The sequence below is a fragment of the Typopeltis vanoorti genome, chromosome 18 (assembly GCF_054136105.1).
Source record: "Typopeltis vanoorti isolate ZY-2024b chromosome 18, IOZ_Tvanoo_1.0, whole genome shotgun sequence".
NCBI classification, from domain to species: Eukaryota; Metazoa; Arthropoda; class Arachnida; order Uropygi; family Thelyphonidae; genus Typopeltis; species Typopeltis vanoorti.
In genome coordinates, this window is record NC_143566.1 from 67,549,761 (window position 1) to 67,693,939 (window position 144,179).

The window sequence follows — 144,179 nt, forward strand, 5'->3', positions numbered from 1 at the left end:
AAAACACTGACTCATTTTGTAATGGCTACGCTCCAAACGCAGTCAAGGGATATTAGTGACACAATGTTAGGAAATATATGTAGGGAGAAAGATGATTAATTACTGGTGTAGAGAGACAGACCGTTGATGTAAACATTTCTAACAAGTTTTTTAAGGATATTAATTTGGGGGTTTTTCAATTTTTAAATAAAAAGTATATCTTATTAAGACTACTCACAATTAAAATGCAATAACTCCTATAATTTCTTACGAAATATATTCAAAATACAAAAACATGTTTAAACTATGTCAGCTAAATCAAATAATAAATGCAATCCAATACATAAAAAGTACGAAATATTTTTTACTTACTTTTTCCTTGCATGTTATTACAAATCCTCTACACGATCCACAATAATTTTAGTAAATCAAAAAAACAATTTGCAGATCCTTATGTTCTCATAAATATTTACAAAAATACACACGTAGATTGCTCATAACTCTTATACAAAAGCTGATTATGAATAGCATTGTACATATAACTGCAAAAAACCCTAGGAACATTTTTTTTTTAATTTACCCTAAGAGCGGTAAAAAAAGCAACAATACAACACTATACATAGCTACCGGTTTGCTCCATCGGTAGCAAAAAAAAGAAACAACAACAGCAATTGAATATATATTTAACTAAAGGGATAAAAAAACATCATCCCCTGCAGCTTCTTTAGTATTTCCAACAAGAAGAAACAGGAACTTTCTAAATCTGTACAAAAAAAAAAAAAAAAAAGCGACCTCACTAAAAGCGATCAAAATTCACTAAAAGTCTTTAAGATGTGTTTCCTAAATTTTACAGTTCACTGTGGTTGTCATCGCCACCAACGAAGCCTTGAACCCCACAGATTCATCTCTCAACACACACACGCACAGGGTGGAAGTAATTTTCTTTATAAAAACAGATATTAGACGTTTAATTATACGAAAATCCCTGAGATAACAGGTCTTCCTTATTTATCTACTGAATCACCGCAGTTTTTGGCCTATTTTGATATATTCTAACGTATTTTCGCATCTGTATGCGAAATACAGTCACTATAAATATTTTGTGCATTAGCGGGAAAGTAAAAAGAACGATTGGTTTTGGAATATTCACCGTTTAGCACTCCTTTGTACTTGGAACTGTTGCGATCTTTCTTTCTATCAAAAAATCATTCCATAAAAAAAATTAAAAACAAAGCAAAAAAAATTCATGTTCTTTGTTACTTTTCTTTCGATGTCAACTGCAGAAATTCACCAGTAGGAGGCGCGCCAGACTTCACCTAACTCCCTCTATATTACATAACAATTGTGAATTTCACCAATCCTTTATATGACTCTTGGATGAGCTTGGAGTTCTCATTCCAGTTAAAATTGTCACAGATCACAAGTAGCCAAAATAAATACGGGGATCAAAATGCTCATCATATGAGGCAAAACTGTTAATGCAGATGAACTGACTTCGTTATCTTCGTTTCTAGGTGGACCTACAAAATAATAAAAATAAAAAAAAACATGGTTGGTAAATAAAAATTAATCTAAAATATAATTTGAATAAATAAAAACTGAGCTAAAATATAAATAAAATCATACGCATTAAAAACAAATCTAAAAATATATTTGTTGTGATCTGGTACATACTGGTGACTGTCTTCTTTGGTTTTGTTGTTTCTTCTTGATACCAATATGGATCTTGTGGCGAAGGTTTATCGTAAAGGTCGACTACAGGCCTATTGGTTGTCTTGGAAAGGTGAGGAATAACCGGTGCTTCTGGACAAGATGCTGAAATAGAATATAAGATAAATTATTTTCGTAATAAAAAATAATACTATTATTTTAGCAAGATTTTTTTTTTCTTTTTCATAGAATTCGTTAACTCCAAACTTTGGAGAGAGTATACGTATATCAAGAAAAAATACCAAGAAAAAAAAAAAAAAAAAAAAAAATATATATATATATATATATATATGTATGTATCTGGACTGTGTTCCTCAACACAGTCCAGATACATATTGCTGTTGAGGAACACAGTCCAGAACTTTTCGAGAACTAGACTACTTCACAAGACCACGACAATAAGAAAATTTAAAGGAAAAAAAAAAAAAAAAAACAGTAAGAGGACGTTACACATACTGGCCACTGAATTAAAAACTGTTACTTAATATCATGTTAGATACCTTTAGCCCGAATCACAGGACATACGTGGTTTGGCGTAAACTCAAAGTGTTGGATTGCATCTACGTCTACAACATACTAGGCGTTCGCTAGCAGTCCTTTAACTGGCTCAGATTTGACGGAAGAGGACTTTTGCTCTTGGATCTGTTTTTCTAACATGTCCCATACATTCTCAATGGGGTTCAGATCCGAGCATAAAGGTGATAAGGGAGGATGGAGGAAGTCGCTGTCATGCTCGCTGAACAATTCTTGCACGATAGAGAGTAATGCTGTCGTCCATGAAACCACTGTCATCTACTGGGTACACAACATTACAGGATCGTTAACAATGTTCAGATATTCCTTGGAGGACACTCGAACTTTCAACAATATCAAGGGATCCGTTCGTACCAACAGAACATGCCCACACCATCTCCAGAACCTTGACTTCTGTTCCCTGCTTCATGTGGCTCCCGCCAAACTCTCTACCCGAACAAGGCGTACCGTGACTCGTCCAACGATATGACTCTTTACCGATCTTCCAGTGTTCAGTCATGGTATTCCCAACACCACTGTGGACGAACATTCCGGTTCATCGCAGAAATCAGTGGTTTCCTTATAAGCATGCGAATGCCAGTAGCGATCTTCAATTCCCTACTCATAGTATGGTGAGAGATGGGTCGGGAACAGCCGTCATTAAATGCTTCGGTCAGTTGCTGCACTTAGGAAGGTTTGGGTTATTTTTCCACTGATTAAACAGCCAGGATATCTCGCCTTTTGAGAAACCAGTCAGCTGTGCTGTTTTCAAAATCGTGGCTCCAGCCAGATCAAAAACTATTGACGATTACTGACCAGCATCATTCTTAAATAGTTGCCTAGAACACGTGGTGACGCCAAATTTTTTTACACATGCGCTGTATAAGTGATATTTACGTATATCTGCATAAATGCTTCTAATTCAGTGACCGATGTGTATATTATGGTTGGTTAACTTGGCATAAATCACATTCGTTCGAATCTATTACAAATCAGCAAATAAAAGCGAAGAACTTGCAGAATACTTACCATGTTTGGTAATCTTCATGCCATAAATAAACGGATCATCCCCCCGGAGACAATTTTCTCCTGCTTCTTTAATATACGCTTCTTTACCACTATGGAGAACCTTCCCAGACTGCAAAAATAAACAGTGGAGTTCAGACACGTAGAACATAAAAAATAGTTTACAAAGATGACAAATATTAAAAAAAAAACATGCTTGGTTAATTGAGACATAATTTTTTCCAGTTTTAAGTGAAATAGCTAATATATTTAGAAAAAAAATTAGTGATCGGAATCAATATGGAGGGTCAGTCCCGGTTGCAAATGGGAAGATCAATTTTGGAATTATTTTGGTGCCTAATTTAAAATAATTAGGTATCAGGAATATCTACTATTAAATAATATTAAAATTGATTAATAAATTTATCGATTATACGTTTACAAAAAAAGAGAAAGTAATTATAAATAAATTATTTCTGCTTTCTTTTTCCCCCATCAAATTCTTTTAAAATGCAAAACATTTTAAATTTCATGCTTCGGGACCTTGATTGGCCTAATTGGTCCAGACAGCTTGGGGTCCTGAGGAGACGTTATTCAAAGTATATTATAATTGTAAAGCCTTCAAAAGTTAGCAAAAACAAATGAGTTATATTTATTTTGTATAAATCGAAAGAAGAAAAAAAAATAGCGAAAGAGAAAACTGCGATCGCAATTGAATCGATGTGAAATATGAGATCGACAGACACGAAACATTGGGTGAATATGTTGTGGGGAAAAAAAAAATCAAATGTACCTCACCCCCCCCCCCCCGCCGCACGATTAATCGCTTGCGGGGGAGGGTGAGGACCTGATGGAAATAGGGCAAGCAAATTTACTACAGCTAACGAAAAACAATTATCGAAAAAAAAAAAGAGTTACATTGTAATTATATTTAAAACCAGTAGATTAGTGTTAAAATATTTGACTATTTTAACCCATTTCGTCAAAAACAGTTTTGAACTGGGAATTTAATTAGCTCTTTTGGCGTTAACATAGCTAGAACTTGTGCATCTTTCATTGGTAGCTGTCGTGAATATCTTTAATCTCTTTTTCAACAAAGAGATGCGGGACAATACGTATTCAGGCAGACATCTCATTAAATTAAAAACTAATATATTAATTTAAAAAAAAGTTAGTTCACGAGTTACATGAAAAGCTATGGAAAACAAAAGCCTCGAAAAACATAAAGAGGAGATCGTAGTACATCCTGACTCCATGTTAAAATCAGTACTCTTCAAACCAGTTTCGCCACTTTCGTAACTGGTTTCAAAGCGCTTTTTACTCACGAAAGAAGGATTTAATGCAACCATTGCAATGTGTACACTTCCGGTCACGTAGTCGTATTTGCTCTCTATAGAAGCGATCGTACGATGACTCCTACTTCATTTATCCCATTACATAATATCAATTTTGAGACAAACAAAAAATAATAATAACAAAAAAAAAAATGAATGTTTCAGCATCGAATGCTAAACATTTGTTTACTATTCATGCAGTTACCGTGGAGAGAATACAAAATTCACAGAACAACAACAGAACATCATCAGCTATAAGTGAAAAGTGTAACCAAACATACTCACAAAGCACTGAAATCCATCCATGTCTCTCCGCTGTGTGTAAGTATACATGATGCCATTATCATCCCAGCTGCCAAGACATCGGTATTCACGTTCTGGAAGGGGAAAACAAAAGTTAACCTCTGGATTAGAATTTAAAAATTAGATATTGACACTAAGATTAAGGCTTGAAAAGTTTCATGTTGGAACTCTAGATAGAGCAAGGTCTTCGGACTATATAAAAGTATAATAAATATAAACTATTAAAAAAAAAATTAAAAAATAGCCCACCTACGGTACTAATGTACTATAGGATGAAGTCACATAAAAAAAAATGGGGGTGGGGGGACAGAAAGGTAAACCACTGTGTCCGTAAAGGTCAGTATTATACGATGGTGATTCAAATGATTTTGGTATTTTTATTTTAACACTAAAAGTAATTTTTTTAAATATATTTTTATTAAAATATAAGTCACTCTATTGTATGGTTGACTCATCTCTCCCAAGTAACTCTGCGATACCGTGCCCAGTGATCCTTTGCAGTAAAAAACCTCTCAATACCCAGTTACGACTCTCTCGAACGTTAGAGAAGTATTCGTACCAGAATTGAACCATCAATTGAATCCAGTGATAATTACATGGCGCTAAATCTCAACTTGGGCTGGATTAGTGAGAACCTCCATCTCTAGTTCGCCAGATTTTTTTCTTGCGCCTTAATTGATTTATGTGTGTGGTCTGGTATTGGCTTGCTAAAGGAGTTACTCGTAAGGCCGAGTAGCTTTCACGAAGCACAGCATACACACGCTCTAGTTGTCAAGCATAGAGACGAGCATCGTCTCGTGCCCGCTTAAAGTGGACTGCACCATCAAAATTCTACCAATACATAGTATGACCTCTTATCGGGACCAGAGGTGCTGCATTACTAGGGCTGATCGATTGATTGGGGGTTCGTATTGTGGACTGTTTATTATACATTACCCCCCCCCCTCTCTCTCTCTCTCTCTCTCACACACACTTTGTGTTAGGGTAAGAAAGAATAGAGTGATATTATCACAAAGCAAACTGTTATAAAATGAAGGTATTTTGGAGACGCCCCCTGCAGTAGGTTGGCTCAGCTTTCTTAGATCATCTATCACTTTTTCCCCATATTTTGCTATTGCTACTAAATACAACTTTTATAACATCTTAATGTATTTTCATTGTGCATATGAAACTCCGTATTACCTATGCACCAATAAAATATGGAATAAGTGGCAGTTTTAGACAACAAAGTAATAGGCATTGAACCACAATAGCACGAATACTTTCGTGATAATGGTGAAGATTCCATTATCTGGTATGGTTGTGTGTGTGTGTGGGGGGGGGGGGTTATAGGACACAACTATCTGATGTTAGAATGGCAGCTTTTCTAAAATAATTTTTTTAAATTAATGAAATAACTCTTAAATAATTTTTGTTCTTTTTTTTTTGTCATTTTGACTGCTTTTAGACTAATAATAATAAGAAGAATAATGAACGAAAGAAAACACGAAATAATAATAATAATAATAAAAGGCAAAAATAAAAATAGAAAATGTAACCTCCCGAATGGACTCGACTGTGACATTTACGAGCCACTGTCTGGCAGCAGATTTCTCTTGCGACGAAACCGAAGATGGCAGCCTAACCCTGACATTCGTTCCACGCCAGTGAAGATAGTGAGCACCTCAATTTTCTCTCTGGCTGCTCACACAACACAGACACGCCGTACCCCAATTACTTTTCTTTCTCTGAGAGATAAAATCCTTTTGGGTACCTTCCATCCAGTTACATTAAGTGTAGTTTAGGCTGATGAGTGAAGTAAGCCACATATCCGTCCAGATTTTGGCAATTTGAACATTAAATTTAATTAAATAAAATGGATGGTATAAGCTCCTACGGTATCACAAAGCACGTTCCAATATAAATTTTAATTCGTAATAATAAGTTGAAGATATTGTGGATATTTATTTTTTATGGCACTTTAGAGAATTGACTTATTTTACACAAGTTATTTAGTTTATCGCATTTACTTATTCATTTTTAAAAGATTTCACTTATTTATTTTTAAAGGATTTACATATATTTTTTTAAATTATTTATTTATTTCGTAGTATTTTTATAAGATTTATTAATTTTATTGCGTTTTATGTACTTGTTTTAATGTTACTCAATTATTGAAGTATTTTCATTGTACATTTTATATTTAAAATAAATCCCTGCTCAATAATTATTTCCAACTTACTGATAAAATAAAGCTAGATTTTATTTCGATAAGAAATTATTGACTACAGTAACCGACAATTTCAAAGTATTTTTGTACGTATGCTAGTTTACTGACTCATCTGTTATTACAGTTGGCGCAACAGATCAATCATACGGGTCTTTTCTAACAGATAGTTTCGTAATTATTATTTCGAAGTGCTGCACAAAAAATAAAGAAATCGGCAACAATTTGGCCATACTGCCTTAAAACGAATCCTATCTCCGTCATTACAGAGATAGATGGTAACAAATTAGGCAGGATAAAAAAAATAGTAAAAAGAAAATAAACTCTACTTATACTCGTTAATGTTGTAATAAACTATTCAGTCAAAGACCAGTAGTCATCCCGTATAGACACGTGCGAAAAAAAAAACAAACAAAAAATCAAGTATCGGTTAGGCCTTTGGCTTAAATTTTATTGTTCAATTCAGTGCGTCTTTCCAATTTCTTTTCAAACGTTTTTATCCCCTCCCTGAATTGCAAATTTTTCTCGGATTATATCATATCAATTCACTTCAGTAGGACAGACACTGGATTTTATATAATTACTAGAAAAGAGAAGATCTGGAATTCTAATATTGTGAAAGTCAACGAAGTAAAGGATGTATATAATAGATGGCGCCACCAGTAGAACCTAACTATATAGAGTTACCAACTGAAACTTTTCATATGACATTAGATTTAGTCTGAATAAAATAATAATAATAATAATTAAATGCCAGAAAAAAATGAAATAGTTAAACAGTAATATAACTTCTAGGAAGCTTATTGCATAAATGTTATTAGAATAAAATGTTCATTTCATTATAAAAATTATTTTATTAAAATAAAAGCGACTCCAGACATTCATCTCCAGATTTTCAAATAGGCGTTTAATGAACAATTTTTTCCTCTTAACACATCGTTTTGATAAATTGACATTGTGACAGCATTGAACGTATCAGCAGTTACATTGGCTGGACTTCATATATATGGCTAAAAACTCCACTAAAGATAAGTGATGGAATTTTTAGCTGTTTCATATGGTGGAACTTACCTGGAGATGGCGAAGAGAAAAATGTCCTAGTTATAACATCCTTCTTTTGCTTACCTGTACAAGCTTCAAAGACTAATTTCCTTTATTTATTGCAGCAAAAGTTTTCACTATATTTATCAAAATTAACCGAGGAATGGGAGAACCACTATTTAGTATACCACTATTGAGATAAAACTTAACGGTAAATTAATTTGGAATACACACGCAGTATTATATCATATGGTATTGTATTATGTTATATCCTAAAGCAACAGAGGTTGGTATTAAAAAATCTGTACTTAAGATGGTGGAATATTCAGAAAGCCATTTCATAACATTGTAATTGCATGTAATTAAAATTTGGAATTTCAATTCCCCAGTTTAGTCTTTTTTTTATAGTCTTCTGGCATAGGAAGAGGTAGGCCATCAATGAGATCGTTGGATGGTGTGTCTGGACACTGATCTTCACAGAGTTGAAGCCTCCAGAAAAGCATACAACAGGACCACATTGAGAGGACTGGTGTGGCACATCACCGAGCATCTGAGTGACCATATCATTGAGCATCTGAGTGACCATATCATTGAGCATCTGTTGATGTCCAATGAACAGATGGATGGCATAGTCACGTTCATTTTTTAGCTTTGTAGTCAATTCTGTTCTTTTAGCAGTTGCTAACTAAACTATAGTTTGCTTACTCAATGACCAATATTCGAAATGAGAAAAAAAGGATGATTAACATAAAGTTCAAAAAATAACTAATAATAGTAATCCTAATAACAACAATTGTTATATAACGATAACGCTGTTTCATAATTAAAACTCAAATGAGAACTAATCTGGCATTTGTTTTTTCATTTCAAAAATATTTTATCCATTCTTTTGATCAATTATAAATTAGTGTGAAGCTCTTAAGTTTTTTATGACTCATCTGTCGTCAAGCTAAATAAATGAAAGCATTAGTAGAGACAGTATTTCTAAATTATTCCATCAATAATTTAAATATCCGTATGCCTCCATAGCGTAGGAGGATGGATAATACAACATGCTCCATTTTAGTTTTAAACGACCTGGATTAGATCATCATCGATGACATGAGGATTTTTTTTTTATTTTTTAATGAAAGGGCTTTTCACCCACAAGTGCGGTTGCCGGTTTTGTAATGGACCCAACCACTGGTAGTTTATATGCAGTGTTGTTGGAGTAATGGATTACTTCAGAAGCAGAATTCCCTTATCCATCCTACAATGGAAATATCAAAGAGGATTTCACGCAGCCGGAGAGCTCTAAAAGAATTCCCCCCCCCCCGAAGTATAAAAACCAGAAACAGTCCATAAGAATTAATACTGATTATATTGCAATCATGATCGGTGTATGGAATGATTTACAATCTTCCAAAAGGTCGCGGGATAGTTCTCACTTCAAAACCCGAACGATGACAGTCTTCTTTTTGGGCTTTGTTTTCTGAAATAGTCTCAACAAAAGAGGAACGAATATATCACATCAGAACATTGTTCTTGTTCACATAATCACAAATTATGTTAAACGTACGTTATTGATTAATATCTTTGTGTGCAATTTTATTAATTGTCACAGATGTGTTCCGAGAGTCACCTACTTCGTTTCCAAACTCTGCAAACTGTTTCCACATAAGCCCTCATTCACATGGGATGAAACATGTCTCGAGTCTGCTTTTCCAAGAATTTGAAGCTGTGTTCCAACAGCTATAGAATTCGAACGTTTAATTTGAAGTCTTTATTGCATTGTGTTCTCATTTCCCTAAGAAAACTCCTAGGATGTTAGTGATCGTACAACGATGCATATTTTTAACTGATGTAATTGTAACTAATAAAACTCACCTAAGAACTTCCTGAATGTAATGCGAATAAAGAATATAAAAGTAGTTTTATATGTGAAACATACTTCAAGATATATTGAATTGAAGGTGATAAGACATGTCAGGATGGCCGAGTGGTCTAATAGTGGCCTCTAGCTTTCATAGAATACAGACATGTTTTCTAGTGCTCCCTATTGTTAGTGACCCGCGCGACCCTTGTCCCGACCCCCAAGCTGCAGGCCGCAGAGGAAGACCGAAGATCAACCGTAGCTTCGCAGGCTAATGCGAAGGTTAACCAAGAAGGAACTGTAAGTACCTCTTGGTTTCAACCATCTCGTGATATGAATATCATAATGAATAGAAATAACGGTTTTGAATCTAAAGTAGATAGTGAACAAGAAAATATACGAAACACAAATAAAGCCAGACAGATTCAGCACACGGTACGTCACACTTATCCCGAAAACTTCAGACACAAATTCAGAAGAAATTAAAAGACATAAAGCAATGGAAAGGGATAACCCTTTTAAATACCGATTACTAGATCATCTCAAAAATCCTGTCCAATAGAATACAGAAGTACCTACAGAAATTAATATCTCCCGCACAGACTTGTGCAATTAAGGGCAGAAACATAGCAGACAATTACTCATTTAAGATCAATATATGAGTACTACAATCTGACCGATACACCTTGTGTCCTACTAGGCTTAGATATAGGAAAATTTAGGAAATGGCTACAAACTTTCTACGAGAATGCAGAAAGTCAAGTAATCGTGAACAGGAAGCTATCCGCATTTTTTAAAATGAAATGCTCGGTGAGACAAGGAGACCCCCTCTCTATGGCCCTCTTCGTCCTTGCACTAGAACCAGTCATCAGAGCGATTAACTCCAACAAAGAAATCAAAGGAACAAACATTCACCGGGAAAGCCAAGTTAAAAATATTGGCATATGCTGACGACATCACATTAACCCCAGAGACGGAAACATCCGTAGAAGAGTCAATGAAATTACCAGACGCTTTTGCGAGAGCTTCTGCCCTGAAAGTAAACCTGGATAAATCTCATTGCATGCTAATAGGAAAATAACCCTGAGATTCCTCAAGAACTCAGGAATACTTACCGGTTCTGAGAGTTTAAATAGGCAGCCCAGAAACGTATGAAGAACAGTGGAAAGAACTCCACACAGCTGTTGCGTGGAAAATAAATACCATGTGCCCAAAACAACTATCTGTAAGAGGAAAAGCGCGAATATGCAACATATATTTATCCTCTCGCATCTGGTACAAAGTGAACAACATCCCGTACCATGGGCAATGGGCAGACAAGATCCACAGGCTGTGCGCCACCTACGTCTGGGGCTCTCGGTACGAACCCATGAGGAGAACAACGCTCTTTCACGAATTAGAAGCCGGAGGTCTAGGTCTACTTAATATCCACTTAAAAACAGTTATCAACAGAGCGAAGACTGCAGAAACAGCAAACACTAAGTCATACCACGGATATGCAATAGCATTCCTACAGAAATGCCTTCCACACAGAATAATCGGCACAATGCCAGAGATTCACGGAAGAGTTGCCAGAATGTTTACAGAGATGGCGAGGGATACGTATTTGTGACAGAGCGCATCGACACTGAAACCTTAATAAGTCAAAAAACAAAAGCAACATACTACAAACTAAGCAGAACAACCATTCCCATACCACAACATAGAGAATTAAGAAGAGGACAAATCACACTCAGTCCGGTATTAAACAATGTCTTCAAGCTCCCAATACATCCCAGGTATAAGACCTTCTTTAAAGTGCACCATGCCTGCCTACCAACCAAGATGTGGATAGTGGCTAAAGGTATACCCTTTGAAGGGCATGCAACATGTCAGTTTTGCCAGGAACTGGAAACACTATACCACCTAATGTTATATTGCAAGGAAGCAGAAGTAACTTGGAAAGCCGTTAAAAGATGGCTTCCCGAAATTAAATTAATCAATGAAGAAATATTATTCTGGCTAAAAGGAAAACATATAAACAGGGTGCAAACAAATGTTCTAATCCTAACGATGTACGAAATTTGGGCTCACAGGTGCGACCAAGCGTATGGAAGAGAAGATAGTCCCGGCACCATATCGAGGAGGAGATCACCAATTCAGTCCAGTCTAGAAGAATGACTACAGAAGAATGGGCACACTTAACCTCCAACCTTACATCAGACGAACCCTCCAACCAACAACAGAACGACACCTTCATCACTCCTAGTGGACATGGGGCAAATCGGAAGGATACTAGCTCTCCACCTCCATCATAAGAAACAACGCCCGAGTCACTTGGAACAGATCTCCTACCGCAGGAAAAAAGAGTGCACTCTTACTTCAATGCAAACAGTGAACTCAGTGTTACAAGTTTAACTTAAAAAAAAAAAAAACTATCAGGAAAATTACAAGACGCCGAATTTTATGTAACATACGTGAAAGCTTTGTGTATGATTATAACAAGGACTTGTAATATAATAGAAGAAATTCTGCAGATGATTGCATATGAATGTTATTTCGCTGTACAGATGTATATATGATTTATCTTGTAGAATATATAGTTCGCTAAATATATAATAAGTGTGATATTTATATATATGGTATGTAAATATAATTTATTGTATATTGTTTAAAGAAAAAAAAGTGTTAAACCCAACTGAGAGAGAGAAGAAAACAAAAAAGCTAACAAAGCTGAAATATACCTTAATTGATGTAATAGAAAGTAATGTGTATGTAACTACCAGTTATGAGATTCCCTGTTTATAAGTAAAGGAAGTCGAAGCATTTTAAGAGAACAGTAATGTAACAACTACATTATAACATGATGATATAATATAACATGAAACTTCGATTGAAATAATGGTATAACAAATGTATATATTGTATATATAATTCATTATGATGTAAATAATTGCAAAAATTGATAATAAAGTTTTTCAAAAAAAAAAAAAAAAAAAAAAAGATGGCCGAGTGGTCTAAGGCGCTGCGTTCAGGTCACAGTCTGGTTCTCCGGGCGTGGGTTCAAATCCCACTTCTGACAATTTTTTTTTTTTTTTTTTTTTTACATTTTTGGGCAGGAGATTAATTTCGTCACTGATGTGAGATCATTTCACAGCTTATTGGAAGCCTGAAGAGGCTTGGGGGAAAAAAAATCAATGTTTGGTCTCTAGAGCAGTGTTTCTGGACTATGTAAAAAACAAATGAAAAATACAAAAAATATTAATTAAAAAAAAAGAAAATAAATCCTTAATTCACCTGCAGTATGTACTACAGGTTTATAGAAGCCTTTGGTGAGTGGAAATCACATAAAAAAATAAGTAAACAAATTAGTTCACTTAAAGTACCAAATAGATCTTTATCATGCAATGGGAGTGTCCAATAGAATCTACATATTTGGTGTTCCGTTTAGAGTATTAAAAATATTATGACGTCACCAATTTTGCAAATACAGGTAATCCTCGACTTATGACGGCTAAAAATTATTATTAAAAATTCTCTAATTTAACTTTGTTGACAGCGTATACATACATTTATATCACAACCAATGTATCCAGAACATTAGAACTTCATGGAAGGAAGTATCGGAACAACGTATGCAAGGAATTTGGAAGAAGTTACTACCGCAGGAGACGCTCGAAGAGTACAATGAGCATAGTATGTTAGAAGAAATTGGTGAAGAAATCGTTGAAATTGCAAGAAAACTGGATCTAGAAATCAATATTACGGTATAGAAGAATTAGCAGAAGAATTTGGAAAATAAGATTTTCCAAAACGAAAGAGTTGTAGAAGAAGAAAGGAATAACGAGGAAGATGAAGAGAAATCGTTAAAAATATTTTACTGTAAAAGGATTAGCTGATATTTTCTAAACTAAATCAAGGACTTCAGCTACTCGAAAATATGAATCAAGACACTGATCGCTTCGCCAAAGTCGAAAAGCAAATTTGAGAAGCAGTCAGGTGTTATCGCGAAATATATGAAGAAAAAAAAAAAAAGAAAAACCCAACAGACAACATTAATCAATTTTCTGATTAAAAGAGCTACTCCGGATCGCGAGAAATAACCATATAGTCGAAATAAGTGAGAGTTACTCACCTGTTTAATTAATGACACCGTTAATAAGTATTTTTGTTTATGTTAACTAATATTTAAAGGAATTTCAAATTAAAGTAAGTGCACCATTTTTTGATATGTGTTTATGTATTTTTTTCTTAAATTTTTCTTTCTTAATTTTCTATTTACGTATTTATATGTATATGTGCTAATAAATAATTTATACATGTTTATGTAAGTGTATACATTTTTAACCATTTTAAGTTAAATAGAAACCTAATTTATGAAATTATTACAACAGAAATCAAACAAATCAAGAATTTAAAAAAGTCCTCGACTTACGTCAGAATCGACTTACGATGGAGACGTTGGAAGTCGAGGATCCCGTCGTAAGTCGAGGACTACCTGTATATAGAAAGAATACTATTACTTAATGATGCCGTAAATCACTAAATATCACTGGCACTGGAAATACACTGTTTCTATATAGCACCTTTTATGTTTGCATAAAGTAGATTTATGTTTCCTCCTTCAGTTAACAGTGGATTCCTTGAGTCTAACTTTTTTTTGTCACAAAAAGGCAATGGTAGATTCACCATTGTTATAAACTCTCACAATCCAATATATCAAATACGTTGAACTTTTTTTTCTTTATGCGATTCTATTTTTGAAAATATACGCATAATACTTACCCTCGTAGATGTGAGAACTGTTCTCACAGCTGCTAACAGTATAAAACATGATGTCTGAATTATTGCAATCGGATGCAACTTTAGCACATAGTCCAGATCCACCAGGAACGACTCCTGTGTAATCTCCTGTAATCGGGCAAGATGACACCTCTGACGTACTTGTTCCTGTTGGCAAAAATAAAAAAGACAACACTATTTTAAAAGAAGAAAATTTTACACTGCTTAATCAAGTTGATGTCGTTAAAACAGTGTATTTTTATTCTTAAAAAATAAGAATAAACTTACTGCCTTGGGTTATCCACGAGTCCAGGGTAAATTGGTAGTCATCACAAAGCAATTCTGAGTATTGATGATTGGATCGACTTCCTAGAAAAAAATAGAAATAAATTTTATTGTCAATCATAATTTTATGCTAAGATTATGGTACAATTTTTCTTTCATTTCTATTGTTTTTTTAGCCTTTTTTTTAAAGCGCTTCCATGATAAATGTGATTTTTATATTCACGAAATATAAAAGGTACATTTATCATGGAAGTTAGAATAATAGATTTATTATGTAATCAATTACGCGATATTATATTTAAAAATAAATAAATAAATAAAGAATACCCTGATAAATCCTTTAATTTATCATGGACATACCTTGAGTGCGAATAGATTAAAAAAAAAAATCTTTTAGCAAGAACAGTAGGGTGTGATTTGTTAAAAAAACCGGTTGTTTGTTCATTCTGTGAATAACAAACTACTGATAAACGAACTAAAGACAACCAAGAATGCAAGAAAGAATAATTCATGTTAATAGCTTAAGTGATTTATGCATAGCTTGGCAGCATCTTTAACATTTTCTGTCAAAGAATCAATCATCGTTTTAAAAGGTGGCAAGTGCTGAAACATTAGAGAGTCGATAGCTGAATATTAACGACTTTAACATCAGTTGGACAATTTATCTCTTTCTGTTCGGCTTCATGTTGTAAATAACTAGGATGTGGCTTACAAATACAACAATAAGTGAAAGGTTCTCATACTTACCCATCTGAAATTCCATGACGTTTGTACTTCGTCGATTTAACCATATACAAGTATAGGATTCATCTCCGCTGCAAAGGTAAACAGATTCCAATATAGTTAATTGTTATACCCACTAATCTATGTTTAAATCAAAGGATAAAGACTTGCAACGTAAATCAACAAACTACAGACAAATAAAAGTTAATTTTTTTACCAGTGGGTGGCCATGAACACCACAAAGCGATCGTTGGGGGTATTGTTTTCCCTGTGGATGCATCGAGAGGTGATTTTCTGAAGACGGGTGGGGTCGTGAAATACGAAGACGTTGTTAGTGACCTGAACGCTTTCCCATTGACCTTGGGCCCAGTCAGGAAATCGGCAGCGGGCATTCTGAACTGGTACAGGCAGACTACGTTCCGGATCTAAAAGGATGAAAAGTTTTTCTATAGCTTGGGAGTGCTGAAAGTTGGGGACGATGGGTGGTTACTTTGTTTGCAAGGTTTAATCAATTTTTTGGTTTTTGATTAATAGGCATGCGGTAATGATGGGCGGATAGTCGGAATTTACAAACATCATTAAATAATTACATGGCAGGTTCTGCCTTTTTAAACCCGTGAAAGGTATTTTATCTATCTATCTTTCTTACTCTGTGTTTACTTTCAACATATTTTATCCTTCCTTTTATCTCATGTCTTTTCTTTCTTTTCGTTTATCTGTCTTTATTTGTTTATCCATCTTCTCTCTCTCGTATACTAGTGTCTTCCGATTTTGTTGAAGTACGCCTCAAAAATTTAAACAAATCATTCTTGAATTATGCAAAGGCAACACCAAAACATATAAAATACGCGGAACTGACTTCGTTGTTATAGGTGTTGCTTATACATTAAATCCAGGAGTAATTTATTTAAATTATATGAGGTGTGAACTCGCAGAATCAAAAGCCACTCACATTAGTCAACAAGAAAAAAACATTTATTATACCATCAAGGGTAGCCTTTCTACATCTATCATTATCTTTTTATGTATAAGAAACTATGGAATTACTTTAATATCTTGACAATCTAATAATGCTTCTTGCATAAACTATCAAGGATAGGTTTATCCACGTAGTTCTAAGCATTCCGGGAAAAAAAAAAAAAAAAAAAAAAAAAAACAGATAAAAACGGAAACTGTAAAACTTTGCCTGGCATAAACAAGAAGCGGTTACAAAACAGTAAATGTAGTTTGCCATTTCACTTGGCAGGCTCGCACGCGTCACACACACTTACTTTTCCCTTGAAAACAAGGAAGATAACATCACATCCTTCTCGCAATCAAACGATTGTGCAGAAATTACAATTAAAAATGCAATCCTAATTTATTTAAGAAAAAGTTACGCTAAAACATGCTTATTTTCTGGAATCCAGTCGTACTATTTTTTAGGTCATCAAACCACCCAAGCAACTAAATAAAACCAGTAAAAATATACAACTCTTCATATTTTACGAACATTACACCTACTGCTCTGGCGATACGCCTATGTAGAACGATCTGTAGCTACAACACCCATTGGTTATAAAGGTTGGGATTTGAATTCCATCTGTGACGCAACTAACACTTATAAGGGCTTTTCAGCTAAAGGTGAATTTAGCTGAAAGATGACAGGGTTAAAGATGATAGGGTTCTTCCTCCGCAAAAGACATCAATTGAAGAAAGCATGCACATACGTAATATACTAACTTCATTGCCTCTGCTGCCTCGACCCTTTATGGCAATCCTTTCTTAATTAAAAATATTAATTTTCTAACAGATTTCGTAATCTGTGAACGTTTACCCCTTATGCTTTTTAATTCTTACCATTGGACCTTAAAGAGATCATAACGGAAATCAAATGAAAACATAAATTTGGACATTTATAAGGCTATAAAATATTTCAGTAATCCAAAATCCCTATGTTCAAATTCTTTGAAAATAAGAATATATAAAACACTGAATCCATTCTAAATAATCAATTCAACGAAGTCAACAAATAGTTCTTTCTTCATAATATAAACAGTAGCCGAATCGGTTCTTCAAAAATATTAAAAAAAAAAAAAAAGTCAAATATTTACTAATACGTATCAAATTGAAAAGATGCTGATTTGCAAAATTTTAATTAAAAAAAAAATTTTTTTTCTCCAGATTCAACTAACTAAAGGAATGTTTTCAACTGTATATATTTTAATCTAATCTTTGATTTCTATAATAATAATTGTTTTTTTTTTATTTGCAGTTTTAATTTTCTATTTTCTTAGAATTTATTGGATAAATATCAATAATTATATTCTTACATATAAAAGAACAATTAATAATAATAATAATAATAATAATAATAATAATAATAATAACAGCGGAATATTTACTTACACGGTGTGAGAACTAAAGATTCATAACCATCTGTAGCAGAGCGAAGGTGATTATAACAAGTGGAATCGACCGAAAGAGATACGTATACTCGCCCCGTTAACATATCGTGACGATACATCTGAAAAACAAAAGTATAAATAAATAAAAGATGTGAGTGTGCTGACTGAAATGCATTTATTAACTAGTAGTGAAGAGAGAGTGAAATGTATTTAGCTAATTAGAGGAGTGTGCCCTCCCATGATGAGTCCTTGGACTCCCTAGAGGTGTCACGTAATAATAATAATAATTTAATAAAATACTTTTCTATTTATATTTACTTATTTTATTTTGTTTATTTATTTTTTTAGAATAATGAGACACTCACTCCACACCGGTATTTCGGTCTAGTGTCAGGTTCATCGCGCATTTCCAGTAAGGCCAGATAGCGATCTCCATTCGAAGGTCCACTCCAGTCACCCAAGCATTGAAATTTGGCATCTAACAGGGAAAAATAAAATAAAATAAAATAATAACAACAACAATAATAAAAAAAAGTTCATGTAACTGCAATGGGAATGAGGTAAACACAAAACATTTTGCGATTAACCAAAGCTAAAATTAATAACAATTTTAGTTTTGCTATAAATCCTGCTGGCTTCGTGGATGTGAAACTTCTCCTTAAAAATAGTGGATTTCGGAATAAGATAAAAAAAATAATAAAAAAAACCTACAGCTTCTAAGGAATAACAACCTGTTTGCAATTTTCTATGAGATTTCTGAGCTTAGTATAGCAACATCAGTTTTATTATTATTACCTGACACCTCCAAGGACTCATCATGGAGGATACCCTACTCCACTCGGCTATTTTATAGTGGAATTAGTTTGTTAGCCGAACTCATACAGAAATGTTAGGATTTTCCCCTCCTGGAAACTCAGGTATTTCATCCCACACACCGGCACATAGGCAACGATATCATTAGCGGACGGTTGATGGCATCGTGTAATTAATAGATTCTGACGCGTGTGTAGACGGTCGGGTGTCGTACGGTGGCAAGCGCCCTCCCGCGATGAGTCCTTGTACTCCTTGGAGATATCAAGTTAATACTGTCATAATAATAATAATAACAACAACACCTAAAATGTGTCATTATATTTAAAAAGCCAAAATTTTTAATTTTAGATTTAACCAGAGTTGAGTTTAAAAAAAGTCCTACAACTGAGATTAATGCTTGAAATGTTGAATTATATTTAAACGAAAAATTTGATTACAAAATAAACATATTGATTGTGAATAAAATTTTTATAGTTATTTTAACGTTTACCTTCTTCACATATGAACGTATTTACTTAAATAAACAGGAAAACAAATAATTTATAATAATTATTAAATTCAAATGTCTTACCTACATTGGGAAATGAACACTGCCTAAAATGAACTACTAGCCCGTTGCCAAGGGGACAATTACTAAGTTCCGACAGCGACTGGTCACAACGAAATTCCCCGTTGTTAGCTGAATATGTAAATCGAAATTTTCCACTCACAGGACAGAAAACATTTGCAATCGACGTTGATGTATCAATTTGTGGCTTCCCTGGGAACAGAAAGTTGACGTCATTGCTATGAGTGGAAATGCTGGAGTTAACTAAACCTATGGACAGTAATATCATTTTCATTTCAGTGAGTTTACTAAAACTATTTAATTCTACTTATTTATTAAATTTTTGATTTATTTAAACATTAATTATTTCTCATAAAATACGAAGCTAAAACTAAGATCGTATAAATAAGTACAGTATATTCATTTTTCAAAGTAATTAATTATTGACTTCGAAAGCGAAATTTTGCATCTGTAGTATTTATTATTATTTATATATTATTGACAATAATATATGAAACAGTTAGAAAAAATAGCAAATAGATTAATATATTTAAATAAGAATTAACTATTTAATTAAATCTGAATTTATCTACAACTAATGCGTCAATAAAATAATTACTGCCATATACGTGCGTCACCAGCAGGTGTCGTGTACGTGCAAGTTAATATTTATATCGTTTGGCGAAGACGAATGATTTTTGAGAAAAACAACGTTCATTTTGTAACTGCGTAGTGTGTGACAGTGTGATTCCCGAATCAAGTGTTTAGAATACACCTTATATAAGTACACAGGTGCGCTCCGTACGTGTACTCGATTTATTGCTATTATAGAAGACACTGAATTATAACATTCGCAAAAACTCCATAAACTAGAAAAGTAATATGATAATAAGATGCGTGTTAAAAGCAAATGGTGGTATGTATTTTTTCTGTGTACATTTAGTTGTTGTTTTACAATTTAAGAGCGTGACTAAATTATTTACGTTTATTATAAAATATAATGCGATTTTGTTATTTATTTTTATATGCTATGGGATTTGATTTTAGTTTTTCAAAATGCTTGCGATCCTTATTTTTATTTATTTATTATGTCCACTTTATAGTGGGAAATGAATACTGTAGGTGACATTACAAGGCCCATTGTGTGCGTGTCGACATAGATGAGTATCATATATGGTATATGGTATGAATGTCACCCGGGATGGTTTGCAACAAACAGGTTCTTGGTCACAGTAAACTTACTGTTTGACCTCATTCCTCTCATGGGCGCCGTCCTTTCCGTCTTAAAGTTTTTCTCACCACCCACTGATTACTCAGTGCCCTCTGGCGACACTTTGCACTGAGCCCACCCACACCCTGGCCGTTGTACCGATAAGACCTTGAAAACAAAGGGTGTGATGGTACAGAGGGCGTACCAAGGCAATGGATAATTACAAGTCGTCTTTCTTGTTGCGACTTATTTCTTGTGCGTCTGCATTCCACTGTTGTGCATTACTGGAGCACTTGGTAGAAGGATGGATAGGGAAAAAAAAAAAAAAAAAAAAAACATTGAAGGGATGGCTATCCCCTGTTCTTTGCCTAAATTAGAAATGTAAAAGACCGTGCAACCTTGCTCTTGGAAGGCGAATCATGTTACATAACTATGAGGATGTATCCATTACGGTTGTAATATATGCGGAACTTGAGAACTAACACCATCTGGTGAGAATAAATTTCATTTTTTTTTTACTTATAATATTTGTAAACAAAATGTTAATAAACATATAACATTTCTAGATTAACATATATTATTTATTTTTTTAATGTAATTTTCTTTAATAACGTTTCAAATTTTATGTTTCGACTTTCATCAGATTAATATATCGTTGAAACAGGATAGCTTTACAGAGAATAAAAGGTCATAGTAAAATGGATACATTGAAATACTTACGATATAACATAATTTCTTTAAATTTTCGTTCGTATACAGCACGATCATCCGGACAAGTTGCTTTTACTGCTTCTTCTTTGGTATAACATTTTCCCAGACCTTAAAAAAAGGGGGGGGGGTAAAGAAAATTAGTTTTTATATTATATTTTTACTTACAATACGACTCTTTCTTGACGAAAAACAACCAATAATGATAATATTTGTCCAGGTGTATTTTTTATGTTTATCTGCTTAACACAAAGAATAACAATGGAACAAAATATTGAAGATCGGGGGAAAAAAGTTTTTTTTTGCCAGTTTAAGTTTTAACAGTGGAACATGGGCAAACATGTGCACGAAATTCAAAAGTTAAAACAACTCGACGCAACTTATTGACGAGATTAAGAAAGAACAGTTAAGGGCCTTAAGGCATTATTTTGAAAGAATGGAAGAAGCTGAAATGATTGGACGACGGAATTGATTATTTAGAAGAGATCAGTGATGAACAAGGGGCCTTTAAACGCATATCAGAATTATCATTCTATTAAAATTCGGATCCAGACCACGTTAAATTAATTAAATTATCAAGTTGAAATCACATGAGAAAAGCTGCCGAATGAAATTGTCGAATGTATCGTCACATCTGGGATATTTTTCGACTGAAAAAAAAAATAATAAAATAAATAAAAGTTCTTTTAAAGACAGGAATTTTGACGCTTTTATTCACATCAGACCTCTTGTGTTTGTTTATTCAGATAAACAAACTGTTGTAAATTAGTTGGATATCATTTTTATTCTTCGTGAATTTTTTTTAAAAAAAACGACTGTATATCATTTGTAATACTGCTTGCGACACAAGTTACATTGCATTTCCGTCCGATATATTTCGTACCACATGTCACTCTGCAAGACTCGAATCTGAAAGGATTTCTTTCATTGTGGAATGGTTTATTTTTCTCGTCTCCCAGATTAGAACATGTGGAGTCGTTAAATTTGGACTCTCCATAAACTTTACTGTTAATGCTGAGTCTTCAAGGTATGGGAGTATTCAACAAAGTGCTCTCTCTCTCTCTTGAAAATATCAAAGGAACTCGAACTAATGGTTTGAATGAGTTCCTTCAGTTCTTGTATGAAAAATAGTACAGTAAATGAAGGCATATTGTTTGCAGCTGCCATACACGAAGACTTTTTTGTTTTTAAATCTCAATTTTTTTAATTTTTAAATCATTATTTGTTAAGTTCTTTTTATCAAAAATAAATAAACATATTACTTCTTCTAGTAACAGATACTACTAACATATATCTCAATTATTACATTAATTCTTTACAATTCGATCAATTAAACATACTGTAAATCAATAAATATAATAAAATATAAATGTGGATTATTGATAATCCAATGAAATATCGCAATTTTGTATTGTAAGTTACTAATATTTGTCAACTAGTAGCAAAAATACAAGATAATACAAACAATAAAATATGCAAAATGATTCTTAATCCATTTATTTTTTATGTTGTACCCCACCCACGAAAGGCTATTTGCTAGCCTATAGTACATTTTGCACTGTGGGTGGGAAAAGGATTTTTTTTCTGTTTATATCAATTTTATATATATTTTGTATTTGCTAATTTATTTTTACATTTGCCTCGAACTCGTATGGCACTAAACTTTCTAGTTGGACAGAAATTGACTTCATTAAGTACTATTAATTTTGATTTAATTTTAATTAAAGTGCGCATATTAAAATTCAAAGCAAATATCCTTTCTTCTTCAGATTTCTTTAGCAGTCCAAGAGATCCCCCTGCTTCATCAATAATCTTCTGAGTAGTAGGGTAAGCACTAGTGACCAGATCAAGATAAGATAAGGAATCGTGACGTGCTTGGTTGTTCATTTGATGACGTCATTGTGTGTGATCTCATGAGTTTGGAATTTCCCTGGGGGTGTATGTGTGGGTTCAGTTCGTGTGTTTTGGTTCGCGTATGGAATTATGGGTGATGGTTGAGATAAGGATTCGTGTTGTGATTGATGGGGCACTAGAGACCAGATCAAGATAAGATAAGGAATCGTGGGTGTGTGGGTGTTGTTTCAGATGTAGATAAGTGACATAATTTGTTGTTGTCAATAAGTGACATAATTTGTTAGTTGTAAATAAGTGACGTTATTGTTTTGAATGGAAAGGAAGATATTAGTGGATAAGGATTCGTGTCATTATTAGTGGGATGCTATGAACAAAATAGGGGTAGGGTAAATAGGGGGATGCGACGTCTGTGTCTTGGATGTGTATTGTTATGATTTGTAGATAAGTAAATGGTTTGCATATGGCATTATGGGTGATGGATAGTGATAAGATAAATTTTGGAATGTTTGGAATTTCGCTGGGGACCCCCCTCCCCTTCTGTCAGGGACATCACATGGTGTGTTGGGTTCGCGTAATGCATTGTGAGTAATATTTAGAGATAAGCAATCGTGTCGTTACGTGTTTGGAAAATTTCTGGGGAACATATGTCTCTCTGTGATATCACATGGTGTTTTGGTTTGCCTATGGAATTGTGGGAGATGTTTTTGAGGTAAGATATCTTGGAATTTTCCCAGGGTGACACACATCCATCATTGTCGTCATGTTTTGTCTTTGGTTGTCTACGGTCGATTTTCTTCAGTTTACAGGACAAAAAACCCGAGTTTCCGGGAGGAAAAACTCGCTTGCCCGTGCCAGAGATCGACTAACTCGGGAACCGGTCGAAAAAAGGCTTAGAAAAATTTCCTGTAGTTGCCGACTAGACTCGAAACCAAGTCTTCCTTCGTGCGGCTAAGCGCCGTGGTGTGCAAATGCCACATCCACTGAGCTACACAGCTCAGTGGATGTGGATGTGGCAGAGATTTTCACCAAAAATGTACGACATTGATAATCATTTACTATTTTTGGTAATCAATGTAATCAGCTATTCGTACGTGATTATCAATGTACGACATTGATAATCATATACGAATAGCTGGAAACTGAATTACCAGCTATTTGTATCACGAGGAAAATTATCACTAATCGTTTAAATTCATCAATCATAAAATTAGACTCTCAAGATTTTATCGAATTCGATAAAGATTCTTTATTTTAGGACATTTACAAACATTTTACGAAAACTGTTTGTGTATATTGAAATACTGTATACTGTATATATGAAATACTGTATAGTGTATCCTGTATGTTTGTGTAAATGAAAATGAAAAGAAAAATAAGAGTATGTTAGTGAGTATCCCATGCCCTAACCCCTTATCCGTCCCTCCAGAAAATGTCTGCTCAGCCTCGTGGAGATGAGCGAGCTGCTCATTTGCATCTTTTAGTGATGTCACTTCCAACTGATACTGATAACTTTGGAGGAAAAAAAACGCGTTTTTTTTTGCTCTGCATTTATCAGTATCAGTTGGAGGGTTTTCTGTTTTTTACCTCCAAAGTTATCAGTATCAGTTGGAGGTGACATCACTAAAAGATATCAGCAAATGATGAACTCGTTCATCTCCAGATAGCCTGAACAGACATCTTCTGGAGGAGAGGGAGAGAATAGGGTTAGGGGATAGGGTGGGACAGCATTGCAGGCACGACCTCTGTCACCCTCTTGGTGACCTTTTCACTTCCACCACCTAATGCTATTTTTTTCCCCATCCCAAAAATTTCAGACATATAAGTGAGAGAACTAGTCACATGGTCTAACATCAAAAATACTTTTGAGGATAAAATACTTAACATAATAAGGACAAATAATATAGAATACTTTTCGAGCCACAGAGATAAGATTTGCCCTATGATATCTCAAAGTAAGATAATCTCACATCAAAATCATATCCAACAGCATGTAGAAACATGTCCGTGAATCATCTGCATGAAAGTTTCATTTTGGAAGGAACGGTCAGGGTTAAGTGTCAGGTAAACAGTGCTATAAGGAAAAACAAACAAGTCAAGTGTCTTTGCAGTTATGGCAGTTCGTTCATCCAGTGCAGCTATTGTATTGTGTTGTGGTGTTTTGTATCCAGGAAAGAAAAGTAAAATAATGGGTGAGCCACAAAATTCATTGAAATTTTCTTCCTCCAGGAAAATAGCATGAGACAAAACTCTTTACATAGCTCTAAAAGGATGGAAACTGATTATTATTTTAGAAGACACAATGCATGTATATATACATGCATTGTGATGTATTTATCCAGGACCACTTGTGAAAGGTTATGCAGGAAGGGGTCTGATATCATCGGCTACTTGCAAAGAAGAGTTGAATACAAAATGCACCTCGGTGAGTGTTATATTCTGAAATGCCAAGATGGGCAACTAATACTTGATAATACAGGAGCTGATGGAATTAAAGTTTTTTCTATTAGTTGTGAAGAAGCTGAGAGATTTTCACCAAAAATGTACAACATTGATAATCATTTACTATTTTTGGAAAGTGAATTACCAGCTATTTGTATCATGGGGAAAATTATCGCTAATCATTTAAATTCATCAATGGTAAAATTAGACTTTCAAGATTTTATCCAATTTGATAAAGATTCTTTAGTTTCGGACATTTACGAACATTTTACGAAAACTGTTAGTGTATATTTGGTGACAAAAGAATATACAGAATGTTTAGGGAGGCATGGTGTCATTTCTAGACTGAAACAATATCAAATGTATGGAACTGTGCTTACCATGGTATCTGCTTTAAAATCTCTTTTGCATGACCAGCTATTTTGATGTAATGAAACCAAGAAAAAGTGAGGAACAAAAATATCATTCATTGAACTCTGGAAAATGTTAAGAGTGTAAACTAAATATTGTGAAATATTTTTAGGTAATTACATGTTTCGAATTTTTCTCAGTGATTATATTTGTAAACTTAAATGAACAAAGATGTGTGCTTTTGTTGTGTTTTTCCACAGTGAATTTTTTGCTCAGTTATTCTGATTAGAAATTGATATTTAAATCCACTACTTTATACCTTAATGCAATTCTGTTATTATAAAAAATCACTACTGTTAAATTAATGCCAGAAAAGGGGAACAAAAAAGTGTGGAAAACTGATATCCATGTAATTGATTATTTTAGAAATTGTCTAATGCTACCTATTGACATTGTTTGAGTTATCTGAAAACAATTCGTTCACATAATCGAAAATCCAAACTGTTAGAATTTGGTTGTTTTACAGAGAGACAGCAGATAATTAACCCAAAAACATGACTTAAATTCTTAAAGTTTGGTATAGAAAAAATGTTTGTACTCTCCAGATAACAGATATACAAATTTTACCTTTCCCCACACAAAGTAGGATAAAAACACACCAACAGTATATCCAACAGCATGTGAAAACATATCGTTGAGTCATCTGCACAAAATGTTCATTTTTGAAGGAATGGTCAGGGTAGGGCATAGTAAGGGTAAACAGTATTATAAGAAAAAACCATAGAGTCGAGTGGCTTTGGATTAAGGTAATCGTTCATCCACTGCAGCTGCTGTTTTGTGTTTGGTAATGTAAAAATAATGGGTGAGCCTCAAAATTCTTTGAAAGTATCTTTGTGAAAAGTTCTAATTGTTTAGAATTTTGTATCAGAAAGTTAACATAAAATATAAGATCAGAGCTAATAATCAGTAAAATAATAATAATAATAATAATAATAATAAATAACTATTTATTTGTGGTGCCATATGAAGTAATCTAAAAAGAAGAGGAATGAAGGAAAACGATTATGAAAAATCGACATTGGGTGAAAAATACGAATTTTCAGTTATCATTGGAATAATTGATTGTCAATTTCTTTTGAATACGACTTCAAATTTATTTCCTAAAGAAATTTTGTATTTCTGATGGAATTTGTAAGATATGCATTGACAAAATCGTCTTGTAGTTGGAAAGAATTACCTGAAAGAGTTAAAAAACAGAATTCTTGGTTAATAAAATATAACCATCAGCTGAAGTGGGAAATTGGTTCACTATCTCTGGACAAACTAGGAAATTGGATGATAGAATCAACATGCAAATATCAAATATTACTTGCCAAAGGAAGAGAAAAACCAAACATTAACGAGGTTAATAGGGAGCTCTGTTCTTGATTTAAATGAAATTGGATAGCCAAAACGTGAAAAGATAACATGTACTTTTAAATGCTTTTGGAAACATAACGAAAGATTCTGTGCTTTTAATAATGCTCAGAAATATATGTATTGGTTTCAAAAAAATAAATATGCAACCCTTAATTTTACTACAGGCATAAATTCCCAGCAATCACCAAATGAAAATTAACTTTCAGATGAGAATGACATTGTCAAAAACCACATGATGGCAATTTCACAAGCTTGAGAAGAACCTTTGGACAACCGTGCAAATTTAACAATAGGAAGATTAAGGAACAAAAAAAATAGATTGTATTTTTCACTTTATTTATTTTCTGTATATTAGATTCAGTAAATACAATTTGTAAATAATATTTCATTCAAATAAAATGTGTAAATTTAAATGAACAAATTGGGTGTCGTTGATGTGTTATACAAATTTGAGTAAGACTGTAACATTTTTCTCCCTTGTGAAATTTCATGCCACAAACTAACTAGAGATTTTTTTTTTGAAAATCCACTCAGTGAAACTGTGTTAACTCTTGGAAGCAAAAGGAAATGGGTATTAAATTAATAGGCAGAATTTTAGTGGATAATATTTCACCTGAAAAGTGACAAAAAAAAGGTATCATAGCATGTAGATAACAAGTGAATCATGTAGATAACAAATAAACACCCACAATGCAATACGCGAACCAAACACACCAAACATGTCACTGACAGAGGGGGGTCCCCAGCACGACACGATTCTTTATCCACTACTATATCTTCCTTTCCATTCAAAACAATAACGTCACTTATTTACAACTAACAAATTACTTCACTTATGTACAACTAACAAATTACGTCAGTTATTGACAATAACACATGACGTCACTTATCTACATCTGAAAACAACACACACCCACGACACGATTCCTTATCTTATCTTGACCTTGATCTGGTCAGAAGTGTCCCACCAATCACGACACGAATCCTTATCTAAACCCAACCATCACCCATAATTCTATACACGAACCAAAACACAAGAACTGAACCCATTGACACCTATGCCCCCCCAGACAAATTTCCAAACATTCCAAACTCATGACGTAATCAAATGAACAACCAATCATCACGATTCCTTATCTTATCAGGATCTGGTCACTAGTGCCTACCCTACTACTTTTCTGTAATGTTTCGCTGTCGCGCACCTATAGAATTCGTCCATTTCAAAAATCCATAAAACACGTGCAGCAGCTAGCCAACACCTATACATAGTCTTGCTGTCCCCTCCTATTCTTTCATCTCCTCTTCTTCCATCCTTCGAAATGGCCTTTCCTCTTCCTCTTTTCTCCAAGAAATTACAAGCTGCAGCTGTTGTTGAAATTAACATAAACAAATTCTCTCCACACACAGGATCTATATAGATTTCCAAACCCTCCGTGGGATTGAAATTAAATAAATCTTTTTTTTTTTTTTTAAAGATTTATTTGAAATAGGTTAAGTGACGTCATTGAGTTCGCGGTTCTAAGACCTTCATTTTGGTATGTTGCGTGCATCCCGCACTAGCAGAGGAGGGGAGTTTTACAGCTGCTTTCAAGTCTTAGGCGAGATGTTGCTTCTCTTTATTGTATCCAGCTGCAAACATCAGATATTCCTTAGATATCGTTATCATGCTGCTATCCAAGCGGGACAATAAGTCAAAGCACTGGAAGCATCTGTTTCCGATAAGTACAACAAATCCATCTTGATATTTTCATCTATTTGTCAGACTGCGTGTTTACTGCCTCTTTCCATTTGAAATATTAGCCTACATATTCTTATTGGTTCGCTTTAGAAACAATGCAGCCATAAACGAACACACATGCAAGGAAAAATGGATATTTATAAAATTAAATCGATTTCACTGAAGTATTTCTGAAAGAAAGGTAGGAAGAGGACTGAAATTCAAATTAAATAAGTCTCAGGCTTGTCAGAACCAATCCTTACCTTCGGTGTGTATCTGAATAACATTTGGGGTTTTCAGAGTTAAGTGAAAACACCTCATGCAGTCTTCTCCCCCAGTGCTGTAAGAAAACAATGCCAATAAATACCAACATTTATGTAATTATATTCTCATGAAATAAATATCGCTAAATAATCCAGGGGATACCTGAATATCGATGTTATGCTATTTTTAAAAAGTCTCCGATATAAAAACCAGATTAAAAAAGTAAATAAATAAATCAAGTTAAAAAACACTGAAAACTCAGCTAACGAAATATGTATAAATTCATCAATCCTCACCTGTCTTTTAGGATAACGTTATTTCCTCTTCGTCGATGGCAGCGCCCCCACGGTGGAATGGCATCAGCGTCTATTGTAACTTCAGAAAAAGTTGTTGCTGCATGGCCGTAACTGGCAGAGGCTTGAGTTTGAATCATGAACGTGCCATGGAAATCAACAGGAAAGTAGCAGACCGCTAACACTGTGAATAACAAATAAATTATCAGAAGTATGTATTTATTAACAAAGCATATTTACTTATTTTTGAATTAATGCTAGCTTCTTGTCTTTGATATCTCTATGACCATGGATTTTTCTATTTTTTATTATTATTATTATTAATTTCTGTATTTTTTTAAAAATTTTATTGAATTCAGGATTTTTTCTCCAGGAAACTGGGGTTTTTCATCCCGCATAAAAACAAATTGGCCATGAGAACACACGCAATCTACAGACAAAAAATACTAGTGGTGGGCAGTAAATGGCGTTGTGTGTAGATGATGGAGTAGAGCGCCCTCTCTCGAATGACTCCTTGAAGGTGTCACATAATAATAATAATAATAATAATAATAATAATAATAATAATAATAATAATAATAGGGTGACGGTCTCACACCAGACGATGAAATTTATCTCCCACATTCATACAATAACAAACCACGGCTTACCATGCTCACTCCTGGATTCGAATCTGCAACCTGTTAGTTGGAGAGAGCGGATACGCTAAACACGCGCTAACCAGGCCTGCTAGGTCCGATTGGACTAAGGACTGACTGGGCCCAACTGCTCAAAAAAAAAAAAAAACTTTAAAAATTTAAGAATATTCTAAAATTTAAAATTCAATCTTCTGAAAATTAAAACAAATTCTTTAGTAAAGTATAATTAAATTAAATATAAGTATAATTAAATATATTGTTTAATTTTTAATATTGCTAATAATATACATTCCCGATATACCACCAAGATCTCATTTGGGGCCTCAGATTTGCTACGGTCGTGACCACATCAAAAAAAAAAAAAAGGCAAATTCAGTTTAACCACACACAATTTAGGTGTTCCGCGCTTTGAAGTAACCGAACTTTGTTCAACCATTCCTTCCACCCCACCCCTAGTTCTCCTACGAATGTAAGAACGCACCTTGCATCTAATGAACTTATTCGCTACGGCTCACCATACAAACAAAACCAAGTATCGTCGTATTTATCTATCATCACACATAACAACGAACGAGAGGTAAAGTGAATTATGTGAACGAAAAAACGTGCAAAATGCAAGCATTCTTGAGAAAGTATGTGAATTTTTAAGAAAAATAAACGTAGAAATGGATTATATTCAAAGCAAACCTTTAAAATGTGTATGTTCACTTTTAAGCATGCCGTTTTTCGTCTAATAGGTGCACAAATACGTGACCATAAAGTGCATATCTCATTCTCTTCGCTTGAAATATTTACGTGTTTATCCTGCCCTCCCTACTCCTTAAAATAATGTCCTTACATATAGTCGTAATGTCTGTCTGTTGAACAGCAACAAAAGAAAGTCTATGACATTTTGTTCATGTAATAGCCATTGTTTTTCATCCACAAAGAATGCTATTTTGAAGTACAACTTATTGAAGGGGGAAAAAAAAGTAAGAAAGAAACTAAATACGGAAGTTAAAAAAGATTTGGAATGTGTGAAATTGGTTTTTATTTGCTGTGATATGTAGTTAATTCAAAAAACACGGAAAGATCTAAATTTATACGGTGATCTTATAAACTCTTTTGTAGTTCTTTATTATAAGCATATCGGCGAATGTTTGAGCGTATTTGATCTTCAAAAGAGTTCACATTTTGGAAATAATAATCCCTTTTCGCACATATAAGCTGCCATTTCCTGTTTGGGCACTTCAACAATGGACTTGACGCTCTCAACTGTCATGTGATTACCTTTATATAATATGCGCGTAAACACTGTTCTTTAAGCCTAACCATTGTGTTCACCTTCCAGCACTAATAAGCCACTTATTAGTTGAATAGCACGAGCAGAGAATTAGCTGCTCATAATTCTTTCTTCCTGCCTTCCTCACCAGGAATGCAATAAGTAGCGGTGGTTGCCAACTATCTACTTTACTCATTATTTAAGGCAACAAACGATACCTTGGTGAAAAGATTTTTTTTTTTGTTTGTTTGTTTAATCAGCTTTTCGCCTTTCCAGTACTTTTTTTTTTTTTTCTTTTGTGAAGGTTAAGGTCGTTGCTGACACCTACATCGGAAATACTTCTATGTTTGATGTATAGCGGAAGGGCGACTATTGTAAATACAATAATAAGGCTTTTCTTTAGGTAGTTGACTTCAAAATAGATAGAGGGCGCTCGTTGGGTTACTGGGTGACTTGCTTGCAAACAGTAAATGAGAGTTTTTTTCTTCTTTTTTTGATTGATAGGATTAGGCATAAACAAACACTCTGGGATTGTTAATGCGAAAAAAAAAAAATCCCGGAATTAATTTCCAATAATCACGAACAACGACAAATCAACAATAACAAACAAATACAGAAGAGTATTTGTTTAGTGTATGCTCGGATGTGTGTGTGTGTGTGTGGCAACCATGATGACAGGTTCTTCCGTTGTGAAACTAAATGTAGGGGCTTTTGTCAAGGATAACCAACTGCCGGATCCCAACGCGAAGTCTAGACGACCAAGGCGAAAACGATTACGGAAACGCTGTGAGATAAAAACAGATAAATTGCCAGACACGCAACCAATCTTTATCGGAACTACAAACCGAGCCTGCTCGCTACTTCACCGTCAACTTTAGTCGAAAGAGGCTGCGGAGTGTCTACTTTGTCACACACAGGAACACCACGAACAACTGATGCTCCTGTTTCTACCCTCCCCCTCCAGTCCAAGTGAACAAAGGACACTTTTCGAAAGGGGGGAAGTTTCCTACCTCACACAGCAAATTTAGAAACACTTGACATACAGCAGACAAACCATAAGCGACACCTGGTGATTAAACTAAGTATTATCGAACGTACAAAGATTTAGTTAGGAAAAAGAAATTTATCGCGCTTATAATATTTAACTCACGACTCGGTGGTGACCCCTAGCGTGAAAAACATGAATTAAATATAAGCCTGTACGTTTTGTTTTCCCTCTGGAATGTAAAGTACGTTTTAGCACTACGTACGCTCATCTGTAGGTGTACATTTGGCGTACAAGAGACAATACACAAGCTGTTTCTAAATGTGTCTTTTACATCTTTTAAATTCTTAGGGCTCGTTTGGATGCCTACTCCGTTAAAACATGAAAGTATTTGTTATAATAATAACAAATATGTTAACCGAAGTTCAGATATCTCCGTCTCGTTGGATTCTATGTAAAAATACAATCCAAATGAAACCATTTATTTTTTTAGTATATAAAATTGCTTTATTAATTACCGATGTCAGTTGTGATTAACAGTGACTATTGAAATATCTGTGGAAAATCAAGCAACAGAAACTGAAAGACAGCGGAGGGAACTAGGAGACAGAAAGAGAGATTATTAACCAACCTAATTACTCTCCTCTGTAATGAGACAAGGATTTTGGGCGGGTTCTTGATTGTATGAAGTTAACAGTTGTTGAGAGATAAAGTTAGGGGGGGGGGAATTCGTGGATGCGGACAAACAATACTTTTTTTGTGATATTTGAAGAAAACTGGAATTAGAGTCATTTCAAAAACAAAAATCTCGGTTTGTAAAAAAGCATGACTAAAGGAGAAGAGTGTTTTTTGCTAGACATAAGACAGGATTGAATTTTTCTAGTACTGAAGTTAACCAAAATACGGGTGAAAAGTATTTTTTTTCGAGAGAAGCATCCCTCTCGAAAAAAACTCTCCGTACGAGACCGGTTAACCCAGCCTTCAGTTGAAACATCGTTCTAAAAGTTTCTCACCTCATAGATAGGATTTGAACCCAGATTTTTTTCTCCAAGAACAGATCAGATGTCTCACTTTGCTGCAGCAGCATCAGAGATTTATCAATGCGAATTGTTACCTAGTGCCACTTGATGACTGCTATCCATAAATGCAAACCATTATGTTATCATCATAATTTCTCGTTATCTTTCTTAGTTTACACATGTACATATGATCCAATCTGAATGAAATTTTATAATAATTGCTGGAAATCTAAATCCATCTAGTTAGTCGTATACACGTCAAAATTCAGCCTTAATCTAACACTCATAAAAGCAAATACTCATGTAATAAACAGTAGCCGAAAGAAATATTTTTGTGAGGTGTTTATCTGGACATTGCTCTCTCAAAAAGAACTAAATATAGTTGCCAATTGTTTTAATCAGGAAGACTCTGACACTTTTTAATCATAAAGTGGACAGCTAGTATTATTGCAGTATCTTCGCTTTGGAGGTACAAACAACGTTGTTAAGAGGCAGTAGGAAATTCTTTCTCTATTGAACTCGTCGAGCAGTTGTGTGTCTGTATTGTGCATTGGCCATTCATATGGCCAGAGTAGCGAAAGCTCACTGGAGTGTGACTCAATGGATATTAAGTATTGTAACAACGTCCACTGACCTGACTTCTAAGGCAACGATTCGTTTATCTACCAGTCTGACAACCCCAAGATATGAGTTCCTGAAATTCATGTGTGTAATAGGTTGGATTGATCTTTCACCTTTATACACAAACAGCACACCGATCAACTGAATGGCCTGTGCGCGTGCATTCTGTATATACAGCCAAGTTAAATCTCAATGTTATTATTAAGAATAACTATCAAATATTTCGTTCACATTCACGGAGATTTGGGTTGGTAAGAGGATTTCTCGATCGCAAACAATTTGTAGTTCGGAAGCGACAAAGAGCAAAGAAATCCCCCCTTCTTTTATATTCGGGGAATTTTTGAAAACATACGCAGAATATCATTGGTTACCCTTTCTATGGTCTCCGAAAATCGGGGAGTGGACCTTTATCTGAAAATGCACTAAGATTTATTGCATGTCTTAGACATGAAAAGGCAACAAACTTAGACGAAGGTACAGTTGAAGGCATTTTCTTCAAGTGTGTGCGTGTGAAACACGGAAAGAACGGTGGGTGAGACAATATCATCAGCACGTTATACACGTTCGTGAAATTGTAAACTGGTTTGGAATTTAGAATCTTATTTGTGACAAGTAAGAGCATTTGACTTGATGTTCAACTCTTATGTATTCTACAGAATGTTCCATTCTCTTTTTAAAAAAAAAACAGGCAACTGCTGGTGTTTCATAATTTACTCAGTTACTCCCAAACTTTTTTTATTCATAACATTCTTCAAGTTAACGAGAAAACAAATGTAATTGTTCCCTCCCCCCCACATCCATCTGATAGTAGGCAATTTTTATAATTATATAAAGAATTACGCTAATTTTATAAAGGATAACATCCAATCGAGACATTAGTCGAATAGATTGGGTCATAATTTACAGAACGGCCTGATTTATTATGATGTTACTTCATAAACTTGATGTTTGACATATTTAAAATGGTCCACGTAACATCCCAAGCTACTCTCATTAGTATTTTCAATAATTAGCCAGATTGTTTGGACTCCGCCTGATCTAGTATCACAAGTATATGGATGCTACAGTATCTTCTTAAATCTTTATACTTCTATAAAGTATTACTTTTATCATCCTGTATCAGCAGAAACATTGCAACGGGGTGACGTCTTTGTCAGATTTGCTTTCAAATGTAATTGCAAGGTATTGCGAAAGAAAAGTTTGCTAATAAACCATCAGGATATCTGAAAATGTGAAAAACTGGTAAAATCGCCCATAGTTGGTGCTATTAATGGAGATTAAGTTACGGTAAAAAGCGTACAAAAAATGAGAATACTCTGTAATAACTATTAAAGAAACTTAGATTTGCTTTGTATATAATGAAACATATTGAGATTCTCCGTTATTGCGAAAGAAGTATAGTCGACAAAAGTTTTTTCCCTTTAAAATTGCAACTTTTGTCTATAATCTTACGGATCCTCTTATATTATTAAAAGTTGGCTTTACTCAAATTAATTTCATACACAGATAACTGAAAAATCTATTGAATATACTATTACACCATGTGTAAGTTAGAAATCAAGAAATGGATGTATATATATATATATATATATATATATATATATATATATATATATATATATATATATATTCATTTCATTGGTTGGTATATATATATATTTAATGTCAATTTATTTGAGTTACAGTCACCCATGGAAATGCTTCTAATGGCACAGTGGTCGAGAGGTGGCGTGAATGAGTGAAAGAGGTAATATCGAATCAAATTGATCTTTTCTGAAACAATCACGGGGATGGGGAAAGGTATAGATGCATAATTCTCTCCACAAAGCTAGCCAAGTTGACTGAGTAGACAGCATCCCCATTCTAAATCTAGAGGCTGTGAATTCGAATACCAGTATGAGATGGATATTTGGGAATATTCTATAAATGATTCGATGTTTTTTATTGCAAGGTGAGACCATCACTCTACTTATTGGAGGCCTCAAGTAGTTGGCAAACGATATTATGTGACCCTACCCATGATACTAAATGCGCTAAAGGTTACCAAGCTTTCGTACATGGCATTGACGTTTAAGACATGTGGCAACAATACTCTAAAACATGATGAATTTTGAATTTGTAACGAGGACAAATAAAATCTGATCTTCCTGGAGGGTGTTAGATATGCGTTACTGTATTTTTTATTTTTTATGCGTTACTGTATTACTACGTGTACAGTAACGCATAAAAATTTTTTGTTCGCATTTGTGCAAATTAAAAAAAAAAAAGATAAAATCTAAAATATAATTTTCGATTTCTTTTTTCAAAATAAAAATGCAATCAGTCTTTTATTTATTTTTATTTAATAAATTTACTTACTACATTGAAATGAAAATGAAATAATTTCATTTAATTTAATAAATTATTTCTTGATTTTTTAAATCTCATTCACTGATGTTATCCAATTTTAGTTGTGCTATAAAAATCGTATTGCACTTTTTTTTTGGTTATCCATTCACCTAATGAAATATAATATGGAGACTAAATAAACAAGTCCAGTTTTATTTATTCAGTTATATTTATTTGTTAGTTTTTTGTCCAGTTTTATTTTGATGCATTGTTTGTTTTCATGTTAGGATTCTCAATTTGCCACATCTTGAAGGACCTTACAACGGGATCGCAAGACTCCTTAAGAATGATTTACAAATTGGTTTTTTCATTATTATTTTTTCACTTGCATAATCTACTTTTTCACAATCTACTTAAAAAAAAAAAGTCGGGAATATAAGATGACACATGGTTTTGCCGTCAAATATATATGTCTAATTCTCTGATATGTGTTTTAAAAATACATCAGCGAGTTTTTAAAACGAATTAACAGTAATTTAATTTGTTATGAATTTCTGGCATGTGTGTTTGCTTTAACAAGCTACTAATGGGATGACGTTGCTATAGCAACGTCATCCCATTATAAATAAGGAAATCATGATTTAACTATCATGATTTCCTCATTTTTACAAGCGTGTTAGTGTAGTGTTTCCAGTAGTGTTTTTATTTTATTTATTTTTTAATTTAACGGAATTATGAAATTAAAGAAGGATACATTGATTCAGATTTGTTACTCTTTGACTGGGAATGCAAGCATCTGTTGTGCGAAGTAGATTTATTAATACAATTACAGAAGCCGCTTGAAAGAGACAGCTGAGAAAGAAGAAGAAAAAAAAGCGCAACGCAAATTATCCTCCTGAGATTTTCTCTCGAGTACAATAAACTGTGTAGGTGTGGGTACTTAAAGTTACCCCGACATCTGGCTAGTGCACAATTGGAGAAGGCAAGAAGGAGAACAGCTGCGTATCGGAATCTTTACAGACCACGAGATGACCCGCGGGCAGTATAAGGGGCAAGCTGTTCAAATGTCAGGGAAGGTTGGCCTTAAAACTCCCGAACTACGATAACGGAAAGGTGAACCACACACATAACAGAGGGATTGCCCCCCCCCCCCGTAAGAGGTATAATTCAACTGATTTGGTTGCTGCACAGATTTATTTACTACGCATCGAATGTTGATCATAAGAATTGAAGCCTTCAGATGGAACACATTGCTGTTGTTTCATGTTTAGAGGAAATTCCGCATGTTTAATAGTGCTGAAAAAGGCTTTTAAGATGATCTGCATAAGCGAAATACGATGAAGCAATCGCTGTCTGTACCGAGTTTAGAGCGGTAATTGAGTGTGTCAGTCTAGACTTATTTAAAGAGCTATTTGGCGTGACAAATGGTTGTGTCCACAAACAGGCTTGTCCACCCTTGTCATTGGAATGCTTTGCAGCCATACATAAACCATCAGGACTCACCTTGTTTCTAAGATATTCTCCCCTCTGTCCACCCTCCCTCTCTCCCTCCCCACAGTCTGCAGAATGAAAACTCTGTTTGAGGCTGACAGAAAATTTCCCATAGAGTTCTGCCGGGTGTGGCTAGCATTGAGACCCGAGTCTTTGCCCTCCAGCATCTTCCAAAAAGTAGGGAGGGGCATATAGCGATATAGTACGCAACAATGCAAGCAAATTTTCCCATCCCGCGTCTGACCACCCACGCAAGGAATGTTGACTGCAGTGGGATGGGCTCTGACACCGCATCCTGAAGATATGAGAGGCTAAATGAGGAGGGACATTGGAGAACATGCTCAATAAAGAGGTCGAATTCGTTCACGTGAGAGCGAAGGAAGGCAACAGAACTTACCCGTCTTGCTCTCTCTCTCTCTCTCTCTCTCTCTGTGTGCGTGTGTCTTTGGCTTGTGTGACGCCAGCCACCTGGGAATGTAGCTATCGTATGTTGTTGCGAGTTCTTTGGTCATGTATTTCCTAGAAATTTTCAAGAACACAAAGAGATCAATCTTTTTTTTTTTTTTTTACTATACATCTTTCAAAAATTATCTAACTTTATCTTTCCCATTTCTTATCTTTCTTTTTCTTTACGGTAATTTTCTTTTTATCTTTTGATTTCTGCTCTATCTGCTTTTTGATTGTGTACAATTGTTTATCAATTCGTTTCTCTTTGTTTGCTTTTATAGTAAGTTTCATATTTTTTTATGTATTTCGATTTTTACAAGGATTATCGTATTTCACCTAACCCGAATTTCAGATTTCTTTTCATGTTAAGCTGCTTCAGTGTATTTATATGTCGATGGATATGTCAATTTATTTTTAAAGTTGGATCTAATTCTGCTTTTGGTTTAAACGAATAGCATTAAATGAGAGAATTTATGAGAAATAATAGTAAATGTCCTTAATATTAAATGTCATCCAAATGTGCACTGATAAGCAGACGAAGAAATTGGTCGAGAACAACACAGTTGTTAAAATATATTGATTGAATGGCGCTAATACGAAAATAAAGTTATACATTTATTATTAAAGTGTTAATGACTTGTACAATACGTCAAAAATGAAATAATACAAAAATCTATAATATTAAGTATACGTACGTAAAGTCATATTACGCTGGGCTTCTTATCGTTATTCTTATTGCTTAGGTAAGACTAAAGAATTTGAAATCGTGGAATGTCAATGAATCATTATCGTAAACAAAATGAGTTCCTGTTTCCGGATTACATCATTTATTCAGTTAATAAGAAGCCGTCTTACAAATGAACAAGAAGCGATCTAATATTACTGACTCTTGAAGCTGGTGTACATGAAATACCTACATAAATTATAGATTAATTAGTATGACAATAGATATTTATGCAGAACAGGTTGAGCAAACAAGTTTTCAAGCATGTAATGAGCAAATATCTTCTTTATTAATAATTTAATGAGGTAAATTTCAAATGTATCAAGTAAAGATCTTCTGTATGTTATTATTATTATTATTATTTTTTTTTTTTTTGCATCCGGGACAAAAATGGATTCGGCACTTTTTAATTACGTTTTTGTAAAGCCAGCTTTTTTTTAAATTAATTTTTGCAAATCAGTTCCTTTTTTTTAAAAAAAATTAATAAGCGCCTTGTTAATTTTGTTGCGCAAATTAAAAAAAATACATCTGTAGTACTGACTCTGGTATCAGTTATGTTGTTTTTTAACTACAATATAAAATGGTTTGGCAGTTAAAAATAAAAATAAAAATATTTGAAGGATATTGATTATAAAAAAAATTGTATAGTTTACTTCTTGAGACATTTAACAACAAAGTAGAGTTATGTTAAGGGGGATAAAAATCCCTTATTGTTTTTCAGCCAGTAAGCGAAACTAAGATCGAAAACTACGATCTGAACGTTTCATGCCGACGAACTGTCGGCGGATCCAATGTCGGTTTTTATTCCTCTTAACTTATCAACCTCGCCAGAAAAATAGCCGTTTGGCTTTTCATCAAAGTAGAGTTATTTTCGACATGCAAAAAAAAAAAAAAAAAATTTTCTCTAAAAATGCAGTTTTTCGGAATTATAAGGATGATCGAATAACTTTCTTCTAAATTCAAATTTACAATGAAACTATCAATTGAACTAAAACTAAAATCATTTCTGAATTGAAAGAGGTATAGTTCTGGGAAATCTCTGGTGGATAACTGCGTAATTCTCAGGCAATATTTTTTATCTTCACGTAAATTGTAAACCGAATTGAAATCTTGCACTCGAGACCAAACATTGAAAATTTTCAAACCACTTTAGGCCTTTATTAAGCAAGTTGATAGTCTCCTATCGAGCGATGCAATTATTTTCTGTCCTAAAGATATTGAATATCCAAACTGTAGGATAGTGTGAATGTTTGTCTTAAAATAAATCCGACACTTACTCCTGTTTTTGTAACAGTTTTTAATCGCACGATGTCGTATTAGTCATTGTGGATATGTTACGCAATTTCTTTCTTTTAAGAGAATATTTTACTTCAAAATTATAAAGAAGTTGTTCATCAGTGAATCAGCAACTGCTAGTTGGGGGGGGGGGGGGTAGGTTTTGTTCAAATATTTACTTTTCCATTCGCAGAAAAGTATGAAGCCTGACTATACCCTAGCCCCCCCCCCCCGTATTCTAACTTTTTTTTTGATTTTACAGCTTATCTTCTGGTGATCCTAAGCCAGCAACAGTACGATGTTTGTATATTTCTCGTTCCAGTTTATTTCTCTTTTACATACTGTCCTGCACTACTGGCAAGTTAGGGATGTTACTCAAGAACTTCCGGTCGTCGAATCCCTGATTCGAATGATGCACTCAATTGTTTTTCGGCTGCTAGACCTTGTAATCTTTATTGGGAAACTGTCGTTCTTTCATCATTTATTTCATCCGAATTTGTATCTCTCGGTAGGTACTAGATTGCTGTTTCGGCATTCCTAATACAGTAATATGAAATGTTGAAAGCTTTGGGGATGCTATTTTTGAATTATGGCCTAAGTAGTTTGAGGTCAAGTGTAAGACGTTTGCCAATTTTGAACTGATATGACTGTTTTGAGGTATCAAAAAACTGGAGTTTTTAGGAGGAAAAGCCTCTATAAAGATTCTTCCCGCCTTTTACGGGATTCTAACATAGGATTCAAAAGCTAGCGTCAATGCTGCTTCAAGAATCGAGCTATGAAGGTTCGATTCTTGAAGCAGTCTACTTTCCAAATCTTGCTTAGGTACAGTAGCATCTTGAGTATTGGCTCACTTTTTGAATGTTGACAACTCGAGTTTGCTTTGTTTCTATTGACTAATTTATGATGATTTTGTAAAATACTCGAAGAGAGATCTGTGAGTCAAAATAATCAACATCATCTCTTATTGTGTGTGTGTGTGTGTGTGTGTGTGTGTGTGTGTGTGTGTGTGTGTGTGTGTGTGTGTGTGTGTGTGTGTGTGTGTGTGAGAGAGAGAGAGAGAGAGAGAGAGAGAGAGAGAGAGAGAGAGAGAGAGAGAATGTACATAGTTTCAGTAAACAGATAGAGAAAGAGAGAGAGAAAGAGAGAGAGAATGTACATAGTTTCAGTAAACAGATAGAGAAAGAGAGAGAGAATGTACATAGTTTCAGTAAACAGATAGAGAAAGAGAGAGAGAATGTACATAGTTTCAGTAAACAGATAGAGAGAGACTTATAACGCGAAACACAGTCCATCTTACAAAAAAAAAAAAAAAAAAAAAGGCTTCATCGCTACGAACTAATAAAGATCCAGGCTCACGCAGACGCAGCATACGAGATGGGGGGGGGGAGGTTAATCTACTCCATCTTTCTTTCCAAACAATCTTTTCTCTACTGGAATTCCAAATAAGTACGTCGTCATCAGTACACACCAGTTGCCCCCGAGCGTTCACTTTAGCACCTCTAATATCAGGTTTCGCTGGCACTTTGCTTCTCGAGGTAGGGTGTGTGGGGCTAGAAATGAAGGGCGGTCCCTCAAGAAATACCAGGTCTACACAGACGAATAAACTTAAATGAATGGCTTCGGTAGGGCTTTTCTGCTGACCGTGAACTGCTTGTCATCTTAGCAACACCACGCGGATCTCTTTCAGGTAGTTGGGTTCAAAGGTCAGGCGAACTAAAGGTACGGGGGATGTTTCTACTCGCTCTAAATGCCGACACGAGCTGCGGAATGTGCCACTGCCCACTCTTAGCCATTGTGTCTCGCTGCTCCATTGTAAACAGTGTGTCAACAGGGGGATGGTTTAGGACCACGGTAAGGGGGGGGGGATGGAAGAGATGAGGTACACTTTCACGGCTACTTTAGTTCACAAGTGCAGTTGGAGCTGGACCGAAACTTGCGGTTGTCTGCACAGAATTAACTGACTGACATGTTTACGGTCCTATTCGGTATCTGTGAACAATTTCAGACTTGGATTCTGTTTCAAACTAAATTTAGATGGCGCCTTTACCGTCACAACACTAAGTCATTGCCTAAAGAAAATTGCATTCATTCGAAACATGTTCTCCCCCCCCCCCTCCTCCTCTTTTTGTAGTCTTGAAGTGAACTGCCTTATTTCGTGTGCTCATGTCATTTAATTTTTAAAAAATATTTTAGATGACCATAAATCGGGGTAAAAAAACAAGCAGCGATGCAGTCTTGCAGATAAAGACTGATGATGATTACATAAAACGTCCCTCATCATTAAATGTCTTTTTTTTCCCCTTAAGTATTTCTAAAATTAAGGAAAGGATCCATTACAAAGAAAAAACGCATACCTGTTAAATCCGATTGCTTTATTAATAAATTATTAACATTTACTGACTAAGTTTATAAAATTTCGCTGTGTTCTAATATTGTCCCAAGCATCGGTCATCTTCACGCCCCAATGAAATCTTTTTTTATCAGTAAAGGGGCATTTTTTTGAGGGGAAAACATTTTTTGCGGCAAATTTTTCTTCATGGCTTAATAAAAATTTTCTCTAATTGAATACTTTTTATTTAGTTATTGAAATCTTTTTCGAATATTTGAATGATATGATATATAAATATCTACCTACTCTTGATACTTTATGTAAATCTATTTGGTTGGAAATCATTTAAATTCACCTCTTTCCTTTCCATCCGTCTACTAGTTTCTTAGGATTTAAATCTGTTTCCAGTTAGCAAGTAAACGAGCTTTATAAAACGATAATATAAACTTGAATGTCCCTTTATCTGTGAAGGGCTTAAAGAATTGACTTCCTGCTATTACGACTTAATATTCGTGTTTTTTTTTTTTTTTTCATTTTCTCATAATGCAACAGTGTAATGGATTTTAACTTATGGCTACCAAGAAAACATTTGTTTGAATTGCAAAATAAATCTCTAGTACAGTGTTCCTTTTATCTTTCCTGCTAATTACAATTCACGCATTCATATTTCAATTCTGACGTGAGAACTAAGAAAAGTTCCATAGACGGAACAAGGTGTGTGAGCTTAATTATTTTAACTTTCCCCTATTTGTCAAAACGTGACATTTATGAATGTTTAAAACGTAGTTAACCTTAATCTTAACATCCCAATGGTTTCTAATGGAGTCCTTAGCCTTAACTGTATTCTCAATGGCAAGGTTATTTAGCAACATAGTGGAAAGGAGTGCTAAATTTATCCAACTCCTCCGCAGGGAGTGCCATTGCCCTGTGACGTCTTTTTCACTATAATAGCTGGTCTAGAACAGGAGGGAAGGGAGAGAATTCTACTTGGAATATCATTCCGTTTAAGGTGCAACGACAAGGCAGTGGTGTCTTGTAAACATCTGATACAGGTTTGAGAGAAATTCCTCAGCATTGTGAATCCTGTGCTGGGAGAGTTTATCGAGGAAGTGTGAATCTTATTCTCTAGTTATGCAATTCTTTTTTCTGGCAAATTAAAGAAAAAAATTGAGCTTTTTTACAATTTATTAAATTATGAAATGCAATATATAATAATAAATTCATTTCGATATCAGGAATAATGAAAATTCGTATTTTGTGCATGCTGTTTTTAATTTTGAATTGCTAAAGCCAAGGGTATTCTTTTCCGACAATTGTGGGTTGCTTTTAGCATTTTCTGAATCACTTCTTAAGATGTCGCCCTGGTCACACAAAACCCATACGGTTAAGGGACCGGATTTATCAGCAGGTCGTTCTGAAAATCTCTCAAGGTCTCAAGTTTCACACTTCTTATCTGTGCGTCTTCAACCCATCAACACATCCGGATAATAATGTGTTCCTGGCAGTCCCTAGTAAATGACAGTGACCTTTGACCTCTATTCTGATCACACCCCATTTTGAAACGGTTGGCTTCGAGGCTTTCGTAAGAGGTGAAGTTGTTGCATCCCCTCGCATTGTGATCGGATTTGAGTTGGGTGGAGGCCTGGGGAAAAGGAGTGTTCAGTATTTCCAATACATTTCGCATATTTTGCAATAGTGTTATTATTATTATTATTATTAAAAATAAAACAAATTTTTTTAGGGTTGGAATTCTGAATTTAAATGAAATTTTCGTGTGTTTATTTTTTCTTTTTCCACAGTTCCCTTTAGCGTGCCTTTTTTCCTTTTCTGTCTAAAAATTTGACTGCCTGACTATTAAAGAAAAGTTGACTAACTCTTTAACAGCTTCGGACTGCTTTTTTCAATTGTTTTTCTTCAAGTTTCCCCTTTACAAACATAAACTTAAATAATTCAGAGACTTCATGCCAATACTGCCCTAGATTAGATTTATATCTCCAGATGGAAAGCTGAAATTGATAATAATGATTTCAATAAAAAATTCTTAAAATATAAAATTATTTTCACATATATAAATAAAAATTTCCGCAAATTTTTATTTATTTTAATTTAAATTTTAGAATTCTAAATGAATTTCAGAATTCATTTAGAATTCTTCGGAGTTTAGAATCACTGCTTGTTGTTGTACTGTTTGGCGCTAACCATGAAACTATTCATATCACGTGCATCATCAACAAAGAAATATTATAGAGATTTAAAAAAAAATCGCATCTAAATCCCAGTACAAAGGATAGTAACACTAACATAACTATTAATATCTTCTATATATTATTATTATATTGTTTCATTATTAATCGAATATTGACACAGTTGTTGCGAGTAATGCGAGTATAACGCTCGTCGCGTCATTCTAGGGAGAATCAGATAAACAGAATCGCCAATAAGATGAAGTAATAATACACTTGAGAATGTCAAAAATTTCTTACTCAAGCATCTACAAATAAAGAAATTCGTTACTAAATCGAAAGTCATGTATTTAGCACGCATTAGTTTGTTTGTTTAAAAAAATAGTTTTTTTTCCTGTTAATCGCACTGGAAAGGCCAAAGAGTTAGTTAATCTGAAAAAACCGTATCCTACAGACCAAACAGAACTTTCAAACCACTTCAGGCTTCTAATAAGAAGGATGGAGATCTTATGCCGGGCAATGAAATTCATCTCTCACCTAACGACACAAAATACCCACGTCCAGAGGATTCAAACCCTCAGCTTGTTGGTTGAAGAGCCGGTACATTATACACTCGGTCAGCCAGCGGATACAGATTCAAAATGATCGGAGAGCGAGTATTTATAAAGGAAAAAACTTACCCGTTAAAAAAAAAAGAAACAAAAAAAAAAAGGACGAAAAGCCTTCTCTTTAACAAGTTAAGCTCAATGGCCTGTCATAGCCATGTTGAAGCCGCAGGAGTTAATCCAGGTGTATTTCTTTATATAAACTTAAATGGATCCTTGACAGAGCATTTAATGTTATACATTGTTTGCTAGGCCTGTTAACAGTATTATAGCCGATTTGTCCGTTTGGTAGAATGTAAAAACCCAACTTTTCATGGGAGGGAAAAACTATGCCACTACCACATGAGACCGGCTAACTCACTTCAGTCTTAACTTCGCAGAAATTCTTTAAATAATATTTCTAAAGAAGTGAGTAGTCCAATTTAAATCAAAATGGAAAACTTTGCAAATTTTACTAAAGATATCGAATGAAATTTCATCAATATTCGTAGAGAGAAATAAATAAAATAAAATAATAATAAAAAAAACAGAAAGAGAGAACAAGGCTGATAGATGTGCATTCTGGGAACGCACACAAAAAAAAAAAAAGTAGCCATTGATGCTAAAGTGATGTGGATGCGTGTTCGTTTATGGTTTCGTAAAAGAACTCCGACAGCATACCGTTATGAAATCAATCTTGAATGCATAGACCACCGAGCAAATGAATAATGTATACAGTATATGGATGAAAAGGAAAAGAGAGAGAGATAGAAACAGATAAGCAGGGAGAAAGACAAAAGAAAATGCTGTGTGTGTGAGAGATTGAGAGATGGAATATGCAAAACGAAAACCATTGTAAAGGATATGTCTGAGCGATGCTTTATCTATTTTATTATTATTTTTTTTAAAACTATTTTCCACTCGGTTCTTAGAGTACAGCTCAAATGCAGGTTTAATCATATTCATTCCCTAGACACGTTATTTTACGTTTTAAAGAAATTTTATACGACAGGAGAATTGGTGACCTTTAGAGTCACAGGCGGAAATAGTGAGACATTAATTACAGCTTGGCACCATCTGTTAGAATACTGTACTTTCGTTATTATCAAAGATTTCGTTAACAGCCAGTAATAAGTGTTTCATTGGCACATCCCCAAGTATCTTGGCTGAGGTACTGATGAGAAGCGCGAGCGCTCACAGAGAAAGAGAGAGAGAGTAAATGAATGTTATGATCAGATACAATCATAGAGAGAAAGACAGAGAAGCAAGGAAAAAGTGAGGAAGGCAAACAATCAAATGATAGAAGAGGAGAAACTGAGTGAGGGAGAGAAAGATATATGGAGGCACAAAGAAAGAAGAAAGAATGAAGATGAAAGAAGAGAAGACGACATCAAATGGACATAAGAAACAAAAAGAAAAAGAGAGAAGGAGGAGCGATTTTTTATTTATTTATTAACTTGTTAAAATATACATTAGACGATAGGTAACAAGGACTATTTACATATTATAAGTATATATATATTACATAGAAAGAAACATTTTCCTTTCGGGTATACAATAGAGAATGCAATAAATGAATTCAAAATTTACAGTTCAGTTTCAGTCTGAGTTATCTTTCAGATGAAGCGTATTGTTCGTCGTCAGTCCAGAAGAAGGTACCAGTTGGATTGCACACCTCTATGAATTTCGCGACAGTTCTTGTTTCTTTGAAGTACTCAAGTTCCAGTGAAAGCCTGCTTTTTAGTTTCCGACGGAGGATGTACATGAGGGTTTGTGCAGTTTCAGTGATGGATGGGTGCTGGTTATTTCTTGTCTGTTTTAGGTAGAAGCTGTAGATGACGGCCTTAGCGCAGATGAAGAGGAAATTGCATGTTGTGTGTTTGTTTTCTTCTGTGTGGACTAAATTCCAGTAGTCTTCTTGGCTGTGTGCGTAGTTACAGGTGCTAGAGGCAGTATTCAGAGCATAGGTGATTATCACTTTGTTTGCGGGACAGGTTAGATATGTGTGTTCCAAGGTACCTGAAACGTCACAGAATAGACACAGATCCGTTTCACTTAGCTGAAATTTGTAGAGCTTTGAAAGAGTTGGCAAGATGTTATGCCATAGTCTCCACTGTATGTCGGAATCTAGTTTAGCACACTTCGACACTATATATATATATATATATATATATATATATATATATATATATATAGAGAGAGAGAGAGAGAGAGAGAGAGAGAGAGAGAGAGAGAGAGAGAGAGAGAGAGAGAGAGAGAGAGAATAAGACGGAAGATATGGGAATAGAATAAGAACGAAATTTATCGTTAGAAAAGGGAAAGACAAACTGACAAAAAGGTCTATCAGATGGACAGAGCGGGGATTAACTTGACATTATGAAAAACAATAAATACCGATTACTTACATAAAAACGGTTATTTCTTAAATTCATATAATTTCCATCCATTGTGTCAAGATTATTACTGAAGACGTTAAGGACATCTTCAAGTGGAATTTAAAGATTCAGCGAAATTCTATGAATAATGAAATAATACTATTATATAAGTAAGTTAAGTTTATTGTCTAAGAAATTAAATACAGAAAGAGAGAGAGAGAGAGAGAGAGGAGTGGAGAAGAGAGACAGGCAGAAGAGTCTAAAGAAATGGTCATAGGGGAAGAGGTATAAACAGTAAAAAAGAGAAGACGGAAGCAGAAAGAAAGAAAGATAATGGAATAGAGAGAACAAGCGAAAAGAATAAAGTATGGAGAGAGCGAAAAAATGGGAAATTGAAAAAAGAAAAATATAAAAGAATAGAGAAACAACGGGTGCAGAAAGGATGATGGAAGAGAAGAGAAACAAACAAAGAAAGAGGATTAGCATGTAAAAGAGAAAACATATGAGGTGGAAAGAGAGAGAGAGAGAGAGAGAGATGAGTTAGATGAACAGAAAGAAGCAGACAAAATAGATCAAAAGAAGGACAGAAAGAAAAGATATATATAATTGCATAGCTATATCAAAATAGTTATAAAGAGAAACAAATGGACAAAATTATGGAAAAGAAGAAATGTAATTAAGATTAATGTGATATGCCTATTTTTAATGGCTTCCTTTTCAGATCGCATTATTCATTTAACAGCCTGTTTACAGCACCGCTTAATGAGAAGTATTTAATGATCCCTGCAAATACTGTAAGTGAAGTAGACGATTTCTTGGTATTTTAGGTGTGGCCGAAGCCGCTTAGCAATATACCCTTGAGTGCAGGTGATGTCTCCGATTGCTCCACGAGGTTATGAACACTTCATCCGAAAGAAATATGAAATCAGGCGTATGCGGGAACACCTTACTGCGAATGCAATACGCTTTGGTTATTTACTTTATCTTGGGGGGGTGAGAGTATCGCTTCGTTTATTCACGGAGGTGGCGATTGAAATAAAATATTGAACTTAGTTCGTGCGTCGTCACCCATGGGAATGCCGTGAAGGATGAATGAAACACGTGAAAGTTGTTCAAAATTCTCCACACACACACACACACACACACACACACACTCTCACTGGAAACATTACCCAGTCGACGTTTGAAGACTATCGGAGGGGAAGGACCAGCTAAAGACAGTCTTTGAGTGCATGCCGTAGGGAACAATAGTTGTTTATGATGGTTGCAGTACCCCGGCAGACTGTGGCAATACCTTTCGCAAACACTTCCTTAGGGGACTTCATAGAACCCACTTAGGTTTCGAAAAGCCTACAGGCGATACTTCAAATCGCTACTCTCTCTCTCTCTCTGTTTGCCCTCCCCCCCCCCCCCCCCAGAAATGGTGTAAGCATTACTTGTTAACTAATCCGTTAATTGAGACAAGACCTAGACTCTAAATAGACTCCTAGACTGACACAGAATACCACATACAATCACACGAATGTAGTTGATCAGAATCTAAACTAAAGCCATTAAAAATGTGTTTTATTTTCCGAAAGAAAGTTCCGAGTTACGGCTCAGGAGTATGAAAACCGAAAGAAGGAAATTTTTCGATTACTTTACCTGGATATAAAGATGGATTCTTACCATCTAAACCTGCGCTTCCCAAACTACAGGCCGTTAGTTTTGTTGAAGGGGGCCGTGAAATAACGAAAACAAATTTAAAATGTTTTAAGACGAAGTGTGTGCCATGTCAAATGTGTATATAAGATGCTGAAAATGTAATATTTCATTTGATTTTTGCGATATTCGCTGCGTATGTTTTGTATTGAATATGAATACAATAAATATTATAATAATATATGTCTGTATTACGTTTTTTTTTCGATGGGGCCGTGAATATTTTAATTTTTCCAAAGAGGCCTTTACATCCATAAGTTTGGGAAGCACTGATCTAAACAATATTTATTTGGCGTCAAAGAAACGTAAGCATTTATTCCCTATAATTGTTGCTAAACTGGATATAAACAAAATGAGAAAGAGTGATGGTATGTGCCATAGTTTTTCTGACATAATTTTCTATCGTTATCGGGTTGTGAGAAGATACACCGGATCTCCTCTAATTGCATAAATTCTGTTGAATATTTAAATATAATTTTTATGAATTTTTTTTTTCTTTGAGTAAAAGTCAAAAATGTGTGTTTTGTTCTAGATCGTTGAAAAAAATGAATTTCAAAAATCCAGGTATGTATGTAAATCTTCTGCAGAGAAATTAATAGATGCAGTAACATGAAATACATATCTAATAAATGCAGCTCATCTGAGGATATATTGCAGGATTATTTGGTAATAGAATATAATATAATATTCTGTCTATATCATTATAGACAGAAAAAGACAGTTTAGTATAGAACTAAGCAAATATATAATAGCACAGAATAAGTTGACATTGCTGCTCCCGACCGACCGCCGATTCGGTTAGATTTAGTCCATTTACTTCCAAGAGAAATAACTGAGCTTGATTTTGACCTGTTTATATACGAGTCCAAATGTATATATTGACCTAGGCTATATTTTGGAAAAAATTATTTAAACTATGTTAATCATCAGTAATTCTCGGCTCTTTAGACATCATATTTTTTCTGTTTACAATAACCTTAATCAGATATCTTAGAGATAGAATTACTATTGATTTATCAGCATCCATAAGGTTGAGTTTCATTCTAGTTGGCATTACTTTGCTTGTGAATAACCAATCACCCATATAAATACTGCTTTGATATTATTGGTGGTGCAGTGCACCTAAAATCTCCCTGAAGATTTTCGACTCTGTTAGAAGAACCAAATACTTCTAACTCTGTTAGAAGTATTTAGGTTAATACACCATAGGTTATTAACCTAAATCAGTGAGGCTTCTCACATCGATTATATGTGTAAATTGATATTTATATCTTCACTTCTTTCTAAAATCATATTATGTGTGAAACCAATCACTGCAATAGTTCTGAAACGACTGTCATCTTCATCCAACTTTTTTGACCTCTAGGATGACCTTTCTTGGTCATATTCCCTAAATATGACACCCATATGCTGGTTGTAATTCTGAATGAAACGAACTCTTTAAAGTACGAAAATAGATTAACCATTTCCATAATGCAATATTGCATTATAGAAATGATTTCTGTAATATTCTACATTATAGAAATCATAATATAATATTCTACATTCTTATAGAAGTGACTCTCATATCTACTTTGTTCCACATTGCAGAAACAGTATACAATGTGTAACAAAGTAGAACTTTATTTCACATACATATTTTCCAATGATGATTATTCAGAGAGAGAGAGAGAGAGAAGAGGTTACGATACGAATTCTTCTTAATTCTGAAACAGTGAAGCAGGCTGGATTTATCATATTAAATATGTAATTTGTTTGACTATCCATCGTAACCTTCCGCCTCCCGTCTCAGGTCACTCAGGTAAAAATAACAACCTCTAATAACTCACTGACCGTCTTTTAGGCCTTTCATGTTTAAAACCTAACATTAAAATATTTATGAATGTTGGAAGAGATTGATAATAGAATAAATAATACACAATACGCTTTTCCGTTTCGTTTGTATGTAATGTATTACATCACATCCAAACAAAACTTGTTATTAACAAATTGCTGTTTTAACTATAATAACATTCTCGATCTTTTATTTCATTATTATTATTTAATGTTTTGGCTTTTTTATATATATCATTTACATGAATCCTTCCTTTTTCTCTAATTAAGTAATATAAGTATTGTTAACGAGCATGCATAAAAACTAAGCTACAAAAATCCTATTTTAAAATGCACTTTTTTTTTTTTTTTTTACATTCCAGTGAGCACTGTGATGATAGAGCAAAATTCATAGATGCCCTGAGGACACCATCTTTCTAAATCCAAATAAAACAAGCAACACAAAAACAAAAAACGTCTGAGCGAAGTTGCTCTGTACTTACCTCTTTCGATACACATAAAAGTTGTGATCCACCTGGTGATGCCGATAGTCTTACGGAGAAAGTCGGCTGCCATTATAAATTAACACTATGCTACGTTCGGTTTAAAAGTCACTGAGGTGGTCAAGTTTAAAAAAAGAAAGAAAAAAAAAAACCTTCCAGATTATCGCAACACCATCGTTACTACGTTGCCGTTATGAAAACAAACAAGCCACCATACTTCTACGGCGAACATTCTACTCGGGAGCACATACCCGGTGTGTCCCCAAAGAACACGTTGTTAAGATAGGGGTGTCCAGACCGCGTGCTCTTCTATGAATGGCCTTAAAGGAACGCAGCTAGGCAAGTGACTGTCACCGTTTGGTCGGCAAGCAGACGACTGAGCGCGCCCCCGACCTGTGGCTCGCTGGGAAAAATTTGTGTTCAGTGAGCCACTCTTCCGGCGTTCAGTTTCCGGTCCCCCCTTTCCCGCCCCCTTTTCGCCAATGTAGTAACTGGAGGCGTGTCAGAGGCCAACCCCCCTCTACGGGTAGGTAAGAAGAAACATCAAATGATGTGTGTGTGTGTGTGTGTGTGTGTGTGTGTGTGTGTGTGTGTGTGTGTGTGTGTGTGCGTGCGCGCATGTTGTATAAGAATTTCAGATCAGAATATTTGCGTGTGTGTGTGTGTGCGTGCGTGTGTACACCTGGTCGACAAAGATGAGAATATAGCATCGTCAAGAGGGAGGGGAAATCACCTGTGCTCACGTGCGGCTTTATCGCTGGTCACGGGAAAGCGACCTGTGAGGGAGAGAACGAAAGAGAGAGAGAGAGAGACGCGGCATTCGCCGACGATGAGTACCAAGCTTGCCTAAAAGAAGGTCAGCGAGTTATTAGAGGTTGTTATTTTTACCTGAGTGATCTGGGACGGGAGGCGGAAGGTTACGAGTGACCGTGGGAATTGCTGGCTTATCGGGAGAAGTAGCCAATTGGGCTATTTAAAGTTCTAGCAAAGGGTTGCCGGTTTAAAGAGTTAAGCCTAATTCCACCTAGTGATAGAAATCTTTGTGTAATGACCTTCACAGTGGCGAGTTTAAAGAATGTGGTCGTGAGTATTCGCTACACCATGCGAGCCTTCAAAGCAATATTGGACCGCAACGGGGGAAAAACAAAAGCAATCAGATGGTTTCCTTAACTCTAGTGTTCGCCATTATCTTTATCTGTTATCTTTTCCACCATTACATTACTGTAGATAAGAATATTCGTTATTAGATCAGCTTTTACCATTGTTGTGTTTCGTCGTTACCCAAAATAAATCTTTAAAAATTGATTTTTTTAAAAATATGTGAGATTATTGTAATGTATCAGCATTTTCAGTAACTTTATATTAAACCTTGATAAGTTTCTTTATTTATTATTTCAGTATCATATTGTATACCGTCTTGACTTCTTACTGTTCACTAAATTAACAGATACTAATTTTGTTGTCCAGTTCTTTATTGGCGAACATGGGTCGACTAAAGGAATGCGCAACCATGCTCTCATCTTTACTATTAAAAATATTGGCTATGCCGAATTTTATAAGAAAGGTAAGAAAAAACATGTATAGAATTCATTTATTATTGCAGACCTGTTTATCTGTACATATATATAGTTCAGATCCAAATTACGCATGCAATTTACGTTAATTATGCACAGTGCATTTCCACAAATTAAGATTAAAAAAAAAAAGTTTTTTGACATAAACAAAAGCATGTGACCTATGACTATAAACAGGGTTCAGACTTTAACACATTTAACAATATTGCAACGCATTCAGTATTTGTTTCAATATTGAATTTGTTAATCTCTTTCAATTTTAAGAAACTACAGTGAAAAACAGCACACTCAGAGGTTCTATTATACAAATAATAAAACGAATACGTCTTCAGAGCTCTGTCTCTAAGGTTATAATCTCTTTCTAAAACAGATTATCCATCGTTACGTTCCTTCCTATTTTTAGCCGGTTGTAATTCTAACAAGGAGGAGCTGCTGTCGAAGACTTTACATCCAATCTGCTTCTAGTTGCAAGCCTCCGAGTTGACTAAATACGGTTCCAGTTGGAAGACAGATGTTTGAAAGTTATTAATGATGAAATCAAGCAGAATTAGATTTAATTATTTTGAACTGAAAAATTAAACCTCACTTACAACAAATGCTAATAAGAAACCCGTTTTCTCAAGAGCAGGCGTGGCCAACTTCATTCTATACGAGGGCCAATATATGATGAGTGGTAGCGTCACGGGCCGCACACTTTTAGACAGAATTTAAATAAAAATAAACCTCTGCATTTTTTCAAGGCGATAGTTATATGTATTGAATTACTATATTTGCTAAATCGTTTTACTACTAGGAGAACAATATAAAATAGTTGATTTTATATAAGTTGTTAAATTAAATTTACTTACATATTTCTGGTTTTTATTACATGTAACACAACTTAATGAGAACACTGTGAGTACACAAGGGCTGAAGTAACTGACAACGAACACAAACTGCAACAATAACATTGTTAACTGTGAAACTGAGTCTCTGAAGCTGATCACTGTAACCAGAGCAAAGCAAGTGACTTTCAATGATGCGTTACTCTGGAACGCATAGAAATATACCACTCCCACCACTACAACTCGCACAGAGAAGTAGTAGATTTTATAAATTGTGATCTTTTTAAAGCAATTTTGATTCCGTGTTGAGAATAGAAATTGTTTCCGTCATCAGAAATAATGAATATAACTAGTATATCAATCAGAAAATCTGCGATCGATACTAATAGCTAAATTGATAACACATGTAATTTAATATAGTTATTATTCTGCCGCGGGCTGCATGCGGCCCACGGGCCTGCTGTTGGCCACCTATGCTCTAGAGAATTTTCATATCAATACTCATAGCGGACTATTTTCATATAATTCGACTCCTCTGTGTATTGAACTGCTCCTTTTCTTCTAAAATACACTTTTACATCCCGATTCTCACCAAACGAGCAATATTTATCTCAACATATTAATGAGGTCATTTCACCTCATTAATATGTTGAGGTAAATCTTCTTCTTTTCAGCTTTTATTTTATTTTATTTTTTTCTTGGTTTTTATAGTTTTAACAAAAAAAAAAGTACCTTCTGAATAGACTCAATTCCGATCTCATTTATTTTCTATATGGAGAATTTTTTAGTATAAAATAATTATTTGAATTACAAATAAGTGCTTATTAATAATTTATAATTACACAGAAAATTTCTTATATCTTATTTTTTTAAAAAAGTCGAATTCTAAGAACTATTTTGATATTTGTTCTAATTAATAATGTGCAACATTAACGACAATTTTTTTCAAATAACTGCATTTAGAGCATAATTTTTACACTGTTCTGACTGGCTTAAGAATATTCTAGAATTATTAACGGTTCCCTTCTGTTAGGTCGCCACACTTCTTGCTTGCTTGCGAGAATGGAAATCGAAAACCAGAAACCCTATGAATAAGGTTTCTTGAAATTTAGAGCTTGCTGATGTGTCATCGTATAAGTTTGTGTTAGTCATCTTAAGTAGGCTTTCACGTTGCGAAGGTGTGTAGTCAAAGAAGCTGTACATGTTCTTCTATGATTTATTTGAATTAAACGGCTCCAGGAACGAATGTGGTGTTTCCGGTTATGGTCCCATAACGGAAATTCCTATTGAAGGGCACAACAGGTAGAAACTTGAACCTGAGTATCCCGAAGGGGGAAAATGTCAGGCAAGTTAGAACTCGCTAATATTCAGGAATTTACCTAGAGTGTTCGTAGTTAACTGATCCACCCACTTAAAATTGAGTACATAAATGCCTAAAGAGGGCGTTCTGTTAGCTGCTTTCCGGTTCACAATTCTTCAGGTCCTGAGCATGCGGAAACTTTTTGAAGATAAAGTGGGAGGAATTCTTTTTTTGACCTTTCATAAACTTGGGCGTAGAAAAAACAGCTAAAGGCACTTCTGGGAGTGTTGCTTAGTGTCCAATGCAAGAATTTCTGTTTGTATTTTCATACGTTTCATTTTGACCAAAGCAAACATCATCTTAAGAAGTGAAAGTGAAGGCAACCGAGCGTAGCCAATCACTTTATTCTTGTGTGTCTCTGCCCTAGGATTTCTCCCCCCCCCACCCCAGAGGAACATGCCTTCAAGGAACTTAAAGCTTTGGTTTGTAATAAGAAGGATGAAATGTTTATTATCACCTGGGAGACGAGAAACCTGATAGAAGCATTCCTTAGGGCTAATGCCACACAGGATATCGGGTTTCTTTAATGAATGGGAGACTACAAGTCACGTCATTCGTTCAATAACTTCGGAGGTGTATACGAAACTTCTGCAATAGTGGTACTTTCCTAAACTGGAAAGCTATCATTAAACACACACACAATGAAAATGTGTCATGCAAGGGTTCATCAAAACACAAATCATCTCATAAACCTTATACAGCAAAGTGAAAAGCAAAATCTTCTGCTTCCATGAACTTTTACTGGAATAAAAGCACATAATTATTTTCTGTTTAGAGTGATGATAAATAGAATCGGCTTGCACCCACAAGGACTCAGTAAATTTTACTATTAAAATAAAACCATAAAATCTTCCATAGATGTATGGAAGATTTTATATGATTTTATGTACGTGATACATAAAAATATAACTCATTTATTTATTGATTGATGGCTGGATGGATATTTCTTTCTTGTATTTATTATGAAGGACTTTAGTTTAATCCTAACGTAAATACTGACTTTGAGTAGTCAAATGAAAATCCTTGATAAATAAATAAGAAACGGGCGATGCTTCTTAACTTTGTCCACGGAGTTATAGACGGCTCGCCTATTTCGTTTGTGGCTACGTAATGGAAGCGTCCACCTGATGTAATAGAGAAAAATATTAAATATTCGTTATAATAATAAATTACAGTGAATATTCTCATGTGGGAAGGTATTTTAAATTGGAATTCCAGAGGTCGGTTCATGCTAAAAAGTATATCAAATATATTCAGTTTGCAGCTAAACTTTATTTCAGCTAGTCAATAAACCAATTACTGATTTAAAAGAAGGTACTAATCAAGTACTATCTTATAAATCAGAGACACATTTGCTATCATCCTACGAAGGTAAAAATAAAGGTGGCTTTCATCCCGCAGACTCTCATCCGTTTTCTACACTCATCCAAGATTCTCCAACTGATCTATAAAAATAAAAAACATGGCGTTTATAAAGTATGGTCTTTGTATGCATCACCATGGACGAGTAATTGGGAGGTCGTTTGAGATGCATCAAAAAAAAACAAAAAAGTGGGATATGTTAAACATAAAAGAAAAACAAATCAGGTTTGGGAGATCATACCGCTACAAACGAATATGTCACAATAATTGTTTTTTTTTTTTTTAATCTCGAGAACTATTCCACTATTACAATCTCTAGTTCATTAGTTCCATTTATTATGAAGCAAAAATATGAGTAATAAAAAAATAAAAATAAAAACAAACTAAAAATAACCCAAACCGGATTGATTTTTCTTTATATTTCGACAAAAATCTTAATAATATATTCATTAACCGCTGTGTTTTTAATTTTGCGAAGAAATGTATATAAACAAAATATGGTATTTTAAAATACAAGGTTATTCACAGTGCTCATTTGCTGTTTCGTAAACTTATTTAACAAACACTAAAATTGAGAGAACAGTGAAAAAAAGTGTAGTTTACCAAAGCATAATGTGTGTGTGTGTGTGTGTGTGTGTGTGTGTGTGTGTGTGTGTGTGTGTGTGTGTGTGTGTGTGTGTGTGTGTGTTGCAAAATGGATATTTAGATAAGGATAACACGAAAGTCTGATTTGATCACAGCAAAATCTTTTTCTGATTTTGCTGTGACAAAATCAGAGAATTTAAAAGATTCTGGGTTATGTGTGCACACACACACACACACACTAATATTTGAATATCCGGTGCTGCCTCTATGAACACATCCTCGGTGGGTGGATTGGACAAGGCCGATAAATAACTGGTCACACACACACACACACCATGGTCCTGACCTCAATTCCGTTGAATTGTTACCTGTAGGAGTTATGTGAATTATACACCTTACTCACATCCCTTATACAACTACTCGAAGAGTTACAGAAGCGAATCCGAGTTGCAGCTTAAGCTGTGATGATGATGATGATGATGATGCCTGACAGAATATCATCTTAAACAGCTGCTAGGATTCGCTTCTGTAACTCTTTGTCATACTGCTGACATTCATTCATTCATTCATTTCGTACGGTGATTCAACGGCCGTGAGCCCCTTTTACGGGGAGGTACGGCACCACCTCAACCCCCCCCCCCTATTTTTATCCGGGGCTCAGGATCGGCATAGCTGACAATTCAGACCTATGGCTGGAGAGATTGTCTTAAGTATTCCTGACTGTATCCGTGTGTGTTCACGGGGACAGTTTGTCTGCTTGCGGGATGATAAACCCCAGATAAACTGGGGAAAAAACCCTGCTGTCTACGTCCAAGACCAGCTAACGATTCCCGTGACGACGACGTGAGAAAGATCTTTAAGCTCCTCACGTCGTCGTCACGGGAATCGAAACTAGGACACTCCTTCCCTAGGCATATGGTTGCGAAGTGCATAGCCACTAGGCTAACCCCGCGGACACTGCTGACATAATGCCCCCCCCCACATTAAAACCACTAAACAAACAAGAACTCGAAGTGCAGCCTTATCACTCTGTCATTTTTTCTCTCATTTCTAGTTTGTATGCAGTAAAATTATGTAAATATTCATACCGAGAATGAATAAAACAAACCCGCTACTTCTTACTTGGTATTTAGCTTCCCAATACAGCAGGCATTTGGAACAGCTTTTAGTAGGAGTCGTGAACCGCTTGGATTCATGCGCAACAAATAAAATCTAGTCTGCGAAATTAGAAGAAACTGTGCACTCTGTCATTTTAATATAAACTAAGATTCCAATTATATAACAAAGCATCACTTCCTGCTATAAAACGCTCACAGAAGCCATAAGCAGTTGAAACACGAGGAGAGAATAAAGTGTGACATGACTCATACGAATCCAACTTCCATATATCACTTAGAATGAATCCTTGTTGAGTGAGCAATGTGAACAATAAAATAAAGTAAAAATAACAGCGCTGATTGTTTAATCCGACGAGAAAGAAAGTTATCTTCGAGATATGTCTTAGATGCTTTATCCCAATTATAATGTCATGATTGTCGATAGCATGATGCATGCTTGAAGAATGGTAAACGAGATCTTATCTTTCCTCTCTGTTATAAGCTACATAACTAAGATGTTAATTGAAGCCTTTGGCTCTTCATATAATTAGTAAGATGTTCCTTCTTTCTTATTGCGGAACTACTGCAAGTTTGACTCATAGAAGGGAAGACCACAGGAACGAGAAATTCTGAAGATCCCCTGAATGTTTGTGGAAGGGGTTACTGTCTTTTTGAGAACGAAAGAGGCTGAGTGTGGTGAGAATAGCATTGAAGGCTAATCTGGTTAGCCTTCAATGTTATGAATGTTGTTATGTTAATGAATTTAGTATGAGTATAATTTTTTCCTACTTTAGTTTTTCAATAAGCAAGGTGGTTTTCGCACCTTATTCAATTATTTGCATTTTTAGAGCAACTAGCATGTCTTTAGAGATACCGGTTCACTTGGAAACTATTCATACCCCCCCCCATATGATTACATCAAAATTACACGAATTTGTACTTGGAATTTCATGAAAATTACATCAAATTCAATATCTGTAATCTCTACTAAACTATGTCGCGTTATCTGACTTTTGACTTGTATCGGGCCAATTTTTAGCAGCAAACTTAGGCAAAACATTTTGAAACAGTAAAACAAACTTATAATTTGAAACCACAATAAATAATCTACACTACCTTAGTCATAAACGGCTTTTAGATTCAATTACTGCTTTTTATGATTGTGTGTGATAATTTTCTATACTTTTTTTTTCATCGTGCATTCAATACAGAATTGTACTTATATCTAGTATGGTGCTCACGTATTGGTACAGATTCATTAATACTTTCTATAAGCTAACGGCAATGCAGTTCAGCTTCACGAAATAGGTATGCAATAGGCCTGTTATCAACTACAATATAATTTCTTTACATATCTTAGGAGCTCTCATGATTTGGAAGACGTACAGGACTGAACATTTTTAAGAAACTCAAATTTCTGTAGGACTATACAATATATTGGTCTCTTTATAGCTGGGGTGGGTCTATAATTCGCCGGTTTGGGAATGAATCCGTTTGTTTCTATCGATTCCCTTCTGCAATAGAAAAAAAAAAAACAGTATTTAATGAGCTGATCCCTCGCCATGGTTAAAAAGGATTTCCAGTTAGTATTCTTTCTATAAGTAATGTTCCAATTCTAAGTTTTACAAGCAATATTTATTTACTTAATCCTCCTTCACTCCAAGTAGTGCAGAGCCTCGACCACACTCTCCATTTGACCCTGTTCTGTGCGTCCTTGATCCCCCATCCAGGTCTTTCCTATGGTCTTTAGTTCCTGCTCTCTGCATCTACGCTAGGTTGTCTTCTGCTTCTCTTTCTAATTCCCCGAGGGGTTCCAATTCAGTACCCATTTGAGGGTATGTTTTTCTGGTTTTCTAAGCGTATGCTCGATCCACTTTCATTTTCTCTGTGCGATGTCACGCATTATTAACTTTCCATTCTCTTTTATAGCTTTTTTGATGGTTCTTATTTTCTGTTGTTTTTTTTAAACATTAGTTTTTTAAATCCTTATAATCTTATTTTATGTTATCAGTGTTTCGTGGCGAGGAATGAGTTGACATTAATCTTGAATAATCTTTCATTTTATTAGAGTTTAGATTTTATTAAACAATTTATATGCAACTTGTTCCTTCATTATTCTGTTGATTGTAATTTCTCGATTTCTTCCTGCTTAGATATTAAGGAGTCAAGATAGTGAAACTATCCCTTTTTTTTTAAATTCCGCTTTTAGCATTTCTCATTTTTGCCTTTTATTGTTTTTATTTACATGTATGTTGTTGTTGTTGTTATGTATGGGCTATCAGGCATTTGTGTTCTGCGAAGGTCCAGGTCACCTAACCGCTCAAACAGGTTATAACTACGGGGCATTCCACTGTTTCCCCATGTGAACCTTTCTTTGAATTTCTCATTGCCCAATCTATGATAACGAGATATATTGTTTGAGAAATATGCAGCCTTGACGTACTCCATTTTACTCCAAAGACGTCTGACAGTTTATCATTCCAGATAATCTATTTTTCATATATTTTTTAAATGTTTATTATTTTGTACGGTATGTTCGAAAGAAACATATATAATGAGTTGAAAATGCATTAGCCAGGACTTTTATTCCCATAGTCTTGGATTTTTTATCCCTCAAAGTAGCCAAAAAACAAGCACTCAGTCTATAGCCTAATACACTTGCTTCGTAACCTTAGCTGTTTTGACGTTCTCTTACCAGTTAACCAACCACTCTTTCTAATATTTCTCATGATTATTTTATTCACAACGTTCAAAAGGATTGCTCCTTTTTATTTTTATTACAATAAACTCACCCCCTCCTTCTCTCTTAACTGATAATCCCATGGTCTGCTTATCAATCCATTTAGTTCGCATCCACATTTGGACGATAAGCGGATAAAATACTTCTTTTGTTTACATCCTCCTTTAATTATCTGCATAATTGTTACAGTGGTGTTGTCCACAGATTTGGCTCTTTATTTTAATAGCACTTGATGTAATCTCAATAACGTCGTTTAATTAACGCTTCAATTTCTTTACGCTCGTGTCTTTTTTCCTTTCTTTATAGCTTTCTTTTTATCCGATTTCAACGAATTCTTTTTCGCTTTTGTTGCACTTCTTATTACTTTTTCTCTTAGTTTTATTTTCTTTCCCTCGCTCGCCATAACTTTTTTTTTTAATATTTCTAATTTTTTTTTTAATTTTTAATTTACTTATTTGTTTTGATTATATTTCAAAATATCCATGCTTGTCATCCTTTTGGCTTCATAACCCAATTTCAGTAGTGTCATGGTCTTTCTTTCCGCAGCAACTAGCAAGAGAAAATCGTCAAATGAAGATATAATTAGCACCCACCTCATAGTTTCAGTAAATCCGAAGTAAAGCTAAAGAACAAGTCATTTTCATTTCATCTTATTTTACTAGCCAAGTCTTTCCAGTTTTGGCTTTCATATTCTATTACGACTCTTTTATGCATTGCCATTTTCCTCAGATATCCTATTTTTGTTTTCAATTTCTTACTTCTTTTTGTGTGTGATTTATAATACGTTGCGTTGTTTTCTCGTTATGTCTCTTCACCAACGGGCATCATTGCAAGACCGCCTACAGTTTTAGTTTTTGAGTTTCAGCATAGTTTTTTTTTTTTTTTTTAATTTTTTAACAAGACTCGAACTTCTAATTCTTTCCTAAGTCCTTTAACTTATTCGGATTCTGGATGAGCTTAATGTAATAGTAGCAGAATGAGGTCCGGTTAGTTATCTGATTTCCAGAGTATTTTTGTGTAGTTACGTCAGCAATTACTTAACAGTAAAAGACTGCTCAATGTTTATTATCTGGATACACAGTCGATTGAATGACCAAGAGATTTTAAGAAACACTTATGCTCGTTTAGAAACATCAGAAGATTAATTTCCCAATGTTTCTAAACATAGAGTGCTAATAAGACATATTTTTATTTTTATGTTTTCAGAAGACTGCTCCGATATAAAACTACTCCAAAATACCGCTTCTGGCTTTATTACCTTTGAGTGATGAAGCGGTTGATCATATGTTTTTTTTTTTTTTTTTTTAAGGTTTTTGTAGAAATCCTACCTAAGTGATTCTATTAAACCCACCGTTTGTTAATCAGTTCAAAAATTCCTCTTGCCCGTGCTGTGAATGTATCTCACACCCTCTTCTCTGCAGGAATAAAATATAGACGTATCCCTGAATTTTTTTTTTTAAAAAAAAAAGATTTGTTAAAGCCACGACCTCCAGGAATTCAGGGACTCATCGAGGGAGGTCACATATTACACGCACCAGCTATCACTTATTCTTGACTTCATTCACACTGTTTGCACTCACAACATCCAAAGGGAATCCATTCCAATCACGCACCACCCTCTGAGAGAAAAATCTAGTCCTCACACCCTTCTTGGCGGCCTTCATTCTCAGCTTCCAAGGATGCCCTCTCGTCCTTTCACCACCCTCCATAAATTGAAAAATTCCATCAGTTGAAATCCTTTCAGAAGTTTGTAAGTCTCAATCATATCACCCCTCTTTCTCCTGTTTGCTAGTGTCTGCAGTCTAAAAATTCTCACTCTGTCTTCATAATCAGTACTCCACAATCCTGATATCATTTTTAACACTCTCGCCAATATATCAGAATCACAAAGGAAACCAGACCTGCGCACAATTGCCCAAGTGAGGTCTTATCAAGGTTTTGTAAAGAGGTAAAATACCATCCTTATCTTTACATGTGAAAGTTCGTTTCAGCATTGCAATTATCTTTTGAGCTATATTTGCAATCTCTGCTACATGACCCCTAAACTTAAACTTTCTACTAACACTCCAAGATCCCTAGCCTCATCAGTTTCTTCTAGCATAATCCCACGAATATAAAACGACATTGGATATTTAATCACACCAAAGGATTGACTTTACATTCACTGACATCCATTTTCCCATACTCACAATTCCAGCCTATTCAAATCATTCTGTAAGTACTGCATATCAACAGCATTTCTGATTACCCTACCTATCTTTGCATCATAAGAAATAGCTGTATATCGCCTGTAAAATCCTTTCCGATGTCATTAATGTACAGATTGAATAACAGTGGACCAAGCATCCTTGTGGTACACTTTGTTACCTTAAACCTTGCAGACTCAGATCCCCCCTTATACCACTTTTTGATATCTGTCAGTCATCCATCTTCTTATCCACGCTAATATTCTGTAACCCAAATCCATATTCTCCAATTTATTCAATAGTCTATCTACCATGCTGTATTCTGTCAAAAGCCTTAGAAAAATCCAAACGTACAGCCTGATTATAATATATTTTAACTCTTGAGTGGATACTTGGAATGGAACACAAAGGTAGACTTCAATGCATAACATATAGCAAAAAATGTCACGAGACCAATGAGGGGGGCTCCGTCCTGCTGAAAGATAACATTTGGTTGCATCTCCTGTAGCTGGGGAAATGGCTAATTATTGAGTATGTCTAAGTACACATTTCCATTAATTTCTTTTTCAAGAAAGAAGAAAGGCCAATCACTCGAGCATGCATTAGTTCACACCACACATTGAGTTTTGGACTAGCTCGAATGTGTTCTCTTATGGCATGTGGGTTTCAGATCCCCAGATCCTTACATTGTGTTTGTTGACTACTCCACTCAAGTGAAATGTTGCCTCATCAGAGAAACAAACACGCTGCAAAAAATAATTATCCTCATCGATACAGGTCAAAATGAGGTTAGCAAATTCTTCACGCCTTGGACGATCATCTGGCTTTATCTCCTGGACAATTTGGACTTTGTACGCAAACAATTTCAATTTGAGAATTTGTTTGCGTACCACTTTTTGAATCGTACCACTTTGTGGACTGTACTCCTTGGCATTTGAAGTTCTAGTGAAGCCCTTCTGATTGACTTCTGCGGTGACCGGGTGAAGGCAGTTTGAACTGCCTCGACTGTCTCCTCGGAAACCGATGCCCTGCCACTGCTGTTTCTAAAAACTTTGTCTTCCATGACTTAATGAGCTTGACATCAGGTGGGTTCTTTCCATACTGTGCATTAATATCCATAAATTTTATTAATTAATAAATAAATTAATTAATAAAATATTAATAAATCTCCAGTTACAGTTCCTAAACATTCGCTGCACTGTAACTGGAGATTTTGTTTCTGCTAGCCACAAAACACATCGAGCTTTTTCCTGTACTGAAGCCGTTTTTAAAGAAAATCAGCAGCAGCGCTCCTTTGGGAAAAAACAGTATACTGAAGATACCAGTATGGAAACTTTATGAGTGCCCAAGTTTACGTGCAACAAAATTTATTCAGTTAGTTTCATTGTTAAAATATTATAACCAGTTGAAATCAGGGTAAACATTTGTGGACACCCTGTATTATGGTGTATCCATTCCCCTTTTCTAGTTCAATGGCAATGTTGTTATAGAATGTGAGCAAGTTGCTAAACATGACCTTCCCTTAATAAAAACTATGCTGTTCATTACAAAGTAGAGATTCACTGTGAACCCATTTCTGAATGCGAGCCCTAACAAAGTCAAACTACCAAATCAAAAGAACATATGAGGGTGCATATGTTCTTTTGATTTTAAGTACTTAAAATTTTAATTTTAAGTACTTAAAATCTCAAGCCACCTGTCCGATAATTGAAGTATAAGAAATATTTTACCCAATATTGCAAATATTTTCTTACTAAAAGACAAATGGGTAAATACATGAAAAAAATGTATAAAAAATATCCCTTTTATTTTATTTTAATAATTCAGACACAAAACGGAACGAGGTTTGCTGGAGAGTCCATAGACTAATAAATGCAAAACAGCCATGCACAATATTCCCTTTTAAATTGAAGTGTTTCTAGAATCTAGGAGGAAGAATTACTGCGCCTACTAGTATGAAAGATCTGGATTAAAATCTCATCAGGAAGATCTCACACTGATGCAGTTTTCCTTCTGGGAAAATCACATCCGTAGATAGTGTTTATATTTATTTAAACGCAGTTTCGTAATCTCAATAACAAACTTAATCAATCAGTATTTTGAATTGGTCAAGTAAAATGGGTACAGATGAAGAGAGGAAGAAATAAAAAAGAAAGAAAAATTACGGAAATAAAGAATATGAAAACAAGATTCCGAAAAAAAAAAGAAAGAAAAATTACGGAAATAAAGAATATGAAAACAAGATTCCGAAAAAAAAAAGAAGATAATATTAATTACTTCCGGACGCATAGACCACGTGCCAAAACATGACACCCTTCCGCTATTCACAATGTGAACTAACAGCATGCATACGCATGCACGATTCCAAGGTTCTAATTAGCCACCTGTTGTCGTAAGGGTGATGGGTACGCAGAGGTGAGCTGTTTAAGCCTACTCCCTACGGGGAAATCGCTTCCGACCGTCCCTTAGTGAAGATGGATCTGGGAGTGAATGGGCCCACCTAACTGTGTACTTTTCGAGTCTTTCTCTCCCACGTTAAACGACACTGTGAGAAGGGAAAATTCACCCCGAAGCTACTCAGGGTCGTTCTCTGAAGCCAGTTACCCTTGTGCGGGTTGTGGGACTGTTTCCTGTATGGCCTCACCCTGCGGGAATAAACTGCTTAAACTGTGAAAATGCTCAGAATAGGAAGGAGTGTTAAAATTCATGAGAAAGTCTTACTGGAACAAACCGATGTTATTAGGTTACCGAGATTCACTATCCAAACACAGGTTATTCTGCAGCAGTATTTTTAAGTAAACTGCCCAAATTAATGTGACTGAAAACAGCTCCATTCTTAATATAAAATATGATTGCATAAGAATAAATAAACGATATCAGTAATGCAGACAAATTTGATTAATATTTGTTGTACAGTACAGTATGAGACTCTAATAAAGAAAAGAAAAAAAAATTCAACGGTGATAGATCAGTAGACAAGATTTAGAACCTATCTTGGATATTTGTGATGATCAGTGCATCACGAAAATAGTGCTGTATCCAGTTCATTTTTAGTTCAATTGCTAATGCCATAAATGTTAATATTCATTGTCACTGTAAATTTAATAACAAATATTTGCGTATTTAATAACATATCACGTCTATGGCTAAATATTCTTCTGCCTGAGGCGAAGAATTAAGGGGGCGCAACAATCAGCTTTTATTTAAAAAAAAGTAAAAACGCAATATTTATTCTTTAGTCAAACTAAAATTACACCAACCATTTAAACGATGGTTCTTCATTTCGTCGTATCTTTATAAAATCGTTTGAGAAACGCAAGATGTGACGTCATGTTTCTATGACAACAAAAGGTTTGGCTATGTGGTAATATAATTATACCAACAATTCTTTTAACGCGGAAAAATGAATGGTGGTGAAATATTTAACATGTGCATGTCAAGAGTCCGTATATGATATATAAAATATAATTAATCTCACATTGAAATATTAAACTTAGTTTTCGCACTTAATTTTGGCAGTGTCTTTCTATCAAAAGTGCTCTCTTCACCTTTTGCCCTAATTCCGATCATGTTGATAGCAGTTTTACTAACGATATTATTATTATTATTATTTAAAAAGATAATAAATAATGCGATCTGCGCACAGATCGTGACAGAATTAACCAGAATTACAGAAGAATTACAAACAAGAATTACAGAAGTAGTATGAAGGATTTTTCATTCCAAAACAGATATCAGACTCTTAGAAAGAATTTGTCTTGTTAGTAGTGCAATCCCAAGTCAAATTCATGCTTAATGTTGCACCTCTATCTTTTCCAAACTTTTCATATTTCAAAGATGAGTTTGTCTTACTTTACTATAAAATAAAAATCGATATCTATTTCCTCCATTATTATTTTTATTTAATAGGTTTTGATTCCATTAAAAGCTGTGGCTTGTTTGACGTAAAAATATCATTTTAAAAACTAATAATCTCAATGTACAAATTATTGATTGCCAAAGAAAGAAATTAACTTTCATAGGTGTTTAGAGTAATGAAAAAAATTACCTCTTTATTTGTATATATCTAAAAAAATACTATCAATGAACCAGAGAAATGAAAGATTTATATTTTATCTTATAAACATTTTATCTTTCAATATGTTCCCATCCTTTGTTGTCTGGTGACAGAAAAAATAAAAATAAAAATAAAAATCTGCATTTTGTAGATGTCTGAAGGGTATCTATTATGATGACTGTTGTCACCGCATCCTACATGACTTTTTTTTTTTGTGTGTGTGTGTGTGTGTGTGTGTGTGTGTGTGTGTGTGTGTGTGTGTGTGTGTGTGTGTGTGTGTGTGTGTGTGTGTGTGTGTGTGTATTCTACCTTTCAGAAGCTCAACCATGGAAACAATTCATTCTAAAAGCAGAATTTTTGAATGTACCAGAGAAACTCTATGACGCAGCATGCCATCTCCAAGTCAGTTCACGGAGTTACATCGTGGAGAGAGAGAGAGAGAGAGAGAGAGAGAGAGAGAGAGAGAGAGAGAGAGAGAGAGAGAGAAATGATTAATGAACTGCAACCAGCCAAGCGTACTCTATACCAACCCTGGCAAAGATGGGAAAGTTTTCCTAATACAACAAAGGTTATGGCACGCACATTTATGAATTCTGATGTTACTTGGCTCATGGGACGTGCATGAAAGTGGGGATTAGGGAAAGATTTACACTTGCTACTGGGGAAGTCTAAGTAGTTGCAAACTTTTAAAACTCTTCACGTTTCAATGATGAAAAAAAAAAAAAAAACTGTGGCTTGTTCAAGAAAGAGCCACATCATTGGTAGGACAACGACTTGATAACTTGCTTTCTGTTTGCTTTAACTATTCTTTACCACTTTGGCTTATATTGTTGAAAAATGCCTCCCTTGGTTTCATAATTAGGGTTTAGTGAAGACGCTTGTGTATTGGACCGCAAAAATTGCAAATTAGTGTTATCAATAAACAGGGAAAAAAAATAAAAAATAAATTTATTCTCCTTTTTTTTATTCTTTCTTCATTTTGCATTAAAAGATCGTAAAATGGAGAGAATGGATGTCATTTTGTTGCTCAAGGCAGTTTCTTGAAAATTCATAAAAAAAAACCCTAATTATAATTCTCTTGAGTGTTGGTTTTCTTTGTGTAACATAAAGAATTGCAATATTGGACACTCCTTACAATGAAAAGCCATCTTTTAGAACATAATGAATTTTAATGAGTGATATAGTGGGAGGTTATTATTCTGAGAAGAGAGCAAATTTTATTTCGACTTCTTATGGCAATCTTCCAATTAACTTGAAGGCGTTCACTTCTCGAAGTTTTTTTCCTTTCTAAATTTAAAACGAAAGTCGACTTTTATTGTAGTATATTCAAACAAGACAACAATAGTTAGTAGAAAGAGTGTTAATGATTCAATCTATCACGTTTTGACCTCGTTTGTCTTCTTACTCTATTCTCTATTTAAATCTTTATTTTTTAGTGTATTCATTACGGTTGAGTGAAATGTCAGCTGAAAAACCCTTCGAAAGAAAAGGATGATTATTTAAAAAAGGAAAAATCCTGTCTTCTGTGAAAGCATGAGAGAGAGAGAGAGAGAGAGAGAGAGAGAGAGAGAGTATGCGCGTGTGCGTCAGTTGACTTATGGCCAAAGCAACTAATGCTGGTCAGACCAGTGTATTATGTCTGCTAATACGTGTTTTTTCTGGTCAGTTTGCCTATTTTGCGGACAGAAAAACTACATTTTCTGCATACTAAGGTTATTCATGTCCTAATCTTTCGAAATTTGACCGTGTAAAACAAAAACAAATAAAAAACTGTTTTTAACAACTTTATTCAGTTACTGTTTTATGGTTCAAATAAACTTGCAGTAGTGGCAAAAGTTACTATGAAGTCTCACACTGTGTGGTAGTTTATGGTGTTTTGGACTGACACTTTAACATAGCCTGACCCTTGATATAGATCAACAGATATTAGGGATGCGGCGGATTCCCCCCCCCCCTTCCCGAACACCGAGATTTTGCTTCACATTCTAGATATCTTTCTTTTCTTTATTAGTGGAAGTATTTGAAGAATTCACATTCCTTGTATTTTCACGACAACACACCCTTATCCAAATGATAATAGAACGATTGGCAGACAATAATGTGGCAAATTAACCTACATAACTGTCTAGGAAGAATATTACTTGCTTATTTTGGAGAGCTAATCAAACAGAGACTAGATATGTCACGTGATTTAGAATTACTAGAAAATAACTCCGAAGCTGCTAAGACTGAGAAATATTACAAATTGTGATTTTGTTTCATTTTGTCTAAGTTCTCTGACTAGTGCTTTTTTGAAGTAGTAAAAATCCCTAATTTCGGAGAAAAAAATTCTACTACAGCCACCTGAGACTGTCTAACTCACCCTTAGATACAAAACTCCTAGAAAAGGTTTCTAGGAGAGATGGACATAAGTCCCCTGGAGGAAGGTCAACAACAATAATAATATAAACCCCCGTGAGTGGAGTAAGATATTTTTTATTTTAATATTTTTTCAAATATTTTATATTTTTACTTTTTAAAATTTTTTTTACCCGATTTTTACATACATGAACCTCAAGTAATACGGAATACCATTTTACGCAGAAAATGGTACTCCACCATGGATTAGAATGAGGAAGTCTTTTTCAAGCCACCTCAGACCTCTGATAAGCAGGAAGGTTGTCGCACACCGGGCGATGAAATCCATCTCCTACCTTAAAGACAGTTACAAGCATTCAAACCCACAGACTGTTGGTTCGAAAGCGGGAGTGCTATCCTTACAGAAGATTACGGAATATATTATTTCTTTTTATAAATATCAACGGAAAGGCATAAATTTATATTTATTTATGGAAATAAATATAAAATTATATCAGGTAATACAAAACGCAAAGCGAGAGAGAGAGAGAGAGAGATTGTTTCTACGCATTCTGTCTACGTCTGACGCGTTTGTTTAAATACTCCCCGAAGCATTTGCCCCTAATGAGATGCATTATGGTACAGATGAGCAGTATTGCACGTGACTTGTATGTAACCCGAAGGTAAACACTGTGAAAAGCCGCTCCCCGACATTTACTGACTACAACGACAGAAGTCTGTGATTAGAGTACTCGGAACCATTAAGTATCTGGTGTGAGGTTGTTAGTTTGAATCAGAGATTCAACCCTGTGGGGCTGGTGGAGCAAAGTTGCAGTAGTTCCCCCGAAGATAGTGACGAGAGAGTACACACCATTTCGTCACCGGTAGAGTCATTTGTTTTAAATGTCTTTGACAACATTCACTTTATTCAATAGCCCAACAGAGCCAGTCAGGCTTTCGTTAATGAGCCAAGGTCGGGACCACTAATCAGCAACCCAAAGAAATATATAAAAATAAATAAATAATATCGCTGCTGTAGTAACGATGCTGACGATTGTTATAAAAAGCTCCTGTTAATGAATGATTAGACAAATATACATTATGCAAATTTATCCAGACCAACAACATTCATTTAAGCTGGAGGCACTTCTCTGCATTATGCTACAATTCATCCTCATCATGTGATCTCCATCATTTCGTTTCGATTTACAATCACACGTGAACATTTACTGAATTTATATGCTTCCAAACATTGGTATTTTTCTATTCGTAAAACTGTCAAAAATGTTTGTTGTCAATGGTTCGATTGCTGCTGCTGCATTCTCACACAACTGCATTCTCACATAACTGCAGGTTCTTGCATGAATTTCGGAGCCTTTTGTGCAGACATCGACCCCCCAATAATGACAACATTGCTCCAACCCTTAATTATGTTTTAATGTTGTTCGTCACGAAATGCTCGCTCTCTCCTGTGAACCTTATGATATTTCTTCATCACTGGCTTGGTAATTATTAAATGATATCTACTAGGATGCTATCGACATTATTAAGTAACACTTTTAGTTATCTGTTTTTGTTTTTATAACCTTTTTTTTTTTTTTTTACTAGAGAAGCAATAGAAGCAGAACAAGCGATGCCATGTTTTTCATTTTTTTGCATCGGAATTCTTTTACTACATTGAGTGAGTTTAATTTTGTTCCATACTGGTATCAGTTTATATAAAAGACCAAACAACTATTATTATCACTAATATCGTCTATTGGTTTTGATTTCTGTTTGTGAGATCGTCGATTAATGGAGTTGGAACGAATATATTTTAGCAAAATATATCAATGAATAAAACCTAAAATGCACAGTTAAACCTCCGATTGTTTTCTTTATGAAATTTTTACGTAAAAAAAAAACAAAAAAAAACGAAACATTTTTATATGGAAAAACATTTTTGTTCTAGGTGTTTATCAGGACTTCCCAGCCCCCCCTCGTATAATCAAAAATGGCACATTACAGATAGAACAATAACTTTTCTTTGTCTATAATACAAACTTAAATTAAATTAAATTCTCTATAATATAATACAAAAATGTAAAGCTCCCAGTCGAAACGCCAAAGCAAATGGCGCCATCTGTAGACCAAGCAGAGAAGAGTAATCTATAGGACTGATGATGTTCTTGTTTGTTTTGAACGGCGTAAGCACCTAGGGCTATGAGGTTAGTGGATTACGCCTGTGAATTATGTGTTTTCTAGTCGTTGGCCTGTTTTTTTAGCTTGATGAAAAACCGGAATTTCTGAATAGTAGAAACCTTATCATCAACGTTTGAGAGTTGCTAACATATCTTCAGTTGAACAATTTTTATAATGGTTCTTCGTATCCTACAAGGAATTGAACTTCAAGCCCTTCTAGTCTTCAAGACCTTCCTGTACTAAAATGTAAATCGTCATTTATAGGTTAATTGCTGAACAAAAAAATCACAAACTATGATTGGAATTTGTCTTATAACTTAAAAAGACTTTCTTTTATTTATTTATTTTGCAAAAGTCTGAAAGCCAGGCTTGTCAAGCACTTAACAAATATTAAAAGTAACCTGCCATCACTAAACTGTTTGAAGTTGTTCAGCCATTTTCTTCCAGTTGTAATTATTCTTGTCAAGCCTTGTATCGATCAATAGAATATTATGCAAATACTTGCAGTTAGTTCTGTCTTCAGCTCGTTGTCTTAATTTTCTTGCGCTGTTTTTTATTATTGTTAAGTCTTTCTTGCGTGTGAAAGTACACTTAAGGTCTTTAAACACATTTCCGGTTGAGTTCATTTACTGTTCATTGTTAAAAAGGTTTCTTACCAAAGGAAATAGCACAGAACATGGAAGAGGCTGACCAAGTTCATCATCAGCGATAATCTTGGATTTAATGAGATACAGCTGATTGGGTACATTATAAATAGCTTTCACTTTATCGCTGTGAAACACACACACACACATGGAAAAATGTAGATACTTTTATAGAGTGAGAAAGAACCTCGAAAATTCTACAGAACCGTTATATGGGTGCAACAGGCGGTTGAGAAAAAATATCACCTGAATATAAAAAGAAACAAATGTATGAAAGAATAATAGTTTAAGTTAAGATATGATAAAAAGACAGTTTTTTTTTATCCGTTTCTTGCACGTCTTTGTTTATTGGGTCTTTGTTGTATTCTCTTCCTTCTATTTTGCCTTTCTATTCGTCTATCTTTACATTCATTGTTAGTGAGAAGGTGGAAGCGAAAATGGATCTCTGTGTTAATTAGTTTAATTGCTGTTACAATCTCTTTGATCGCTACACTTCCACGCCGTCTTCTACTCGGGCTATTTCAGAAGAAATCTTTCTCAACCATCTTACACGAATATTTCTAAAAGGTGAAGATCCGGATAGTGACCCCAATTTTCTTTGCCACTTTCATGTCGATCACATAATGGTATAATTAGTTCTCCTTTATTGGACATAAAACAACATACAGGTGAGACCAGTCAGGTATTTATTTTTATTTATTTTTTTTTCTCCTGTCCGTTGCCTCAACAACTGTAATGAGCAAACACAAACCTCAAGTAATAAGGAACAGAATTTGCAAAAAAAAATTACTTCCGCTCCTTTAGTTTTTATTTATTTATTTTATTTTTTACTTTTTAGCCGTTGTCATTAGCAACCACGTGATCTAGTTAACAATGTGTCAGAGACGTGAGATGGCACTCCATTGCCAGTAGCATGAAATGCGCGCAACTAAAGATAAAATAATAGGACAATTAGCATTATATCCGAGGGGTAAGATAGTTTGTGGATTCAGTACGAGATGATCGACTAATGATTTTCTTTATAGTGACAAGAATAATCAAGCCAGGCTTCAATTGGGTTAGATCATTTTTTTCAGCATCATTTCTTGTATGTTATCATTAAAGAAATATTATCAACAACTTTCGCTTTCTGCAAAAGGAGGCGGGGGGGGGGGGTTCTAATTCTTTTGAGCATAATAAAGAAAGTAATCAGGCAACTTTATTAGAAATTCATTTCTTTTTTTTTTTAATAATTAGAATAGGAATTAATGAATGGTGAATGTACCTGGATAACTTTCTCCCTCATGCTTCGTCTAACACCAGATAACCAGAATTAAACATCGATAGAACAGAAAGAGGATGTCCGGTGATGATTATATCAGTTATTTCCGCATTTTCTGATTTCAGATTACACGAATGGTTTAAAATGACTATCAGGCAAGTATTAATGTGCCCAGTTTTATATATCGGGTTTCAAATAACTGATATAGGCAATGAATAAATATGAAAATTAATAATAATAATAATAACAAATATGCATTTTAAAAACTAAAATAATAAAAAAGTAAAATAATTAAATTTAAAACGAAAACATATTAAATAATTTACATTATCTTATACACCTTAATAATACTTACGACACATTTATATTAAGATGAGAATCTCCTCGGTGCATTTAATTATAATTAGTGGAATGTTATATATATATATATATATATATATAAGCCGGAAAAAAAAAAAACTAATTTATGTAGGTGTGTGATGTTTCTCGATTTTCACAATCGAAATTATATAAAATTACGTATCGCCTTCATCTTAAAGGCATTTTTGGGACGTTAATAATTCTGCTAGTGGAATTTAGAACAATCCCTTCAATTGTTTCTTGTAATGGTTCTTAGGTCCTTGGCTGTCATTGTGTTTCAGTATAATGTTTCTATTTGCTGCTTCGCGCTCATTATATCAAGCTATTATCTCATCTCCATATCCACCTGCATGTAAGAGCGATTAATCATATCTAATAGCGGAGATAGTTCAGGGATTTTTTTCTCTCCCTGTTTTCTTTTTCATATTCCTCTTGAGTTATGTCCCACATCCGGTTTTCGGCATTTTGGTTAAATACGTTTTATTTTTATTTACAACCTGCATTGTTTAATGGTTCGGTAATTCTCTCAGGTGTGAGACAATTATTTATTTTTTTAAATTCTTTTGCTAACTTTCTAGATAAAATATAGATTGCAAAAAATAAAGACAGATTAGTAATTTGCTCTCTCTCTTTCTGTCTTGCTGTTAACCTCATGCTTTTATTTTTCTTAGTAGATTTTGTAGATGCTCACGTAATCATGTTCCATTAAGTTGAAAAAAAAAATGCTTTTAAGTGGCAAGATGTGCAAAACATTATAAAAAATTCTTTCGATAATTATTAAAATTAGAATTGACGAATTAAAATGTCTGGATAAATTCAAATTTTTGAATCGGAAACAGTTTGAAATTTTAATCGGAAAACGTGTTCAAATTTAAAACTGAAAATCATTTTTAAATACGATTATATTTTTCCCATTTCTAAAAATTTATTTTAAAAAATAGAACTTTAACACTATGCGAAAATGGCGCTGCTTGTTATATAGCATTAGGTGTCGAATTATGTAACACTGAGATAAAAATCAACTACAACAGGAAGGCGATAAGCTTCTATTTAAAGGTACACAAATAAATAAATAAATAAAGTCAAAACCAATGTCCCACATCGTTATATACTATGTTAGAGAACAGTAATTACTTTTTCTTTTTTCATATTTATTTAACTCACGTCCACACATATATAACTTTGTATTGAGATATGTCACAGAAGATGATAATAAAGACAGATCTGTCAACTTGAGGAAGTCTCTTGTCCAGGTTCTTAACGAGGACAAGATTTTTTCCATATTTAAAATAGTCTTGTTGCAACTTGTCTGACGGCTTCATTTACCTATAATTACTGTGCTGCCATCTATAGGCGTTAAATTATTTCAAGAAAAATTTTTACGATGCAATAAAATATCGTAAAGACATTTCTGATGTTAAAAATTGTCGTTCTACTTTCTCAATTAGTAATAACACAAACAGTTATTAATGAGATTATATTGTAGATTTAATCAAACGAAAATGTAAGGAAATTTCGAGTGGTCCGGTAGATGGCAGCTGAGTAATACGAAATATAAAAATGAATTTAAATATTGGTCCCATGTAAATAAAATCTTTTTTACACTTAAAAAAAAAATTAAAAAGATGCTTTAAATTAAAAAAAAAAGCAAATAAAACATTTACGTTAAAAAGGTAAATATCTTAAATATTAATTTCTTTTATTATTATTTTTAACCTTATCATCAAGACACCAAAAGAAATATTTAATGTATTCTTTTTATTTGACATACGTTTAACATATTAGATCTGTTTCTTTTAGTTCAATTATAGAATAATTTATGCTTGTACTACTGCAAATACTCGTAAACTTTGAAAGCTCACTCTTTCCCCTTCTTCAAGAAACACACTGGGGGAGGATATACTAGCTTCTTGAATTCATAAAAATTATATAACCTTAAAAAGTCACTCAATTTTTACAGCCTACTTACAATAATAATAACAACCTGAACCTGGGGGAAAACCTGAAGAAAAACAGCAGAGTATTAATTGGAAACAGAAAAAAATCTAAAAATTGCATGAATCATATTTCACATTGTTTAATTAATGATGTGGGTTCTCCGGCCGGTTTGTCTAGTTTGCAAAATATATCTTGATATATTAGCATTTTTATAATTATCAAATGCCATAAATATTAAAAGTTATTGATTATAATTATCAATTATTTATAATTGATTATAATAGTCCATTATTTATAATTAATGACTGTAATTATTAATTATAAAACAATAATGGGAAAAGATTCAAAGAATATTTAGTAATGATGTTACATAGCAATCAGAAAATAGGAATTTATAATTTACTAGATTGACTTTTGTCGCATGGTGGAAAGGATGATTGTAATAATAACAATAATAATAATTACGGAAAATTAGTATGTGAAAATTACGATGACTTCTATTGAGGACGGAGAATGCTTTAAAAAAAAAATGAGAGCTTGTGCAGTAATATGCAATTATCACATCGTAGATGTTTGTTTACAGTGCATGTTATGATACGATTTGAATTTCAAAATACGGTTCTTTTTTCCCCCATCAATATTTGTTTATGCTTAATCACAATAATACCCGTTCATATTTCATCCCACGATCAGTTCCAAAGAATATCACACTTGTTTATATTCTGTTAATTCCATCAAATAATTCCTCAAAATTTTCTATAGATAAATTTGGTAAGTAGTTATGTGCAATCAGAGGAATTTTTGGATTTTAATTTGTCTTTTTTTTCGTTGTCGTTAATAAATATCGCTTTTTTTAGTATTGCAAATAATAATGGAATCTTTAGTATCCAAAGTTTCCTTAAATTCTTATTTATAATCACACATTAATTATCATGAGTATTTAATTTAATTGTTTCGTTAATTATATGAGTGTATTTATTTAAAATAATTATTATTGTTTATGTTGCCAATCGAATTTGGATGATTGTTCGGTACTTATTATTGAAATTAATTATTAGTTCATAATTTAATTAAGCATTTCAATGATTTTAATTATTTCATATAGACTTTTTCTGTTTAATAATTTGAATATATTGTAGGAAGGCTAATCAGAATAGTTCGTAGACAGAAACAAACTAAATAACTATACAGACTGGCTATAGAGTGTACAGTTATAAATACTGGAAACTGGTTTTCAAATATACAGTTTACAACGTTCATTTTAGTCCTTGAATGCGGGTCTTGTGATTGATGCAGTGCAATAATGACACACACACACACACATCATACACACACAGCCCATATCTACATTGTTATATTTCCTGGTCATTCGCATTCTGAGTCTTTTCATGTGCGTGCTCATTTTGATGAAGTGCAACTGTTAATTATAATTACTAATTTACAATTAAAAATGAATATATGTTGATTGCAATTTGGCAAGGTTATGAATTGCATTGTCAGCTGTCAGATACATTCAGAATAACCCTACACTGGTATAACAATAATTATGAACCCCCCCTCCCTCTTCTTCCAGAGTGGAAAAATCTCAATTGACTCCAGTTCTGCTGTAATAATGCTGTCTGCGTTTATATTACCCTACTTTGCCTTCTTTATTGAATGTTCGGCTGCCTTAACTATCGACTGCCGCCATCTATTTATTCCTACTATGTCTTATTTCTCACGCTCTTTAGTCTAACAAATTTATTTGTTTTAACGACCGCACTAGTTTGACTATATATTGAGTATGAGAATATAAGATCTTAAACCAAAGACATGGCTTAAATATAATTCATATAAACTTCTGTCTTATGCAGGTTCGAACTTTTTAGGATAGTGCATTGATAGAATCAGTCCAATGTGTTGTTTACAAACTATTAAGTCAAACAGAAATATGTACAGAACGAGTTACTTTCACATATATGCACAATGTCATTACAAAATTTTTCTTTTTACTATTCTCAATCCTTTCTAATCTAACCCTAGTTCAAAGTTAATTCACAATCTAGCATAACATTAACTGAATATAAGACATACCTTGGTTAAGCCTAATCATCATTAATATACATTATCTCATAAACGTAGACGCTTTACGTACATTCTTTTTTCAGTATTACAACTACTTACAATTCTTGTTCATCAGACACTCTTTAACATCAGTGACGTAGCTACGTGGGATGCGGTCCTCCCCGGGCGGCACTTTTCACATGAGACACAATTTTATTTTTTCGAGGATTCTTCTATTTATGTTAACTTAGTAATTTTATTACTTAATAATTAGTTTTCAACAACTATACTTACAACTAAAATAAACATAAACATAGTGTTTTAATTTCTTTCCCTACGTCGTTTTGACTTTTTGTAATACTTTTGGTGTATATTGAGAGGGACGGCAAACTCAGGGATCTCCCCCCCCCCTCCCCGGGCGGCAAAAGCTCTAGCTACGCCACTGTTTCACATTAACCCAATGTTTCTCAACCTTTTTTGGATCATGCCCCACCTCAACGTCTCAAAGATTTTGATTCCCCCCCCCCCTCTAGCATAACAGTCAGCCAAATTCTGAAAAAAGTATAATATAAATATGTACATGTACATTTTCAAGGTTTTCCTCAAACCAATATCGCAGTAGTAATTGCAGTATGACATGGTGCATTACTGTGTTCAAATGACAGTGGACCATTCTGTAAACCTGCCAAAATATGCGAACCATGCATTATTCAGAAGTGGTGAGTGACCGTCATTCTTCCTGGCAGACTCGTATTGAATTTTATATCTTTATATTTAGAATAGTAAGTAGCCTACATTTTAATTATATATTTAATTATAAAATGAATTTTAAGAATATCTAAAATTTTGAAAATATTTTAATAAGTGTCTTTTTCGTAGCTAATAAGCAGGTCGTATCATATCTTTGTAGAAAATGGCTAGACCAACCTGGGTAGTTTGGATACGGCAACATAAAAGATCTCTTCCTCGGTGGGTTTGGATTCTTATACCTTTATCCATGGCTACTGTTATTATTGGACTTATTGTGAGAAGTATTATTTTACAAGAGAAGTCGCACATGGACACGAATGCCGATTTGATTGAGTGTCCAGGATTTAAGGGTAACGTTTAGGATTCATAAAAAAAAAATGTCTAAATCTAATTATGATAATTCAATAGATTTTTTTTTTTATTCGTTCATGTCTGCTTTCTTTCGTAGATCACACGAGCTGCGAAAAAGTGGGGTGCTCCTGGTCTTCCTTCAAGCCCCAGTGTCATCTTCCAAGAGGATTCTCCGCTTATACTTTGAAATCTAAGAAAACTTTCAAGAACGGTTTCGCAGCCGAATTGGTAAAAGAGAAAAATATTTCATTATATGGGCCCATGTTTGATAATGTGACTATGAAAGTGAAATACGTGTCGGATAAAATATTACGGTTCAAGGTAAGACAATTTGAATGCTGAAGTTGAAAGTAGTATGTTTCCGGAATAAGTGTTTATGCGGAAAAGGTGTTCCAGAAAAATATAATAAATAAAAACAATATTGATTCACTAATCGATCAGGAGAAGCCATTGCTTTCTCTTTGCAAATGCTTGGGATTATTGAATTGTTCTTAATGTCAGTCCCACCCAGAACGATTGCAAACAGGATTAGAAGAGGTGCAGTCTTGTTAAAAATGGAGATATCAAAAAAATAACTCAACATTATTAATGTCTGAGAATGTGTAAGGTGGCTTGGTTACTAAAAAAAAAAAAAGATGAAAGATCAAAATACGTTCTTGGAGAAAATTGCAAAAAAAAAAAAAAATAATAATAATAATAATAATAAAATCTAGAGGTAAAAGATGTAGGTGTGGCGATGCTGTAAGGAGGATTTAGAAGATCGAAATGTAAGCGTTATTGATCACAAACGAATAATGAAATATTAATTAAATGAAACTGTCCTAAAATCCGAACACTTTTTACACTTATTCTAGAAAGCGATGATAGTGATGTCTTTTTGAGACTGTAAGTATTCACAAAGTGCTATTCTTTTGTTTGTCATACTAATGGATAGCATTATAACGTTAAGTGGTGGCCGCCATGGAAAAAACTTATTCCTGAGAAAAAAAAAACGTAATTATAAATATAATGTTTTGCTATTTACACTCACTCATGAGAGATTAGAAATTTCTAACACATTTCAACTTGTAATAAATACAAGCTGATAATAGATGGCGAAACATATAACTCATATCCATCCCACCAGTTTATCGCTTCATTATATCAGCCGATAAAAGTAGATCTAGATTCTTGTAATTGTATATTCTGTCTCATTATGAAGTCGAATTGCATTATTCAGTTTTTGGAAATCGGTAGGCTTCCGGTCTTTACACTCAATAGTCAACGAAAGCTGAGCTAATGGCTACTATCATTTTAAACACAGTGGCGCGAGAGTGCGGAAGATCGCGACAATCTCGCGATCCTAAACACGAGTTCGTATTGTAATCTGAAATAATGTAAGTTCTTAGATTTTTTTATATATTTTTTAATTTATTATTATTTTTATTTTTTTTTATTTTTAAATTAATGTGGTAGGTGAAAAATCCGAATTTTAGGAAAAAAAAAACAGCAACTTGATTGTGCCGGTTTAGATCACGACCAGAATGAAACTTATAACGGCTTTCTTCTAACATAAAAAAATAATAAATGAAGTTCTTCCAGCATAAAAATAAACCCGCTAATGTCTTATATTTCCCAAAGGACTATTGAAGGGTAGCTAATCTCCATTTTAGTAGTCGCCGATAGATGGCCCAAAAATATCAATGATTTTCATAATCATTCCAGGAGAGTGCAATAGACAACTACCGCCATCTCGTGGTCTTTAAAACAAAAATCACATTTAATTTTAATGTCATATTTAATATTAATTTATTCAAAACATTTAAATATATTAAACATAATTTATTTATATCAAAATATAAAGATATCTACAGGTGTCTTAATTTTAGACACCTGTAGATACAAGAACTTTTCAATTGAAGGTAGGTTAGCTCTTCTCATAGGGAAGCAAACATGCCTCAGAACGCACGCAATTAAACTAACCCCAGCGTTGTAGCTTGAGATTCTTCTGCCGCAATTCTAACCAATGCAATCCAATCTCATCTCTCTCTCTCTCTCTCTCTCTCTCTCTCTAGTAATACTGTAACTGGATTCTGAATTTTCCTTATAATTTTTTTTTTTTCGCATCTATTGTTAAAGGGTTCGTATGAAACAGAATGGGTTGAATACCAATGATGTTATCTCCTCCAGGCCCTAATACTATCCTTTCTCTTGCAATAAATTAGTAAACTAGAAACTGAGCACCCGTATCCTATTGCAATAATGCCTTCGTAACATTACTTACTTATTTACTAACAATGTATATAATATCTACCTGTAAATAATGCCCACCTGTTGCAAGCATAACCTATTACTGTTTACGGCAGCATAAAATTCCATCTGTTTTCGTTTGTTGACATGAACAATGTACCACTTTTCAGCCACCTGTTAATTATGCAGAGAAACTGTTGTTACCATGGCGACATAAAAGTATAATCTCAATTCGTTTTTCTTAGCCAAACAGAACGAAAATTGTCAACTCTGCTTATTGTATAAGGACTTAAAAACGTTCGGCTGCAAGATGCATTTAAAAAAAAAATCCATTTCTTGCATTCACAGACTTCTTTGAAAAAAAAACTTGCACTGAAAAAGGAAGAGGTTGATAATGTTTGCAGTATTATTATTACAATAAATGCGTTTTTATTGTTTGCCATAATAAATACTGTATGGTTACCTGCATTAAGATTTGTATTTAATTTATTTAATTTATTATTATTTTTTTTTATTGTAGTTTGAGGATTCCAGCAACAGTAGATATAGGGTTCCGCTGTCAAAGGACTTTATTGAAATTGACCGCGTCGATTCATTGACCAAATTAAAGTACGAGTTTGGCTTCAATGATGCACACAAGGCATTCTATTTTTATATCAAACGAACAAGCAATGGAGAGACTCTGTAAGTAGATTACTTTAATATTGGAAATTTCGAAGTGTAAAATTCATAATAATATTGGAGTCAATGCGTGAAGTACCGTATTAGTCAATACGTAAAAATACGAAGAATTTTTTATGATTTGCATAAAAATAATACCCATGTATGATTTCCGACTCATGTTTAGGTTTGTTTATGATTCTATCGAATCATTTCTGTACCTGGTTTGAACTGTTCAGTGATATTAGTTTTAATAGAATAAGTGAATCGACAAAGATAATACCGTTGAAACAAAATCGGTAAACGTGTGCGCAGTTATACGTAGATACGTGTTGATTAATTTGAGTCAGTTAATTAAGTGATCTATGTAACTTAATTCACTTAAATTTTATGTTTTCTTTATGAATATTGTTAGTAAATGCTTGATTTACACATCAATTAAAAGCATGTCACCAACGGATAAAAAAAGCGAGAATAAATACATATAACGAATTATAGTATCATGCCAAATTTCATTATCATCTGTCGAGTGGTTAGCATCTAATCGTACATCACATACAGACATAACAGTTATAATCTCAAGTAAAGTGCATTTTGTATTCTGTAAATATTATCTAAGAATGTACAAACGCTGTTGTAATTGTAATACATGAATTTTGACTGATAAAGTGCCTTATCATTGTGCCGATATAGAGTAAGTTATCCAACAATACATATGTATTTATTATTGAAGATCAACACAAAGAATGAGATTTAGTGGAGGATATAAAATAGATACAGAGAGATGACAGTGGTAGATCGATATATGGGGGAGGCGAGATCAATATTTAAGGGTTTTTTTTTTTTTTTTTTTTTTTTTGCGCGCGTGTGTGTGTAAACACATTAAGCTTCGAGATATGAAGCGAATGATAGAAAACAGATGCAAAGTGGGGGAAAAAAAAGTCTTAAAACTGTTCTGGAATATGCATTACGGTAAATGCATTTTTTTTTTTTCCCGCACAGAGAAAGAATTCCACCGAAACAAATTACAAAGTTTTTAGAGGAAGGTGTTTCCGTCCGCACAAATAAAATTACAGGGAATAGCAAAGAACAGAGCCCGCTTAGACGCCCGAAAGAAAATTGATGAAGCATGATTAAACAGATACGGTGTTGCCGACTGCGCCTTAACTATGGAAGCATTGACAAACGAAGTTAATTATAAATTAAAACAGACGCATTTAAGAAATAACTAATAAGATACATGTTAAAACGTTATACAAATTAAGTGGATATTGAATCCAACATTATTTCAAAGCCGAATATATAGAAACTACAAAAGTTTCGGAGGAATCCGGTAAGCAACCTTTCAGGACAGGGGCAACTCGGGGCAAAGGTATAACCTTTGTATTAATTTGCCTGTAATTGTCAGCATGTTAGAACCGATTGTAAAGTTAGAAAGCTATTTAATAACGAAGAATGTTTAATAACCCTGATTGGTTGAATTATCTTCTTTTTTTTATTTTTGTCCATAGCTGGAACACTTCAATAGGAGGTCTGATCCTCTCCGATCAGTTCCTGCAAATTGCCACCTATTTACCATCGAGCAATATCTACGGATTCGGGGAAAACTCTCACCAATCATTCCGCCACAATCTTAACTATCAAACGTGGCCCTTATTTGCAAGAGGTCAGCGGCCTAATGATGTAAGTTGAGATGCATCTACAATGAATATTAAGTCCGCCTATCTTTCTATAATTGAATATTCATACAAGATTTTTCACGTTTAGGGAAATCTGAATCTCTATGGGGTTCATCCGTTTTACACGTGCTTGGAGTATGACGGAAAATCACACGGAGTCCTCTTTTTGAATAGTAATGCAATGGGTAAGATATTTGAAATATTTTGTGAGAAAAAAAAAAAAAAATTGCTGTCTAGTAAGTTTCAGCATTTTCTATATAAGATATCGATGAAGTACTTGTACATTTTGGATTTTTTAACAGATTCTTTGTTTATATAGGATACAAACAATCTGCAACTTGCTACAGAAATTTATTTAGAATAAATAAAATATTTCTTTCTTATAATGTCTTTATTTTATTTACTACACTGTACAGAATGGATTCAGTTGTAAAAAAAATTCAATTGTGTTCTTTGGCTAGCTGAGCTATTTCGTCAGAAGGAAATTTGGGACTCGTTACAAAAAAGGAAATGCGCCACAGGCATTGAATTACGAAAGAGCTCAATAAGCCACGAATTGGAAGACCAGAAGTAAATAATGAGATTGTGTTGTCTGTAGAGAAAGTTTTGGCAAAGAGTCCACAAAATTCACTAAGATGGGGTGCATTTGTAACTAGGTATTCTTATAGCAACACTTCGCAAAATTCCGAGAACAAAATTACATCAGCGAGTGCACGACTCAAGTCCACCAAATGTTGAAAGAAGATGACTACCATGCAAGATCACCTTTTTGCCAATAACTTGTCCCCATTAGATTCCCCCCCCCCCCGTGTGGGCATGTTAAAAGCTTTGCTGCCTAAATGTTGAAATTTAATATGCCTACAATTAAATATTTAAAAATCTTGAATGAATTTCCTCAGTTGCAATTTGTAGATTGTTTATATCTCACACAGAAGTTATTAAAAATTCAAACCACATTAGAAGGCTTTGTGTATATTCACTGTTATCTTTTCCAGAGTATACGTTGATGCCCGCACCTGCTTTATCCTACAGAACTAATGGGGGGATTCTGGATTTTTTCATCTTCTTGGGCGATAGTCCCGAAGATGTGATTAAGCTGTATACACAGGTAGCACTATTCACAATAATAATACTGTTACAAAGATTACTAAAAAAGCAATATTAATATAAAAATCTATTTTTTTTAGCATTCATATGGGCGTGCATACTTATTGCTATTTCCATTTATTTCTTTTTGTAGATTATTGGTCGTCCTTTGATGCCTCCTTATTGGGCTCTTGGATTCCATCTCAGTCGCTATGGATATAATTCTCTGGAAAATCTAAAGGCTGTGGTGAAAAGAACCAGAGCGGCTGACATTCCACACGTAAGTTCTATAATTCACGAAATCAGTAAAACCACAGAGAATCGATTCGATAGGCAACACCCCAGTAGCAACTTCAGTGAAGTAACAGGAAATGTTATTTCACTGTAGGAATATATTTTCCCTAGTAAATATATTTTTTTCTGAGAAATATGTGGAGTTATATCAGTTCCCGATAGATGGCACCACAAGACTCATGTATATCCCTTATGAATAAATATATCGAAGCTAAATTATCTAAACAATAGTGTAGATGTTAAATGAAATATACTCATAGAATTAGGTGCACTGAACTCTGACTTGTCATTCAAAAATGCTATTGTTGAGTCAATTAGCATGACCAACTGTTTTGTGTTGCACAACTTAGCAACCAGCTCCCTATATGACGTAATTTTGATTACATACTTTTATGACTGTATCAGAGTAAAGCAAAGAATGGCGCTGATAACTTTCCTAAGAATTGCTTTTAACAATCCATAAGAATTTAATAAATAATTATAAATTATTTAAACCTTATTAATATCATTAAAGTAGTAAAAACTTGTAGGTAATTATTGTCTTTTTTGGACTTTCTATGTATTTACCTACAGTTGTATTAATATCTTCTGTAAACAATATTGTGGTGTATTTACTCATAAATACGTTTTGAAACATTGTAAATATTTTCCAGGATGTTCAACACATTGATATTGACCACATGGATCATAGACGAGTCTTTACATATGACAAAGATGCCTTCAGTGGTCTTCCTGAGTACATGAAACAAACCTTTGCTGAGCACAGCTTGAGATGGATTATTATTCTGGTAAGTGATTAATGCTAATGAGATTAAATACTAAAAACACTAAAAGCTGTATACCAAAAGACTAAAAAAAAACATCTTTTTTTTCTGCAGGACCCTGCCATCGAAGCCAATGTTACTTCCTACGAAGTATATAACAGAGGTCTCAAATATGATGCCTTTATAAAATGGTCCCGCAATCAAGAAGGGAAAGTCTTTCCCAATGGTGTGAATACCAGTACAGATATCATGTTTGGAAAGGTTAGATGTGTGATTTACAGAAGTAATTTTTTCATTTCTGAGTCATTATTAGGGATAACTGATTTATTAAAATTTTAGGTATGGCCAGATGGACCGGTTGCTTTTCCCGACTTCCTCCGAAACAGTACAAAACAGTGGTGGATAGGAGAAATTGTCAATCATCGAAAGACATTGCAGTTCCATGGATTGTGGACGGTGAGGCGAATGAAATCATTATTTCGGATTAACGAACACTTTTGATTCGTTTATTCAAAGTTCTGGTTTATTTAATTTTGTTTAACATTTCTTGCATTTATTTGTTTTTTTATATAACTTAGTTTGTTCTGTTTAAACGCTAAATCTTCAATCTTCAATTTCAATTTAAAAAATAATATAAATAAAACATGATAATTTTGATTGTATTATTTTTTATTTAGGATATGAATGAACCAACAAATTTTGGCACCAATGAAATTAAGCCGAATTATTGTTCTAGTCAAGTCCACCCAGATGGCTGCTGGAGTTTACAGTGCCCTAAGAATATTTATGATGATCCTCAGTACAAACCAGGTCTGGTACATACTTCGTGCAAAGCAAATCAATATTAATAGTTTAATAACCATTATTTAATTAGTTTATTCTTTATAATTTATTCTATTAAATGAAGCTTTTAATTATATTTATTTACATAACAGTTTATTTAGATAGCTAATTTTATAATTATAGCATTATTATACTAATTATATGAAGAGCATTATTATATTTAAAATTCACCTAAAATTTATTTTAGATGCAGTACATGAAATTTTTAAACAGTTATGAATTATCTCAATGAAAAAACATCATAAAAATAGTAATGAAACTGTTTCAGTGACTTCAAGTAGTTTATCCTGTTAATGTTGTAATTGAAATTTATATTACAAATTGTAGTGCATCAAAAGATAAAAAAGAAGAAATGTATAACAGCATATACCTTGCAGCAACTTTGACAGAGTTTTTCATAGCTGATAAATTGTCTATTCTTATACTTAATTCATAATCTTTCATTGTGAGATATTGTGTTTGACCTTATTAGTGGTATGGTGTTATTTAGTGCTCAGGAAAAGCGAATTTCTTAGATTCAATTATTAAAAGCAATAATATATAGTGGTAGAATCAGAGAGGCCATGAGATGGCAGTAGTTTTCAGCTGTATTCTTTTCCCTGAATGCTAAATGAAATCATCAATAGTCTTGGGCCAGCTTATAGTACGCCCACAGATTCGTGACCCTTCGACACTTCTGCGCATGTCACAAAAGAGAATCCATTCCGATAATAGAGTAATCAATCTGTCTTGTGGGATGAGTTGTTTATTATTACACGTCAAAAAATCAACTTTCCTTTTATGAATGTTGTAGTTTTTGAAGTGGTAACTATTTTGCTTGTATAACAGTTGGAAAATTTTATCTATAAAGCACGTGATTTCACGTGTTGCTGACCAATTCATACATCCTTCATTTCTTTCTCCCCTTCAGCATGAATCGACTATTCTTGGTGCCAAGCCAAGCGAAGCTTTACAAAGTATGGGCATACTATATCTATGATTGGCTAAGAGTGAAGTGGGATATCCCTAGTTTCCATTAGGGCTAAATTGTTTCCATAATTCCATTAGGGAATAAAATATTTTAGTGGATTTAGTTACCTTGATGGACCTGTGTTTCACTCAGGATTTCTCCATGAGTGCAGGTCACAAAGATGCCTCCAACGATCTCGATCTTCTCTCTTCCATGTTATACCCATAGATATCATTAGTGGATCTTCCCCATCTTTTCTCTTTATTGATTTAGTGGATTTAGTTATTCATTTATAATTATTAGTTTAGGGTATGTTATCATCATGAATGGATTCTTGTATTTGGTGTTTTTATTTATTATTTTTATTTTGATATAGAATTTTCTCCATCATATGGAGAAGATATACGGCTTTCTCAAAAGACCATATGTTTATGTGCCAGACAAGGAGAGAAGGGAGAATATGCTCATTACGACGTGCACAGTTTATATGGTTGGAGCCAAGCAAAACCAACCCTTCTGTGAGTTTATCTTCCTTCGATTAATTTAGTGTAGTCTTGTAGAATGTCTTACTGGTTTTGCTTCCTACAGTTATCAGAGTAATTCTTTGCAACTTACAGAGGCCTGGAGAAAGGAACAGGAGAAAGAGGCATTGTTATCTCTCGATCCACTTACCCATCTAGTGGTCAACATACAGGTCACTGGCTGGGTGACAATGATAGCAAATGGAAGGATCTGCACCAGTCTATAATTGGTAAATATGATATGCTTTTTTTATTTATTTCCAAGTAATGCACAAACATGCTTATTAATTTGCCAAATTTATTCATTTATTAAACAAAATAAAGTAGAAATACATGGAGTATGAATGGAGTAAAACAGTACTGGCAATAGATTAAAAACACTATTTCATTCTTACAATATTTCATCTCAGTCACAAACTTGTAACACATGCATACACAACACCGAACTAAGTGAAACACATGGATGAAGGACTAGAGTCCTAACTAAGTAGGGTGCCCAATGTGGGTGCTCACTGCAGGCCATGATAAAAACTTGGATCTCAAAGGATTAATGTTTTCAATATTTTGGGAAACTTTACACATGTAAAACATGAATCATCCAAGATCCTGGTTTACATTCGCAGTGCTGTTTTACTATATTGTCTCCAGCATGAGTTCCTCTCATCACTTATGCCTTAACGCAAAATAAAATATAAATTCTTAATTTAACAACAAAAAAAAAAGTAAAACTTTTTAAAGATATATTAGAAAAAATGCTTCGTTTTTATCCTTTCTTCCACTGCCAAAAAGATGGAACTTTTTTTTGTTGCTTTAGTTGCTTGTTGTGCCGTGTTCCTCACAAAAGTGCTTTTTTTATTAATTTTATGAGAGAAACTGAGAAATCTTCATAGAGACTGTTACACGCACGTGCACACACACACACACACACACACACACACACACACACACACACACACACACACACACACACACACACACACACACACACACACACACACACACAGAGTCTTCTTCTCCCTACTATATATTAGGTCCCTACTGGCCTATTACAGAGCTATCTTTAGCCCTTCTAAGTCGTACCCATCCCAAGGATAAGGTGACTATTCCTATGCCTTCCAGTATTTCTTATGGCTGTAGTTGCATGTGTTCACAGAACCGATTTCTCTGCTTGTGGAAGGAAAAACCCCAAATAAACTGGAGAGAAAAACTCTGCTGTCCACGCCCAATACTGGCTAACTTGGCTATGTCTGAGAAAGATTCTTAAGCTCCTCACATTGGTGACGGGAATTGAACCCAGAACACTCCTTTCCCCGGCACATTGATGATGGGAATTGAACCCAGAACAAACCATTGCCACTAGGCTAACCTCACAGACAACTGATGAGAGTGATTATGCAATTTTGACTTGGGAGGTAGCTAAACGTGTAGAATTTTCAGTTAAGTAGGAGTTCATGAGAAATTTCCACACATTTAGCTACCTCTAGGCCAACAGACTCAGGATACTGCCTGAAATGATGCAATGGTATAAGAAAATGGAGATCAAGGATGTTTCAAAGGATATTTGAAGAATGTGTAACATCATTAAGCAATAAAAAAGTCATGAGGGGAATTTAAAAAGAAATATAATCTACCAGCTCATGAGCAGTATAAAGCATAGTCAAAAGTGTGCCCAGTAAGGAAGGCAAAATCAGAGAATAAGATGAAACTGGCTGAGCAAGCCAAATGTAATCTAAAAGCCTTCCTTTGGTATGTGTCAAGTAAAAGGAAGAACTACTGTGGTAGAATAATTTTGATGAATGCCAATGATTAGTAGGTGACTGAAGCAGATGAGATAGTTGAATTATTGTGTGATCATTTTGCAATGATGTCTCATCCAGGTGGAGATATTTCAGTAACAGACGTAACAACGTTTGATACGGAAACAGAGATAGATCAATTAGAAGTGTGTAGGATATTTGCAGAACCTTGACGTGACGTAATTTGATGGAACATCAGCTCTTATATTAGGTGAGTTTTCTAGAAAATTGGTAGTGCCTTTGATTTAAGTTGGCATAGTAGAATCTCAAAGAAGTTGAAAGTGGAGAAAATAGTTTCATTGCATAAAGAAGACTCCAAGAGAGTGGTAGCAAATTATTGACTGATCAGCATCTCAGGAGTGGTGATGAAGATATTGGAGGTTAAGGAAAAATTCAGAAATAGGCAGACAGGAACAGGATCTTGTAAAGGGGAAGCATGGTTTTATGAAAGGATAAATCATACCTCAGTATTTTATTCACTTTTTATTGTAAAGTAACAGCTGAGTTGGATAGGGTAATGGCTATGGGACAATACTGCTGGACCTCGCAAAGCTTTTGATGGGATTCTGCATGGAACTCTGTTACATACACCAATCTGGAGCAAATAGGTTTGAATATGAAGCTGGTGTTGTTGATAAGAGGATGGATAATGGTTGGACATTAAAGAATAGTTTGTGAGCAGTAGAGTCCAGGAGAAGGCATGCAAGTAGCAGTTTGCTGCAGGGCAGGGGGACTCTATTTTCCAGCCACTGATTAACCTACATTAACGATATTGGAAATGATTTTAGTGAAATATTCAGTTGTTTGCTAGTGATGTATTTGCTAGTGATAAAACTGGATAGAGCACAATTAATAAGGATGATGTAGAGATCTTGCAGGATGATTTAAATAGACTCTGACAGCATGGGAAAAGAATTATCGAGAATGGTCGTCAGTTTAATGTAACAAAGTGTAAGGTATTTTGGAATGAAAAGAATGAGCAAAAGTGCTAAAGTTCATAGAATTATCTGGTTATTGAAGAACAAACTGACAAGCAGAGATAACACCACACCTCCTCATAATGCTTTGATATGGCACCATCTGGACTGCTGTGCACAGATCTAGTCACCTGAGTTTCTTGGGGATGTAGATGAGGCGGAATGAGTTCAGAAGCAAATGATTAAGATGTTGGCAGGTCTATGAAATACTCCTTATACTAGAGATTAAAAATTTAAATAGATCACAGAAAATTCTAGATACACATGGAAAAGATGGCATTGTAAAGACATAACACTTACTTAAGGAGTTTTATGGGATTGATATTTTTCAGCACATAGCTCATTGGGAAAAAACTAGGGGGTCATCTGTGGAAATTGCGAAATGTGTGTTACCAAATCATGAGGACTCTTTTTTTTTTTTTTTCCTTTGAGATTAGTGGAATAAGTTGTCTGTTGCCATATAACATTAGAAGAAAGAACTTTATTTTTGAATTTCTTACAATTATTGAAATAATTATGGGATCTCTACTTACAGGACAAAGTAGAATCGAATCTCAGTTTTTCTCACTTCAGTTAATTACGATCATAATTAAAATTAGTTTTATTTTATTTATATTTAATTAATTGATTTATTGTTATTTAATTAATGCTGGTTAATTAATTTACTTATTTTATTTCATTTTATTTTTTTGCAGGTATCCTCGAATTTAACCTCTTTGGAATACCCTTTGTGAGTATAAAAATTCTTTACTCCAATGATAATTATTAAATTGCATTTTGATATGCTGCATCAGATCACTTGGTATACAAACGATTGAGTAAAAGAAAGCATAGCTTAACGTGTGTTATTTACAGGTTGGCGCTGATATATGTGGATTCAGCTCAAACTCAACTCATGAGTTGTGTGCTAGATGGATGCAATTGGGGGCATTTTACCCTTTTAGTAGAAATCACAATCACAAAGGACAAACTGTAAGTCATATCTATAGAAGGCAAAATAAATTAAGGCTTTGAAATGTAATTAATGTCAGCTGAAATTACAAAACGATTTTCATTTAAACATGAACACGATTGTGTAATACACGAAATTTATTAAAAAAATTAATATAAGCGCAAACGCATTAGTAAAATAAATATTAAATTTTTATTTTACTTTAATAAGAATGATAATGATAAACTAGTTTTAATTATCAAAACATCGATAATTTCAACTGTTATTATTTAAAAAAATGATTTAATTTCTTTAAATAACAGGATCAGGATCCTGCAGTGTGGCCAGATGTTGCTGAATATTCCAGGAGGGCACTGAAAATGCGGTACGCATTATTACCATATCTCTACACATTATTCTACAAAGCGCATGTAGAGGGCAGCACAGTTGCAAGGCCTTTATTTCATGAGTAAGTGGAATTTTTCAGTAACTAATTATATTATTGCTGAATTCCAGCTTGTTCCTCGTAATTTTCCTGGGAACAGAAAGGGGGCGATTACCCAACTTCCAACGTGTAATTTTTATATACATTTATATTGTAATTATTCTAATAGAGTATCACTGTTCTAAATAGTTAGTATTTAGGTCCCGTTTTTTTATTAAATATAAACCTAAATATTTTTATAATAATTGATACAAATATTTTTCAATAGATTTACGAAAGATAAAAGGACTTATGGCATTGATACTCAGTTTATGTGGGGACCTTCTGTACTTATATCTCCAGTACTCAAGGAAGTAAGTAAAATAATTTGCACGTCTTTAAAAAAAAATGACAACCTGTTTATAATTCGATTTGTATATCGAGTAATTGTATGATTATAATAAATTCAAAACTTATCACTCAATTTAGGACTGAGAATATCGTATTAAGGAAATTATAATGCGAGTTCTATTACATGCATAGGAATTAAATTTATATAAGAATTTACTCAGAATTTACTCATATTTTTCTGAAGCACATTTCGTTGAAAACTACATTAAGTAAACTTTCATTGAAAATAGCGGTGAATTCAAAAAATAGGGTAATATTTAGGTGCGCATGTGAGATAGGTCATGGTAACCGTTGCTATGGCGTGTACTGCTATCTAGCGGAGATATGCGTAATTGTTGAGCGTAACAATAATAACGTCACACGTCTGTCTTTTAAACCTGGAGGCATCTTCCTTAGTATTAATTTCAAATTAAGTGCATATGTAAGTTTTTCGTCTGCTGTGGGAGATTAAAATATAGATAATAAAAAAAGAGTTCTTGATTGACGTGTATTTTATAAGAAGCTTGTTTTGTTGACATGCAAATAATGGATCAACAACAGATGGCGCTGAAATTTAAATTTATTTATATAATGTAGACATAAGTGCGTGTAGAAACTTAAATCTTGTTTATGGAACGATAGCCATAATATTATTCTCGTTTAGGACACCGTTTACTTGGTTGTAGGCAGAGCCCTATTATCCTCAACTATCTTTTGTGGAAGTTCAGCGGCTTCTTCCGTTAGCTGTCACTGATAGCTGAGCCAAAGGCTATCGATGATTTCATAAGATGCTTCAGGGGAGAGGGTACGCCACACAAAAATAATTAAACGATTTGTAAAATAATCTTCCGCTGTTTATTCATATATTTTCAATGTCTTAATATCTTGCAGTATTGGTCATGTATTTATCGTTCTAATGAGAATACAGTAATTGACTATATTTCGTTATATTATTTTTTTAAAGAGTTTTTCCATTCCACGCATTTCTTTTCAAGGAATGCGATTATTTTTAGATGTTAAATATCATGTCGTTATTTATGAAAGCTCACAGCGAATATGATTTCTTCCAGAAGGCTTCCGAAGTAGAAATTTATCTCCCTGATGATTCTTGGTATCGGTTTTCTTTAAACGAGGTAATCAAATCATAGTTTGTAACATTTTAAAAATTTTTTCAATCAAAGAATTGCTTCCTTGGTTGGGAAGTGTATGCGCATCTTGGAATTTTTTTCGTATTTAGACTAAAAAGGAATCACTTACTGGAGACTATGTTCATATCACCTACTTACAAGATCCGATTGTACATCTTCGAGGCGGATCCATCTTTCCTCTACAACAGCCTGGAATTAACACTAATGAAAGGTAAGAGTTGAGGATTATTTCAATGTATTAATGATATATCAAACTTTCCTATTTAAACTGCTTAAAATATCCGGCTTTTAACTACAGACAAAATCTATATTATTAAGCATAATGATTCTATAATAACTACATCTTGCGTAGCTCGCTAAGAGTTCATGCTTTTCTCTCTGCTATAATTGTTAATTACGGTAGGAAGGTTTCAGTATAAACATTTTTATACTGAGATCTTCCTACAGTAATTAACATTTTAAACAATTTGAAATGTTCAGTTATAGCTTCAGAATGGAATCTAAGTTGCATCATATTCCACTTATTTCATGTTAGTATATGATTAAATATGATTGTTTATCGTAAAATTTTGCGACCTTGTAGAATCCATTTTTAGATTTAATCGAAAATAAATGCTAATTTTAATTGAATTGAAAATTCATTTTTTTTTTTTTTTTTTTTTTTTTTTTTTTTTTTTTTTTTTTAGCCGGAAAAAGCCATTGACACTTTTGATTATTCCAGAATATAATTCATCTTTTGGGGATCTCTTTTGGGATGATGGAATCACAAAAGGTAAGTGCGACGTTTTTAATGATCTTAAAAAAACGTTTAGTCTATGAAAGAGTATATTACATATTACGGAGAATCACTTAAAGCTAAGAAAAGTAAAAAAACAAAAAAAAAACATGTTTTGAACAATTGATTTTCCAATTTTAATTTATTTTTTATTTTCAAAATATTGGTGTGTGAATTAGAACACAAATTAAAAATATAATTTATCGTAAATTTAGTTTATTAACATTAAATATTTTAAAATAATTTACTTCATAAATTATTTTTATTCAATGAAAGTTTTTTTGATATATTAATAAATTAAAATAGTTGTTTTGAGTCAGTTTATTAAAAATGCAATTTTTTTTAGTACACTTATTACGAACGTTATAATCTAAGACTGAAAAAAGAGAAAAAAAAAAACACACTTCGTTCAGAATTTAGCAAAAGCTGTTAAGTCCAAATATTAGTTCGAGTTCGTGTTTTGTAGATATAATTGCAAGGGTTGATAGTCGTTCTGGAGACAGCTGATCTTAGAAATTCCCCACCCTCACTCTCTCTGTCTTCCCCTCTCTTTTGTTTTGCTTTTCTTTAACTTCGAGAATGCGCGTTCTTCGAATACCTCGGCGACTGGAGCTGCCAATATTTTTAGAGTTATCGCAGCAGATGGAAATATGGCAAACAGATTCCTACTCGACAATAAAAAAAAAAAAACAATAATAAAGAAAAAGAAGGGAAAAAACCATTACTTTCAAGGGATCATTTCGTTAGAAATTATCTTTTTAAATATTTTCCTTCTAATTTTCTTATTGATTGTCAGAAAATCCGATATTTTACATATTTGAAGCGCAAACATTCCAAAACTTTCCTTTGATGTTTAAGACAATGGTTGGTTATTTATAGATTGTACTTATCCAATTTTGGAAATTATTTATAAATTTAAATATCGCTTTGGCAAAGTGCCAACAGAAGTGACCGAGTAGTCAAGATCTTTTGCTTTATCGTTCATAATACTGAACGATACTGACCATTGCATAGACTTTTTAAAGATCAACTAATAGCTTTGTTGTCTTTGTTGAAAGTGACGCAATTAATTTTATTTTTGTCTACCTATTTTTTATTTTACTGAGTTATTTTCTTGTTTTAAAAATATGTAAGTATCATTTAAAGATATTCAATTTATGAATATTACAGCATATTAACTAATGTCTTTTTTTTTTTTTTTTCAGATACTGTAATGAAAAACAAGTACTTTGTGTTTCACTTTTCTCAAACACAGGTAACAGAAATGCACTAAAAAAATAAATAAATAAATAAAATAAAATAAAAAATAATAATAAAATAAAATAAAATAAAAAATAATAATAAAATAAAAAAAACCTGGCTCTTTGCCAAATTGCATTTTATCGAATGTTTAATTCCGTAATGAATGAATTTCGGATATAATTCACTTTAATTATTATTAAAGAATTGATAACCGATTATTATATTTGAAAATTCATAATTAATTTTATGGAATTATTAAAATACGAGTTTTACGTCGTTTCATCACTTTAATTAATTTATTCTGCATTTAGTCTTTATTAATACCGTACTAATTAGTGATTTAATATTAATGTTTTTTTTATTTATTTATCTTTGTGCATTGTAATAATTTAAAATTAATCATAGTAATTATTGCTGACTGTTGTTAAACTAGTGCGTTTTAAACATCACCGAAATACGAACGTCGGAGGAATCGAAGATTAGACCTAATCTGGGAACAATCAAAGTATTTGTGGAAAGTTCTTCCCAATTTATTAATGCAACAATTCGAGAAGCTACTGGGAAAACAGAGGTCGTACCTATCGATTCTGAAAGTTATAAAAATGTAAGAGTTCTTTCAGTTATTCTGCTATTTATAACTGCTAGCATTCCAGTCGGTAATTATAATTATTTTAAGTTTAAAATAAATGTTAAATTTAAAATATTCATGTAAGGGTCAAAATGAAATATCTTATAACTATATAATTATAATTAAAACGTAATATTTTTTCATATTGTCAAATAGGAACGGAAACATGTTTCAGATCAATTTTACAATCTAATATCGTTGCAGATTATTGTAATACCAGTCAACAAGACTCTTGGAGCGATGACAATTATCTGGAGCCTGAAGACAGAGCAGTGCCACCTGTGAAACTATCATTGCTTCATGAATTGCATACGGGTGAACTACTGCTACTTTCCTACCATTGCAATGCCAATACTATACACTTTATGTAAATCTTGGCGTAAATTGCACATATGTAAATATATAGGCTGCGTTTCTGATGTATGAAAGAGACAGAGATTAAAAAAAAAAAACGCCTTTTTTTAAATTTGTGTAAATAAAATTTTAAAAAAGTAAAAAAATGAATATCTGCCTTACTTTTTTTGTCATATAGGAATACATTTAATGTAATTCTACTCACTTGAGTATAGACATTTGTGACGCGATTGCATCAGTCCCATCTGATATCACCATTATTAGTAACTTTTTTGTTTCTGGGTCATCTATGTTTTCTTCATATCTAGGGACATATCGTTATACGAACCCTGACTGCATGGTTTTAGAGGGCTAATTCAAATGCTTAATTTTTATTACAAAAATAACCTTAACGTTAAAAGTCAACAAATGCGTACAAACGATTCAGATTAATTAAAAAAAAAATCACAGTGCGAAAAGATAGCAATAAAAATAATAACATAGAACTAATAATGTTATTAAATATTTCGACGATAAATAAAATAATCCTGTATATAAATAGTGATTATTTGCGAGTTTTTGTTTGTGCGTCTTTATTTATTTATTTATTTTTATTTTTTTAATTCTGAATTCTAGAAATATCAGTTGAGTACAATTTGTGATTCATCTATGGATTCATCTCTCCTCCCAATAAAAAGGTAATTCTATAAAATATTCCACGCGCTATCATGGACAACAAACATCTAGTCGAATTTGTTGACATATTCAAACAGAATATGTCGAGCAATGTTTACGAAACATCGTTAAGACATATTGCATGCAAACGCTGAAGTCACCATTTTACATACCAACATAAATATAAATAAACTGTCTCATAACATTGCTCAATAACATTCTGACTAATACTGACGAATTCATTCTAATGAAAGTTGCAAAAAATAATATAGAGGCACAACCATGCATAAACATCAAAACATTTTCCCGTCTCATCCGGTGTAGACGACACAGAAGAGGTGGCGGCCTCAATGACTTTAACTAGGGAAGGATAGAACGTTGTCGAAATCTCGGCAACCTTTATACGCTGAAACTAATATTGGAAATCGCTACTAACAATGAAAAAACTATAAATACTTATATTAATGCAATATTATTGGCCTCCGGAACGGAACACAAGTCTTCACAATTTCCTTCGTGAACTAGAAACCTGCCTAAATGGTGTTATCACGTGGACAGCCTCATTCCAATTACAGATCAAAATATCAATAAACTAGACTCCAACCTCCTATTTAGATACATTATGTTAGTAGAGCATTAACCTGGATAAAAGCTCCCCATATGAGAGGAGATCATTGAAAAGATTGTATACGAAATAATAATAAACAGAGTGGAGCAGTCTATTTAGTTTGGATGATCCACTAACTATATGAAAACTTTCTCCTCCATTTTACAGAAATCTACAGAAAAAAGTCAACAGAACATTGGGGGGGGGGGGGGGGGGAAGAGATGTCCCGTGGATAAATAACATCCGGGGGTTTAACACCCTAAGTTGTATCGTCTTCAAGAACAATAACCTAACGACTTCCAAATACAAATATTATAAGACACAAGTAAATGAGATGATCAGTGCAGTTAATACGCATCGCCAAGGAAACTTACTATTTTCAATAGGAAACAAATATAGCCGACATTCAATAACTTAAAATGTAAAACTTCCCTAAGACTTAATCAAAAAATCTTCAGCCAAAATATTGAGCCATAACTACTAGCAGAATTCTTCAATCATTACTTTGTAATATCATCTATATTCTTCTAATAATGTACAATATACAAGACCAAGCCACCACATCAGTAGCAGCAGACTATACTTTCTATCTCCAAACTCGAACTTAAAGATGCTCTCTCGTAGCTAAATCCAAACGCCAATCCAGGAGTAGGCTAACAGACCTCGGAACACACTTCGACCAGCTACATTCTATACGATATTATCTCCGCAAACCCTACAAAAATTCGGTAAAAAGAAATCACATAAAACTAGACCCATCGCCAATTTAATTGTCAGCTCAAAAATTAGGGGGGGGGGGAGAATACATCATGCATTACAAAACTACTGCTTATAACATAATACAATATCATCTCCCAAAAGCAATACGCTTTTTTCTTTAAATCAATAACTAGAAAAAGTTATAATCAAAGTTATAAAGCTATAAACAAAAGCTCTTGATAAAAACAGATTCGCTATACATATACTGTACTATTATATCTAAATGAAGCATTCGAAAGTCTCGACCATCAAATATTACTGAACAAATTACACGCCATTGGAATTCACGGAAAGCTATATTCCTGGTTCAGGAAAATTTCCTGTCAAGCATAATTCAGGTAACAAAAAAATAGGTGGGAGTCATAGTGCAGGTATTCAAACCGAACATTCTTTGTACACTATATTCCATCATCCATCAATAAGTTTATTGGACATTAGATGTCGTATGGTCACTCCAGTGCTCGCTAGATTGTCCTGTTGTATGCTTTTCTGGACGTCTCAGAGACCAAGCACGCCATCCATCCATTTTAATGAGGGTAATCCACTCTCTTTTTCCAGGGACTTTCCCTTCTATTACTGTTTTGAGATGTCCGTCTTCCATTCTTTCAATGTGTCCAAAAAATTTATTCCAACACTGCAGTCACGTGTAGAAATGGAAGCCATGCGCAAGAGAATAATTTCTACAGTGTTTTGGAGACCCATTACAAATTCTAGCTTCGAAGACAGTCGAATTATAACGCTAACTATGCATAATCCTCCCGGTATTATCTGTATAACGTTGCCTATCTCCTTACCTAATTACAATCCTTAACTATTATATTTTTTCCTAAAGATAATGAATTTAATATCTTGTAATATATACTCCACTCTCTTTATTACAGTATATATCAATTTGTATTGTTGTTATAGTCATATTAAATTTATCATTAGTTTCATTAAAAAAAAATATTGTTCTGTTGTTAGAATACAGCTATTCTAAAATTCTACGACGTAGTAAAATCTAAATTTACGAAATATAATACAGAACACCAAACAGTTTTCAAATAATTCAGTATATATTTTTCAGTGTTTAAGTTATCTAAATTGAAAACAAGCAAATTAATAACCACTAATGGAAGTGTTAAATATTTCTATTTTTGGCGTCTTTTTGTTTATAACATTCGCATATGAAGCGATGAACTTATATTTTGGTAAGCAACACACGTATGCAAAAGAGAATTACGGCTGTAATTTGCAATTCAGCTTATAGGAAATGCTACGTCATTGGAAGCAGCAACAGTCAAAATAGCACAGACGAAATTGCAAATATTACATGCGGCGTCTCTTATGACACGCACGGGTTTTGAGTTAGAGATTACGATAGCTAACAACCGGTATATGGAGTAATTCTACGTACTAGGTAACTCTGCGAATCATGGTTCGTAAAATATGAGTTCATGTGGTGTCAGAAAGGCGTGGTTATTGTTATTATTAGAATATATTTTGAAAGCGCTCAGTATTTTCAGACGACTTAGTGATGATCAGAACATGGTAACGCGAGTTATGCTGTTAATAACTCTCCTGGCGGTTTTCATTGTCGAACCTTCTACGATGGCTAAAGTACAGATAACGGATGCCAGCAACGTCACGTGGGCTCATGCTGTTAATAGCAGAGATCGCCTAGAGAGGGAGCTAGCAGGTAAGACACTAATATTCGTATTATTTGTTTATTATTCCAGGAATGCGTTTGTACATCAAATATTTGTATTTTATCTACAAATTATACTACAAAAATAGTATAAAATATAAATAAATACAAATACAGATGTAAATAAATACAAATAAAGTGTAAATAAATATAAATAAATAAATACAAAATAATAAAGAGCCAAGAGGCTATTTTTTTTTCCGGCGACGTAAATTAAGTTAAGGGGATTAATTTACGTCGCTGGAAAAAAATAGCCTCTTGGCTCTTTATTGTAGTAATAATATATGGGTACACCTTGCTAGCAATTCGTATAGTAAAGGCATGTAAGTTCGGTTCACTTAAACTTTGGTATTATCCAGGTCTACCTACTCACTGATGAGACCTCAATAAAGGTCGAAACTGGTCTGGGTAGTGACCTTCCTCATAATCTAAAACAGTAATACATCTCCTAGGAGCTGTGTTTTACATTATGAGAAAATATTAAGGATAGTGATGGAGCTTGCTGCACCTTTGCTCCGAGTTGTCCTAGTGTTGTACTACCAGGTGTTGACTTACGCTTGGACTCGCTGAAAGTTCTTCGGCATGAAACTCTTAGATTTCGATCTCCGAGTTTTTTATCCGGCTTTAAAATAATGAGTCATTTTTTTTATCCCCTTAACTTAAATACAAAAAAAAAAAAATTGTTTAGTTAAAGATGTAAATAAATATAGATAAATACAAATAAAATGAAAATAAATAAAATTAAAGTGGAAATAAATATAAATAAGTAAATACAAAATATTTTTGTCTAGTACTTTTGTCGTATATATATCAGGTTTTCTGAATTTTTCTCAAAGAATAATATATTGCTTCTTTTGCAACTTCTAAAGTTGCAACTGTTTGTGAAATCTCTTCTGTTTCCGGTTATTACTAACGTATGAAGCACCTTGAACTGTTATTTTTTTCCTGTTGAAACAGCATTATCATGCCTTCTTTACTGCATATTAATATATTCTAATTTCAACATTGAATCTCAAAATTCTGTTTCTCTCCCCCCCCTCTCTCTCTCTGTCTTTCTTGCAGATATTACTATTTTTGTGATATAATCAATGAAACGTCATCATTATTGTTGTTGTTACATGACACATCCATGGTGTCCAAGGATTCATTTCTGGGAAGTGTGCTTCACACAACAACCTACCATCTTCATTTACCATGCACACTACGACGTTCATCTGAACAGAATGGAAGAACAGAATTTCTCCATTCTGTTCAGATGAATTTATGCTTATGTCTATGTACAGACATATTTGCAATGACAAGTCCGTATCCAGAACTGAAATTCAACAGGATATTATCATTATCGTTTCTCCAAGATAATTCACTAAGTTAGTATATAGTCTTCCTAACAAGTAGTTTGTAAATAATTATTATTATGTGTTTAAGACAGGTTTTTTGTGTGTGAGAGAAAAATCGGTAGTTAATAAAACGTAAATATTAAATTCATTTTCAGGCGATGTTATGTTTCTCGAGGCTGATATCTCCCTCGGACACGTCATAGGAAGTGAGAGTGGTCCACCTATTCCCATCATGGCCCATCCTCCAAAGCAAAGTTCAGACATAAGCTTCGACGAGTGGATTGACAAAGTGATCGCTAGTCAGAAGCAAAAAGGTATCAAACTGGACTTCAAATTAATCGACGTTGTTGAACCGTGTTTGAAAGTGTTGGACAAAAATCGAGAAAAGGTAACCCCGTTTGAATTATAAAGACTCCTTAGAGTTTTTATTTTATATTTCTTAAGCTATTAATAAAAGTAATTCTTTGTCAAAAGTAGCTCCATGGAAACCTTCTTTTTAAATTAAAAGACAACGTTGTATTCACTACTTCTGTTTTTATTTTTGTACATAAATCCTGAGTACATTACTGGACTGAGGTGTGAGCATCATTTTCTATCTATATATGATTATTATTATCTATGATTGTTATTATTTTTTATGCCTTCTTTTTTGTAACGACGAAGCAATTCTTATCCTCAGGGTAAGTCCATTACGATAAGTTCCGCGATTTTGACTCTCATTTTTGCTGTAATTTGTGTTCTAGCGCTAAATCGAAGCAATAAACCATAGTTATACGACGGAAGACAAGCAGCTGCTTGAAGTCTCTCTCTCTCTCACACGCACACACACAATCTTCCGTAGGCTTAGTTGAGAATGGAACATCTGATTTTTACGGAAAACTAACATGTGATTCTCACGTAGACCATTCCCATCGGAAGCTTTATGTGTATCAAAAATATAAACATTACTAAATCTCTATGCCTCGGTGTGTTTTATTTTTTCTTTCTTTCTCTTTTATTCTCGTTTTTAATGTTTCAGAAAGATATAACAAATCGCGAGATGTACACACGCATTGAGTGAACAGAATATCCGAGGATACGTGTCAAGGATACGATAAGAGGGATTGAATTGAAAAAAAGGAACGCTACTAAATAAGAAGCTTATGATACACGTGATGCAGACAGATAGGTGGAGGGAATAAATAATATACACTATACAGAGAAGATGAAAGACAGAGATATTGTATAAAAAAGAAGGCTGGTAAAAATAATGGTGGAAATAAACATTCAACAGAGAGAGAGAGAGAGAGAGAGTGTGTATGTGTGTGTGTTCAAAGTTATCCTGAGTATAATGCGATATTCTTTGTTTGTCTGATGTACGAACTGAACGTGCAAAATTGTGCCTCTTTACTGACATATATTTAACGCATTCTCTAGTATCATAAGGCATTCACTCTCAAAGTAGAAAAATCTGGGTGCGAAACTCTCCACTAAGATGCCAAGAACTTTCACAAGTGCTCTTTTTAGCTACAGGTGAGTTAGCTGTTCTCATATTAAGGCAGTAGGTTTTCCTCCCACCCTAGCCTTAATTGCTTAATTACAAGTAAACCTAAACGTTATAATTAACAGTTAACTGTCTTCTTAAGGGAATGTTCTAAGTTATGTGATCCATTTCTTTTATCAATTAATCTGTCACATTGTAGGTGTTCATTTGTCCAATATTACGTTGAAATACATTAATTGAAACAGTGTCAGAGAAACCTAAATTGTACTCATTTCAATAGGGTGTGTGTCTTCCTTTGATTCCAGTCGCACTTTCTGTCCTTCTAGACTATTCTTCCCCTTTATGTTAATATGAATCAAGTATTCTTTGACTGTCTTTCCTTCAAGCACCACCCCCAGTTCATGCATCACTGTTGGACTATTGATTTGGCCAACATGCAATGTTCTAGCTGGTCCCAAAATGTTCTATGTTAACATCAGGAACATGTGTAGACCATTGAATTCTTTCACACCATTATCTTCAAACTATAACGCACTAGAACCCTTACAATGTGTGTGTGTGTGTGTGTGTGTGTGTGTGTGTGTGTATACTGTATATATATATATATATATATATATATATATATATATACACACACACACACACACACACATATATATATATTCATCTTCCTTATACCCTCTTTTACCTTGCCGTGTCGAGGGTCCATTGATCATCGGACCTTACTCCGTTTACAGGATAAGGTGGTCAGCCTTATGCCCCGGTGTATCCAATGGCCTGTAGTGTTGAGTTCTCAAGGCCAGTTTGCCTGCTTTGTGGGATGAAAACCCCCAGAATGAACTGGGGAAAAAACCCTGCTGTCCACGCCCAAGACTGGCTAACTTGGCTATGGCTGAGGAAGATCCTTCAGCTCCTCACGTCACCGACGGGAATCGAACTTAGGACACTCCTTCCCCAGGCATATGGTTGCGAAGCGCATAACCACTAGGCTGACCGCACGGACATATATATATATATATATATATATATATATGTATGTATATATATATATATATATATGTATGTATATATATATATATATATATGTGTGTGTGTTTGAAGATTTACTCGGTTTGATATCATTTTTAGGAATTTTTTAATGACTAGAACCGAGGTTTAAATAAAAACTTTAATTACACCACTAGTTTCGTCTAAACCAAGACTTCATCAGGTGTGAGATAAATATATAAATACCAGTAACCAATCTAAAGGAATTGGTTTTTTTAAAAAACAGAGTAACGTATCAAACACTGAAGAGATAATGGCTAGAGTTTAAATAGAAGAATGAATTCTGACTGTATCATTATGCACATGCGCGCGTATAAGATCTCGAGAGCGTCAATATTGAATGGTGGAGCTGTAGGAATCCGGCATGCTGTAGCTTAGGTTGTTATTTATATGGATGGGATTGACTATCTCTTTAGATTCCAAAATTCGTCTCTCCAACTTGTCACAACATCGGCGTATGTTGACAATTTCATCATACAGTATCTGATGTGGAAAACCTGCATCATTTGAGTTCGCTGAAAATAACACATGACTGGACAAGGCACTGGTTCGAGTTCTGTTGTAGGTAATGTCTCTCTGGTGTTCCTCTAAACGGAGTTCGATAGATTTCTCCGTTTGTCCGAAGTATGGCTTACCACAATCGCAAAGAATCTTATAAACACCAGAATATTTAAGATTATTGTGTTTAATTGTAGGACGACTTAAGATGGAACGAAGTTTAGGAAGGGTTGTGAAGAACGTCTTAATATTATATTTCTTCACAATTTTAGCCAATTTTGGAGATAAAGAACTGATATATGGCAAAGAAATGTTGGCCTTAGAAGTAGGGGTGTCTTCATACTGTCGTGGATGAGGGTTGAAGAGCAATCTGTCTATAGTTTTCTTAGACTATCCATTAAGTTTAAATGTAATAAGTTCATTATGAAGTTCCTCTTTGTCCAACAGAACAGACCGAGCTTGGTGACATAGAGCGGAGATGATACCCAACTTCTGTGGAGGAAAATGGTGTGAGTCAGCATGAAGGTATCTGTCCGTATGTGTGGGTTTTCTGAAAATAGAAAATTTGAGATGTTCAGCCTTCCAGGTTGCTTTGATATCTAAGAATGCGATAGAGCCATCAACTTCCAATTCAGATGCGAACTAGATTCTCTGGAGGGATCTTTATCAAGAAGTGAATAGGAATCAGAATGTAATAATTCAACAATATATAATTCAGGCGTGACCAACTTCATTCTATACGAGGGCCAATATATGCTGAGTGGTAGCGTCACGGGCCGCACACTTTTAAGACAGAACTTAAATAAAAATAAACTCCGCATTTTTTCAAGGCAATAGTTATATGTATTGAATTACTATATTTTTTAAACCATTTTACTACTGGGAGAACAATATAAAATACTTGATTGATTTAAATATAAGTTGTTAAATTTAATTTAATTACGTATTTCTGGTGTTTTTACAAGTAACACCACTTAATGAGAACACTGTGGGCAACAAGTTCATCAAAGGCGATTTTCAAAATTTGTGAAGCAACACCAATGTGTGATTTTTTCCATTAAAATATAAAAAATAACAAAAAAGAAATATTAAATAATAAAAATTAAATACGTTTCTTTCAAGATAAAAAATATATATATACTTAGTCTTAAAACATTTTTAATTTGTTTTCATTATTTCACGGCCCCCCTCAACAAAACGTACGGCTCCTGGGGGGGGGGGGCACGGCCCACAGTTTGGGAAGCGCTGATCTTAACCATGCTCCCAGAGATAAGGAAAACATCATCGATGTAGCGAAGCCATATCTTTTGGTTTTAAGGGAGAAGATGGAATTGCTTTTTCTTCAAAATTCTCTAGATAAATGTTGGCAAGAACAGGAGCCAAAGGATTTCCCAAGGCTAGTCCTGAATTCTGTTTATAAACAGAGTCTTCAAATTTAAAATAACCCAAGTTAACGTAGTGTGATAGTAATGCGAAGACATTCTTCGAAACTTTGTTCTTTAAAAGAGTAAGAACTTCTTCAGTGGGGACAATATGAATAAGGACACTACGTCCAAACTAACCATCAGGGGCGGCTCGTGCATAGACACTGCTGAACTGCCGCAACCTGAATTTTTCTCGATACATAAGTATATTTTTTAATTTATTTATATTTGCTTGTAATATTTAATTTTATCATCAACAATCCTATACAATTCTCTTATTTTCTATAATAAAAATAAAAATCCGTCTTGTAGCACTTAGGAGGATGACGACGCTAGCAGTACTGTGTTTACCACAGTGTCATATTGCTACGCGCGCAAGCATATGTACGTCATAGTGAGATGCGAGCTATTAGCGTAATGAGGCACTGTCCGTCGCGCAGTTCCACTTTTGTTTATATGCAGTTTGCGCCAGTAGTAGAGTGTTCGTAGTGCTTACCGTGTTTACTCCGTCTCCCTCTTTAAATATTTGGACATTACAATTAAAGACATAACATTTGTTATAGTTTTTATTTTAGAATATTATTGGGGTTATGATAATAGATTTTATTTTTAAGTAATTTTGAATTATACTGAACTGTATAATTTTATCGATAATAAACAATATTTTTTTCATGTTTAATTTTTTTTTTTAATTTGTACCATAATTTTGATATTTTATCCAAACACGTATACACTGTATTTACACTGTGTATGTATAGTTCGAAAGTTGCAGCACCCCCACGATTTCAAGCCACGAGCCGCCACTGAGAGCCATAATATCTGAGTTAGTGATTCGAAAGTTTTTAAGTTTGGATATAAAATCTGTTGTGTTTTTAATAAAGGAAGTAGATTTTCCTGTAAAGCATTTCAGAGAAGATGCAAGAAATTTTGACAGGTTATAAGTCGGAGAGTCGATACCTTATACTGTAGGTCGAAGAGGAATGTTGTCTTTATGAATTTTAGGAAGACCATACACTCGTGGGATTAGAGGATGTAGTGATCAGAGGGAAAGGCGTACATTCCTAGGTAATTCTGATGTCGTTCTTAGTAGATTGATTGTACGGTTGTGGAGTTCTCTGGAGGGATGTCTATCAAGAAGTGAATAGGAATCAGAATGTAATAATTCAACAATTCAGAACGTAATAATAATAATTCCTATTCACTTCTTGAATAGGAATTATTACGAGGGATCTCTATATATTTTAACTCAATGCATATTTTCGTACTTAAAGTGTTAGGCTATATAGATTAGTTTCATCGAAAGCCAAGTAACTCACCCTCCCTTTAAAGGTCCTTAAATATTCTTGGCAAAACGTATCCCAGGCATTGTATCTCTTTAAATTGACCTTTTAAGATGGTGATTATTATTCTGTGATGTGATTTTCTTTCTGTCTTCCTTTAGAATGACAGTCTCTCAAGTATGTACTAATATGGTCATTCTATTGGTTCAATTAAATGCATGCATTGCCGAACATGGTCCAATTTCTTCATGATTCGAAACTTCCAAACTGTTCAACATAAATCTAATTATTGAGGCATCGTCAGAATTGGTAAAGGTGATATGGAAGGAAACGGGAAATCTTAAGAGATACTATGAATCTGTATCAGCGATTTTCAACCGGAGTGCCGCAAGAGGTCTTCAGGTGTGCCTCGAGATTTGTGAAAACAAATTAATTGAAAGAAATAATGTCGTAATTTGCGCATTTATTCCCTTGAAACTCCCAAAAGGATAAGTAATTACTATTATTAATATCTTCTGTATGTAAATCAATCAAAATTATGCCTTTTTTTTTGCCGGATCGTCAAAAAAATTAAAAGAATACATTTTTAGTGTGTCGCAGAATTTTAATAATTAGTCTAGGTGTGCTATATTATGAAAAAGGTTGAAAATCACTGATGTATATGATTGGGATCTCTTAATATTTAACGATGAAAGTAATCATATAGATGCTTATAAGTGGAATGCAACGATGCATTTCTAAATCCTCGAGGGTAGAGATGGTTTTTAGCATTCAGCGTAAAACCACTGCCTTATTATTGGCTTGCAAAGTAACACGTGTGGTACAGTACAGGATTCTTACGTTATCTAAATATTATTACAGAACTAACGTACTATAGGTTTCGATGCCTTTTCGCTTAGGTTTTCATTAAAAATATATGAACACAGGGATTGATTCTGTAGTTTGGTTTGAGGTAATTTCGAAATGTTTTCAGACAGGATCATTGAACTCGCGCCGTATTATGTTTGAATCATTGTCCTATTTCCTCTCTTGTTTCTATCTGCCCAAGTGTTTTAGTATTGATTTTGTGTACTTGTGTTTGTTTAGTCCCTCCCATACATATCGGCGTTAGAGGATGAAAGTATGGGCGTTGAATGTGACAAAACACGCTAGGAGACAAAGTCTCACGTCGGACACGACCGTTTTCGTGGATTTCAAGATTCTAGAAGACCGACTGTAGATGCAACAATGGACTCAAATATTGTGGAGTCAGTGGCTTTTTTTACATTCGATTTGCTTTTCTCAAAAAAAAAGCAAGTTGATTGCACAGATTTCGAACACTTTTTCCATGGACAGAAGATGATCTCCCCCGATTTCTTCATCTTTCTAAAGTTGACGATTTCCTTGAAAGGAACAACGATTCGAGTCTACCAATTCGAATAAACGAAATTGTGTTGCCAGAATTGAATGCCATCTAAACGAACTTCGCGATGCAGCAAATTTTCCACCAAGAGATGGAAAATATGATGCATTCATGTTTCAAAGGAACTGCTTCGATTGTGATGTTAAACACAGCATGGAAGCGTTTAGATTTCTTTGGTAAGGACCAACAGTTTAGGATACTGGTTTTCTTCATAATAACTTCAAAACTCACTATACACGTCTGCACCCAGAAATGGGGACATGTCATTCATAATGTTATAGCTCTGCTCTAATGTCCGAGTTACAACTAGATAATGATAGCAGATGGAACTCAGACGCTAGAATTAAATAGATATATTAATCTGTATATGCTATGGCTGTCAGTAAGTAGATTTTTTTTTCTTTTCAGCTTACGTTTCCAGTGTGGCTCAATGCGGATATTTTAAAGGGACCTATCAATGCTACAAATGTTCCAGTAGACGCCCATGGATTCATCCAACTTAGTTCCAGGTATTTTCCGAAGGCTACATTATCCGTCGGTTGGACCACCAATTGGAATTCAAATCTTCCACCGGATACTCGGTTTTACAGCTGGCAAGATATAAAACACATGGCCGACACTTTAAGATGTCATTCGGTGACTCAACCAGTGACATTTCCAATTAGAGCAGCGTTTGTGGGTCGATCTTTACCACAACTTACATGGTTGCTTAATGCCGTCCATGAAAGTACTCTCACGGTGTGGAGTAGCAGGTCAGATCCCTATAGCATTGAAGAGTTGTTGAAGCTTCGTTCATTGGTACCTAGATCCAAAGTTTACTATGATTTAGTTCAATATAATGACGAGTTTGTAAGCAGAAAAGATGCAGTTAAGGAAATAGGGAAGACGGGAAATTTTTCTGAAGGTGGTGTCGTTGTCCTTCATACAGACGGTGGGGATGAATGCAATTGTTACAGTTGTCACACTTACATCACTAGTTCCGAGGTAATGTTCGGCACTAGACGATCTGTTGTTCTTTTATCAACTAAATATGCACTGGACGAAGCATCTCCCTTCAGCATCGAAGGGAAAATTAATTTATTCTCCAAAGGAGGTACTTTGAGTATCGTAGTGTCCAACTGTGATGATCTTCCTGAATATTTTCCAGTCTTAGAAGGAAAGATAAATGCAAATCATCGTGATTTCGAAAAGGTTTGGGATTTTTTGAATGCCAGGGCCATCTATAGATTTCAATACAAAGATTCCCCCTGTTATAGATTTTCATTAAATACCACAGTGGAGAAGCCGTTTCAAGTTTTCAAGTCATGTGGTTTTAGCGAAGTACCCATCGAAGTAGACAACATAGCATTGCCAAAGGGACCAATACTGGTAGCGTTTCTTTCAGAAGGGGATCGATCCTCTGTGTTGTACGACTTAGAAATTGATGGTACAAAGGTCAAAGGGAAAACTAATGCCGCAGTGGTTAATACGGCTTCGTTGATCATGATTCTACAACTGATTATATGCTTGACTGTTGCAACCTGCAGTTTATTGCGCAGATAAATTCAAAAGTTTTATTGATATCCTGATGATTTAAATTATATTTCTTCTTCTCCAGTTCGTCTTTGTAACTTTAACTATCTTAACCTTCAGAAGTAAGAACACTACCCATCCTCTAAGCAAAGAATTTCCGCCCTTTTAGACTTTTATCCCATGCTTATTCAGAATGTTATATGAAGTGGTGATGCAATCTTTACGGGTCTTGTTAAATGAATTAAGATCTCCGGTTTCTCCATACCTACTCACTGACGAGAAATCTAAGTCCAGAAACAGTTAGGATGTTGAGAGAACCGTCAGAGAAAGAAAATATTCCCATTCGTACTACCAGAAATCACTTGTTTTTTATTTGTCCTCTTTTAGCACTGTCCTGTTTACCATGTGACCAAGCAAGAAAGGAACGTGGGTTGCTCTTATTGTACGGCCATCTCCATGGAGTCCACCGATGACTCGTGAAATGAAATATTTGATTTTATTTGTTTTGCTTTGGTTTGATTTAATTTTGATTTCATTGATTTATGAAATATTTAATTTTGATTTATGACTTGATTTAATTTCATCGATTTATAATTTGATTTGATTTTGGTTTCATTGATTTATAATTTGATTTGATTCCCTTGATTTATGAAATATTTGATGGTGTCGAGAAAATACTGCTAGCGATTGCAAAGTAACTTGAGGATAGTTGTATATATTTACATATTTCGCTTCTGCAGATGGAAATTGCTTCCTTGTGGATACATCTGCACTGTGATACGATCCCTCATAATATTTGATGTATAAGAATAATGTAAACATTTCTTTCAACAAATTTCTTTTTTAAAGAAAAGAACGTCTTTTTTATTTGTATATGAAGGATAAATGCACTTTAGAACTCTCATATATTTGAAACCAACTGGAAAATTTACTCAATCTATTTTGATTTATCGAGTTCAATATGAAATTTATTTAATATTTTATGACTTACTAGATGTTAAACGATATCATAAACAACAGTGCACAAGGCCTTCTTTTCTTAATTACTGTTCTATTTTATATAGCAGTAATTTGTCACAATAAACTGTTTTATCTTGAAATTATTATTATTATTTAGTGGCAGTTTTAAAGATGATCTTATGAGCATCACATAAATTAGAAAATATAATTTTCAAACGATGTGCTAGTCATGCTCTGTCTCAATACAGGATTTATTGAGTCTTCTAAAATAAAGTTGCTTATAAAGTAAAGCACACTAGATAACCAATTATTCTCTGTGGACCTTTTATAAGGCCAACTTCATGCTGGTCACTTTCAGTACTTCCTATATGTGTTTGCATCGATCTCTCTGTACCTCCCTTGAGATACCTGATTTTCCATTTTTGTTTTTCTTTGGCTTCCGAATAAGACATTCCCTGTATTTATTTACTCTTGAGAGAAAATAGAGACCAGTTTATCATTCCAATACTTTAAGTGATAGTAGATGTGGGCAACCACGACAGCTCGTCAAAGATCTGCAATTGTTACACACATTTGTAGACATCGGACACTTTATGATGACGTTAACGTTAACTATTCATTGCGTGATCTGCTTAGGCCAAGTTATGGGACTGTTTATAATAAACACGGTACGGAGAATCAATAAAACTAAAGGAAGCAAACGAGATTAAATTCTGAATCTTACAAATTATTGAAGTTTATGATATTACCTAATGAAATTGTATTTTAAGTAATTCTATCTTGTAGATGTACTTAATTTCATATATCATAAACACCTGTGAGTTGCACAGATCAATTATTATCTTTACAAATATGGAATTCTGCAAAGGTCAACGACCCTAGATGATCTTTCGATCCAATTCATACTATTCCGAGGTTAATAATGCTTATCTTTAAGAGCTTCGTGCTGCCATCTAGAGGTGCGATAACGAAATAAGTCATGAATGTAATAATTACAGTATTTTTTTATTTTTATTTTTAAAAGAAAAGGAAAAAATTCTTGTAAAATGGTGTTCTTCTACAGAAGTACTGTGAACAGTTGATCATTTTAAGAAATGAACACCAACGAAATGCTTATGATAGTTATTCAAACTGCCTTTTTACTTGGATATGCATTTTCGAATGTCGTAATAACGCTTGCATTATTAGGTCTAAAATTCTCTGATGGAAGGCATATTAAATGCTTAACCTTTTGTCCACGCTAATACTTTCATGTGACTCTTATGCAGTAGTGCACTGGTGGCAAAAATTTACCAATCCAGTTGCTGACGTGCCAGGCAGTTTTTAATAGGGGAAAATACGAATCTTAACTTAATTAATTAATTTATAATATTTTATAAATAATTATCATTTTATAATTAATATTTTATTTTATTTATAATATTTATTTATATATAAATTTATAATATTCAGTGTAAAATTGATTATTGTATTATTAAATTGATTTTAATTATGTTGGTTTGAAAAAACAACATAATTTAATTTTAATAAGCCGTTTATATTCCAGCTGTCTCCAATTGCACTATTTGTTGAAAAATATACACAGACTCCAAAGCCTCTGTACCTTATTCAAGGATACAATTATTGTATCCGCCGTTTATATTGTATCCTTGAATAAGGTACAGAGGCTTTGCAGTCTGTGTATATTTTTCAACAAATAGTGCAATTGCAGACAGCTGAAATAAAAACGGCGCTAACTAATAAATCACATGTCCGCTCTCACAGAAATTATGCTCTATAGATCAATTTTTCATATGACATGAGTGTTTGTTTGATTGCATTTGAAATTCTCGATGTCATTATGACAGATCACGAGGCTAATTTCAAATAAAATTCTATCCCGAATTGAAACATGCCATATAATGAGTGTGTGAGTCAGGGCCGCGCCGTGAGTAGGAGGCTCCGTGTGCAAAATTTTTTTCAGCGCCTCCATAAAATAAGTTTCCGTGAAAAAGTTTTGCGAAAAATTTTACTTTTTTAAAAGTACAAAACAGTTTATACGCATACATAAAAATGAATTTTATTTAACAGTAGTAGAACATTGTAATCACTGAAATTCATTAATAAGGAATTTTTAATAATAAAAATTTTCAAAAATGTTTATTCCTTAATATATAAATACAAGAGTATATATATATATATATAATGTATGGCGCCCCCTATCTTCAAGCGCCCTTGTGCGGCGCACAATCTGCACAACCACACGGCTCGGCCCTGGTGTGAGTTCGCCTGCGAGTTCAAACGCAAACAAGCAGCCATAAAATTCAACCAAGGGTTGAAACTTTGTGTGAGTTGAGCCCGCCGGTAATGAGAAGTTCCGTTGGATCGATAAACGACACCCCGTCGTGAATGTGTTAAAACTGATAAATATATAGTGAATGTTTTTATGACAGTTTCAGATGTCATGGAATTCGGTTGAAGAGAATTAGCATTTCAACATAACAATTGTCGGTTACCTTTGGGTCGCTCTATCTTTTGCTAATACTGCACCAATCACATGCACGTCTTCATAGCTGCTCTCTCGTGTAAAACAAAATTTAACTTATGCGCATTGTAACAATTAAAAAAAAAAAGGTTGAATAATTTATAAGAGTATAAAAAGGATATCACCTGTAAATCGTTGACGTGCCAGAGGTGGCACGCGTGCCATAGGTTCGCCATCTATGCAGTAGTGTAAAGAAGTTAAGAAGATATTGAACTGGCCTAGAATAAAAACATCTTGGACAATTCAACGATTGGGATAGAGCAGTGTTGAGATACGATGGATTAAATACATATGCCAACGTATTAATACAAGAATATTCTGTAAAAATACCTAGAAGATAATTTTCCAAAAATAAAATAAATAATAAATGAAATAAAATAAAAGATATTAGCTGGCATCTTTTCAATAGTGGCACGTAGATAAACATAGACAACACAACGAAACACCACTTACATGTCCTCAGAACGCCTGCGAGAACTAGATTATCTAACTAGACTACGATATGCACAGAAATAGGCAACGACGCAGTTACTGATGGTCGAATCATAAAATGGCAATAATTTCCCCCCACACACCTGTTTGGAATTGGACCCACGTTAATAAAGTTTTTTTTTTCTTTTCTTCTCCTTATTAAAATCACTCAAGGAATCGAGTTCGGTATATTTTCTGTTATCCCATAAATTTTATTTCTGAATGTGCCTTATTTCATTTTTTTTCTTCAAGTTCGTAAATTGGACTGGCATAACATGGAAAAAGTATACGTCATTGATTTCGTTATTTAGAATTTAGGTGGAAATAATTTTAAAATAATGAGCGAGAGAACGCATTAGACATCTGGCGCATGATATATTACGAACGCAGGCAACATAAACACTTGCATAAATAATTTTTATAACAAAAACAACAGCTTTACACAAACAATTACTATAACTTGTAATGCACCTCAAAGCTACAAAAAACACGGAGTCCAGAGTATTGCTATGGAAACCACTCTCTATAATGGAATTTTTAACAGTCAACTGAAACATCACTGTTTCTGCGAATATGGTTCGCCGAGCCAAAATAATAAGTAACAGAAATGAGTTCTCTGATTTTCTATACTTGTTTATGCAGGGGAAAAAGCAATATTTAATTTTAATGTAGAAGTAGGACATTGTTAGATTAATTTGTTTCTTCCAAATAATGCTCAAGATAATAATTTTGCTTACAAAAGATTCAAAAGCAATATCATTTTTTCCCTGTTGAATCTAAATCCCGTCATCTGATTTTTACGAATACTCTTCGTTTAATATGTAACAGCTTATATATTTCACGATTAATTTTTATTTTTTAAAATATTATTTCTCACGGAAAATATATATAACGTGCCATCTCTCTATATAAGTAACCTCAGCAGCGCTCTCTGTTTTAAAATTGAGCAATAACAAAAATATGTTTTATTCAAAACTACACCAATATTTGAAACAGACAGGCTATTTTATAAGGATCTATTGCTACAATAATACAAAAAAAAAATGTCCTTATAAGGACTGGCTTAAAGTGACGAAGCAAGAATGCTTTTCATCTTCCCCGTTATCTCTAGAGAATAGTGTAGGGATAAGGTGTTATTGAGCTATTAAAGCTCTGATCATGGCAGGAAGGTAACAGCAATAGCCGAGCCTCAGTTAAAACTTCATTGGCTACAGCATTGCCATCCATTACCCTCCCAGGGTAATTTCTTCTTCGAATCACAAAAAAAAAAAAAAAAGAAAGTAGCAATAGATCCTGCCTATAAAAGCGCCTATCTGTTTCGAATATTGGTGTAGTTTTGAATTTTAAAAACAGAGAATTATTTTTTTTTATTTCTGTTTAATTTTTGGAATACTTCATCAATCTTATATATATATAATGATTTTATTTATTTTTCACAGTTGCAGCGCAATTGCTGCCAATCATTATTGCAATCGTTAGCTCATATGAGTTCAAATTAATTTACTCTCAATGATAAAAAAAAAAAAAAGAAAGAAAGAAAAGCATGACGTCATGCAATTGTGCTGGCTGATATTCAAAACAAGTTGATAGGCAGACGATCAGTCGAGCAATATTGGTATTTATCATACATAAGTGTTTAAAAGTTGCCATAATAACTATTTAACGATAAAAATATCTTATAAATATTAGATTTTTGAGTTAGTACGATGTACAATAACAACAATGGCGCATTATTAAGTGTTAATGATTTATTCAAATCCTGTTGATGATGCGACTTTTTCGAACCTCTTAATTATTTAAAGCTACAGTTGAATTATCTTATGATATACTCGATTTTATATATATACGGAAATTATAATAAAGATAAAAAAATATAACAATTGCGCAATCTATTCTAGTCAGCCAATCCATTTGTTAGTATAGGAGATTACATGATCATATTAAACGTGATTAAACTCAATCTGAGATAGCGAGGAGTATTGGATGGAGTTAATTATAAATACAATCATCACACGCGCTCTATATGTTTTATTATTATTTATTTTATTTTATTTTATTTTTCCTCTCTTTTTCTCCAGCATAAGGTTTCATTGCAACTAAACTGCTCGCAGGAAGAAGATTAGTCAAAAATTTTGAATATAATCTCGAAACCAAAATAAAATGCTGAGTATAATCTCACAACCAAATATTTGGCTCGAAAAAAAAAAAAAAAGCATTTCTGTCAAACAGTGCGTTGTAGTGTTAACAGACTTATAATAATCAATAGTGAATGAAAATTGCATTTACAGACTGAGAACGAAGAAAAAGGCCAAATGTATTTGTTGAAAAAGCTACATTCTCCACTAATTAATCTGAATCTGATAATTAAAAAAAAAATACGACGAAATGAATGAATCAATATAATTTACTGAGTTAACGGAGGGGGAGGAAATGATCCAAAATAGGATTCTTAAATCAACAAAAACTGATTAACTCGTGCACTAATTATTTTGAGTTGCCATTTCTGTCAAGAAATGAAAATAACATTTGTTCCCCATAAATTAATTTAATTAGTTTTGTTTACTGTGCGTGCCTCTTTGTTTCGTTAACGTGTGACATTTGTTGTTTTCCTTAAATCCACGATAGTTTTACTAGTTTGCTTTGTTGTATCGGTAAATGATGGCTTTCGTGAATGTCGAAATAGATGAGGCTGAACACTACAGTATCATCATCATCATTATTATTATTATTCTGATGCTGTTCTTCTGTTCGTATATATGTGTGCGCGCGTGTGTATATATATATATATATACACAGTCATCCCTCGACTTACGTCCTTTCGAAGATACGTCCGTGATCCCATAAGGGAATAAATAACATTTTCGGCTATACTTTCGAACAAGACGCAAGCGAGTTAAGGTAAGGTAAAGCATGTACAGTGGCAACAGCGCTTTCAGCGACAACCTTCCTCGGCAGTCGGAACGTGTCTTCAACAGTTCCTCAGTTGATTTTGTGTTTGAGAAATGGGTTATTTATGTATTTATCGTTAACTATTTGGCATGGCCCCTACACGCACAATCAAAAAAACTAGTGAAGAATCACAGAAAAAGAGGCGAGCAATTGATGTTGCAACGAAGTTGCAAGTTATAAAGCAACATGAAACATGGAACAGTGGCGCACTCAGGATTTAATCTTGGAGGGGGCCGAGCGCTCAGGATTTAACCTTTGGGGAGGGGGGGCGAGTTGAGTAGACGTTTTGCGAATACACACTACATATCGCATACGACCTATAACTGAGCATCTGCAGTCATCGCTAATTCATAAGTAGCACACAACATAAATAAAAAAAATGAATTTTAATTGGGAAAAGATTTTTGGAAATTTTTCTAGTGTTTTTTCCTTTTCTTTGGGGGGTGCCCGGGCCCCTTGGCCCCCCCTCTGGGTGCGCCACTGAGCTGGATAGCCCTTCATTGTGACCGCACATGACTTCGGATGGTATCATTCTACAGTGACCACCATTTTGAAAATTAAGGATAAAATTGTAGAGACTGTGAAAGGATCTGCTTCCATTAAACCTTCCATTAGTAACGACAAGGTCCTATCAGTGATATGGAAATGCTATTACATCATGGATAGAGGACCTGAACCAAAAATGCATATCCCTTAGCGCTGTGACCATAATCGCTAAGGTGACGATAAGTTTCTTCAACATGTTGAAGGAAAAAGCAGAACCCGATTATGTCAATATTTGCCGCTAGAGGGCTACATGGTGTGTAGTGTTTTCAGAGAGCTCCCGAAAGCTAAGTATAATTTTGAGTGAAAATTGGAATATTGGTTTAAATCTTAACGTAGTATTGTTTATTTTTCGTAGCTTGTTGTGGCTGTGTAATTTTGGTGTGAATTCCAAATAGAATTTGGAATTTCTATTTGATATTATTTATTTATAAATAACATCAAATAACGGAGAACTAACGGAGATATAAGAAGTCGTGGATGACTCAAAAATTGTTTGCGGATGCCTTAATCAATTGTTATGCGAGTGAAATGGAAAGCTACTGTGTGAAAGAAAATGTAGAATTTAAAATTGTATTTTAAAAAAAAAAAAAAAATATATATATATATATATATATATATATATATATATATATATTGGAAAAATTGATTTCATACAATAAGTTAGAATTAGGTACACCAGGTGGCATTACTTATGTGGCATCATCGTGTTCTTTCGTCTAAGTACCGGCCAGCTATTGTTGCAATCTTCCGGCAATGAAAAAGGTTAAAAAAGGGGCTACTAAATGATACTATACGATATCCAAAGTTAGGATCACTCTGAGTGGAGAATAAAAATCTTTAGATTTTTATTTATTTATTTATGTATTTATATAATAAAATTCCCACATATTATTATATAACTTACATAACATGTATGCGTCTTTCGTTTTTGCTAAAGAAATAAAGCATCAGCATTTCTTATATAGCAGTATAAATAAACCACACTAAACCATGCGCACTGAAAGAAGTTATCTGTGCTTAGCCTTACAATTCTAGATGTTAATATAATTTTTAGGATACTGTGCTGCCATCTAACGGTCTATTGACAAAATAAGACATATTATATTAATAAGAGAATAATATTGAGTTGAATTTGAATCAAGTTTTTTTTGCTCAAAAGAAAAAAAAAGCATGTGAAGACCAAAAAGATTTTATACAAACATTAATAATGCGAGGATCTTTTTTTTTTCCTCCCCGTTTCAAAATGTATCAATCTTTTTGAATGTTATAACTTATTCAATGCCAGTTCTCCTGTGATATTTAAAGTAGGATTTTCGTTTCATTTTTAAAGAACACCTTCAAAAAAAAAAAAAAACACCCCATTCTTCTTCCATATTTGAGTAAACCATTGAAATTTATTTAGCGAAATGTAAATTAAATTTAAGTGTGAAATATTTTATTAAAGAAAACATTTTACATTTTGGTATTAAAAGATCCAGTGTGTGAAAGATGCCATATTTGTTTCATCTTGGTTATACAAAATATGCATACTACAGAATTTATAATTTCACTCTAAAGGATTTAATTTACATTCATACATTTTATAAGACAAATGAAAAAAATAAAAACTTAGTTATTCATGCATAACTAACTCATTATTATGGTATTAATTACATTTATCAGTCCATAATATTTCTTAAACGATCACCGATCATTTAAGAAATATTTTAAAGATCTTAAATAATTATAATACTTATTTATAATTTTTTAAGAATTTAGAATATTTATTTAACATTTAATTATTTAGAATATTTATAATACTGTATACAATTATAATTGTATACATTGTTATAAAAATAGCCAAATATTATTTGGCTATTTTTTTATTCAGAATTAATATAAAAATAATAAATAGAATAACAATAAATTTAACCAAAACCAAATGAAATACAAGAGAATGGTATGTTTTGAACTCACTATGAGGTTGCCAATATAAACATTTATACTAATAATTTGATGCCTTAAACCAGTGGTTCTTAACCTTTTCGAAGTCACGGAACACTTTTGATTATAAGAAAAATTTGGGGAACACCAAAAGCATTAGGGTCATAAAACTAACAATAAAAATACGCATGGACTTGCCTTTTATAAAAGTGGAACTTATTTTAATGCGATACTTGGGTTGTCGGCCTTTGCAGTAGCAATATCAAGTCTAATATGTGACATAGTTACCCTTATCTCTTTGTCTCTATTAGTAAGTCTTTCACGCGTTTTAATTTTTATATTGGTTAATATTGAGAAACAGAGCTCATACAAATATTATGTTAAAAACTGTAACAAAATTTCGGTGCCCTTGTGGAGAAAGTTGATTTGTCCAAGCCGAATATAAGAGCTCTTGTATTCGGCTTGGACAAAATCTAAAATTCCTCAAGAGTTATTTGAGAGAGTTTCATTTTTAGAGTACGATCCGTTGACAAGGTAACTACTTATTCTTCTTTTTATAACGATAATTCACATCTCGATGTATTAACTGTGCCAAATGGATTTCGTGTCCAGTCATAATTGTGTGTATTTAAGGAAGGAAAGTACTTGAAGTCTTTTCTCCCAATATTCTTAAATGTTCTGTTATATAGGAAATAATTCCCTCCGCATTTTTATTATGGAGCGAAGGAAACATATCTACTTATTTTTTCTGATATGTGATTTTTCCAAAGAGATATTTTTTTTTCTGAAAAAGCTGACAATTTGTCAGTTGATGTCAAAATGTTTTCATTTTTCTCTTGGATACTTGTATTAATGCGATTTAAGTAATTAAAAATATCGATCCATTTTAGCAACACCAGATATCATTTGGATGATATTTTACAAAAGCATCTGTACCTACATTTTGAAAACAGGCCAGTAATTCATTCTTAAATTCTAAAATTCGGAATAGCACTTTCCGCTGAAGAACCATCTTATTTCAGTGTGCAAAAGCAAAGATTCGTACTTGGCTTCCATAGATATGCAAAGGTTTTTAAAAAGGCCTGCTTTTAAAGGTATTGACTTGATGTAATTTTACCATATTTACAACTTGATCTAGTACAGGCTTTAATATTGCCGGTAATGTTTTTGATGTCATGTGACATCTTTCACATGACATCAAAATTAAGATATATTTTGGTCTTTTATATTTGTAGCTTTCCTCTTCATTATATTCCGAAGCTTCCTTGATCAACGGGTTTTGGGTGATTGCTAGTCTTGGTAAAGAACTTCACTGCTAGATCTAAAAGAAGGGAAGAGATGTAAGGAATGTCGACTTCTTTATGGATCTGGGTGTTTCTGATAAACCAAGGGGCATCCAGAATCATTCTCAGGCACTTATTCTGCAATCTCTGTAGTTTTAGAATATTTGTATTTGCGGTGTGGCTCCATGCGGGGGACGCATAAGTGATGACCGGCCAAATCACCATCTTGTAAATTGTTAATTTTGTTTGTGTATCCAATTTGCTTTGTCTGTTGATTACAGGGTAGAGTTGGGCTATGACCTTGGATGTCTTTGAGGTAATGTGTCTTATATGCTTGCTGAATAGAAGTTCTCTATCCAGGATCGCTCCAAGATATTTGACTTCATTCTGCCACGGAATCTTAACTCCCGTGGCAAAAGATGAATGTCCTCCATATTGTAGATTTTCTTCCTTGTAAGTATGGCTGAACTCTTCTGTTGGTTAACTTGGATCCTCCAGTCCGCCAGCCATCTCTCTAATATATGTATACTGGTTTACAATTTTCTGGTTGCCAGTTTTGGGCTCAGAGATCTTGTCATTAATGCAGTATCATCTGCATATAATGGAATGAATGTTGTTCTCGGGTTCAGAGGGATGTCTGCTACATTGATTGAGAACAGGAGAGGGGTCAGAAGAGAGCCCTGGGGTACTCCTGCGAAGACCCTGCGTCTGGACGATATCGATTCTCCGACCCTAACCTGCATATATCTGTCTTTCAAGTATGAGTAGAGTATTCTTATCAACTTGATTGGAAAGCCGAACTTTATGAGTTTGTAGAGAAGGCCTTGATGCCACACTTTGTCAAACGCCTTCTCTGCATCGATGAAAATGGCAGCAGTACTGATTTTCCAATTGAAAAATGGATTTGTTGAGCTGTACTATGGGCCTTGCGGAAGCCAAACTGCTCATCAGGCAAAACTCCTAACCTATTCGTTTCTGCTTGGAGTCTTGTGAGGATCACTTTCTCTGTTACCTTTCCGAGATTGGACAACAGGCTGATTGGTCTATAGCTCTCGGGAAGGTGAGGGTTTTTTTTCCTGGCTTCTTCAGTGGCACGATGGTGGCTGTTTTCCACGCAGTGGGAAAATGCTGGAATCTGAAAATTGCATTGGTAATATTGACGAGATGAACTATGGCCTTTCTTGGGAGTAGTTTTACTATTCGGTTAGTTATGCCATCAGGTCCTGGAGCCTTTTTATTATTTAGGTGTGTGACGATATTTATTACTTCAACCGGAGTAGTCGGAGTGATGTGTTCAGAATTAACAATGTGCTGCCATAAAGTTAATCTAACATGCCGGTGAATTTTGTACATAAGATTAATATTAAGGTTTGCATAAGATGGATTGCATTGAGATTCAAGGTTATCTATCAGTGCTTCAGAACCACTGCCTTATAAGGACTGATTTAAAGGGGCGAAGCAAGAATGCTTTTCATCTTCCCCGTTATCTGTAGAGGTCAGTGTAGGGATAAAGTGTTATCGAACTATTAAAGCTCTGATCATGGCAGGAGGGTAACAGCAATAGCCGAGCCTCAGTTAGAACTTCATTGGCTACAGCATTGCCATCCATTACCCTCCCTAAGTACGCAAAACGTTGCTGACTATAAGGGTGAAGCAAAATGCTTTTATAATCCCTTTTATAATCACCGCATCTCACGTCGATTCTGCTCCACAGAACCACTGCAAAAAACGCAAAACGTTGCTGACTATAAGGGTGAAGCAAAATGCTTTTATAATCCCTGCTATCTGATAAGGTTGCTGTGCGAGGAAACGTTTATGAGCTAAGTACTCTGCCTGAGTGGGTGCGATTTATAGATCTTCATTTGGAAGTAGGATGACCTTGGGTCTCCTATATTTTGAGAAGTCTGTTTCATCATAATTTGCTGCTTGTTGCACTAATTCATTTGGATGTGAAGAGGATGCTGAGAAGAACTTTACTGCTGAAGAACTGCAGGAAAGAGTAGATGTAGGGGATATTTGTATCACGGTGGAGTTGGACATTTTTGATATACCATGGTACGTTTAAGATCATGCAGAGACATTTGTTTTGCACTCTCTGTAGTTTGAGGATATTTGTACTTGAGGTGTGGCTCCAGGCTGGGGACGCATAAGTAATAATGGGTCGAATCATCAACTGATAAAGGAGCAGTTTTATTTTGGTATCCAGCTTGCTATTGCTATTTATAAGAGAGTAAAGCTGTGCAATGACTCTTGATGCTTTTGTACAGGAGGCTTTTATATATGGTTAGTATAGCTGTGTCGTCTACGTATAGGGCAATGATGGATGACATTGGATTGTGCGAATGTCCTCCATGTAAATCGCGAAAAGTATCGGTGCCAGTAGGGACCCTTGAGGCACTCCTGCCAAGATGCGTCACTGGGTAGATAATATATCATTTAGTTTGACTTGCATTCGTCTGTCACTAAGAAATGACTTTATAATTTGGACTAGATCTAATGGAATGCCAGCTAAAATCAACTTGTATAGTAGTGCAAAGTGACATAATTTGTCGAACGCCTTTTCTAGGTCAAGAAAAACTGCTCCGGTGTATCGGTGCCAATTGTAACTTGTGGTAATGAATTCGATTAGTCTATGAATTTGTTGGGTGGTACTGTGGAAACTGGCGAAAACCAAACTGTTCTGAATGAAGGATGTTTAATTTTTTTACTGAAAGTTGAATTCTGGAAAGGATAGCTTTTTCTGCTATTTTGCCCAAATTATAACTCAAACTTATGGGATGATAACTTTGAGGCTGCTGAGGATCCTTGTCAGGTTTGTATATAGGAACTACGTCTGCCAACTTCCATGCAGAGGGGAAGTACTTAAACCTGAACATAGCATTTATTATTATTGTAAGATGAACGATGGCCTTTCGGGGTAGCAGTTTAATAACTTTGTTGGATATGCCGTCAGGCCCTGGAGCTTTTTTATTCTTTAAGTTCTTTATAATGTCATACATTTCAGCTGGGGAAGTAAGTGTGAGTTGGCCGGCACAGGTATCAAGCCGTTTTAACACGTGTCGAACGTGGCGGTGGACTTTGTAAATATGATTGACATTTAGATTATTGTATGAAGGGCTACACTGTTTTTCTAAATTTTTATCTATAGTTTCGTCTTTTTCTGCATCTGTGTAAACAATGTTCAGGTCAGATTTGAGAGGAGGAAGAGATTTGTTTTTGTTTTTGATTTTTCTCAGAACTTCCAGACGGTTTGATCACCAGGTGATACGGAGGCTAATTTGTCTTCCCATAGTTTGTTTCTGTGGACTTTAAGTGCATCTTTCACTGCACGTTTTGTTTTGTTGAGATATTTTTTGCCTTGGGGTGCTCTGGTGTTGTGGTATCTTTTTCGTGCTTTATTTTTTTCCCTTATTAAGTTCATTATGTCGGTAGTCGTTTAGGCTTGAAAGCAATTGAATTTGAGGTGATAGATGCTATGGCTGTGTTGATTTGATCAGTAAGTTTATTGACTACAGAATCAATTTCTTCCTTGGAATTAATATGAGGGATGGGACCAATGTAGTTTGGAAGCATTTTGGATAGTTTTTCCCAGGGAATGAAGGTGTGAGGCGAAAGGGGAAGTCCCCTCTGATAACCCAGTTGGAGCAGAATAGGACTGTGGTCTGATGATAATTCATTGAATGATTCCAGGGTGTAATGCAGGTTGACATTCTGCTATATCCAAGACGTTGGATGAGCCAGTGGGATTATGGTGAGTTGGCACTGAGGAGCCAGCCACAGTTGCGCAATTTGAGCTTGTGTAGTTAAAGAGGATGCGGCCATTCCTATTTATAGACCTGCTGCTCCAGGCGTGATATTTTGCGTTTAAATCTCCGGCGATAATAACCGGTAGTTTAACGCCGAGGATATCATCCAGATCTGTGGTCAGCAATGTTTTTGATGGTGGGTTATAAGCAGCATAGATTTTTATGTTTCCGACAGAGTTTGCGATGACATTGATACCTGTGACTTCGAGATTAGTGGCTGTAGGAATGGCTACAGCATGATGGTTGATGTGATTTTTGATGAGTATGGCTGTACCACCACCTCTGTAATCCAGCCTATCATTCCTGTAAAGTTGATATCCTTTGAATTTAGGATTGTCAGCAGGTCTCAGGTAAGTTTCATTAATTAATAATATGTCCGGATTATATCTGTCATTAAATTCCTGCACGTCTAGAATTTTATTTTTAAGGCCGTTGGCATTCCATGCAATAATCATTAGAGAATCTGGGGTAAATATTTTCCTATGCATTGGAGAGTGCAGATAAAATGGACTGTTTGCTGCAAGAACCTTTTTGTAGTGCTTAGTGATGGATTTGCGTTACTGAAATCCTGTAACATATTTATATTTATTTACATTTATATTTACAAGAGAGAAGAGGTGATAATGGCAGTTATATTTGTTTTAAATGTGAAAATACTACTTACTACTGCAAGACGCAAGGCGTCTTGTAGAGATAGAGAACCACTGCTTTGCCTTATCTTATAGTCCTTATAAGGACTGGCTTAAAGGGGCGAAGCAAGGATGCTTTTCATCTTCCCCGTTATCTGTAGAGGACAGTGTAGGGATAAGGCGTTATTGAGCTATTAAAGCTCTGATCATGGCAGGAGGGTAACAGCAATAGCCAAGCCTCAGTTAGAACTTCATTAGCTACAGCATTGCCATCCATTACCCTCCAAGGGTATTGGATTGAATGAATCAATCACCGCATGTGTAAGTAAAGGTGATATCTCAAAAATATCGGACGATCTCTAGGCCACTCATTCGTGGGCGAAAGACCGTCCAAATCTCAGCGTTGGTTCTACTCAGTGAAACTCGAGTACCGAGCAGAACCGCTCACATTCCGAGGAAAATAATTCACCGGCAAGTACCCCTCAGCGGGCCGTGAGGGAGAACACTTTCCCCGGAGACTCAAAGTGCTCCCTTAGGGCAAAACCTAAGAGAGCGAACTCATTAACCCAGGATAACGGCAACAGCCGAACCTCAGTTAAACTTCATTGGTTCAGCATTGCCATCCGTTACCCTATATGGGCAACTCATATAAAATCAATCACCGCATGTGTAAGTAAAGGTGATATCTCAAAAATATCGGACGATCTCTAGGCCACTCATTCGTGGGCGAAAGACCGTCCAAATCTCAGCGTTGGTTCTACTCAGTGAAACTCGATTACCGAGCAGAACCGCTCAAATTCCGAGGAAAATAATTCACCGACAAAGCCCCTCAGCGGGCCCTGCCGGAGAACAACTTCCCCGGAGACTCAAATTGCTCCCTTAAGGCAAAAACCTTAAGAGAGCGAACTCAAAAACTCATCGCCCAAGTGGGTAAGAGCAACAGCCGAACCTCAGTTAAACTTCATTGGTACAGCTTTGCGTTGCTATCCATCACCCCCAAGGGCATTAATGGACCAATCGACTATGTAAGTAAAGGTTCGATCTCAAAAATATCGGACGATCTCTAGGCCACTCATTCGTGGGCGAAAGACCGTCCAAATCTCAGCGTTGGTTCTACTCAGTGAAACTCGATTACCGAGCAGAACCGCTCAAATTCCGAGGAAAATAATTCACCGACAAAGCCCCTCAGCGGACCGTGCCGGAGAACACCTTCCCCGGAGACTCAAATTGCTCCCTTAAGGCAAAAACCTTAAGAGAGCGAACTCAAAAACTCATCGCCCAAGGGGGTAAGAGCAACAGCCGAACCTCAGTTAAACTTCATTGGTACAGCTTTGCGTTGCTATCCATCACCCCCAAGGGCATTAATGAACCAATCGACCGCATCTCACGGTCGATTGATCCACTCCCCACTGCTTTGCCTTAAACACTAAGGTTTAATATATCTCAATTATTACAGTTCGACATAGGTGTGTATTTAGAGAAAATTAAAATATTGTATTTTAGCCTAAAAATGATTTGTTAAACAAACAGTGCCATCTAGTATTTTTAAAGATACTAATATACATAGAAATTATGACCTTTTTTTTTTTTTTAAATATGCACCAGTCATTGTGTAATGAAATGAAATGGTAATAAAATAACGAATACGATGACGAGTTATGCGCATGCGCTACTTTCATAGTGATGGCAAACAACAAACTAATAAAGATTCCATTTCACTTAATGCGTTTTTTGTAATTAAGTAAAGGCAGGATTTTATCACTTCTTTTCCTTTTCAGAATGACCAACTTGAAACTTGCATAAAAAAGTGAAGTGTAAGATACGATTTAATTTCCAAAATACAGTTATGATCAATGACTTAATTAAAATATTTCTTTTGGTTTTTTTTTGTGTATAAAAAGCCACAAAACACAAGATCCAGAGTATCACCATGGAAACGCTATAACAGAATTTAACAGACCAGTTTATGTAATCTACCATAAGATTAAATTTCTTTTAGCGAATATTGCTCAGGAAACCACAAAACTATTCCTCAATAAATAAATACATTTATGTGAATGTAGCAGGAGGACATTGCCACAGTGTAATTTATTTTTCCAAGATAACATTCTCGATAATAATTTAGCTTCAAGTCATTTTGAATTTTTTTTTTCTTTCAAAACATTCAAAAGCAGCGCAGTTTAGTTTTGTTTCCCTTCACACAATCAAAGGTGCTACGTCTGGCAGGCTGTGCTCTTGGTAAGTCATTAAGGCAAATGCATGTTTTTTACTCCAAGTCTTTAAGATACGAAAAATCTGATAAAAAAAGAAGAAAAATTCTTCGAATTACTTATTCTTGGCTTCCGGCTCATTCTTTTGCAACCGTAGAGTTTTCTACCATTAGATATTCAGTTTTATCTTCAAACCTCTGGCAATAAAATTGTTTAAAAGTTCCTCAGACTTACTCAAGTTAACGTGAGTGGGTTCTCTGAAGATTTTGTCTCTCTTACACACACACACATTAAAATGATTACTTACATAAGCACAAATATTTTAAAAAAATACATTTCTTTGGACAGGAGACGTTACGGAGAACGAATGGTTAGAAAAAGGTCTTGCAATTATATGGTAGAAAGCTATATACAGAATAATTTATTTCTAGGAATATTCCTTGGAGAAAATTCGTGTAACACTCAATTAGCTTTTTTTTTTTTTCTCTATTTGTTTCCTCATTCTGACACGGCCTCATCTCCAATTCTTTGTCTCTGCATACTACATTTATGGATTGTTTTCATACAAATTACATACAAATTATACTCATTGTTCCACAAAATAATTTTCACAATCACACTTTTCCTTTTGAATATGTGTATATTTGCTGTATTCTGGTGTGTTTTTCTATTTACAAGCAATTGTTGTCAATAAACTGATGATGATGATGATGTTTAATACAAATCATCAGTAACTTTTTCTTGATCATTCTCTTATATTCACTGAATTTCAAATTTATTCAGATATACAAAATAAAAAATAATCAATCTCCTTATGTTTTGAGATAATGATAATATCATAGATAATTTTATTACATGATTTAGAAATTTATTTTTGCAATTTATTATTTTTTTTTAAAATAATAAATGAAAGTTTATTATATTTTCAATTTATTATTCATTATTATAAATTATGAAGAATATTTTCTAAAATTATAAAAACATAGTAGCTACCTTTAAATGATTCGTATCGTAATATTACAATATAAGATAATATATATTTATAGACAATGAATCTATTCAGTTACATTCAAGTATTTGTGAATAATATATGCATCAAAAATATAAATTAAATTATAAAAAAAAAGTCATTACTTTTTTCAAATTATAATATGAACATGCAAATTAAATTAAAAAAAAGTCATTACTTTTTTCAAATTATAACATGAACATACAAATTAAATTTAAAAAAAGTCATTACTTTTTTCAAATTATAACATGAACATTGCTATTGATATATAATTATATATCACCGTCCATTCGTTCTTAAATTCTTGGGAACACATCTTTTAGTGTTCTAAAAATATTCCATCTCAGAATCATAGATCACAATTTCTTGTGCAGAATATTTATATTTAATCTCATGTACACGAATATATACACACCAGTCGGTTAGAGTCCTGCTGATATTATCAAAAATCTTCGTCACACTATTGCCACATCATCTTTTGATTGTTTGAATTTAGTATTTTTGGAACACGTAGTTTCAAAGTTTCTACAAGCAGGATCAATACGCACTACCAGATGGCGTTTCTGTTGAGAGGTAAATTTCTTTTCTGATTCCTGTCGCTCATTTTTGCATTGTTTAAATCGATGTAAATTCGTTCCGACCAGAATTAGTATGATAGCAGTATAAAAGGCGACAACAACCTAAAATTAATTATTACATTAATAAATTAATGAAAGTTATCATTATTAATGAAATACACTAGTAATAATTAATATCTATAATTAATAATGATAGGTTATTATTCAAAATAAAATATAATTTAATATTTGCAATAAAATTGTAGAATTTCATTTCACAGTATATTTAATTCCAAATATTATTATTACAATTGAAACCTTTAGAAAATTAATTGTGATCAAAAATCACGATATAATTCGATTGTGATTTATTAAACGACTTATAATTTGATTGTGATTTATTAAACAACTTTCTCAAATATTTATAAATATAAATATTTATTTATATTTATTATATCTATTCATTATTTATTTATAAATTTAATTGCAATGTTGTTAATTATTTTCAAATACTTTTTTAAAAAAAATTACAAATATTTATTTAAACTAGTATTTGATTCTTCTAAACGCAAAGGATTAGCGACTCCGAGAAAAAAGAAACAGAATACAATGGCACTTGAAATGTAACAACGAATCTTAATTTTTAACAAGAAAAGACATTAAAATGCCATGACAACATCGACCAGGAGTGCATGCATTTACAAGGGAGAACTTCTGCAGACAAAAAACGCATGAGATGAACTATACAATAGTAGCATCTCTCCTTTGAGACTTAAACACATTCATTCTCTGCAAAATAGCACAGAATGGAGGAGATAATGAGCCCTTTCAAAAGAAATTCAACAGCTTACTGCGAACATAGAGAGAGCCAGCGATGTACTATGGCAAATGAAAGTTTCTTTTCTTCTTTCTATCTTTCTTGGGGGAGAAAAGAAATTCCAAAGTATTTGAAAGGTAGTAATGAATAAAGAAGACAAATGTTTCACAGAAAGTTGAACCAGGAGGTGAATTTTTCTGCGTTAAAAGAAAGATTCTCCGTTTAGAAGTTAGTAAGAAAGAACGAAAATAGAAATAATTGTAGGAAACTGACAGGATTTATCACTGTCTGTAGAGCTGGATTTCCTTGTCAAACTGTTACAAAATGATCAAAGAAACTGCTTTTATGTATTTTTTCTTTTTTTTTCCTCCTCGTTTTAAGATAGCTAATGATCTTCGATTTTTTTATCTTCCCAGTAAGCACTTCAATTATAGTCGTCAAGCAACTTGATTTTTCTTTTTCAGGATTTTCCATGTACATTAACGTATCTATAATGTAAAGTTTTTTTTTTTATTCTTTAGAGAGAGAGAGAGAGAGAGAATTGCAGTTATTTAGGTAGCTTACATAGGTTTACAACCAAATTTACGTACCACATTTCTCAGATAAGAGTTCTTAGCTTTGCGCTAAGCACTAGATATAATAAATAACACATCCCCACTTCAAAACTAAAGTCATGACGTATGGTGTGTTATATCTTCCCACTGAAGAGCATTTAATGGCTATTTTCTGTACTATGAGACAGCCTTAAATATCCGATGTCTCTCCGACCAAAGTCGAACTGAACTGTATCAGCTTCGGGTGATCGATATCGCATGGACAATTCGGGATCTTGGCAGCGGCAAAATTAATCCAACCGACTATACTGTAGTTTATTTGTTTATTTGGTAATTGAGATACTCATAATATTCACTATTTTCAGAACTAAATTTACTCTTTCTTCTACTTACTCATTTATTATTTCATTGAGGAAAATGGAAGAAGAAGAAAATTTTAACCCCGAGAATTTGAAGTAAGCAGTTGTGGATAAAACAAACAGCAACTAGTTTTTTATATTTTTTTTATTTTTCCTTCAGAAAATCGGGTTTTTCTTACTGCCTCAAATGGACAGACCACACAACTGGTCAAGGCAGGATTTATTTTCTTATATCTCCGATAAAAATCATCGTACTCTAAATAAATATATGATGAAAGTTTGTTATTGCAGTACACCCAGTTAGTAATTCCCTCATTTTTTTTACTCGATCCAAAATCAGAAATTCCATTCGCTTTGAGACCCACACCTGGAACCTTTCCCTGCTCAAAATCACGATAAATTCATAATATTAAAGTGAATGTTTTTGGAGAAAATGTAGATACGATTGTTCAATGTCTTCTAAATTTATTTTATTTTTTTATGTAACCTAAATTGTTGAACAAATTAAAGTTGCAATCCACAAATGACTTTAAATAAATAAGAATAAACCCATTGTTTGCTTGGCTGATTTGAAAGCTTTCAAGTTAACATGATTATTTTTGAAGTTCTCAACAGAGGTTTGAGTTGTTTAGGTTAGTAAATCGCTGATTTAAACCGGTAATTTCGTTTATTGTTTTATTATCAGAATAGGATTTTTAAAGATTAAATGCTAATTATTGTTAGCATTATAAACTACAATATCTTGTAATATCAAATTTATCTAAACTAGTATTAGAGATCTCGTATCCATAATAATAGGCAGTGAAAATACAGAGCGCATGGTAGGGTGGACAAACTTGAGTGAAGAGAGTATGTAAATGTATATTTCTTTATATAGGGTTGCTGATAATTCAAGAAAGGATTTCAAATATAAATAACTTTTTGGATTATTAATTTTTTTCATTTTTCAAGTATTATAAGGAACATTTGGGAAATTATTCATGGAAAATTTCATAACCCAACAAAGAACTAAAATCATGTAATTTTATTTTGAAAAATGACTCCATTTTGTATTCAGTGATTTCTGTTTTTATGCTTCACCAAAGGACTACTTGGCCATTTTTCTATGACGCATTCATATGGAGCACTTCAACTTGTAGCCAAATGCTGTGTCCTAAAGATGGCGTTCTCAGGTTTTTCATCACCATGATTGGCGCACCAAATTTTCAGGCAGATTTTATGCACAGGTTATCCCTGATGTAGCGACGAAATTAAAAAATAGCGGACGATATAACTAAATAGCCTAAACACATATACAAGATCACTGTAAATGTATTCTAAAAATTTTATCAAGATTGATTCAGCCAGTACTGCTTGATCACAAACAAACTTATATAAATAAGCTTTTCACAGTTTTCTTGCGAATACATGAAATTGCTGACACATGAAATGAAGTTGGAGTAGACAGATAATACGCGAAAATCATGTTCGCGTATTTGAAAGAATAACTTTTTATCTCTTTAAACTTTCTGTTATATGCAGCAGTAGAAGGTTAAAATGCAAGATTGTCAGACCCAATACTTCACTAACTGTCATCAACATCATTTAGCGTGTTATTAACTTCTGTGCTCAACTTGGAAATGAACAAACAGCACTTGCAAATCACTAGCAGTCCCATCACAAGTATAGAGATGGAAATTCCGAAAAAAAGGTTAGCTTATACGATGAAAAAAAAATTAAGTTATATAGTGAATAATATGTTTGACTTCTATACTGAACGAGTCATTGATGAAAACCTTTTTAGGTGAAAAATGTGTAACATTTTAAAATCGTTCATTGTGCAAAAAAATGTTTAATTCGGAATTCTACTGAGGAACATTTTTCACTTAATTTTTACACAGGACATTTTTCTGTGGCGCAAAATATTCTTTTTGGAAAATATTTACATATATGATTAAAAACAATTTGGCGTGAACATTTTTATGACATGATTTTTCAGTTATGTCGTAAATAATATGTTTAACTTATTAGTAAAAACAGTTTCTCGTGTAAAACATTCTTGAGTGAAATTCATGCATAATATTAAATTTTTAACCAAAGACGTTTTGATGAAAAAATATAATTAGCATATGATGAAAAAAAATAGTGAAAAACATTTTTAACGCACGGTGAAAAAAATTAGTGAAAACATGGGGAAAATAGTGAAGAACATTTTTAACACACGGTGAAAACTAATTAGTGAAAACATTTTTAACAGACTGTGAAAAAAATAATCGAAAAAATTTCTAACACTCGGTGAAAAAAATTAGTGAAAAACATTTGTAACGCACGGCGAAAAATATTAGTGAAAACATGTTGACACTGTGAAAAATAGTGAAAAACATTTTAACACATGGTAAAAACTAATTAGTGAAAACATTTTTAACACACTGTGAAAAAAATAATCGAAAGCATTTCTAACACTCGGTGCAAAAGATTAGTGAAAACATTTTTAACAGACAGTGAAAAAAATTAGCGAAAAGCATTTGTAATGCACGGTGAAAAATATTAGTGAAAACATGTTAACACACGGTGAAAACTAGTGAAAATAGTGAAAAACATTTTAACACACAGTGAAAACTAATTAGTGAAAACATTTTTAACAGACAGTGAAAAAAAATTAGCGAAAAACATTTTGAACGCACGGTGAAAAATATTAGTGAAACATGTTAACACACGGTGAAAAATAGTGAAAAACATTTTAACACACAGTGAAAACTAATTAGTGAAAACATTTTTAACAGACAGTGAAAAAAAATTAGCGAAAAACATTTTGAACGCACGGTGAAAAATATTAGTGAAAACATGTTAACACACGGTGAAAACTAATTAGTTGAAACATTTTTAACAGACTGTGAAAAAAAATAATCGAAAACATTTCTAACACTCGGTGAAAAAAATTGTTGAAAACATTTTTAACAGATGGTGAAAAAAAATTAGAGAAAAACATTTGAAACGCAAGGCGAAAAATATTAGTGAAAACATGTTGACACGGTAAAAAATAGTGAAAAACATTTTAACACATGGTAAAAACTAATTAGTGAAAACATTTTTAACACACTGTGAAAAAAATAATCGAAAGCATTTCTAACACTCGGTGAAAAAGATTAGTGAAAACATTTTTAACAGATGGTGAAAAAAATTAGCGAAAAACATTTGTAACGCACGGCAAAAAATATTAGTGAAAACATGTTGACACGGTGAAAAATAGTGAAAAACATTTTAACACATGGTAAAAACTAATTAGTGAAAACATTTTTAACAGACAGTGAAAAAAATTAGCGAAATACATTTGTAATGCACGGTGAAAAATATTAGTGAAAACATGTTAACACACGGTGAAAAATAGTGAAAAACATTTTAACACACGGTGAAAACTAATTAGTTGAAACATTTTTAACAGACTGTGAAAAAAAATAATCGAAAACATTTCTAACACTCGGTGAAAAAAATTGGTGAAAACATTTTTAACAGATGGTGAAAAAAAATTAGCGAAAAACATTTGAAACGCACGGCGAAAAATATTAGTGAAAACATGTTGACACGGTGAAAAACAGTGAAAAACATTTTAACACATGGTAAAAACTAATTAGTGAAAACATTTTTACCAGACTGTGAAAAACAAATAATCGAAAACATTTCTAACACTCGGTGAAAAAAATTAGTGAAAACATTTTTAACAGACGGTGAAAAAAAATTAGTGAAAAACATTTTTAACATACGATGAAAAATACGGAAAAAAGTAGTGAAAACATTTTTAACAGACGGTGAAAAAAAATTAGTGAAAAACATTTTTAACATACGATGAAAAATACGGAAAAAAGTAGTGAAAAAAGTTTACCTTATACAGTGAAAAAAAAAAGGTGTTTAAAATATTTACAAAAAAATCGACCATAAAATTAATGTATCTTCATCCTAATTTCATTCTTTCTCTTTTTCAGGCAGATAATTCTTTACCACCTTCTCCTATATCTTTCTGTGTTTCAATTAAATACCACGGAACATCACGATAAGAGTCTTACCGTTACGTAGATTATTGCATCGGAGGTCTGTTCAGGAAACACGCTGTCCATTTTGTGTTCGGTCTTTTCTCGAATCGCTTTTACCGCACTTGGCACAAAAGTTCCATTGCATAATCCTCCCAAGAGAAACCTATAAAACGATCAATTATTTCGTTAATTCCAAATCGAAATTAATTAAAACCAAAATTGTTTTCAAAGAATAAAATTACGCAAGATTAATGACGAAGAAAAATGATTTTTTTTTTCTCAAGAAATAATTCTTAGCTATTTCCCAAGAGTTTTAGACTGATAGATAAGAAACGAGTTAAGAAAATAAATGAACCAGCGCTATCCCAAGCTAAGAAGAAAATTAATGTTCTTTCGTCGAAGTGAGGGAGTTTCTTCGATAAATAATTGAAGCAGACAGCCTTGTAGTGATAATTGCTTGTCACACATTAGAACTGGTATTTTAATATTGAAGAAATTATGGCAGCAGCCAATGGAATTCGAGGAAAAAATCGACAAAAAAAACTGACTTCTAGAGTGTCATTTTTACTCGTGTAAACTTACTGATCAAATATGTAGGCTGTACATTCGCTGCTATATTTTAACATTAATCTTTATGAATACTTGCGCGATCAAATAGTGTATTACAAAGACGTAAATGCTTTTTTCTCCAATTATTAGAAAAAAATCTAGAAAAACTGTTTTTTTTTAGACCTGTAATTTGTCAGCATCTCCATGGCTCAGTCGATTTCGAGGGTCGATTTGAATCCGGTTTGAAACCTTTTATCAGAGTTTCGTAGCAATTTTATTATAGCTAGAATCTGAGCAACAGGAAAGGATATTGAGCTAGATATAGATTAATAAATAAATCCGCTAACGCGTTTTGTTCTCAAAAGGGGATTAGGCGAGACCGGTCAGCCTTGACTAACCTTTTCAATGACAGCTGGCCCAAGACAATCAGTGAATTTTAATAGATATCTGAGAAGGAGCTTACCGCAAACTGCCGCCATTTTGCACGCAGTCCATAACACTAAATGTTACTGTCTGAGGAGGTGGTATGATTTTTACGTTCGATTTTTTTGAATTACGGGATTAAGACTACGATTTTCAGAGAGAAAAACTGTACTTGCATTTGCCAGAGATTGACTAGTTTGGGAACTGGTTGAAAAGAGGCTTAGAAAAAGTTCCTGAAGTCGGCGATTAGAATCGAAGTTCTGAAGGCCTTTTTTCTGGTGGCCTATAGCTATGAATGCAAACCGTATTTTCATAGGACTACGGGTCATCTCATAGCTAAGTATAGATTATTATTATTTATTTTAATTTTTTTTAAAATACCTTCCACGAAAGGCTGGGAATTTTAATTTATATAATTTTTTATATTTCTAACTTCGTACTGAAACAGTGCCACCTACTATAGTCCCACACGTACGTCCAGAAGAGGCTTAAGTTCACAACAATATCCTGTGCTATTCAAATCCAGAACTGGAGTGGAGACTCTGAACTTACCAAAGAAAGACGTCTCGAAATCTTTCTCTATAACCATGGCACCAGTGTGTCCTACAAGGCATGCAAAGAGAGTATTTTGAAATCAGCCCGAGAAAGTCCCCAGTCCATATAACATTGCTGATGCCTTTACAGGATGCAGTTGCAGAATTAAATTTTCGTACGACGTGGTAGTCTTCCTAAAGTATGCTAAAAATCTTCTTGGTTTTCAGCATAGTAGGCAACAGCATAGTAGGCAACATGTGTGCAATAACAACAGTGAGCAACATGAGCCAAAGTTTCTATACTCTGACAGCCTGCTCTGCAGTTCTTGACATCACTTCCTCAAGTTATACGAGCTCAAATCGGCAGAGCATTGATTCTTGTCCTAATTAAGTCTGTGTATTCGAAACCAGACAGGAATCATTTTAATTTCTGTCGAATACAGCAGATGTGATTTTTATTTTCTTTTTTACATCTGAATTTTAAATAATAAACTGGGATTTGAGCACACGGTTTCTGAGAAGTATGTGAATTCACGCTATTTTGAAACAACTCAATACTTCTACGATTTGTAAAAAAAAATGTTTTTTTTTCTTCTTAAAACATTGAAAACGTTGGAGCTGTTAGCAATAGACTACGATGGCTTTATTGAGCTGCAATATTTCAAAGTGAATATTCTACAAGAAGCAAAGTAAGATTTTGGCGCAGTGAAAACCGGCTCTTGACAGCGAGAACCAGTTTTCAATGCTATTGACAACACAACGTTGTGAAAAAAAGGACACATTTCACATTTCCAGTAACGAGTCGATTGAACATTGTTACAATCTTATAAATTGGTTAAATATTGTACTCGCATTTTCGCTAATGTTGTTGAAAGCAATGATAGATGGTTAAAATTGAACTTCTGGATAGGTATTTGAAATTTCACGCCGAAGACATGTGCGTGACTTCTGTAATGTAGGAATATTGGTGCACTACAACCAGACACAACTAGGAGATCTAATTCCAATAGTATGGCAACCAAGAGAATCTCTTATCGGATGCAGCCCCACTTTTGCTATTGTCAAGCTTCCATTGTTAGCCTGTAAAGTATAACATATTAGCAAAATAGATTTCTGCGCATGCGTAACTGAGTATAGTTACTTCTAAACAAACCTGTTAAGAGATAGCTGCTAATAAACTGTTATATGTGTATAGAGTTTAGTTGAACGACCAAATTTTAAATAATATAGCATGTGATTGAACGATTGATTGAGTGGAGAAGCGGGGTTTTTGATTTAATTTGTTTGAATTACAGACGGTAGCAATTTGCCCTGTTAGTTGTGTGTTACTCTGTTTATCTGCTTATAGGGGATGTTAGGATTGATAATTCCTAACATCCCCTAACAGGACAGACTTCGCTTGATTTTGTTTACCATCTTCTACTCCAGTTTAACAAGTTTCTAAACTCTTTCAGATATGCGTTGCAAAGATGACGTCACAAATGTATGAAGGGTATCCAGTAGTGCACCATCTTCACGGATTACTTTTCTTAGTGATACATGCTTTATGTTCCCCCAGGGGAACTGGGGGAGAGAGGTGTTATCTTTCCATCAAATAGCGGTAAAAACACTTTTCCAAATAGATCACGTTGAAGTTTAAGAAGCGAATCTTTAACATGCGCTTTGCGTGTGTGTTATTTTACCAAGACGTTTTGTGAAGGTATTTGGTAAGAGCACATAGAGACGCTTTTATTCCAAGGCACGTGACTAAGAAGTATCCCGTTTATTGCATCGGGGTGAATTCAACATTCGGCGCGTAAACAGTTTCCTCTTTTGTGGGTTGTTTTTAAAGAAAGTGTTCTCGCCAAAGTTTTTTTTTTTTATTTTCCCTTTTCGCGTGCATCTTCTCCTTAATGGAGACGTTTCTATGCAACAAGAAACTACCTCGAAAATCTATGGCTGCAATACGAAGACGGACACTGTAATGGAGTACGCATTGATGCACTTTATATAGGGAAAAAAAAAACTTGAAATACTTCTGATGAATCTCCTCTTGGTGCTCTTTGTGTTGCGCTCGATTTCACTTATAATTGAAAAGAAAAGAAAGCACAGAGCAGTCCTCCCCCCCCCACTAAGAATGAACTAATAACAATAGAAGAAACGTGAAAGCGAAATAATAACGACAGAAAAAAAAAATAAAGAAAACGCACGTGGAAAGACTGCCAAAAGAACAGCTTTAAACAACAATGAAAAATGGTTGTTATTGTAATAGCTTAAAAAATGGAAAATGTGTAGCACTTGGGAAACTTTTTATGCATAATACAACATGTTTGTAACTGCCAGTTTAGGCAGTGTTACTAACATAGCTGAATCTTGTTGATACTGGTTTTGTACACTAGGTTTATACAGTAATCACTCGATTAATGCGCCTCCGATTAGTGCGTTTTCGATTAGTGCGTCATTTTTTTTTTCGATTCCCAAATTCGATTAGTGCGACTCTAAAATTCGATTAGTGCGCCTATATACATCTTAAAAATAAATCTTACAGATATTAAAAATTTTCTATCTATACATTTTTATGGCTAACTCTTTAAAAAAAAACACTCATGAGGATGAAATAATTTAGTTACCGATTTAAAACATTTTACAAAGTTATTTTTAATGGCATACTACACTACTTCCATGTCCGCTATGTATACTATGTTCCAAATTTTTACCGCCAAAATTTATGTCGTCTGCTATAGTACGCCCACAGATTCGCGACCCTTCCATACTTCTGCGCATGTCACAAAAAAAGGAGAATCCATTCTGATAATAGGGTAATCAATCCGTCTTCTGGGATGAGTTGTTTATTATTACAGGTCGGAAAATTAACTTCTCTTTTATGATGATTGTAGTTTTTAAAGTGGTAACTATTTTGCTTGTATAACAGTTGGGAAATTTTACCTATAAAGTACGTGATTTCGCGTGTTGGCGACCAATTCGTACGTCCTTCATTTCTTTCTCCCCTTCAATGATAACGTCCAAGAGTTAATTAAATCTCATTCTGAAGAATTGAGTGATTCCGACCTGCTAAATTTAGATGCACAGCGGGAAGATCCCGAAGAGTATGAAGAAAATTGAACCACTGATAGTCAGCCAAAAGAGATTTCACAGAAACAACTTGAAAATATTTTTCGTACAATCGAAGTTTTTAAGCAGCAATGCTTTGAGGCTGGCCCTGATGAGGAGAGAAGCGGTAAAATTTGCAGAAGAGGCAATAGGGCGATACCGTCAGTTGTATGAAAAAAAGAAACAAAATGCCCGCCAAACTACGTTAGCTCAATTCTTTGTTAAGAAGTCGAATAATAAAATTTATATTCTGAATATGTTTTATTGTCTTTCAGCTTCATGGTTTTCCTTTAACTAGGCCCTGAAACATACCCTAATTCTTTTATAAAAAAAATTAAGAGTCAAAAAGGAAATCTGAGGAACGAATTATACATTTTCCCATAGGTTATTATATTCGATTAGTGCGTTTTCGATTAATGCGCTTGTTTTGTAGAACGCATTGGGCGCACTAATCGAAGGATTGCTGTACTAAATTTGCCACCTTTTAAAAATTATTAGAACTTTTTTAAGATAAAATTTAATAAAAATTCCATTGGCTGGGCTTAGGATTTGTTTTCTGTTATTAATTTTTTTGTATACTTTTTTATTCATTTTTTACCTGGTTTCCGGAAACCCTTCACTTTTTCAAATCACTTCAGGTCCCTAATAAGTGGCGTGTTGGTCTCGTACCAGGTAATGAAATTCATGTAAACGCAATCACATACATCCTCGTCCATGGTGAGATTAGAACCCCGCAGCGTATTGGTTGGAAACACACTAACCATGGACCAACTAGGTCGACAGAAGTATCTAATAGTAATTCAATATTTATTAGATATTTTGAAAGTGTGTATATGAAACACTTTTCATTCAGAAGATGAAATAATAATTATATAGTATAGAAAGACTAAATTGATGATTAAGAGGTCACAAGGAAAATAGACCGCGGTGATGACTGTGATGTCATTTATTTGGATTTCAGCAAAGCATTTGAAGTAACTGTTGAGTAAAATGAAAAATAGTTACTGATGTTTACCGAATGATATGATTAAGAAATTGTTTAACAGACAAACAACAAAAAGTAGTATTTAGAAGGGAATTAACCAACAGGAGTAGAATATTCCAGAATTGAATATGAAGGTCCTTGTTTGTTACATTCATCAATGAATTTAGGCTTAGCAAATCGAGGAATTTGCTGAATACAAGAATTTGGGTATTTTGATTGATTGGAAATTCAAGGATTAACTCTGGTTAGTCAGTCAGGTTGGCTCAGTGAATCTTCTTTCTTCTTTCCTAGCATCAGACTGCAGGTTCGAATCCCGCTGTGGGCTGTTTGTCATTATCTTTAGGTAGTAGATGACTTTCATCTGGACGAAACCATCGCTCTGATTATTGGGAGAATTCCATTTTTCGTTCGCCATACAAAAGTGATAAAAATGATACGTTTACAATTTCTTACAGGTGAGATTCACATACAAGTGAAGTTTGTGCCTCATCTCCAATGAATTTCGTCTCGTGATAGGCGGTAGAAATTATTCTCTGCTTACAATTTTCCTCATTTGCTTTATTTTTCTTTGGGGATTAGGAAAGATGTTTAAAGATATTTTTCTTCGCACCTTTGAACCAGTCGATCTTCTTAAACCTACCTAAAGAATTAGATTAGCTATTGATTCTCTTGAAATTCTAATATAACGAACGTGGGAAGCAAGTCCTTACTCTTACGACATCTGTCTGGGTAGTGACTAAGGTGCTCATTTTGCACACGTGCTAATAGGGAAGTTGTTTTACACGAATTCTTAATTTAAATTTCGTTACTATAACCCTTTCAGTTATTGCTTTTAATCAGTGCTTCTTAACCTTTTTTTTGCCTGGCGTCCCTTTAAACTATTTGTATGAGCTGACGCCCCCTGCTTCATTTTACAATTTTACTCTAGGTTAATGACTCAATAAGGTAATTATAATATATTATTAGGCAAACCTAAATTACCATCCACCTATTTGAACTGATCTTCTTCTTCTACTTTGGCATTTACAATGCCATGTAGGGCCTTGGCCTCCTATTTTTGAACCTCACTACGAGATGGGGTCGTTACTCCCACACTCAACCATGTGTAATTGCCTGTGAGCGTTGTGTTCTTAAGACCGACCGGTTTGCCTGCTTTGCGGGAGGAAAACCCCCCAGATAAACTGGGGAGAAAAAAACCCTGCAGTCCACGCCCAAGGCCAGCTAACTTGGCTATGTCTGAGAAAGATCCTTTGCTTCTCACGTCAGTGACGAGAATCGAACCCGGGACACTCCTTTCCCAAGCATATGGTTGCGGTGCGCGTAACCACTCGGCTAATCACGCGGACTATTTAAACTGATAGTTAATTAAAAATTAATGACTTTGATACAAATTAATGTTTACTTAAAAAAACGATGAAAACTTACTGTATTTAATAAGCCAGTTATTAATGGCTACCTTGAGCATGATGAGATCACGCTAATTTTTGAATAACAGGTTCAATGTTCGACAACCGAAGTCAAGTCTCCTCTTTCACTTATTTGCAATCTATTTCGATGCTTAGCTAACAATTGCAACACCACACTGAACCCTTTCTCGACATGAGCGGCGATTTTATTTCTTGCCAAAGCCGAGGATACCTGCATTACATGTTTGGCCAGAATCTTTCATAGCCACGCTGTTGAAATTGCACTTGAGTTTCAAAATAATTTTCAAGTCAATAAATTCTTCAGGATGAACAGAAGTGGCATCAGAAAGAAATAGGTTATAACTCAGTCGGGTATTTTAAGCTCATTAACTTCTTTGAATCTAATCATCAAATCTTCTTTCAGTGTCAGAGGATGGGAACAAAAACAATCCAAATCTGCATCTAATATTAAATCATCATTTATTATTTGTAGACGGGGTAATTGCAGGAAATCTCGTCTTGCAATGCTCTGCTTGTAGAAGACATGATCGCTTGCCCAAAGCGTCCATATATTCGCCTCCTATTGGTCCATTTTGATAACGTTTCACTAGCCTGACAGCTGTTTCGAACTGGTTGGTTCTCCTCAGAGACCAGACAGAAACCTCAAGAGGGCAAACACTCTCTTTCAATACTAAGGAATTCGAAGTGTCAGAGAGGTGTATTTTTCGTAAGCGAACTCTCGGTCGGTGTGTAAAGTTTTTTTTTTTTTTTTCAATGTTCTTTGTGGTTTCGTCAATTCTTGTTGATACTGAACTATTGCTGAGAGGGATTGACGACGTCATATTACTTTTGCTGGGCCAATCATCGTATCTAAAAGGTCATTTATAGTCAGTAAAATGAGAGTTTCGTCAATAGTATGTGGCTTTCCACATTTGACAATTAATTTTGAAAATTTGTAAGGCACAACAAGCTCTCTGGTCAATTTTTTTTTACGAAACGTCTCTTGTTGGTTACGTTGTACTGCGACCAACCCTTTAAGTCCAGGACGATTTTTAAATCTTTAATTCGCGAAAGTACTCCACGTCCATTTTTGCTTTATTTGGATGCTTTGTTCTTAAATGCTCAATCATGCTTGAAGGCTTCATTCCTTCGTTGAGAAAGTTTTTTTCGCATAAGCGCATTGGTAACTGCTCATTATTTATAGACCGAATAACTCCATATTTTAAATACTCACTTGAATACTGAAGATACTTTTTTCACTCATTTTAATGAACTGCAGTGCTACACAATATCAACGAAGTGCGCCACACGATGCTACGGGCTAAATGTAAACTGCAAATCACATAGGCGTTAGGAAAAGTAGCAGATAAAGCTCATAAAAATAGTGTATTTTGCTAAAAATAGCCCAAATTAATTATTTTCAATGTAGAAAATTCAGCCCAAAGTGTAGTCCAATTACTTAACTTTCAATAAAAATCTAAAAAATAAGTAGCGAATTAATTTGGACAGTGTTACCAAACATACAATATAAATAGGAATGCTAGATTAAATACGGAATTTTTTGCTTTT

The 144,179-nt window shown here is 34.0% G+C and overlaps 3 protein-coding genes across 6 annotated transcripts; 2 read left to right on the top strand and 1 right to left on the bottom strand.

Moving 5' to 3' along the window:
- Positions 1-325: 325 nt before the first annotated feature.
- LOC150096739 (uncharacterized) lies at positions 326-52,360 on the bottom strand. Of its 2 annotated transcripts, none has more exons than XM_090408465.1 (15): positions 51,991-52,360; positions 29,718-29,898; positions 29,421-29,497; positions 21,390-21,488; positions 19,484-19,672; positions 18,465-18,577; positions 18,101-18,218; positions 15,930-16,137; positions 15,737-15,804; positions 14,993-15,073; positions 14,708-14,872; positions 4,827-4,918; positions 3,232-3,340; positions 1,654-1,794; positions 326-1,499 (listed from the first exon to the last, which is right to left on the bottom strand). In XM_090408465.1, exons 1-15 carry the CDS (start codon positions 52,061-52,063, stop codon positions 1,390-1,392), a joined length of 1,824 nt encoding a protein of 607 aa, XP_090264591.1. In that variant the 5' UTR covers positions 52,064-52,360; the 3' UTR covers positions 326-1,389. The 2 variants fall into 2 exon arrangements, with proteins under 2 accessions (XP_090264591.1, XP_090264590.1); XM_090408464.1 differs by having other exon boundaries at positions 19,484-19,729.
- A 1,098-nt stretch (positions 52,361-53,458) lies between these two features.
- On the top strand, positions 53,459-97,480 carry LOC150096740 (sucrase-isomaltase, intestinal-like). 3 transcript variants are annotated; one of them, XM_090408462.1, is made up of 24 exons: positions 53,459-53,554; positions 79,450-79,639; positions 79,738-79,961; positions 82,390-82,553; positions 84,041-84,212; positions 84,297-84,393; positions 85,204-85,316; positions 85,449-85,574; positions 86,242-86,376; positions 86,467-86,613; positions 86,692-86,808; positions 87,030-87,162; positions 88,521-88,662; positions 88,762-88,895; positions 92,134-92,168; positions 92,294-92,410; positions 92,693-92,838; positions 93,083-93,167; positions 94,254-94,316; positions 94,421-94,542; positions 95,018-95,103; positions 96,312-96,361; positions 96,782-96,952; positions 97,181-97,480. In XM_090408462.1, exons 1-24 carry the CDS (start codon positions 53,474-53,476, stop codon positions 97,259-97,261), a joined length of 2,931 nt encoding a protein of 976 aa, XP_090264588.1. In that variant the 5' UTR covers positions 53,459-53,473; the 3' UTR covers positions 97,262-97,480. The 3 variants fall into 3 exon arrangements, with proteins under 3 accessions (XP_090264588.1, XP_090264589.1, XP_090264587.1); XM_090408463.1 differs by lacking the exon at positions 53,459-53,554 and adding an exon at positions 77,136-77,267; XM_090408461.1 differs by lacking the exon at positions 53,459-53,554 and adding an exon at positions 79,226-79,321.
- A 3,215-nt stretch (positions 97,481-100,695) lies between these two features.
- On the top strand, positions 100,696-113,290 carry LOC150096741 (uncharacterized). Its single transcript, XM_090408229.1, has 3 exons — positions 100,696-101,028; positions 102,530-102,762; positions 109,917-113,290. The coding sequence occupies exons 1-3, from the start codon at positions 100,779-100,781 to the stop codon at positions 111,048-111,050; spliced, it is 1,617 nt and encodes a 538-aa protein (XP_090264355.1). The 5' UTR covers positions 100,696-100,778; the 3' UTR covers positions 111,051-113,290.
- Positions 113,291-144,179: the final 30,889 nt, after the last annotated feature.

Bases quoted from the DNA above. Each gene is read 5' to 3' on its own strand.
- LOC150096739 (XM_090408464.1), bottom strand. From the start codon at position 52,063: ATGGCAGCCGACTTTCTCCGTAAGACTATCGGCATCACCAGGTGGATC. The intron at 15,805-15,929 runs GTAAAAAAATTA...TTACCTTTGCAG, and splicing joins GTGTTCATGGCCACCCACTG to CGGAGATGAATCCTATACTT. The intron at 4,919-14,707 runs GTAAGTATTATG...TTCCCCTTCCAG, and splicing joins CAGTTCTCACATCTACGAGG to AACGTGAATACCGATGTCTT.
- LOC150096740 (XM_090408461.1), top strand. From the start codon at position 79,232: ATGCGAACCATGCATTATTCAGAAGTGGTGAGTGACCGTCATTCTTCC. The intron at 86,377-86,466 runs GTAAGTGATTAA...TTTTTTCTGCAG, and splicing joins TGAGATGGATTATTATTCTG to GACCCTGCCATCGAAGCCAA. The intron at 86,614-86,691 runs GTTAGATGTGTG...TTAAAATTTTAG, and splicing joins CAGATATCATGTTTGGAAAG to GTATGGCCAGATGGACCGGT.
- LOC150096741 (XM_090408229.1), top strand. From the start codon at position 100,779: ATGAGTTCATGTGGTGTCAGAAAGGCGTGGTTATTGTTATTATTAGAA. The intron at 101,029-102,529 runs GTAAGACACTAA...ATTCATTTTCAG, and splicing joins CCTAGAGAGGGAGCTAGCAG to GCGATGTTATGTTTCTCGAG. The intron at 102,763-109,916 runs GTAACCCCGTTT...TTTTCTTTTCAG, and splicing joins TGGACAAAAATCGAGAAAAG to CTTACGTTTCCAGTGTGGCT.